The sequence below is a fragment of the Neovison vison genome, chromosome 4 (assembly GCF_020171115.1).
Source record: "Neovison vison isolate M4711 chromosome 4, ASM_NN_V1, whole genome shotgun sequence".
Lineage (NCBI taxonomy): Eukaryota > Metazoa > Chordata > Mammalia > Carnivora > Mustelidae > Neogale > Neogale vison.
In genome coordinates this window covers 60,341,165-60,485,343 of record NC_058094.1, presented here as the reverse complement: position 1 = coordinate 60,485,343, position 144,179 = coordinate 60,341,165, and the positions used below count along the sequence as shown (strand labels likewise).

At 41.5% G+C, this 144,179-nt stretch overlaps 3 protein-coding genes and 1 pseudogene across 4 annotated transcripts; 2 read left to right on the top strand and 2 right to left on the bottom strand.

Annotated features, from left to right (window-relative positions):
* Nucleotides 1-84,592: 84,592 nt before the first annotated feature.
* Nucleotides 84,593-94,597, bottom strand: C4H8orf89 (chromosome 4 C8orf89 homolog). 2 transcript variants are annotated; one of them, XM_044244462.1, is made up of 5 exons: nucleotides 94,441-94,597; nucleotides 92,680-92,827; nucleotides 89,398-89,453; nucleotides 87,014-87,049; nucleotides 84,593-84,832 (listed from the first exon to the last, which is right to left on the bottom strand). In XM_044244462.1, exons 1-5 carry the CDS (start codon nucleotides 94,565-94,567, stop codon nucleotides 84,684-84,686), a joined length of 516 nt encoding a protein of 171 aa, XP_044100397.1. In that variant the 5' UTR covers nucleotides 94,568-94,597; the 3' UTR covers nucleotides 84,593-84,683. The 2 variants fall into 2 exon arrangements, with proteins under 2 accessions (XP_044100397.1, XP_044100398.1); XM_044244463.1 differs by lacking the exons at nucleotides 84,593-84,832; nucleotides 87,014-87,049; nucleotides 89,398-89,453 and adding an exon at nucleotides 91,387-91,421.
* A 3,477-nt stretch (nucleotides 94,598-98,074) lies between these two features.
* On the top strand, nucleotides 98,075-98,158 carry LOC122905691 (annotated as a pseudogene).
* A 13,515-nt stretch (nucleotides 98,159-111,673) lies between these two features.
* Nucleotides 111,674-115,650, bottom strand: RPL7 (ribosomal protein L7). The gene is made up of 7 exons (XM_044245460.1): nucleotides 115,558-115,650; nucleotides 114,648-114,756; nucleotides 114,180-114,346; nucleotides 112,803-112,940; nucleotides 112,547-112,656; nucleotides 112,041-112,250; nucleotides 111,674-111,735 (listed from the first exon to the last, which is right to left on the bottom strand). The coding sequence occupies exons 1-6, from the start codon at nucleotides 115,602-115,604 to the stop codon at nucleotides 112,042-112,044; spliced, it is 780 nt and encodes a 259-aa protein (XP_044101395.1). The 5' UTR covers nucleotides 115,605-115,650; the 3' UTR covers nucleotides 111,674-111,735; nucleotide 112,041.
* A 930-nt stretch (nucleotides 115,651-116,580) lies between these two features.
* Nucleotides 116,581-143,809, top strand: RDH10 (retinol dehydrogenase 10). Its single transcript, XM_044245459.1, has 6 exons — nucleotides 116,581-117,581; nucleotides 119,208-119,443; nucleotides 138,938-139,036; nucleotides 140,249-140,394; nucleotides 142,196-142,327; nucleotides 142,419-143,809. The coding sequence occupies exons 1-6, from the start codon at nucleotides 117,293-117,295 to the stop codon at nucleotides 142,540-142,542; spliced, it is 1,026 nt and encodes a 341-aa protein (XP_044101394.1). The 5' UTR covers nucleotides 116,581-117,292; the 3' UTR covers nucleotides 142,543-143,809.
* The last annotated feature ends 370 nt before the right edge of the window (nucleotides 143,810-144,179 follow it).

Genomic DNA, 144,179 nt, shown 5'->3' with positions numbered 1-144,179 from the left:
TATGTATGTATTCTAATTTTTAAATAGAAGTTCATTTAAAATCCAATAAAAAAGAGGAAAGAAAAAAGAGAAAGAAGCAAGGTGTGGTTTGAACTGTCCTATCACCTCATTTTTTTCTAAAAGAAGTGTATGGTTAGATTTTGGGATTAGAAAACAAACAAATGGGACCTTGAGTCAGTAAGTAGGGCTTTTTCTTTTTTTTGCATTGGTTCGTGGAGTGCAAATTACAGAACATGGTTTTTGTAGTTCTTGGCTTGATGATCACCCTGGAAAATGATTTTGGAATGCTTGTGATTGCAAGAGATTGTTTATTACATTACTTTCACTCTGACCAAGCCCACGTCTTTCTCTAAAATAGGTCTTATTTTTAGAGTTTATAAATCAGATGTATTGTAGAGATGGAATGCAGCATGAAATGTGCTCACCAATAAAAATTCAGCCTGATTCTGCAGTCCTTACACAGCAGAAACAGAAGTGTAGCCACTTAAACTTTTTCCTTCATGAGGCTGTAACTTTGGGAACTTTTTGAGATAGTTAACATGTTATTATTTTTTAAAAATTAAAAATCTACTTTTAAAGAAAATTTGGTTATTTGAAGAAAGATGTAGCAGGAGAGACAAAAAACCAACACTTAATTCTTACTCATCCCAACATTTGGGGACCACAAATTTAAATATTCTAAGTTCACTGAAGATACAGAGATATTTAAAATGAGCATAAAAATGAGAACAAGCAGAAGAAAGCAATTCAGTAGCACGTGATCACTTCTGTACCTAAAAACAAGCCACGTAGCCTTGTGAATCTTGTACACTCTCTTCTCAGTCCCTCACCTGAGAGATGAAAGAGTTGAACCTTGTTTTTTCAGGTTCCTTCCTGGTCTCCCCTTCATGATTCCCTACTTCTCACTCCCTAGTCTATTAACCATCTCATTCGTCATCCATATTTTATATAACGCTGACCCCACAGCCATTTGGAGGAGTGTTATTTTATTTTATTTTATTTTATTTTTCTTTAAAATTTATTTATTTGACAGAGAGAAATCACAAGTAGATGGAGAGGCAGGCAGAAGAGAGAGAGAGAAGCAGGCTCCCCGCTGAGCAGAGAGCCCGACGCGGGACTCAATCCCAGGACCCTGAGATCATGACCTGAGCCGAAGGCAGCGGCTTAACCCACTGAGCCACCCAGGCGCCCTGGAGGAGTGTTATTTTAGACACAAGTCCAGTGAGAATCTCTCCACTGGCTTGATAATGGAACCAGCTTCCAGGGGAAGTCAAGTTGCTCAGAGAAGGAATAGACCATGTATTTGACTGCTGATGAGCTGCCTCTAGATACATTATGGGGAACTTTCTTATGTCTTTGCCGATGGCATCCGGATGCCTACAGATCTCCAGCTCTTACCCCTGACCCAGGGGTCCCAGCCCCTGAGGGCCTTCAATTGCCCATGGCCTTCCCCACTTTCTCACTATGAACCTCAGGCTCACCACTGCAAGTTGGTTTCCTTGCCCCGGTAAGTCCCATTTAGATATATACCTTAAAACTTATTGTGCGCATTTTGTACGAGCCCTAGTGACTTTGTTCCTTAGAAAGTTTTTATTTCTATTAGCTCACTGGCTTCAAAAATGGCAGTATTCAACAATAATCTCAGAACATCTGGTTTCTAAATATAGTCCTGCTATTAGAAAAAAGGAAAAAAAAAAAAAAAAGAAAGGAACCTGTATGTTTCACTTTACCTTACTTGACTCATCTGGAAAAATGGGAAATACTCACAGCCTTTGTTCCCTCACTCAGATATTGTAAGGATAAAATGAGCTATATAGGGAACAGAGGGCTGAAAGTTTTTGTTAAGGCTGATATCAATATAAAGTAATATTCCACATGAAATTAATGCTAGAACAACCTCCAAGAAATATTTTTAAATGTGTGTGATTCCCTTTTGTGTCAGATGCCTGATAAATTATAGCTTTCAGATCCAAGTTAATAGAGCGGTGGGAAAGAATCCTCCCTCTCCCCACGCCTCCCACCCCCTCTTTTCTCCTTGCCTCAAACATCTGGCGGCCCTTTGTAGTTCTGGATGATTTGATTTGGAATTCATTAGTAATAATTGATGTGCTTTCTGGAATTTGTTTAAACAGTTAATCGTGTGGTGAGGAGCTAAGCCAAAAAGGATTGTTCAAATGGGGCCTGCCAATCTGGTAGAACCGAGATGGGCAAGCATTGAGGGCTCGGTGCCTGAGGCTTTAGAAAACTCCCTACAGCCCTGCCCCTCACCCGACTTGGGTGTGAGGGAGCTTGTCCATCATGAGGACAACCTCTTAAAAACCTAATGTTTTTAAGAGTTCCCTTTTGGCAGAGTGATGGGAACAACCAAAGACATTTGGACTTTAACGACTATAGGTCATGGGGCCACACACTTCAAGAACTAGGAATTTGTCTTCAAGAAGTTTAAAATCTGAAAATCTGGAGGGAGAAAAAAAAAATGTTCATACAGGCGACCCTAAGCAGCATGGGGAGGATTATTCAAAGGCAAGGGTTTGTCCACTTGTGTGGGTTGTGGAGCTCTAGCGGAATCTGATGAAAGGTATCAACAGGTGTGTGCTGCATGCATAAGACATGTACGGAGGTGTTTGTGAGCAGGGATTTGTGTGCAATTCCACTGGGCATACAAGTGCAGTGGGTTCACAGACTTCCTGAAGCATGTCCAAGGACCCAAGTCAAGAACCCTTGGAAAGACGTATTGTGGTGAGCACTGGGTATTATACGCTACTAATGAATCATTGAACACTACATCAAAAACTAATGATGTACTATATGTTGGCTAACTGAAATAATAAAATTTTTTAAATTAATTAATAATAATAAAAAAGAATCCTTGGAAAGAGTGATGGTAAAAATAACAAATATGTTGGTTATGAATCTTTCTATTATAAGTAACAGAAAGCCTGTCTGTTTTTTATAAGAAAATGTTAAAATTATTAGAGCAATGGGCATAAAATTACCCTCAAACTGTTATAAAAGTTTCAAAAAGTTGGGATGCCTGGGTGGCTCAGTCGGTTAAATGTCTGCCTTCGGCTCAGGACATGAACCCAGGGTCCTGGGATCGAGTCTTGCATCGGGCTCCTTGCTCAGCTGGGAGCCTGCTTCGCCCTCTGCCTGCTGCTCCCCCCTGCTTCTGCAGTCTACTGACAAATAAGTAAATAATATCTTTAAAAAAAAGTTTCAAAAAGTGTACTCTCAGCTTCTGAACTTACCTTGTCAAGGATCAGTGACAGACTCTGTAGGCCAGTATCGGTCGGTGAGCCCCACTGTGTAGCCAGGCCTGTATCAGAGCCCAGCTTCTTCATTCAGCAACAGTACTCCAGAAATTTCTCTTCACTCTACTGAATCATCAGTTTTGCCCTCTTTACTAGATAACTATCATAAGCATTCACGCATACTGTTAAGAAAAGTCAGTTCAAACTGACTTAATCACGAAAGGAATTGATACTATGATCATACAAAAACTCGTTGAAGCATTTTAAAGGCTCTTTTCTCCCTAGATAGTTCAGAATACATTTCTAAAAAGTAAAGTCAGTTTTTATACAACAATTATGCTAATATCACACTTGAGAAAATGTAACAATAATTCCTTAATAATGACTTACATTCTAATTTTCCCCAGTCATTCCCCCAATATTTGTTTACAGTTGGTTGTTTTCAGCAGGGTCCAGAATAAGCCCATATACTGCAGTTGTTTGCTCTTTTTCCTTAGTCTCTTATAATCTTCAACAGCTTCTTCCCTATCAACACACACACACATGCTGTCTTCTCCCCTGCCATTGACGTGTTGAAAAGATGGCTCAGGTGTATTGTCAAAGTTTCCACGTTCTGGATGTCTCTACTGGCTTCTTCATGGTGTCATTTAACCAGCTCATCTATCCTTTGTTATTTCCTAAAAACTGCTACATTAGATCCAGAGTCTTGATAAAATTTGAGTTTAAACTTCTTGGTAAGATACTTGATAATGATGCAATGTATTCCTAATGCATGACATTGGAGACATAATGTCTTATCCTCTCACTTTTAGTGAGAAATGAAAATTGATAGTGGGTTCAGGTGATGACAACTTTATCCCTCCTTTGTAAAAACATACTTGTTTATTTGTGACCAACAAATCATGGGTGAATTGATATGAAGTGTTACCAAGTGTCAAAGAAGGTTACCTCTGCAGTAACTGGCTAAAGCTTGAGTTTGTGGAGCTTCTTATGTGGGAAGTTATTTCGTTTAACTTCCCTTCCAAAACATATGGAATATTTCTGTGAAGCTTTTGGCCTCCAGCCCCCCAGGAAGTATGATCGATACGGAAATTCCTAGACAAGACTGGATCATTTTTGCTTTAGTGTGAATTAAGTGTCTGCAATGTGCTATGCTCTTCTTATCCAGCCCCTTGTTCTTTCTCTTCCTCGAGAGCATAGAACCTGGCAAATCTTAGAAAAGATTGGTGACACTGAATATTTGGTACTGCACTTTCCACAAAGCAATGATAGTTGTTAGAAGTCAAACATTTCTCAAATTTTCTTTATATTTCAGTTATCATATTTGCTTCCTTTCATCTTTTTCATTTTCTTCACCTGTGGAACCTCAGACTTTTCCCTTTTTCTTTTCTTTTCTTTCTTTTTTTTTTTTTTTTTGATTATTTATTTATTTATTTGACAGACAGAGATCACAAGTAGGCAGAGAGGCAGGCAGAGAGAGAGGAGGAAGCAGGCTTCCCGCTGAGCAGAGAGCCCGGTGCGGAGCTCCATTCCAGGACCCTGAGATCATGACCTGAACCGAAGGCAGAGGCTTTAACCCACTGAGCCACACAGGCGCCCCTTTTTCCTTTTATCTTATAGGTAAACATTATCATCATAGGAAGCCACTTATTTAGCGATATATGCCCCCTCAGAGCCTGAACTGATAGATGATAGACGCAATAGATGATAGACCCAATAGCCAGTAGAGATAGAACTGAAAGACCCAAGTTTTGATCCTTTTTAAAAACTACATACCTTAAAATAAAATAAAATAAAATAAAATAAACTACATACCTTATTGGGAAGAGGCAATTTATGTTTTACTGGTATTTGCTTCATTTGAAGTAGTCATCTTTCTTTAGGAATTCTAAAAATGTGCCCTTTCAATTTTGTGAAGTAAGATATGACAATGGGAAGAGTTATCACAGATTATATTTTCCAATTGTGTTATCAAAATAGAACATAATTAAATAAAAAGATTTGGAACTATGTTAAAGACAAATTATAGCACTATTTATAAACCTCTCACAGGATGCCTGAGTGGCTCATGGCTCTCAGTTGGTTAAGTGTCTGGCTTCAGCTCAGGTCATGATCTCAGGGTCCTGGGATTGAGTCCCAGGGTCCTGGGCTCTCTGCTCAGCGGGGAGTCTGCTTATCCCTCTCCCTCTGTGCTCTTCCTCACTTAAATAAATAAATAAAATCTTAAAAAAAAAAATAAACCTCTGACAAGAAAATTTACCATAAATCTTTAACAAATGGCCTTTCAGATGCAGATATTGGCATTCCTAAACTTGCCCAAATACATAAGCATTATAGAATTTTAGGGGTTCTTAAAAAGATTTATTTATTTATTTAGAGAAAGAATATTCAAAAGCAAGCATGAACAGGAGGAAGGGCAGAGGGAGAAGGGGAGAGAGTGTCCCAAGCAGACTCTGCAGTGAGCGGGGAGCTGGACACAGAGCTCAATCCCACAACCTCAAGATCATGACCAGAGGTGAAATCAAGAACTGGAGGCTTAACCGACAGAACCACCCAGATGTCCCAGAATTTTGGGGTTTTGAGGTATTGGAAAGTCATAGAGTCTAACCATGCATCTTATCCATGACTCTCGGGTTCCAACAAATAGAGGGTCAAGCACCCTCTGTTCTGGTTTTCCTGGGAGCAGATCCATCCTGTCTTGTGCATTCCCCTACTTATTTATTATGTGCCTGCAGTGTACCCGCTGCTGTGTGAGGGGCTAGATGACCTCAAGAGAGAACTTTGTGGGTAGAGAGAATAGGAAAAATAGAGATGAGGCAAAAGAGATCCTTGAACAGAAAGAGATGGTTCTGGATGCTAAGAGTCAAAACAAAACACAGTGCATCCAATAATCCCCGTCAGAAATTTCTGCTTGGCATTTCCCTCTCCCAACCTGGCCACAGTGACAGCTGCTACAGCAGACTTGCCTAATGGGTCTTAGGTCTCCGTTGATGTTCGCCACTCAAGTAGTATTAAATTGACCCACATTCCCTGTGGAAAGGTTTCATGATCTAACTCCTATAAAAAATCAAGATAGTACAGAAAAAGGATGGGAAGGGTTGTTTTGCCAGTTTCTGTTCTCTTGCATCTCCATCTGGTGTTATTGAAAATAACTCCAGGCACCTTGCAGGACTTCTAAGAGCCTAGACATGGTCTGCATGTCCATGTCATTTCCTAGCCCACCCTGGCCCCACTATATCCCCAAGAATGGCTGGTGGACGGTGCAAAGTAACCTGCAGACAAGGCCGTCTCAGACCCTGTCAGCCAGGGAGACAAGGCGGTGGAGAGGAGTGACTCTGAGCCAAGCTGCTGTCATAAGGGAACAGGAAGGAGATGACAACTGCTATTCATAATGCCAACCACTGTGGGACACCCTATGCTTCGCTTAGGCTTGGGATGATGTTTTCTTTTTCTTTTTCTTTTTTTTAAGAAAAAATTTTTTAAAGATTTTATTTATTTATTTGATAAAGAGAGAGAGAGAGGTCACAAGCAGGCAGAGAGGCAGGTGGGGGAGGGGTGGGCGGGGAAGCAGGCTCCCCGCTGAGCAGAGAGCCCGATGTGGGGTTCCATCCCAGGACCCTGAGACCGTGACCTGAGCTGAAGGCAGAGGCTTTACCCCCTGAGCCACCCAGGTGCCCTGATGTTTTCTTTCCAAGAGAACAGACCATTATTCTTATTCACAGACATGGAGGGTTATGGCTCCCAGTTGTCCTTTAGGATGTTCAGGGTCTCTTTCCTTTCTTCTTCTCTCTTTTTTCTTCTTGTCCTTATCATTTTCTGTTTATTCCCTTCCCCTCCTTTATTCCTTTTGTCCTTTCTCTCTTCTCTCTGTATCTATCAGTCTCTCTCTCACTCTCTCCCCCTCTCTGTGTCTCTGTCTCATTCTCTCTCCAACCATGTCTTCTCTGCAGATGGACGAGCATTCTGGGCAGTGATCGAGAGACTGAGATAAACATCTTCCAGCAGCTTGAGGTGGACAGAACATGGGGCTAGGGTTTAGGAAACCTGGATTCTCTGCCTGGCTTTGTCATTAATATTTGTGACAGACAGGATAAGATGAAAGATGTAAATGTGCTTTGAAAATTAGTACAGAGTACAATTGTCTATTCTTCTTAAGCCACAGTGAGGCTGGGTCTGCCCAAGGACAATAAGAAATCTGTTCAGTCTCCCATTGTTGTGCCTGGCATTGGGTCAGAGGCTCCACTCAGCCTATAGAGTTATTTCGGAGTTTAAAAAGACCCACGTCTAGCAAGAAAGCCTGAAGAATTCAGGCAATACCAGACATGCGGCGAAACCTGAGAATGCAGTAATTCCTGAGCTCAGTTTAAAATCAAGGTCAATGTTGTCCTTCTGAAGTCACTGCTCCATTTAGCTCCATGCCAAGGATTACTGCCACGCTGAGCGATGGGACCCCTGGACCCCGCTCTGCACCATGAGAAGCATAACACAGACAGATGTTGTTATCTCTAATTACACTCTTGAATGTGCCACCGCTGATCTCTCCAATACGGGTATGTCCCCAAACACATGCTGCAGGAACACAAGTGACTGTTACAAACTGCTGTGGGCACGCTTAGGGCGTTGTTTGCTTCATGATACCCATACTTTCAAGGCCTCTTTTCACTTCATTTCATTTTCCCTACCCGAAGGATACAAAGGATGGCAGATACATCAAATGACACGCTTGCGAAACTGAACAACCTAAGGCGGTTTAGGGCTTTGATGAAAAAAAGCAGAGATTGTAAGTAGGGTTTTCTAGTCCAGTGACCTGGGAACTGCTTAGAATTTTCGGGCCCCACTGAATCAGAAACTCTGGGGGATGAGGCCCAGGAATCTGTATTTTTTTTAAAGATTTATTTTTGCGTGGAAGGGGCAGAGGGAGAGGGAGAGAGAGAATCCCAAGCAGACTCTGCACTGAACACAGAGCCCGACATGCGGCTTGATCTCAGGACCCTGAGATCATGATCTGAGTTGCAATCAAAAGTCAGATTTTCGAATGACTGAGCCGCCCAGGCGTAACTGTGAGAATCTGTATTTTAATAAGCCTTCTAAGTGTCCTGATGCACACAGAATGTATTCTTTTCCTGCTGCCGTAACAAATTACCACAAACTTGATGGCCCAAAGCAACACTGATGGGTTATCCTGCCTTCTAAAGGTCAGAAGTCTGATGTCAGTCTCACAGACTGCGATCACAAGGTTATCAGGGCTGCATTCCTTTCTGGACATTCCAAAGGAGGACTGTTCCCCTGCCTGTTCCAGTGTCTATGGGCCGCCAACATTCCTTGACCCAGGGTCTTACTCTCCATTTCCAAAGCCAGAAACGCAGGTCCAGTCCTTTCCATTCTCATGTTCTCTAAAATTTCTTCCACTTTGAAAGACTCCTGTGATTAGATGGAGCCTACCCACACAATCTCTCATCTCATTTCAAAGCCGGCTCTTCCCGACCTTAATTGCATCCATTCCCATTGCCATGCCACGTGACATTGTCCCAGGTGCTGGGGATGTCTGAGGTGTGGACAGCGTGGGTGGGGGTGGGTAATTCTGCCTACTGCAGTCCATCCTCTGGCCCCCAATGTTCCAGGATGTACTCACCCTACCTGGGTCCCCAAAGCCTCCATGCACGGCAGCATCAACTCGAGGTCCAAAATCTCACTTAAATCTCTTCAACTCAAAAGTTCCCAATCTCATATCTAAGTCATCTAAATAGGGTATGGGTGAGCCTCTGAATGTAAGCCACCCTGGGGCACAATTCTGCATTTTTGCAGACCTGTGAAACTAAAGATACAATGTAGGAGAGACACAGGATAATGATGAGAAATGGTCTTACTCAAAAAAGGACAAAAGGAGGGGAAAAAGGAATCACTGATTTCAAGCAATTTCCAAATCCAGGTGGGCAAACTCCACTTGGTTTTAAGACCTGGGAGTAATCTTCTGTGGCTTGTCCTTTTGCTCTCTGGGTCAGTGTGCATGTGTTCGCACCGAGTAGCTGTATCAGCCTGTTCACTGGATTTTGGACCACCAATGGGCTTCTTTCATTTCATGATCTCTCTGAACCTTTCAGACCAAGCTAGAAGGGGTTCTGCTGGTTTAAGATTTCCAGAACCTGGTGGGTTTTCCATGTAAGTCTTGGTGATTCACTCCATTAGATAAGAGGATTGTTCCAAGATCTTTCTCAGATAACCCCATGTTCATTTTTGGTCTCTCTTGAGTTGCCTATGGGATCTATGAGCCTTCATCTAAAATGAGATTTTTTGGTGACCCAATATTTTGAATGTTTGGTCTTTCAAAGGTGCTGTTTAAATGTGGTTCAGCCACACCTTCAGTTTTCCGCTATGGCATGCTTTCCTGCCAGGGCTTCTCTGAATTTAAACATCTTTACTAATCTGGATAAGCTGATAATTTTCCAAATCCTCAGGTCGTGGTTTCTCTTGGTTTAACTGTTCTTCCCTCATTTACCTTGTCCTTCTTACATTTTACTCTAAGCAAAGAAACCAAGCCACACCTTCAGCACCTTTCTTGGAAATCCCACCCGTTGCCCAAGATCATCACTCTTTGGTTGTGCTTTCCACATAAGTTCAAGATACAACTCCACTAAGCTTTCTGACTCTGTGCAACATGGATTCCTTTTCCTCTAACTACTGTCCTTTATTCCTTCTTTATGCTTTCTCTGCCATGTTCCTCACTTCCCCTATGTCCTTACTAGCAGAGCTGTTAGCATCTGAATTTCTATAACAATCTGCTCAAGGCCATTTGTGCTTTTCTGTCATGCTCCTCAAAATTCTCCCAGCCTCTACCCATTGCCCAATTCCAAAGCCACTTCCGCATTTTGGGGTATTTGCTAGAACACCACGCCAGTGATGGAACTAAAGCTTGTGTTCGCTTTCTATTACTGCTGTAACAAATCACCACAAATTTAGTGGCTTAAACTAATACAAATTTCTTATCTTACAGTTCTGTAGGTACAATTTCAACAAGGGTCTCTGGGCTGAGGTGACAAGGTGTCCAGGTGACTGGACAGCATTCTTTGGACTTAGAGTTTTAGGTGGAGAAGTTAAAAATGTGTCTGAGACCACACAGCTGTCACAATGGTGGAAACTCTGGCACAGTGCTTAGGTTTTTAAAAAGAGTTTAATAAATATGCGGTGTACTCAGGGCACCTGGGTGGCTCAGAGGGTTAATCCTCTGCCTTTGGCTTGGGTCATGGTCTCAGGGTCCTGGGCTCAAGCCCCGCATCAGCTCTCTGCTCAACGGGGAGCCTGTTTCCCCCTCTCTCTGCCTGGCTCTCTGCCTACTTGTGATCTCTCTCTCTGTGTCAGATAAATAAATACAATCTTTAAGAAAATAATAATAAATATGCATTGTCAGTAGCTATAGCTACAACTTTTATTGCTGGCAAAAAAGGAAGTAAGATATAAATACTATGAACTCAAAGAAAAATACAAAGAGATGAAAGCAATTTGAGTATGATAACTACAGAAGACACAGATGTTCCAACATAAGAATAATTGGTATCCTTGAACTAAATAGCCTGATAAAAAGGATCAGTATCAGAAAAAAGTATTGTAAGCTATTATATGGGGAAAATTTTCCTGAATTGGAGGAAAAGTGAGTTGGCAAATCAAAAGTTTATACCATATGCCTGGAAAAATTCATACCAAACACTCAAAATGAAATATGCTAGGGGTATTAAAACTGAAGAATTAAAAAAAAAAAAACACCTCTAGGCATCCATGAGGAAAAATAGAACTGCCTACAAAGAAATTAGGCAATTGCCAAATTTCTCTAAACCAATATCCAATGGTGAAAGGTAATTGAACAGTGTGTGAAATTCTGAGGCAATGTGTGATTCAAGAATATTACATCTAGTCAGATTATATTCAGAAATAAATGCAAGAAATAAATGTATGTTCCTTCCAGACAATGGTAGCTGATGTATGCTTAAAAGAACAAGGCAGCTGTCTGTGTTCTGATAGTAAACAATCTCCAGGATGTAAAGTTAACTGAAAAAAATATATTGAACAATGAACATAGAATAGCAATTTTCATCCAGTGCCACTTTATAACTTTTGAATTTTTGCTGTGGCCACATATTTTTTGAATCACAGAAATAAAAATGTTTTCTATTGAAAATAAATGTATTTTAAATAGATATTTTAGAAATAAAATGGAGGGGCGCCTGGGTGGCTCAGTGGGTTAAAGCCTCTGCCTTCGGCTTAGGTTATGATCTCAGGGTGCTGGGATGGAGCCCGCATCAGGCCTGATTCCCCCTCTCTCTCTGCCTGCCTCTCTGCCTGCTTGTGATCTCTCTATCCTGTGTCAAATAAATAAATAACATCCCATGTAGCTGTGTAATTGAGCATCAGGATTTGTCATGAATACCATGATGTGATCAAGACTGCGGGGTAAGGGAAACGCCATGCGAGCTGGTGATACCGTAAACTGATTCTTCAAAGTAGTCGGGTGGGAAACAGTGTTTCCACAGAAGTTCTAAGCCGCTGACAGACTGCATGCCGATGTGGAAATGACTTTTTAGAAAAACTACTATTTTTGCTTCTATAAAGAAAGAAACAAAGGTTTTTCATCTAGCAATTGGTAAGATGTTCAGTACAGAAGTCTGAAAACCACAGCCCTATTGGCCACCCAGAGAAAATTATAATGGATCCAAATGATCAACTCTTTTTTTTTTAATGCTTCAAGTTTTTACTAAAGTTATACTTAGTTAACAAACAGTGTAATATTAGTTTCAGGAGTAGAATTTTATGATTCTTCACTTAAATACAACACCAGTGCTCAACACCACAAGTGCCCTTCTTAATGCCCATCACCAGTGTAGCCCACCCCCTACCCACCACCTCTCCAGGAAACCTCAGTTTGTTCTCCAGGTAAGAGGCTCTTGTGGTTTTCTTCTCTCTCTCTCTCTTTTTCCCTTCTCCCCTATATTCTTCTGTTTTGTTTCTTAAATGTCACATCTGAGTGAAATCATCTGGTATTGTCCTTCTCTGATGTATTTTGCCTAGCATAATGGTCACTCTAGCTCAATCTATGTTGTCACCAATGGCAAGATTAAATTCTTTTTCATGGCTGAGTAATATTCCATTGCAGATATACCACATCAAATGTTCAGGTCTTAAGAGCTTCCTGAAATAGGACATAATATGGCAGTAAATGGCAGCTTAATGCAGAACAAATTCTGAAGGGACAAATTCCTTTGAATATGTGAGTCCAAAATGGAAATACTGACCGTGAGCCCTGAGATTATAGGAGACTTTAGTGGGGAAAGGACTTTGCAAAAGAAAGTACAAGATTCTTCACCTTAATAGTGATTTTTATTTTGTTTTGTTTTGCTTTGGGGTCCAAAAAATATTATTTACTGGAGAACAGATGTTCAACAGAAACTGGAAGTAGTAAGTTCAATCAAGGGCATCACTCGCTTCTTGTTCAACACACAGAGTCAAAACAAATAAGCAGAAAATGTCCTCCAGAGAATTTTCCCTTTGTGACTGCTTTCTCCAGGTGACATGAAACAAACACAGCCTCCCACTCCAGCTGAGCCCTGGGCCTCTGGGGAGGCGGCTGCAGAGTGCTCTGTTGTGCGTGGGCTGGAAGCAGCCAGTGTCTCCAACAGACTGGGACCATCCCAGACAGAAGGATGGGGATGAGTGCATGGTATCCTCAGAAGCTGCTTTCACATGATGTGAGGGCCTCTTTATAGAAAGTCTCTTTTTGATAAACTCAATTCACAGGGGAATCCATCAAGCCTCAATCCTCTTTTTCAAAGGAATCTGTAACATGTCTATTTACCTTGTTTTTCATAACTTGTTTTAAAATGTCCTGATTTGGGTGCCTGGGTGGCTCAGTTGTTTGAACAACTGCCTTCAGCTCAGGTCATGATCTTGGAGTCCCGGGATTGAGTCCTGCATGGCGCTCCCTGCTCAGCACGGATGTCTGCTTCTCCCTCTGACCCTCCCCATTCCCGTGCTCTCTCTCTCTCTCTCTTTCATTCTTCCTCGGAAATAAATAAAATCTTTAAAATTAAATAAGCAAAATGTCCTGACTTTTTATGTCCCTCTTCCATTGGGCTGTTTCTTGTATCACCTTTTGAGTATATAGAAGACCTTCAGAAGAATGGCGTGAGTAATCCGTGAGCAGGAACTATATTATAACCTACGTGGGGAGTTCAGAAGGAGAAACCAGGATGGTTTCTTCTGAGAAGCACCAAAAAAGTGCCTAAGAAGCCTTCTGGTGTTGGAAGTCCCAATGAGAGCCTCGTCTCCCTCACTTTGGGTAAGCGGTCTCAGCATGCTGTACCCTGCGTCTCCTAATTATATTTTTTTCAGAAGCAAATTAGATTAGGCCATTGCTAAGTCAGAAACTGGAGGGTCTGAGATTTTACCCTACTTGCAAGCTAACAAGTTAGCCTGCCACAGGTGTATATACTTGTACAGTCAGGAGACATGAGAGCTCTGGGTCAGAGAAAAAGACCATCTATTCCTCACAGCAAAAGCAGCAGCTGGAGCAATGTCTTGCTTTAGTCCCCAACATGATGAGGGCCAAATGGCTCCTGTACATGCAGTGGGGTGGGTTAGAGCTGATGAGCTCGGAAATTAGGAAAACCTGATCTTATATAGGGCGGCTGGTAACACTCCCAGCCTCCCCTCTAAGGGGAGAGCTTACTCAATACCTTGGAATGTAAGCAAATCTCTAGAGAGGGGAAGAACTAAGCTTTATCTTCATTACTGGATTGTCTCCAGAGAGAGAGAGAGACTTTACTAAGCTTTACTATCCTGGAATGTCTCTTTATATAAACATTGGCTATCAATTCCTTTGCTCAAAGAAACTGGGCTGTGTAGGACCATGAGGATCCCATAGATAATGTCATCCAGCAGTCGCTTGCTTGCTTGAAGCCCTCGGTGGTTCCCCTCTGTCATTAGAATAATATCCAGCTCTACCTTGCTGTGGGCCAGGAGGTCCTACTTGATCTGGTCCCTGCCTACCTTTCTAGTCTCACCTCAATCATTTCCACAGGGCTCTAACCACACTGGCCTTACATGCATCCCTTAGACACAATTTATTTGTATGTCAGAGTCCTTCAACTTGCTGTTCTCTCTGTCTGGAATACTATTCCCTAGGACCTTCCCAGGACTGACTCCTGATCCTCATCTTGGAGCAGCTCAATTACTTGAGCTGAGGTCACCACCTCAGAAAAGCCATTGGTGTCCCCAACACCTGTCTCTCTGGACCACATTGCCACCTCATTGTCTTCATGGCCATTACCAACCTCTTCTGTTTAGTTCTCTAGTTTCTCGCTGTCTGCCTCCTGAAAGAACAGAAGTCCATGAGAGTAGAGAACTTGATTTGCACTCAGTTTTTAATCTAATAGCTAGAATAGTATTTGCCTTAGTTCAGTAAATATTTGTTGAATGAATGTGGGATCTGTAAAACGGGGATACTCATAGTTATTTCATAGAAGTCTAGATAATTTAACAAATGCAAACATGGTTTGTAAACTGTAGATACATGTAAGGGAAATGTATTCGCATTGAATCCATTCATGCGGGGATTGAGGTGAAGGCATCACATTAAGGGTAAGCCCTACATTGTAATCTAAGTAGTCATTAGTCTACTCCAGAACATAGCATCCTCAGGCAGAGGACATAAGCCAAATAAAAAGCACTCAAAAATCTGTGGAGGCCTCATTTACCCGTGCATCTTAACTTTGTCCTATTTGTGGACAGCTGTAGAAAATGCATAAATGAATTTGTTGTAGCCATATGAGAATTTTTAATTTTTTTTTAAAGATTTATTAATTTATTTGAGAGAATGTGTACATGGGGAGATGTGCAGAGGGAGAGAGTCTTACTTAAGACTGCTTACGACTGAACATAGAACATGACTTGGGGTTTGATCTCATGACTCTGAGATCACAACCTGAGCCAAATCAAGAGTCAGATGCTTGACAGACTCTGCCACCCAGATGCCCCGAGAATTTCTTTAATTTCTTGGGAGTTTAGGCCCATATAGGACTAGATACTCATTAAATATGTATTAAAATGAATTGAATTAATTATCTAATATGTAAATAAAACTGCTCCTGAGGCATAAAGATTATTTTCTTTATTCAACAAATGTTTATTAAAAATCTTCAATATGGCACAGAGATTTCCCCATGATCTGCTACCAGACCAATTCCCTAACATCATTTTTCACTCTTCCCGATCTCAGTCTATATATACTCTAGACACTGTTGACCTGCTTTTACTCCCTGACCTTGATCTACTATTTCAGACTTCTCTTCCTTCATTCAACCTATGTTCACTTACTGGAAAGCCTTGACCACCTTCACCTTCACCTGCACAGGAAGGGCTTCACTTTGCCTGGAGGCAGTCAGTCCCTGCTTGATTTTCAACCGTGGTGGTTTCTGGAGATGTGCCTTTCACTTGTGCTTCCTGTCTATGTCTCAGTCACTGCACTTACCCTATTCTATGCTTTTCTGTTCGCTTATCTGTTTTCTCCATTACACTTGCCTCTTCTGTGACAGACTGTGTTTGAATTATCTTTTAATCTCCAACCTCTAACTTGTTATATGACAGAGTAGGTACTCAAATTATACTTGAAGGAAAGAAGGAAGGGGGTGGGTGGGGCTGAACGGATGGAAAAAGGAAGGAAGAAAGGAAGAGAAGAGGAATCTTTTTGGTAGTGAAAAAATATAACTTTCAAATACAATAATCTGATTAAGTAAGGTGATAAGAAAGAGACATAACCACTTTGATTCTGTCGTAGTTTAAATGAATAGAAATTACAGGTGAAAAATCAATTTAATACCTTTGGGGCAAAATTCTATTATGACAATTACCCTCATTGATAGGGAGATGGGTTGAAAAACATTTCCATTCTGGTAATCTCCATAGTATAAGAAACAAAGAAATCAGGACAGAAAAATGTCTTATTTATATTTGAAATATATGGACCATGACTGTTACTAGGTTTCCTTAAAAAAATATGAAGTTTCCTGAGATATTCACAAGTCCATTATGGTCTTTTCTTTCCAGAATGGTCTTCAGAGTAAAATACAAATTTTCTAGAATGTACACTTCAATCACAGAGCAGGTAGAGCAGTGAATTGTCTATTTATTTATTTATTTAATTTTAAAAAATTTATTATTTTTTAATGATTTTTTAAAAATTTCTTTTCAGCATAACAGTATTCATTGTTTTTGCACCACACCCAGTGCTGCATTCATTGTTTATTTAATCTGTAGAACACATTTGTTTTAAGGACTGGAATTTACTCACTTAAAATGCACATTTACTAGTTTCTCTCTCTCTCTTTTTTTGGTTGAGGTGAAATTGATGTCTAACTTCAATAAGTTCCAGGTGTTCAAGACTATAATTCGATGTTTGTGTACACCACAAGGTGATCGTCACTGTACGTCTAGTTACCACCCGTCACCATAGAGTTGAACCCCTTCACCCACTTCACCTACCCATCCCCTCTGGTAACCACTAATTGTTCTCTGTATTTATGCTTTGGCTTTTGTTTTGTTGGTTGGTTTGTCTTGTTTGTAAATGAACCATTAATCTGGTTCATCATTATATGAGTTGGGTGAAATTCACTAAAGAAAATCATTCAGGGCCCCTGGGCCCAGTTTTTCTCTATACCAATTTTGTAGTACATAATAAAAATAAGAATGTTCCGTGGCCAATTCAACCCCACATAGAATAAGTCCAGCATCTGTGAAAATATAGTATCACTTATTCGACCACTTATCATGGGTCCAGCTTTCTAAGCAGAACTGCTGCAGGTCCAGTCTACATAGCTTCTGTTGTTAAAAGATAAACTGAGGCACATTGAAAATTTTTTTTAAGTTTATTTGATCATTTATTGACTCAAATCAGACAGTATCGAACCAGAAGTGGTTAGGAACCCTGAAGGTAGGATCACAGCAAAGATAGACACAGAACCTTCGGAAGCAAGGAAAGTATCTGGCCGCAGCAAAATCCTAATTGACTTTCTGTGATTGGGTGATTGGTTGTCCTTAGTGTTTTGTTTTTCTAATGTTGGGACATTAACAGGCTTAGACTTGGGTTTGCTTAAGTAGACCAGCCAACATGGCATCAGAATCTCCTCTGCCAAAATTAATTTAACACTGGGTAGCAATTTCTTTCATATTCTTACAGTCCGCATTTACTTTTTAACTTTTTAAGTGTAAAAAAATAACACAAATATCCCCTACTTGACCACAGTCTGCATTTCCCAAACATTGGGAACAATTTGACGCTGCTCCTTGATCATTTTTCTATTTCATCATATTTCCCCCTTTCCTCTTACGGAAGAGATGAAGGTTATTTTCCATTTGTGACTTGGCTGCTAAAAACAGGACATGTCAGAGAAACGTTACAGGGCAGAGGTTGGGGGTGGTGCGGTCCACATTCACTGTCTGATTCCATCTTTGTATCCAAAATGAAATCACTTCTCTCCAAGAAGCATGGCCTGGTGACAGTCCAGTTATTGAAGGCACAGGTAAAAGGAGACATCTAAGTGCTCGTCTCAGAAATCTGTATGCAACAAGGCTCTGATTCTGTGTGGCGTGGCTCATCTGGGTTGCAGGGACCACCTGAGACACCAGCGGGCCCAGGCTGGGGGGCAGGCTTCCTGCAGCGTGTTTATATCCTAGAAGAACAGCACAGCTATGTGAATGATCGGCTATTCAGCTGGAAGTGGCCTTAGGAAAAATAAACAAAGCCCAGCTGCATTTCTCACATCTCAGCTCTTCAGTAGAAGGGAGGGGCTCAGGCCTACCATTCTCTCCTGGAAGTAGTAGATTTTTAAGATGTTTGATAGATTTCCAAGGTTCTTGAGTAGGACTAATAACACTATTAGCTGCAACTTATGGGACACTTGATCTGTGCTTCATACTTTGCACTTACTGTCTCAGTGAATCCCCTAATAATGAGTGTTATTATTCCCATTTTCCCAGGAGGTGAAGTTAAACAGCTAATAAATGGCAAATCCAGGATCTGAGCATCCCCCCACCCCGTCTGTCTGACTCCAAAGTCTGATCCCCAAACATGACCTGTGACAGTTGCCCGATTTCAAGCCAACTGGAAGACGGGCACATCTGCTGAGGGAGGACGTGTGTCTGCGGGCCAGCCTCGGAAATGAAGAGTCACCAGTACCCTAGCACAAGAAGGCACTCTCAAATGCTTGCTGCCTGAGCTGAGTGTTCAGGAGTGAGGAGTGAAAGGCTCAAAGTAATTTGTAGCTGAGTGAAGCTAGTGTGGCTAAGGGAGCCTCGGCTTCTCAGGGCAGTGGATAGGCAACAAGTAATTAAGAGCCTTTTCTGCAACGCTAGCAGTTAGGACTTATTTGAGCCAATGAGCAATCCTTGAAGTCATTTAAACAGCCGAGTAATACAAGCAGATTTGAGTTTTGGTAGATCCTTCTAGCCACAGTATGAAAGGTCATTTGAAGGTGGGCCACGATGGTGGCCGTGAGGAGGCAGAACTGGTGGGATTTGGAGACTGAGGGTGTGAGGAAGAGGGAAGAGCCAAGGATGACACCCAGGTTTCCGTTCTGATGGGGATGGGTAGCTGGTGGTACCACTCACTGAGATAAGAAACAGGAAGCAAAGAAGGCTCCTGATGATGGCTCAGATTTGGAGATGTAGGGTTTGAGATGGTTGTAGGATGTCCAGGTGAGTGTTAGACAAACAAATCTGGAGCTAAGGAGAGGGGTACAATTGGAAAATGGGAATGTGGAAGTCACTAACTTATTGTGACACATTAAGTCTGAAATATGGATGATAGTGTCGTAGGAAAGTCTATGGAATAAGACCAGAAGCCTTGGTCTAGACCCTTGAGGAATACCAGTAGGTAAGGGATGAATAGGGGAAATGGAGCCATGAAAAATGATTGAGAGGGAATGACCAGAGAAAGGAAACCCAAGATGTATTATTCTAGACACCAAAAGAAGAAGTGTAGGGGCACCTGGGTGGCTCAGTGGGTTAAGCCGCTGCCTTCAGCTCAGGTCATGATCTCAGGGTCCTGGGATCGAGCCCCGCATCGGGCTCTCTGCTCAGCAGGGAGCCTGCTTCCCTCTCTCTCTCTCTCTCTGCCTGCCTCTCCATCTACTTGTGATTTCTCTCTGTCAAATAAATAAATAAAATCTTTAAAAAAAAGAAAAAAGAAGAAGAAGTGTAAAGACAACTTGCCCACCAATCTCAGACACGCAGATGGGTCAGTAGACCCCCTCCGTCCTCCCCAAAACACCTGTCAAAGCCTTTACTGTGTCATATACTGCTTGTCTCCTCCCTGTGAGTGGACATGATCGTCAAGGTCCTTTTATTGCCTGAGGCAATAAAAGTAGCTTCAAATTGAAGGGGGTGGAATCCTGGTTGGAACAGATTGAGGAATGAATGGATGAGGAGGGATTTAAAATGTTAAATCTCAATTATCCAAGCTAAGAGAACAGAATAGAAATGTGGGAGAAACAAACAGAAAGAGATAAGTCCCAAAGTTCTATTTGACTCTGAACATAGAGTCCATAGAAAACTCGTGTTCTTTTTTTTTTTTTTAAGACTTTATTTATTTGAGAGAGAGAGTATGAGAGGGGAGAAGGTCAGAAGGAGAAGCAGACTCCCTGTGGAGCTGGGAGCCCAATGAGGGACTCGAACCCGGGACTCCAGGATCATGACCTGAGTCATGATTGGATGTAGCTTCAGCCTTAGCAACACCGTCAAATGCCCAAATCATCCTCCCCACCACCCTGAAGGCAGTTGCTTAACCAACTGAACCACCCAGGCGCCGAAAACTTGTGTTCTTTCATAGATCCAGACAGCCCTCCCTCAGTCCCAGCCCTCCTTTCATATGGCCTGAAGGCCTGCAGTTGAAACTCACCCAGGGGGGCACCTGTGTTGCTCAGTCAGGGTTAGGCACCTGCCTTCAACTCAGGTCAGCGTCTCAAGGTCCTGGGGTCGAGCCCCACATCAGGCTCCCTGCTTGGCAGCGAGTCTCCTTCTCCCTCTCCCTCCGCGCCCCAGCCTCCCCCGACCAGTGCTCTCTTTCTCTCTATCTCAAATAAATAAATAAAATTTTAAAACAGCAACAACAACAACAACAACTCTCCCAGAGAGAGGAGAAAAGGAGACAACAGACACCTCAAAGGGGGTGAGCCCTTGCTCTGTGATTGAGAACTGACTAATATGAAAGGGGCCTAAAAAAAATGAAACTCCATGTAAGAAAGTTCTGCTGCTGCAGATAACAGATAATCATAAGGTGTATCATCTCTATTTTCGTGACAAACAGAAGGTCTGAATGTTTGCAAGCCTATAAAACATCCTCCAGCATTTGAAGATTAGTGTACTTCAAGATTTTGGATGAATGCCATTCAGAAAATGTTTCCTTCATGAAGGTGTCATTATAATAATGAATGTTTTGCATTTGGGGAAGTGGTGTAATATGTGGAATGTTCAGCCAAAGGGAAAAAGATTAGTAGCTAGCTCTAATGACTTCTGGAGAACATGAACATTTTCATTTCTTGAGTCTTCTTCTTTTTTTTTTTTCCACCCCAAAGTCAAATGGACGGTGGAATAAGGAAAAATTGAAAACAAGGGATTGGCTTGACCATAATAATAGCAAAAGTACTTCCTGTACGTATCAATTTGTTTTTTAAAGTGCTTTGACATGCATCAAGCTGATTTGGATGTGTATTTATAAGTAAACCATAATGAAGGCATGTTCGCTGTGACAATCCTATGAAAGAAATGAGGAAATTGATGATTGGATATAGCTTCAGTCTTAGCAACACCATCAAATGCCCAAATCATCCTCCCTCCCCCTTTCTTCCTTCTTCCTTTCTCCCCTTTCTTCCTCCTTTCCCCTCCTCCCTCCCCCCTCCTCCTTTTCTTCCCTTCCTTCCTTCTGTAGAGCACGAAGTATTCTGCCATTGTGATACTGTAGTATAATAAGAAATATATATATATATATATATTGGTCTTCATTCCTGGCTCCTAAAACAGTCCCAAAGCAATAAAGATGAAAGGAGCACGTTTTGGTTTAAGATTTGATTTCTGTCCCCAGTTCCTGAAATTATTCTGGCTCAATAAAGATTAAAAACAAACAAACCATCTTTTCTTATTCATTACAAGCCCTTTCAACCCACCTGAGTTTATATGAATGAGGTGACTTCTAGAAAGTCCCTAAGGTTGGGAGCTGGTTCCCAAAGGAACCAACCTTAGAATTAGAGAGTTGGAGCTTTTAGCGCCCCCCTCCCTATTCCACCTCCAGGGAGCGGGGAGGGCTCGGAGTTGAAGTTGACCATTAATGGCCAATGGCTTAATTAATTGTGTCTGTGTAATGAAGCTTCCGTTTAAAAAAAAAAAATCCTACGGGAAGGGATTCAGAGAGCTTCGGAGTTGTTGAACCCATGGAAATGCCAGAAGAGTGGAGCATCTGCAGAGGTCATGGAAGCTCTGTGCTTTCCCCATACCTCGCCCTATGGGTCATGAGGGGAAGGCCCCACATGTTTGTTTCAGATGTAGCCATAGTAATAGTAGGGGTGCCTGGGGCGGGGGTCGGTCGGTGGGTGTCTGCCTTCAGCTCAGGTTATGATCCCAGGGTCCTGGCTTCAGAGCCCCGAATTGGGATCTGCCCAGCAGGAAGCCTGCTTCTCCTTCTTCCTCTCCCACTCCCCCTGCTTGTATGCCCTCTCTTGCTGTGTCTTTCTCTGTCAGAAAAATAAATTAAATTAAATTAAAATAGTAGTAGTAGTGAGAGAAATGGAGTTTTCTTTTTAGTCTTGTGCTATACAAGGCACTAATCGAACAAGTATCTTATTCTAGCCTGTGTTCCCAAGTTATCCGGTCGTCCAACAGTCTTCTTGGACTTCTGTTTACAGGAAGATGGGAGCTGCGTGAGTGCTGGGCCCACGGACAAGCTCTTACCTTGGGTCAACTAATTAAAATCCTGTGTGCCTCAGTTTCCTCACTAGTAAAATAATCTCTCCCTGAGAAGGTGGTTAGGAGTAGTAAATGAGTTCGTATTTGTAAAGTATCACGTTGGCACTCAATAAGGGTTTATTTAAGTGTGTGTTTCATAAATAAATGAGCTGGGTAGGCTCAGCATTCTTTTGTGAGAGAAGAATCGTTCTTTATTACTTGTGCCTCAGCAAATTGTTCACACAATTACGATGGATCTCCAAATATACGGGAGCAAGACTCTCGCTTTATTGCTTCTTTCCACCATCTAGAAGAAATTCCATAAATGAAAGCGTTTATGAGAACTGAATATATATCACCAAACATCTCTTACAAAGGCTCAGATCCAATGCCTACTTAAGGAAGAAACGCGGCTCCTTCCCTGGGATGCACCCTTTATTCAAATCCCCGGGGACATTCCATATCTGAAATGGAGAAGTTAATGATTCCCAGAGACCACTTTTTGAAACCGTTGAACTGATTTCATCAGTTTATGCCGTTTGTGGGTGGGTGGGAAGATTTTACAGTCCACTATCAATTCTTTCCAACGGCTAGAGAAGAAGCATAGTCACTCATGGTTGCTCCTACTGAGGTCATGAGATCACGGCATAATTTTTTTTCTCTTGTCCTTACAAGGAAATCTTCAAAACTTTCTTCAGACAGGGAACCAAAAATAGTGACAAGGAGAAAGGGTTGCCAAAGACGTGTCCTTTTCCCCCTCCCTCTATTTCATTTATAGTAAAATCTTTAATCTTTGAGAGCAGTTTTGCATGCTCCTCTTGCTGGACGCTGTTTCTTTCAAGCTGCCGTTCTTGTTGCATATACTCCGCTGCTCTCGGGTTATCTCACATTTAAATATCCAGAGACCACTAGTCCTTTCTGGTCGGTTTTAAGTGCCAACAGTTTTCCAGAAAGTCACATCTCTTTCTGTCTCTGCCAAATCTTGCAAGATTTCTGTAGTCTCCGCGAGAGGCAGTAGTGGGCTCTGAGGGCAGAAGACATGAGTTCAAGTTCTGGACCCACCCATCCCTTTCCGAGCCTTGGGAAAGACCTCTGCCGTGTTTCCTCACTTCGGAAATGTGGGTGGTGGTACGGAAGGCTCGCCTTCCTTCCTCACAGAGCTACGGAGGAGAGCAAGTGAAAATGATGATATAGAGGCACGTGCAAGCTCTATATTAAAGTAAGTTACATTGCTTTAAGCATTTTGCCTGTAGGTACATTTCACAATATATAAGGCTAAAATAATTGAAATCTAAAAAATGTTGAATCAGAAAAACGTAACAGGTGTCTCATCTCTAGTCTGGTGACCAACAGAAGGTCTGAATGTTTTCAAGCCAATAAAACATTGCTGAATTTGCAAAACAAAAGTGGTCTATTCAAATATTAGTTCCGTCTATATAGACCCACACGCTAGGGTACTGGATACGCCAGGGCCCTAATCTCTGAAATATTAGAACCTAGGATTCAGAAAACAAATTGCATCTTCTTTGCTTATCAAACATGCAGCTTCTCCTTTTTCAAACGAGCTGAAGCCGGGTTTTTAGCGGAGCACACTGACCCGCAGCCAGAAGACGGCAGGTCTCATTTTCCCTTACAGTTTGTGTGGTCATGGAAGCTCTGGCCAATGAGATGTGAAGCAGGAGTGCCGTGTGGGATTTCCAGGATGTTCTGTGAGTTCTGTAGCAGGGAGGAGCCGCACCTTCTCTCTTCCCTCTCGTCTCTTGTCCCGCTGTTTGGTAAGTAGCTAAGACGGCTGATAATGTGGCCGCCACCTCAGGTGTGAGGAAGCAGGCGGTGTCCTAGGGAAGGCGAGGTTAAGACAAGAAGGGTTTTGTGTAATTGGTGACAATGGAGTTGACAGATAAACCCCTGGATGACCTGGCGCTGAACTTCTTATGAGCAAGAAAGAATTAAACTACTATCCTGTTCCGATTGTTTTTGGCGGGGGCTGGGGGGTAGGAGCAGCGGGTTTCTGTTCTTCATAGTTGAACCTAATGTTAACGGAAAAATGTCTCTCCGTGCATGACCCATCTTTTTTTTTAAAGATTTATTTATTTGTTTGAGAGAGAGAGAGCATGAGCAGGAGTGGCAGAGGAAGAGGAAGAGGGAGAGAATCTCAAGTAGAAGCTCACTGAGCCTCACTCAGGGCTCCATCTCATGGTCCTGAGGTCACAACCTGAGCTGAAACCAAGAGTCAGATGCTTAACCGCTCTGCCACCCAGTGCTAGATGTTGGGTCCAAACCCATCACTCTTCGAGAAGCTGGGAGTTGTAAGTGCCCTCCTGAGTGTGTGTTGCTATGCCAGGGGTAGGGTTTATAGAGAAATTCTGTCCCAGCTTTTCCTGCCCTTTTCCCCCCTCATCTGCCCAATGTATAGGATTCACTCAGTTGGTTTCTGGATTTCTTTCAGAGAAAATTGTTCCATACTTAGATGAGATACAGTGTGTCTGTGGGAGGAGGTGAATTTGGGGGTTGCCATCTTGAACCAGAACTTAATACTTCATTTCAACATTTTACTGGAGGCCACAAATGATAATCTTGCACATGAAAAATCCTAATGAACTTACAAAAAATGCTAACAGTAATAAATGTGTCTAGCCAGATCATAAGATAAAATTAATAAACATTAATTTCAGTTCTATCTATTAGTAATAAAAATTGGAAAATGAAGAAAAAAATAAATATAATTTACAATAGTATTTAAAAAACATGAAATACTTAGGGATAAACTTAACAATTACATGGCAGACCTAGTCAGGTGCCCCTGTGACCCGTCTTTTTTTTAAGATTTTATTTATTTATTTGACAGAGAGAGACAGAATGATAGAGGGAACAGAAGCAGAGGGAGTGGGAGAGGGAGAAGCAGGCCTCCCGCTGAGCAGGGAGACCGATGCAGGGCTCGATCCCAGGACCCTGGGGTCATGACCTGAGCTGAAGGCAGACACTCAATGACTGAGCCACCCAGGCACCCCAGACCCATCATTTTAAAATTTATTTTTATTTATTTTTAATTTTTTAAAATTTCTTTATTGACAGACAGAAATCACCAGCAGGCAGAGAGGCAGGCAGAGAGAGAGGGAAAAGCTGGCCCCCCGCCAAGAAGAGAGCCCGATGCAGGTCTCGTTCCCAGGACCCTGGGATCATGACCTGAGCCGAAGGCAGAAGCTTTAACCCACTGAGCCACACAGGTGTCCCCCAGACCCATCATTTTTAAAGACAAGTTTGAATCTCTTTCCTAAAGTAAGATGCTGGGAGGCAAAATATATAATCCCACATGATTATTTGGCAGTTTACTGATGACTTTGTGATAAACCCCCACAACTCCCAATTCTTGGTCTTTGGCAAGCAATATGGCTTACACAAATGAAAGGTTGGGCCGGGTCAGCTGGAACAGAGCCGACAGAGCATCTTTAAAAAAAAAAAAAGAAAAAAAATCTGAAAATAAATAATTTTTTAAAAAACATCTCATCTGATGTCACTAATGAACAGTGACAGGTCAGCGTGGAGTTGCATGTCACCTGCTGATGGAAGCTGACCTGACAGAGCCGTAGCTTGTCCCTGCACGTGGGTCTGGGGAAGATCCAGGTGGCTCATGGAGGGAGGTGGGTGAGCACATGTAAGTACGTGTGCCTGTAATTTTGTGCACAACACCGAGGAAACCTAGCCAAACAGCTTTTATACCTGTATTTGGAAACCGATGAGGTGATTAGACAATCCATTCATATTTATTGGGCAACACGATATTTTTGAATGGACAAAATAAAGAGCCTCTTTGGGAAGGCACACGTGGCCATCTTGTTCTCCGAATGTGTGGAGCTGCACTGTCTTCTTCATTCAGTCACTGAGCACGTTGGCATGGAGGGCCTACTATATACCAGACCACAGAGCGACCCGGGACCACCTTGCTGATGTGACTCCCCCTTCTGGGCTAACATCTTTCATTCTCCCCTTGTCCAGGGCTGGTGTGTCTCTAAGACCCAGGCCTGGGCCAAGAAGACTTTTCTGGCTGCCACAGCCCTCCGTGGTGGTTCCCTGCTCTGCTCCAATCTCCTGTCATGACTTGTATCTGCACAACCCATTGGTCTCTTGGCAAATGCTCCATTCAGTGGGTTTACATTTATCCCACAGTAAGGTGAGTGCCTTGAGTTCAGAGACACATCTTTGGTGCCTAATAAATGCTTGTGGATGATATCATATTTGTGGAGTACTTGACAATCTCTTTGGTCAGCATTCATCAGGCATCACTGAAGACCTTGCACTATACTAAGCATGAGTGGGGAGAAAAGATGAGTAAGACTTGGGCTCAGGGGCTGCTGGAGGAAGAGAAGTATGAACAAATCATTGTAACTCCACATCACAGATGTCAGAAAAAAGCTTGGAGCAAGGGTTAGGGTAGAAGCTTCTGCTTTCTCCTTGGAAAGACCTAACAGAAAAAGCGGTGTCACACCTAGCTCTAACGGGAGAAGAAAGGCCTGTGGGTTAAGAAGTGGTTCGCACACGTTCCACCATCGGTTCTTCAGGATCTCTTGAAGGTAGGCGGGGCAGTTACTGCATCTCCACTTTAGACAAAGAAGTGGGAGCAGAACGTGTCACGGTGTGATGTCCGGAAGCTCCTGGCTGTCAAGAGAAATGAGGCAGGCTCAGAATTCAAGCTCTGGATCCTAATCTGTTGCTCTTTCTATCATGCCTCCTGGTCTCCCTAAGTAATGTGGATGACCATGAGTTCGGCCCCGGGGAAGGTCAGGTGTTTCTTATTTTCTCAGTTAAAATGAGTCCAGCAACCCAATTCATTTAATTTATTGCATTTTCCTCTTCCATTTTTCATAATTCTCTCATTTATGAGGCCAGGGTTCTTAGTAAGTCCCCTTCCTGGAATCTTCCCTAAGGAAATAATCAGAGAGGCAGACATAAATTTATGGACAAAAACTTTCCTAGCAGAACTATTTATAATAACAGAAAATAGGAAACAACCTAAATTTCCAACAAAAACAGACTAGTAGGCAGGCCTTAAACATCTTTCCATATATTTTAATGACATTTCAAAAATGCTTACAATTAATGTTATTAAAAAAAATAAAGGACAGGATAAAAACCCATGATTCCAATTTTGTTGGGTATACATGCCACTGCACGCATAGGAAAAGAAGAAATTTCAGGAAGACGCTCACGGCGGCCATCTTGATGCTCTTTGTTCATACTGCCTGCCTTGCATAGTGTGCATTTTATCATCAGAAAACTAACTAAATAAATAAAGATCGCTTAATAAAGTACAAAAGTCATCAAGAGGGCAATAAAACTGAGACTGGATTCCCGTATTGGTCAGGGTGACCAGAGAAACAGAAACAGAATGAGAGGATTTGTTGTAACGAATCAGCTCATATGATGATTATGGAAGCTGGCAAGTCCAAATTCCTTAGAGTAAGCAGCGGGCTAAGCCCCAGAGAAGAGTCGATGCTGCAGTTGGAGTCCAAGGGCAGTCTGCTGGTCCAATTCTGTCTTATTGAGAGGTCAGCCTTTTTTCTAGTAAGGTCTTCAACCGACCGAATGGGTCCCACTCCCATTATGGAGAATAACCTATCTAACTCAAAGTCTACAGACTTAAACCTTAATCTCATCTAAAAAAGACCTGCCCAGAAGAAACATCAGGAATATTGTTGGACCAAATACCTAGCTACTGTGGCCTCGCTAAGCTGATGCATAAAATTAACCATCACAATTCTAGAACTAAAGATTTCTCACCTGTAGGTGCAACCCCCTGGGGACAGAAGCTCTGTCTCCTCCTCTCCATCCCTCTGTCACTCGGCATGGGTCTGGTTCACGGTAGATGTGCAGCAGGTGTAGGATGGGCGTGTTGGTGAGTGAGGGAGCAAATTGCTAAGAGGACAGGCAACAATATTACTTAATTATCAATTCAGGATGTCACAATCTACATTCAAGTTCCCTTACCCTGGGACCTGGCCAGCCTTCAGAGGAAGCCATATCACAACACAAGGGCAGGTCCTGGCAACCACGATTACCCCAAACGCACGATTTACCCTACTCTACCCACATTTCTAGTCCTAACAGAAACTTGCCCTGAGCGCAGAGATGACTGAGGACGCAGAGTCTGTCCCAGTGATGCTGCCCTGCCTGGACAATGAGCAGTGGGAGGCACGAATCTTGTAGGACCAGAGATATGGGCCCTCTGGGAGCTGCCTGACTAGAGTCCTTGCATGACAGCCTGCTTTGCGTCAGTCCAGGCAGGTGGCAGTGGGAGCATCCCTGGTCCCCGTGACCTCCAGCCAGACAGTGACCCCTTGCTGCCTCAGCCCTGCTGAGAGCACACAGTTTCTCCAGCCAACACAGAATCTTCTTCCATTTTTCCCTGAGGGTATTTGTCACCTCTGAGTTTCTTTCTTTCTTTTTTTTAAACTTTATTTTTTCAGGGTTGCCTCTAAGTTTCTTGTTTTACTGATTCACTCTAAGTTTCTTGGGCTAGAATCTTTCCTGAAACCACAGATCCGCCGATCCTGCGACCTGCCCGTACTCCACCTGCCTCTGGAGCCTCAGAAGGGCAGGACTCTGGATGCCCCGTCAGTTCAGAACAGCCTTGCTTAGAAGGGATATTTCAATAGCTGTGGTCACCAAGGCACAAAGGCCAGGAAATTCCAGAGGCCCATAAAGTGATTTGAAAGAAGGAACAAGGAGCAAGTTTGTTTGTTTGTTTGTTTTTATAATGAATAAAATCTTCTATTCAATGTGGTGATCTTGTTCTAGTCATGCAAAAGGGTTTTGTTTGTTTTTAATGAAAGGTCTACGATGAGGCGTAAGTTCTAAGATCTCACATTTTTCAAAGGAAAATTCAGACACAGAAGTTCTTATTGAGGGAGGAGACTATGATTTTATGGAGGGATGGAGACAGGAGCTGTGGTTGGTGGACATCCGGTCACGTCACCGCCTGTCAGAGGCAGGTTTGAGGCGGGGGGGTTAGAGGACTGGGCTTTGCCCCACAGAGGAGTAGTCCTGTTAGGTGGACTTATCCCTTCCTGGGCACAAAAGTGCTGACATGCAGTCTGTATGGAAGGTGTTAGTTTTATATACAGGTGAGAAGCATTACCTGCTGGGCAGCATTCCAGAAAATCAACAGCCTAAAAAGTATGGGTCATAGATGTTGTCTGATGTGATGATGTCCACATTTATGGGTCACTTACCAACAGCCAGGCACTCTTCCAAGGGCTTTGCATAGATCATCTCATTTAATGCTCACAGTGTCCCTATGAAGTAACTATGAATATTCTCCATACTTTAGAACTATGGAATCTGAGGCCTAGAGAGATGCCATGACTTAATTTGCTGAGTGTACAACTAGTAAATGATAGAGCTAGGAACTGGTCCCACAACTGTCATTCTTAAATGACACGCTACACACACACACACACACACACACACACAAACACACACAGATCCTGGGGTGCTAAAGTCGGATGCCTCTTACACAGAAATGGCACGCACCCTCACTTTCTAACTTCCGCGATCCCTGCCTGAGCCAATTTTCTGACCTCTATTCCTGTTCCATTTCACTCCAGCATTCCAGCTGCAAATCTAAACAGCTGGCTTCTAGTCATGTTCCCTGCTGTGAAAGCTCTGGACCGAGAAGTCACCACATACTAGGTTTAATAGGCATTCGATGCCCACTCTGTGGCTGCCCCTGGACACCCGTTTCTTTGGTCTTGACAGTGATGGAGCCACACGGAGAGGAAGCTGAAGAGCCCTGCATCAGGCCTCGGGTGACCCCAGTTCTACCTCCAACCAACAAAGCAGCCTCCTGGGCAAGATAAGTTTCTTATCTTGAAACTTAGGAAACTGACATCAGCTATCTCTGAAACGCTAACAAATTGTGTTTCAGTCATCTCTTTCCAGGGGTGACAGACTGGTGATTCTTCTTTTTGTAGCCACCGTTCTTGCCCTGGCAGCTCAGTGGTCTATCTTGGGGCAGGAATGAGACACACGGAGATTTATTTGAGGAAACTGGCCATCCACATGCATCGTGTCCTCTGGGGCATAAAAAAGCAAAACCCCAACACTGACAGTGAATGCATCTTTGCCAAGTTTGCAGGAGAGCTTCCTGATTCACAGGATCAAATTTACTCCTCAATTCAGAACAACATGTTCTTCTTCCGCTCTTTTCAGGATATTTGCGGAGGAGAATTTTAGAATCACTTGCAGTCATTCACTGAAAATAAAAATGGCATGAAACTAAATGATCTTAAGTCAATACTTTTGAGAAAGGTAAATATTTGCAGATTATCGATTCTGTGCATTTTAAAGCATCAGGAAAGCACTAAAGAACAAAAATAGTTTCTGGGAGGCAGGCAGGTGTCCAGAGGCACAGGGAAAGCTGAGTTAGCACCAAGCGGTCACGTGTAGTTAGGGAGACCACACCTCACAGAGGTAGGGGAGAGCTCCTTTACTTTGATGCACTACCCTGGCCATGGGAATTTGCTGATCTTTCCTTAGAATGTTGGGATTAATACACTGAATTTAATCCTTTTTCAGACTCTGCTGGGACTACCAAAGGAAGAGAGAAAATAAATATGGTTAGTGGCTTGGAAGCCAGTGAGGTGGATGGGGTGTCGATATTCTGTCATTCTTGACTTGCTGATTTCTTGCCTTATGAAACCCTCCTTCCCAAGGTAGAAACCCCCAAAACTACATTTCTCAGCTTCACTCATACGTGCTTGGTACAAGCATATAATCAAGTCCAGCTATATAATTTGTGGGGCCCAGTGAAAATTGAGAATGTGGGGTTCCTTATTCAAAAAGTAAGAGGGGGGCACCTGGGTGGTTCAGTGGGTTAAAGCCTCTGCCTTCAGCACAGGTCATGATTCCAGGGTCCTGGGATCGAGCCCCGCATTGGGCTCTCTGCTCAGCAGGGAGCCTGCTTCCCTCTCTCTCTCTCTGCCTGCCTCTCTGCCTACTTGTGATCTCTGTCTGTCAAATAAATAAATAAAATCTTAAAAAAAAAAAGTAAGAGGGAAGGATGCAGTTAAAGGTACTTTGATATAACCCATTTTCCCTCAAAAATACTATATTACTCATAAAATGTACTATGGGGTAATAGTGATATGTTAATAGCAACATAAAAATACAAAATTGCAAAAAAATTGTGTCCTAATTTTAAATTAGATCAGGAACAATACTTAATAATGTGCTACCTTGACTGATATTAAGATTTCTCTAACTTGCTTTTCCAAAGACCCATTTATTGGGTCCTCAAAATTTATGCTTTTAGCAATATGATTTTCAGCCCATGTAATCAAAAGGGATGTCAATTGTTCTTATCAAATGCAAGATTACAAATAATTTTTCATCATTTTTGATTTTGAGAAGGACTTTTCTGATGCCACTGTTAATTGGAATTGTTAAGAGTATTTTATAGTCTCTGACAACATTTTGATGAGTTATTTTGAAATGCAAATTTTAGTACCTCTAGAGTTGATAGTTCTTGCAGAATAACTTCTCTAAAAAGATTTAATTCCTCATTAAAATTAGTTTTGTGTAGGTCTGATTAATTTTAAATGCCAACATATACAATAATATTTTGATGTTTCCTTTGGTAATTCCTATAACTTGTTGAGGCCATATGGGAACCTGGAAGTGTAGTCCTGATTTGTACACGATTCAAAAGGACTATTTAAACCTTACGTCACTGTATCTTCAATGACAAAACGAGACTAACCTTAAAACTATTTTCCTTGTTAATAATTGATTCCTCTAAAGCTTCATCTGAAAACAGTGTTCTTTTCCCATCAAATGTGACAATATCAAAATTTGGTATTTGCTTTGCAATGTTGCAGAGTTTTAAAAATGAGAGATTCCAGACTCTTTGAAGAATTCTAATTATTCCTTAATATGTTTATTGCAATGTCCATGTGTATGCTTTTATTTTGTAATAATTCACTAAGCACCAGCAGTTTCTATCTCCAGCTCTCAGGCTGGGGGGTATAAGTTAGACTACACTCACGGCACTCATATTTGCACAGAAGTTGACAAGGACGTACAGACAACCTGGCTTCCCCTTCTGGTCCCTGCTTTACCCTCTCCGGAGCCGCTTCTCTCTCCAGGGAGTAGCTACTACCGCCACAGCGGCTGCTACTGCCATCACCACTACCAATCCGGGCCCAGGTCCCTGCCCAGCCACCACCTGGAAACTTCCTGGTGCCCTGGAGGGTCACGGGTGAGAACGTGCGCCCTGGGCACCCTCACACCTGCGGATCTGAGTGCATGTGTGTGCGCTTCTGCCTGGGGCATCTCCTCTGCCCGTGCACGGGCTCCACTGTCCCACCAGCCTGCACAGGGAACACACAAATTTAAAGATCAAATTGGTAAGAATTTGAAGACAGCACCAGCAGTAGACCAGTAAGCCAAGCACAGGCCCCTTCGGAGGGAGGATCCCTGTTTACCTGCACGGGCTGCATTGTCACAAAGTCGCTCTGTAGGTAGACACTGATCTGGTGATCAGACACATGCCTGAAAGGAGTGAGATGTGCAGAGAGATGGCTGTGGTGGGGGTGGGGGAGTCCTGTCTGGCTGCACGGTGTCCAGTGAGTACAGTATGTTTCTGGGATAGACACAGTTCTCATACCACTGCAACTCGAATGGTGGATGCAGGCAGCAAGGCCTTCATTAAGCCAGTGAGGCAGAATAGCGCTGGGAGTTATTTCTGAAAATGTACCCCAGACTCCATGTCTCTAAATCCTCTGGGGTCCTATGAGCCATCCACGATCTCCAGTAAATCTCTTTGTGTTTAAACTAGGTCGAGTTTGCAAGTAAGAACCCTGATAATATGGCAATTTTACCCATTTTACAGATTGGAGTATTTGCAAAATGGGGTATTTTCATCTTTCTACAGATGAAGAAACTAGGCTTCAGAGAGAACTTGCCTATGTATATCTAACTAATGATTGATACAGTACAGATACAGTACAGTATCTGTACAGTACAGTACAGTATCTGTACAGTACAGTACAGTATCTGTACAGTACAGTACAGAATTCAGACCCAAGAATGGTGGCTGGATTCAGCCACCATACTGCACCAATTCTTCTTCACACAACATCAGAGAGCTCGAGAAATCATCCTCTATACTGCATCATAACTTCGTGCTGAATATCTGCTAATTTTTTTCTTGAATAACATCTTTCCATAGCGGAATTACCTCTTCTACACTTGGTGGTATTATCAACCACATGCCTTAATTACCCAGTAAATGGGAGGTATGTGAACAGCCCAGGCCAATCAGAGTATCCCATCTTTCAAAACACAATGATGGGCCCAGTGGTGGACTCTTGACCCACACAAGGTCATTCGAAGTCCACTTTGGAGAGACCCAGGATGGGGAATTGGGTCTCTCCTCCTGTGATTACAATTGTCATGTGAGTTATTTGGGACCATCTTTTCTATCCAAATGGAGCAAGAAGCTAACAAAGAATAAAGCTGAGTTGAAAGACACTCTGATGATGTCACTAGAGCCCCTGGATCTAGCCATTCCTGAAGCCTGTAAATGATCCAGTAAATTTTTCTTTTTACCTATGCCAGTTCGAGTTGCTTTTCTGTCTCTAAACATTAAAACAACAATAACAACATACACTCTCCAAAGATACTTTCCACAGCAGAAGGGACAGCAGAGCTGAGTTATACTTTTTGGCCACTGTCTGCCATCCACCTCTGTGACTAGTTATGGAGACTTCTTCTTTGACCCAAATATCTCCATACCCCTCCCGTTATTTATTTTCAACTTCTGTTCACAATGGAGGTCACACTGAGCAGGAATTACTGCTACAACTACTCATTCATTCTACATGTAATTCATGAATCCTTTCTCTTTACCTTCTGTCTCTGGCCCTGCCTCATTCTCAAAAGGCATTTTCGGTCCCTGTCAGAGATAGAGAGGTATGAAGGAGGAGCTTCTCTTTAAATCCTAGAAACAACGTGAAATACTTTGGATCATGTGGCTTACTATGAATAGTGTAATTAGGTTAACACCAGTGTTTGGGTTTCTTTAGAAATAAAAACTAAAAGGTCCTCAATGGAACCATGGAGATAATCTCTCTCAGAGTCAGTCAAGTGTGGTTGGCTCTCTCTGTTATACAAAAGACGACTTCCTAGGAACCTGGACAGGGCATTACATAACGCTGAACCGAAAGTACGCCCGTCTCTCCTGAGTCTAATCAAAAAGAAACATCAAACAACCAAGAATTGAGGATCAGTCTATAAAGGAACTAGCCTGCATCCTTCCAGAGTGTCAGAGTCATAGAATACAAAGCAAGGTGAGGAATGGCTCCAGATTAAAGAAAACCAAAGAGACGCGATCACTACACGCAACACATGATCTGAACCAATTCCCGTACTGGGGAAACAGCTATAAATAACATTCTTGCGTCAACTGACAAAAGTGAAGCATAGCTTGCAATTAGGTAGAAGTATTGCAGTGATGTTAAATTTCCTGACTATGATCATTATGCTGTGGTTATAGAAGAGAATATCCTTGTCCTTGGAAGTACATCCTGGGGCATTAAGGGCATGGTGTATGCAACCTACTCAGTGGTTCAGGCAAAAATTCTAAAAATATAGATGGAAAGAGAGGGAATGATCAAACAAATGTGGCCAATGTTCAAAACTGGCAGATCAGACAAAAGATGTACTGGAGTCCTTTTTCACTATTCTTACTCCTTTTATGTAAGTTTAGAATTTTTTAAAAATAAAAAGCTTTCTTACAGAAGAGTTAGCCAGTCTTTCAAGTTTCTTTCAACCCTTGTGATTATGTCAAAAAGAAAGTATCAGTTTGGAACTACTGCATCTTTCACATTTTTTGAACACTTGATAATCTCCCTCTCTAATAAATAGAGAACAGGAGTGCCTGTCTGGCTCAGTTGGTAGAGCACGTTACACTAGATCTCAGGGTCTTGAGTTCAAGCCCCATGTTGGGAGTGGAGCTTACTTACTTCTTTACATACACACATACATACATATAAATAAGATAAAGAGAGAGCAAGACTAGGGCTCAGCCTTAGGCAAGTAGCAGTTATTAGCTAGAATTGAATTGCATAATTTTGCTTTCATTGTATTTACTTTCTATTCATGGCAAGTAGGGTATCTTTCCTTATATGGTAAGATACAAAATTTCCTTTAAAATAATTTTTTATCATCAAAAATGGGTTCATGTAAAGAAAAACATGAATATAAAAATGCAGGTAGCATTTGGAGGGTTAAGATATGACATTTAATCACAAATTGGCTGATGCTTAGGAAACACTGCTTTATTGTAATGGCCTTGTTTTATAGAAGGGAACCTGGAACTCTGAAAACTGGGTGGCTTGTCTGAGATCACACAGTCCCTTGTGGTGACAACGAGGCAGGGACGCAGAGTCGGAAGCTCTCCTGGCTATTCCCCATTCTACTACAACCCATTGCTGTGCAACTGGAGACACAAGAGTGCCAACCCTACAGTAAGAAACATACCACAAGAGGCGCCTGGGTGGCTCAATGGGTTAAGCCTCTGCCTTCGGTTTAGGTCATGATCTCAGGGTCCTGGGATTGAGCCCTGTATCAGGCTCTCTGTATGGCGGGGAGCCTGCTTCCCCCTCTCTCTGCCTGCCTCTCTGCCTACTTGTGATTTCTCTGTCAAATAAACAAATAAAATCTTTGGGGAAAAAAAAAAGGAAGGAAATACACCACAGGACACAACACGCGTCGTTGTTATCACCATGGATGTGTTATCTACACACACACACACACACACACACATACACAAACTAGGTTGCCATTTTGCAAATTAGGCACTCATAGCAAAAGCAACCCTCACTATTGACTTAGACCTTTGACCTTGAAACAGTGTTGCTTCTTCTTTTCTAATTTCCCAAGCGACCAGTGGAGCAGAGTGAGTCGTTCCTATAGAGTTTGTAGACAACTTCAAAACCCTCTTTTTAATAAAAACGCAGGTATGATCCTGGAATCCTGGAAGCTTGAAAGAAGAGCTAGTTCACGCTTGTAAATAGTTTTAGGAATAGTTGAGGGAAACAAAGCTGGGCATTCCCATGTCCTGAGGCGGTGGCCCTAGATCCCAGCTCTCATGCTTAAAATTCCTGTAGTCAGCAGTTAAAATATTTCCTTTTTCTCTCATGTTTTTGCTCTCACTCAATACTGTTTTCCGTAGGTCTGTAGGTGGATTTTATTTGTCCTTCCACAAAAAATTAGAGCCACCATGGTGAGTGCTAATGTGTATGTCTGATCCAGTCCTTCCGCTACCATCAGGGAAATCCGATCTCACTGGAAGAGAGGTCCCTCTGCTTACAAGAGTGCCAGAGGAGGGCATTTGACAGCTTCCTTAGAATCTTTATAGGCTTTCTTGCTCTGACTGGGAGGATAGCCTTCCTCCCGCTAACTGAATCCATCTGAACGTGAATATGTGTCTGCATTTCCTCGTTAACTCTGTGTGGAGAGTAAACGACTTCAGCCTTTGCACTATAATCTTTGTGTGTTTGAAGAGGATTACTAGTCCTTTCCTTTCTTTGACTATCTCTCCCCGAAGTGAACTCACCCAGTTTTTCCATTTTCATGCATAAAATAATTTTCCAATCCACTTATCATCATGGCTCACCTCTGTGCTTTCCTGTTGTTTTTTCCTATCACTCTGAAGTTGTGAGGCCAGAACAGAGTGCAGTATTTTGAGGGTGTGTTCAATCAGTGCAAAAAAGCCCAGCATTCCTGCTTCACTGGGAGGCCCAAACCCCCAGGGTATGAATGGAATGGAAACCCCGGATTCTCCAGGCCCCGACAAATCTATTCTGGGATCCTTGTAGTCCTAAACATAACTTCAGTTACTCAAGTTCATCCGCACAATATTTTAGGTGAAAGGTGGTATGGAAGGAAAGTTAGATCTATCCTATAACTTCACATGTGGAAAGTTCTGTTTATTACTAGGATCCCTCAGTGGTCTAAAGGACAACTGAGATGTTGGCCAGGTCCTAAAGCCCCTCAAGAGAACGAAACTCACTGTGAGGGGAAATTGGGCATACAGGTCAATCTGGGGCTTGTCAAATTCCCTCCAAAGGAACTACCAAAGGAACCTACTTATCTAAGGCTGCTATGTGGAATGATTTTAGGCACACTAAGAAGTCACCAAGAGATGTCCCTATCCCCAGTACTATGCGGGGAATTCTACACTGTGGCTGAAAATGTCAATTTACCTAATGCCTTTGAGCATCATTTAGCAGTTCTGTGTCATACTCTTGTCCTGCCCACCTTGCTGTAATGTGAAAATACTATCACATATGAAATCAGTCACTCTAAAAACCATAAAAACAGAAAGACGAGGGGAGCCTGGGTGGCTCAGTGGGTTGGGCCGCTGCCTTCGGCTCAGGTCATGATCTCAGTGTCCTGGGATCGAGTCCCGCATTGGGCTCTCTGCTCAGCAGGGAGCCTGCTTCCCTCTCTCTCTCTGCCTGCCTCTCCATCTACTTGTGATTTCTCTCTGTCAAATAAATAAATAAAATCTTAAAAAAAAAAAAAAAAAAAAAACCAAAAAGACGAGACGGGGAGCTGGAGATAGAGGAGTTAAAGAGCAAGTTTTCACCGAGTCCTGTTTGAGGCTGTCTCAGAACTGTCCCAGCACCTAACTGTCATGAGGCCAGTTCAGCACCTCAGTAACCCACCTGACAGATTTCTGGCCCTAAGTTCCGAGACACATCCCACCATGGGCTGAAGGGGATGGTGGTTATCAGATGACTGCATATTGGACCATCTACCCACATAACAAGAAAAGTACTCTCTAAACTGTTTTATGCTGATTGTTGGAAGACAGTGAGTCTAGACTCCTGCTATGTATGGGGAAACTGAGGCACAGACAGGGGGATTGGTTCAAGGTCAAGTAACAAGTAATAGCTAAACCAGGACTAAAGTTGACCTCTCTTTCCTTGGCCATTTTGGGCTTCTCTGAAAATACTACAGCATCAAGCCACTAACTAGAATGGGAGAAATTCCTTCATTTCTCTGTCTGGACATTTGAGATAAATGGGGGCATGTCAAGTGCCATTCTCTGGTTTGGCTCAGATGGCAAATGCTGGGTGGGTAAGTGGGAGACAGGGTCGAACAGTGGGTGTGTGTACATTTCAACTTCTTTCTTTGCATTTTGATTACATTTAACAACGTGTTACCTCTTCACAGGGTAGTTTATATCATTGCAGGATGCCAAGAATGACATCAACATCTGTTAAAACCTAATGTTTCACATTCTCAACTGTAAACATTAACATTGCTTCATTTTCAGATATAAACTCAAAGTCATTCTGAAGTTGCATGGTTTCTTTCCAAGAAAGTTGGTGTTACTGTAATGAAATTTACCTAATTAATCTCCTTAAGGAGGGAAGGAATCCAATGATGACGGTTAATAAAGATCTCAACGTTCTTCTTATAATCAGAGCAAGGCAAACTGTGGATTCATTTTGGGAGAGACCATAAATTTCCAAATAAATCTTAGTAAAGCTTTGCAGACAGGGCACTTGAGCTATTTCCCCACTTGGCTGGCTTGCTTTCAGCCTTAACTAGTCCTGTGTAAACCTCTCTAGAACCTCTGGGTGTATTTATATCCCAATGTCTGGGGTCACTGTTCTTGAAGCCCGAACTCATATAAAAGGTAAATTTGAATGAGTCATTGAAGGAAACTCTTGGTCTGCCATATTTCAAAGCCCTTCCTGGGCATTACCTGCTTGCCATGTGCATGGGCTCACCCCTTGATACATGCATAACATTTTGGTTGCACCAAGCAATGAGTATGAAGAAAAGCAGCAGTCGACCTCTGCCAGCGCCTCCCCTGAACCCCAAAGGAGCTGTCTACATATGTCTACCTATATGTAACCAATAATTTCACCATTTCAAGGAACATAGAATGTCACAGCAGGGTATACGAAACCAGACTGAGGAGTAAGGAGAACATTCCCAAGTCTCCTTGTCCTGAGTTCAAGAGGGCTAGAGAAATGGCACCCACAAGAAAGAGTCTTCTGGGACGCCTGGGTGGCTCAGTGGGTTAAGCCGCTGCCTTCGGCTCAGGTCATGATCCCAGGGTCCTGGGATCGAGTCCCGCATCCGGCTCTCTGCTCAGCAGGGAGCCTGCTTCCTCCTCCTCTCTCTCTGCCTGCCTCTCTGCCTGCTTGTGATCTCTCTGTCAAATAAAATAAATAAAATCTTTAAAAAAAAAAAAAAAAAAAGAAAGAGTCTTCTGAGAGATAGCTTTCTGTGAAGATGTGGAGGGAGTAGTTGGACTCTTTAGCCCTGGAAACAGGGTCGGGGGATCCAACAGGTATAAAGGAATCACTGGATGAGAATTTTGGAGTTTGGGTCAAAGTATGGGCATGAGTGTATAGAAGAGCATTGACTGTAATAGAGAAGGCCTAGAAATATGCAGGAATCCAGTTTTCCAAGTTCAGACAGCTGGTCATTGAGAGACAAATAGCCGAGGGTGACTTCATCCTCAGCTCCCCGAATACAGAGCTGGATCCGTGAAAGTCCTTACTGATTCAGGACATGATCAGACATGGAAGTGAGACAGGGTTGGGTTTGCAGGTGGCAAGTGGGACAAAAAAAAATGTCAAGACAGGCCTAACACCTTCTCAACAGAGAAGTCCATAACGAGTCCCAGAAGGCCAGGGAGCTGAGTAGAATTTTCGAGAACAGACTTAGTCCACCATTTCCCACCCCATCCATGGAAAACTACTGTTTAGGCCTTAATGTAGTAATTCATTCATTCCTAAAAGTTCATGGCAATCATTTTATGCTCTGCAGCTTCCACTGCCCTTCCACTGCCCTGAAATCTGAGACTGGGCTCAGGCTTTATTGACATTGCTGGTTTTATCATTTGTGTCCCACACTGGATTATAAACTCCATGGAGCAGGGAACAGATCTAATTCTACAGATCAATTTCCAGTACAATGCTGACACTCAATAAATATTTGACAAAAGAATGTATAACTGTATCCCATGGTATTACTATGCTCAACTATTCACTTCCTCCTTTCCTAGAACACATTCTTTTGGGCTCGGCCATGTGACCTTTTTTTGGCCAATGGGGTGCAAGTGGGCGTGACACAAGCCACTTTTGAACAGCCAACGGAAGTGGGACTGCAGGGCTTGGCTCAGCCTTGTGCTTCTGCCCTCTGCCACAAGGCTGCGTGTTGCGGTGAGGACTGCTTCTGTGGTCTGAAGAAAATGAGATGCCAACCCAGAGGCAGCCCACAATCTTGAGCAGAGCCACAGTCCATCAGCTGCTCTCATGCTGCATTATGAATAAATGAATGAATAAATGAATGTCTGCTGGTGTAAGCCGCTTGGATTGGGGAGTTCTGTTACCGTGGCAGAAGCCCAAGATTGGAGGAATAAGGTGCATCATTTCGCCTGAGTGATGGCACACCTTCCTTAGATTTCTCTTTGTTGCCAAAGCTGAGAGCAGATAGCAACCCCATTTGCCTTGCACCCTGTGCCATCTAGCAAGTGACGTTTCTGCTTCTGCTTCCTCAAAAGAACACAGAGTGTTTCTTCCCCCACCCCTGGAGAAACCTAATGGCTAACCATCAAGGCTACTTTGTAAAAGAAAGTTTACATATCATATTTTAAACATTTACATGGTTTTACAATAAATACAAGCTTGAAGCCAGCTCCAACCCTCCCCCTTTCTTTACCTGCCGTGGAAGCGTGTTCTTTCCAGTTCTTCAAAAAGCCAGACTATTACTCAAGGTCTGATGGGGAAGTGCTGTCTAGAATCTGCAGATGATCTGGGTGAAATCTCCAGGGCTCCTCCCTCCGCACCCGTCTTCGATTTATCTTGGGAAGAACTTTGAATATAAAACGTGCATGGGTCTTTGGGCACAAGAAAAAGCAGACCGAGGGAAATCCTGGAGACACTGTATTTGTCGCTCAGTTCTGTTATTATCCCTGAAGCTGTCTCTATGGTATTTACACTTTTGAAGAAAGGTGAAAAACTTCAGAGAGATCTATGAGATATGACATAGCCAAACATCTGCAAACAACTTCATGGGTCGTCTTTTGATCAGAGTCTGTAATGACATCTGCCCTCCACCAATATGCTGAGAATTCCAAATTCTGCATTTCTGACCTCAGCTTTGCTCACAAGGTGCCGGTCCCCGTAGCCACCTGATGGTCCACAACATTTCAGATGCCATATGTTTGCAATCAAACATTGGACAAGCCCCTGAGCATGGGCTCCTGTCCCTTCATTTCCCATATGGATGAATTGCCCTCCATTCATCCCATCATCCAGTCCAGAGACTGGGAATCTTGTTGGGTGCTTTCCTCTCCCTCAGCCCCTGCACTTGTCTGATCATCAAATCCTGCAGTGCGACCTCAAATCCTTGGCAGGAGAAAATTTGCTACAGATTATTCATATCTACATATATAAATAAAGTGTCTTTGAAATGTCCCTAAAACTCCCTCCCCTGATCTCCCTCAGCATGCTCCATCCTAATTGTCTCAGCTCATCTCGACTGTTGCCAAAACCTCCTAACTGGGCTTTGCATCTAGTCTAGCTGCTGTCCAATCCCCCCCCCCACCAAACAGCAGGCTGATGTTTTTACAGCAATATTCTTCTAAATAGAGCAAAAAATTTTGATATCCCAGCATTATTTCTGTAAGGACGATGACATTTGCTGTCGAACTAGAACAAGAGAACACGAATACATGATGTCCCAATGCAGTAGTGTTAAAGGGGGGATATTAAAGAGGAAGATGTTTAAAAACTTATTTTGCAGAGTTCCCCAGAGCTTTCTTTTGTGGATTGCAAGGTCACTAACAACATGAACTTTGGAGCCCAAACTCTGGAAGTTTCAGTCTCGGCCCCATCACTAAATAGCTCTGGGACCTTCAGCTTTCCTTGCTGTGCCTCAGTTTCCCTGTCTTCAAAATTACTATGTTAATAGCACCTATCTCGTAAGTTATTATGAAGATTAAATGAATGAATGCATATAAAGCATATGCATATGCTCGGCATATGCATAAATGTGGCATAAAGTAAGACCTAAGTAAGTCACATATTTTCTTCAAAAGAGCAGGATACATTATCTAAGCATCAGAGATGATCAGATGCACTTGAAAAGGCATGTCTCCGACATCATCAAGCAATTTTGTATTTCTATGGCTCCTCGTCATTAATTATCACCCAGAGTTTTACAAAATCCGCAGAATTTTCACGACACGTACATGAAGATTTAGAGAAATAAATCCAAGATAGAGAACTTCAGGGAGTTTATCCCCAGCTGCCTGCCTTTACTGTCCTTCAGCTTTCACTCAGGGAAGACCAAGGCAGGAGCAGTGAGGTCCGGAGAGCCAGGGGCGCGCCATGATGTGTGAGCCCAGTGTCACTGTGCCATCTAGTGGACAGAGCTCAGCCGCCCTTTGAAGCCCTGGAAGATGAGCTAGCTAAATCCCAGGGAAGGCTTTAGCCCTAACTGTTCTGGTCCATCTGGCCAGCTCCCCGGTGATCTCATCACATAACCCCCTGATGTCCTTCATCAGCACTAATCATCTGGGACGCCAGGAATCTCCTATAAGCTGACAGCTTTACCGACGAATCCAGCTTGCCCACCAGCCATCGCAGCCATCTTTGCAAAAAGCAGGAGAGAAGAAAGGGAGAAAATGGACACGACAGTATTTATAAAAGGCTAACCAACATTCACCTATGTTTTAATAAGGATCTACCAAACAAGCCAGCCAGCAAGATGGGCCAAACGCTTAGTAACTTTTTGACCTCCGTTTCTGGCTTCAGAGCCTGCTGGCATGAGGAAATCTGGGGCTGACAAGGGCTGAGCCGACTGAGGGCTGAATCCCACTTTATTGAAATGTTTTTAGGGGAGGCCAACTGCTCTTTGTAGGTGATTAAAAGCTTATCCCCAAAGGCAAGTAAACACGCCCCCACCAATAACTCAGCTCTGGCATGCAGAGCGAGGGGTATTGAACACCATAATGGGGAGAGAGTATCCACATAAAAACCCAATCAAAGGCAAGGTTTGCCCTTGAGGGGTGCTTGGGGGCCAATAATCCACCTCGTCTTTATTTTCCATTCAAAGTTCTTGGCCACAGTGACGAGGCGGACCAATATTAAACTTGAAAGACAATGGGTTTGGAATCAACAACTAACTGAAATCACTTGCTTGGGCACATTCAGCTCATTCCAGCAACAGACATATTAACCAGTAAGTTGGCAATGGGTGAGTTTAGCTGCATCTTTCCCAGCAGGCAAGTTCTTTGGGTAATCCATTTGTTTCATGGTCCTTCGAAAATTTTATACCATTGTTAGAAGAAAGTCTCTAGGACAGTCTTGGTCCCAGGACACTTCATTCTGATGAAAAGAAAAAAGACCAAATCAAAAAGTTTCAAGTAGGAAAGATTTTTAAATATTTTAAATAAAGGTCTAAAAAAAAAAAAAAGGAGTACGGAGTGGGAGTTATGGCACAGGGAGAAAGTCTAGACACGTAGGTAGATCCTAATTACATTCTCTTTTTGCTAGTTCCAAATTTATAGAATCAAAGCACTGTCCCCATTAAATTTATTTTGTTTAATTTTAAAGTTTTTAAAAATTTAAGTAATCTCTACACCCACACGGGGCTCAAACTCACGGCCCTGAGTTCAAGCGACACATGTTCTTCTGACTGAGCCAGCCAGGCGCCCCCAGAATGTTGTTCTTTTAAAAGATGGATTAGAGTAAATAAACTGAGTCATAGCACCATTTTGTAAAAATGATAAAGGAGCACAAAAATGCTACTGAACAGTCCTGTTTGTAGTGCAAAGGTTTACAGGTGGGAGAAACAACTTGCCCCATCTCTTTGGTGACTAGCCATCATGGGCCAGAAAGCTCTGTTTAGGGCCTCTAATGGCCCTATGTGGACACAGGTCCTTGAGAGCCTATAGCTAAGAAAGAAGACCCTCCAACTCCTAATTTTTCAGCCCACTCAACAAAAACTGCAGGCCCCGGAGAAATCGGAGTCACTCAGCTAGTGAGTGGCAGAGCTGGGATTCAAGATTCTAAAGTTCACGTACTTAACTTCATTTCATTGCTCCTGCAACAGGAACCCATGTTGGAGGAGGTTCATTTATTCATGTATTCATTCATTCAAAAAATGTTTGAGCTTCCACAGCATGTAAAGATCCCACAGTGCATAAAATATCACCCCTGCTCACAGTTAAGTATGTCATCCAGTAGAGAAATCAACAAGTCAACAGTTACAAAGCAGTGTGGTGAGCTGCTCTAGGTGGGTCATATGTTGTGGGTTCAAGACAGAGGTCATCCAAGTGAGCTCTCTAGGGTGGGGGAGGTTTTATGAAAACACTGGACTCTGAATCCCAAAGGGTGAGTAGGAGTCAATCGGAAGAGAGAGGGAAGCGTGTTCTAGAAAGGCCTTCAGACATGGGAGACAATGATAAATGCAGAAGATTGAAGAGTCTGGCCATGATTAGAGCATAGGGTGTCTGTTTGCACATTGTGTGTGTGTGTGTGTGGGTGTGTGAAGGTGCGTACTGTGTGGGGAAGGGAGCATTGCGGAATGGAAGAGTAGATGAGAGGTTCACGGCCAGATCATAAGGATCTTGAATGCCATGCTAAGAATGGAGTCAGCATTTCAGCCTGAAGGTAATGGAAAGTCACCGAAAGATTTTTATCTTGATGTGATTTAATATCTATTTACAGACAACTTTTGCAGTAGTGTGGAGCTTGAATTGAAAGGGGAAGGAATAAAATTCATAATGATTTCAAAAAAGAAATGGCCTGTTTCTCCAATTAGAATAGTTTTCATAAATATTGACCATCATTAGACACCCTTTCCAGGAAGAAGAAACAAGGTAGACTGAGCCAGCAAACCCTCCTGAGACCCACCTACCCTCAAGGGTGCCAAAAGGTCTTCCCTGTAAGATGACTTACTACTGCCTGGGACCCCTTCATCCTGGCCACAACTTTCTTGGACCAGAGTGGGGAGACATCTGATCTAAGGCAGCCAATCCAGGACCTAAAGCGTCACATGTGGTGTGGTTTGGGGCAAAACTGCCTGTCAATAATGATAATGACATAGTCCATTCATCAAATCCTATTCTGAGGGGTTTGAACAGAAGACACAGAAAGAGGATTGAGCAATGGCTAAAGGAGCAGAAGTTGAACAGATTTCTAAAAACAAAGACCAAGACTATCTGGCCATGGTTAAAGGGCTCTCATGCTACTGAGGGACCCCCAGAATAACCTGGCCACTAGACCTTTCCATTCCTGAACCACTTCCATTCTGGGTGAGCTCCCTCTCTCTAAGGCTGGCCTCTATGGCGGAGAGTCCTTTGTCATTGTTTCTAGGTTTTTCTGACAACAGTGCCCTGTTAAGCCAAGCGAGCGTGCTTCTGCTCCTCATCACTAAAGAAGGACAGTAGACACCCAGTGGTATCAAGGAATCCAGACCCAGGTTGAGATTTGTTGACGCAGTCAGACCCATGAGCAGTTTAGTGACTGTCCTTTAATCTCTCACTGTGCAGTCTCCTGGTCCTGTCTGGAGGAGACGGGACAGGGTCCACACATCCTCATCCGGGGTGACAAGTCTATGGAAGGTGTCACAGAAGCACCTCCAGCAGGGTCAAGAAAACATGGAGCCCAGTATCAGGGGCTAGAAGTCAACCTGTAGGTGTGGAAACAATGAGCCACACTCTGGTGGCCCCTCTGCAGCTGGGAAGAGCCGAGTGCACAGGCAGTGGTCCCAACGGCCTCTGGAAAGGCACACCTGGAGCTCGTGGGGCACAGAACCCCAAGGCACCACCAGGCCTGAGTACCAGCCAGCCTTTTCTCCCACTGACGTTGCTGTCTGCTGACTCTGTGGGTCGCAGCTATCAGCTCTGTCTGAACAAGAGACTTCTCTGGTCTCCAAGAAGAATACTGTCTACATCGCCTCCTCCTGTCTTCAATAAATATTAAGTTCCTCCTGCGCCTCGTGGGATTATTCTGAACCATTTTGGGAGAACTGCCCCCACCAAAGTATGAAGGTCTTCGAAGGGACAGATATGACTAATGATCCCAAAACACAACCGAGGACACTTTCTTCTTTAATGAAGTTATTCACTCTCATTCCTTTGGTTCTTGAAGGAAAGATAATGGCAGGAGATTGTTTTCCTAGCCTTTCCGTTTATTAGCCCCTTTGGATAGCAGACGCCTGTTCTGAATTACTCAAATATGCCCAGAACTCAGAAGCATGCTTCTGATTATGCCCTTTTACACATTTAATGTGGAAAAACCTCACTAACAAGAAAATAGGACCGCGCAGCGAGAATGAGCTTCCTTCCTCCTGCGAGCGAGCGGGGTGTGCGCCCGTGTCTCTCTTCCAGCTCTGCCGCCCAGCTGTTCCGCAGCTGCCTGGGGGAGCCTAGCCCTGCAGCTGTCTGCCTACCCTGCTGGGGTAGTTCTTCCCACGCTGGCGGAGCCACCCCTGCAAGGCAAGGGGTTGTTGACGTTTACTCTGCAGGAAAGGCAGGGCTCCGACCGCTGATGCAGCACCCCACCCTGTCGTGGTCGCCCCCTCTTCCCCCTGTGGGTAAAGGAGCGAGTCCGGACCTAGAGCTTGGGTTGGGGGATGGCCAAAGGCTCGCCGGCGACACTGGACCCTGGACCTCTGAGATTGGCAGCAGCTTGTTGGTCACGTGTTCTCCGCGCAGGAAAGGAGGAATCCACCTGCCATACCGAGCCTCGCAGGGGTTGCCCTGGGGCACGGTGAACCAGCGGAACCCCGGAGGCCAGGTTTTGTACTATGAAGAGGTTGGGCTGCCCTCTTGTTCCCAAGGGAGGATGCGATTGGCTTGTTGGCCTAATTCCGTGGGCCCGCCGGGACTTTAAAGCCTGATACTCCAGGCTAAGCAGGCTAAGGCAGCTTATCCACAGGAACAGAGTGGGGAGGGGAACTTGTGGTTAGACCATTCAAGGCCCTTCTGGTTTCAGATGTCAAGACACCACATAGTACTGGACTGACTTTAGGGCCCATAACACACGCCCTTCACCACATCTCCTTCCTTTCCTTCTTCTGTGCTCAGGATATGGATTTCTCTGAAATCTCTTTCTATGTCTCTTTCTGTTCTTCATTGGGCTATACTAGTCAATGTCCGAGAATTGTTTCCTACCTAAATGGCAGGATTCCGAGCCGTCGGGGCAGGAGTGTTTTCTAGGGGAGACTGAGACAGATGGTATACCTGAGCTAAATACACCCATTTAAGGCAGAATTCCACAAGGCGGTTGCGTGCAGGAGTCTTGCCAATTGAAGCAGCAGAATCCTTACTCTTATGTCAGTTAAAGCCTTCGAAATTCAGGACTATATACAGCTTTACGTGGAGGAATTGTGGGAACTTTATTAAGATGCAACATGCTGGATGAGAATGACTTAGTCCTGCTCTATAACTAGCTCTCATTTAATTTACTGTGCTTCGGTAATTTCCATGAATTACACAGACACACGCATGGAACCAAAGGCATTTGTTGCACTATCAATGGTGGGATTTCTGTGGGGTGGCATTATGGGATTTCTTCTTTCTTTTACTTGTATTTGGAAATGATTATAAATGTATAGTATAAATATATAGGAAGTTGCAAAAATGGGGTAGAGATGTCCATGTGCCCTTCACTAGGTTTCCCTCAATGGTACCCCCTTCTCTTTGCTTGCTTTTTCTTTTCCCTTCTGTACCCTCCCCCAGATCCCCCCTACCCCACTGCTTTCCTGCCTTTCTTTCTCCTTTCTCTCCTTTACCATCATCATATATTACCTGCATAGCAAGGGAAAGAAATGATTAAGAGCAATGTCAACAACGTTAATCACACCCACATGGTGGTTAGCTTCCTCCAGATAGCGTCTGCACTGGGGGAGGGTTGGGCTGGGCTTTCACAGCTTCCCTCCACCTTCAGGCTGGGGTACGGCAGCGGGCATCCTCAGGCTCTAATTTCATTTGGTTCCTTACTGTGGAAGGTTCTCTCACCCTTCCATGTGTCCTGCGCTTCTCCAGGTGTCTGCGCTGCTTGGTGGAGAAGGGGATCATGCTCTAGCTGCTGCATTTCTCCATCCTGTGGGTCTAGGTCCCCACCCCCATGGTTGCCAGGGCTCAGGCACCAGGGCAGCGCAGGGCAGTACAAGAATGCTCTCAACCCCTTTCAGCGGGATCATTCATTCCAGCCTAGAAACTTTCTGTGCAACTTACTAAACAGACACCTCCTCTTGGTCTCCAAGAGCTCAGGAGGAGCTCTGTGACAGGCCAGCGGGATCACTGCCTGCCCCTGGCTGTGGGAGTGACCAGAGTGACAGCAAATGGCAATTCTCATTTTCCTTCTCTCCATCGATGCCGTGGATAGGATCATTAGTCCCTCCTGGTGTGAAATTCAGAATGTTCTTGTTTACTGCTCTGTCTTAACATTTTTCTCTTCTTTCTGACTGGATAGGTCTCAGATTTTGGAATAACTTCTTAGGGAATTGTCCAAGAATCCTCTTTTCTAAAAGTCACTCAGAACAAGACAGGGGCACCTGGGTGGCTCAGTGGGTTAAGCCTCTGCCTTCGGCTCAGGTCATGATCTCAGGGTCCTGGGAGCAAGCCCCGCATCGGGCTCTCTGCTCAGCAGGGAGCCTGCTTCCCCCTCTCTCTGCCTGCCTCTCTGCCTACTTGTGATCTCTCTCCATCAAATAAATAAATAAAATCGAAGAAGAAGAAGGAGGAGGAGGAGGAGAAGAAGAAGAAGAAGAAGAAGAAGAAGAAGAAGAAGAAGACGACGACAGATTACCCCGTCTGGGACGTCAGAGCTGCTGGTGGTCTTTTGGGATGATGTTTCAGCCTTTGGCATGGAACTATGGCATGTCAACGCCAACACCCGCACCAGGCCGTACCGCTACGATAGGAGTCAGAACTTTCGCCTGGAGACACTGCAGGCCAGAACCTTAAGAGGCTGAGTTCTTCATTCCCCGCCCCAGCCAGGGCCCCTCTCGCACTCACTAAAACTTGATTTGCAAAAAGGAATTGAGAAAAAGAAAGGGGGTTCCCAATTTCATTGCAAAGAGCTACTAAGTGTCTAAGGACGTCACGTATTTGAAGAGCTGAGATTTTACAAACCCGGGAGGCTTGTCGTCGACAGCATCCCGCACAAAACCCCGTACCTGCTCAGAGAGAGCCTGGCACATTGGCTAGGTTTGGAGTCAGCTCCTCTTGGATGAAAATCACAGCCCCAGGATCGGACAGCTGTGTGACCTTGAGGAGCGCACTCAAGCCTCCAATTCCTCAGCCTCAAAAAGAAGCTGATAAGAGTACCCAGGGAGAGAGATTTGTACACATTGAGGGAGACAAGCATATACTGGGATTGATAGGGGGGTGCTGGCACACGGCAGACCCGCGGAAATGTCAGGTAGCCGTCACCGTCTTAATAAACACGTGCTGATAATGATGACGGGAGCAAAATCACAGATAGAAGTTCTCTGCCTCTAGGCAGTTACTGTCCTCGGCCACTCTAGGACTGGCCAGGAGCGAGGTATTTTCAGCTGTGGGCAGGAGGCAGAACTGAGCCAAGGCAGAAGGAAAGTACCCCAGGTCATTCTAGCTAGATTTTAGGCAGCACATGACAGACTCTTGCTGGCTAAAAAACAAACTTGAGTTGTGCTTCCTTTTCATCATTGATGACCCATCCTGAGACATCGCACGGAAACCAAGTTTTATACACAACCGTATATTAAACTTGCAAGGGAATTTCCCATTTTAAAGAGACTCTTTCCAAATAGTCTTTTTATAATATAAATTATGAATATGTTTATTAAATGCAAGAGATTGTTCCGTTTCTTTAAAAGAGGGCATCCTGAAAGATTTCTTTTTTTAATCGCCACTACGTCGATAGCATTTTTATAGATGTAACTGAGTGGGGAAAATGGTCATCTTCTCATCCGAACCCAGGTCTCCTAGGGAGGGAACATTTTTGCTCAGGAGAACACATTGATTGATAAGCCACTTTGGGATACAGAATAAGACTCAGAAGATTAAACCAAAAACAGCAGCCAGATGTCACAGTGTTGACAATAAGCAGGCATAAGTGTCCGACTCTTGATTTTGGCTCAGGTCATGATCTCAGGGTGTCGAGATTGAGCCCTGTGAAGAGCAAAGACCCTGGGGTTGTTGAGCAACTCAGCGTGGGAGGAATAGTAGGGGTGAAGGTTAAGTCTGTGTGTCCACTTGCCTGGGCAGTTGGGTTCCCAGATAAGTGGTCAAACATTACTCTGGATGTTTCTGTGATGGTGTTTTGGATAGATTAACATTAAAATCAATGGGCTTGGGGCTCCTGGGTGGCTCAGTCTGTTGGGAGGCTGCCTTCAGCTTGGGTCATGATCCTGGAGTCCCAGGATGGAGTCCCACATCAGGCTCCCTGCTCAGTGGGGAGTCTGCTTCTCCCTCTGACCCTCTCCTTTCTCATGCTCTCTCTTACACAAACACTCTCTCTCAAATTAATAAATAAAATCTTTAAAATCAATGGGTTTTGAGTAAAGTATGCGGCCCACCCTTGTGAGGGTGGCTCTCTTTTTATCAGTTGAAGAGCTGAATAGAACAAAAGACTGCCCCTCCCCCACCCCAGCCAGAAGGAATTCTCCAGCAGGTGGCCTTCCTTCCTTAATCTCTAGTCTGATAGCTTTAGACTTCAACTGCAGATCTCGGACTTGCCGATCTCTGTAAGCATATGAGCCAATTCCTTAAAATAAATTTCTCTTGATAGATAGATTGATCCTATTAGTTTTGTTTCTCTGCAGAACCCTAATACAACCAGATGTATAATATTAAATGTAAGGTTGTGCTTCTGCGAAGTCTATCTCCGCTCCATTTTCTCAAACACATTCAGTCTGCAGCCCACCTGCATGCCTTATTCAAGTGATTCTCTGTATATCTGTGTGTGTGCGCGCATGTGTGCACGTGTGTGTGACCCAAAGGAACGAGCTAAGTTCCGTGTCTGGGTTGTCATAGCACAGAACAAAAACAACACCTGACGATGGCAAGACGACCCTCAGCGTGAACCAATCCAGGAAAAGCAAGAATGTGAAGCCAGATTCCATGAGAAAGAGCCTTTCTGTTGCCTCCCCAGGAACTCACGTACCTTCAGGGAGATCAATAGGTTCACAGTGTTCAGCCAGACTCAAGGAGCTCTTAAAAGATGGGGCAAGGAAATTGCCCCTCCCTCTGCCCCCACTCCCACCCCCCACCAACCTGGACATCTGCGTTTCATAAAAACCAAAAACATTTATTGCGTTTAAATTCAGACTACCTTCCTATTAATCATCTTCAGCTAACATGTTAAGAAGCAGAGCTAGATGATAAAATGTTGCTAGTGGCCACAGCTTGCTTCTAATTATTCATACTCCTCTCTGAGATTTAAGGGGGAAACACACCAGATAAATCAAACAAGTAAAATAAAACACGAAGAAAGGCAATGTGCAAAAAAGGATGAGTAAAGCATCTTGAGTCTGTAAAAGAGGAAAATGAAAAACACCTCCCACTCCGGTCCTGGGCTCTCCACTGCGAATGTTCCTGCTGGGCGCATCGGTGGCCCCCTGGCCCAGGCAAGGGTGGAAGGAGAAGAGGAGCCATCTTGGATATTGCTGGTTGGGGGCCACCCCCCATGGGGCTAGCATGGAGGCCCATTCCCAGGGGTTAGCAGAGAGAACCAAGGTCTGTAAGATGGCATGAGAAGACAGAGAAGCCCAACTAACTAAAAGTAATTATCTGGAAAAAATGACATTGTAGGTGTCAAGGGGAAGGATATGGATCAGGATGAACTTCACATGTATGTGCCTTAAGGGGGGAAGAAACATTCACCTGGGGACCAACCAGTGCTCTTTAGTCCAACAGAATTTATTTTTGAAGTGTTTCTTGACAGGTGCTTGGACCAGTTTGCAGTATGCTAGGTGCCTGCCGCTGACAGTGGCCTTTTCTAGTTGCTAGGAAACCGAAGGAGAAATGATGGTGTTTGGTGCTCTCAGACGAAAACGCACCCCCCTCCGCAGAGCTCCTCACATCATTCTCTTCATCCGGAAGTTTGAGAGGGGCAGGACATTGTTCTTAACTGCCTGAATTTAAATCCAAATTCACACTAATTATTATTATTATTTTTTTAAATCTCTAAACCTTGTTACACAGAGTAAGTCTGTATGTGACTCAGAGGCCAACTGAAAGAAATGTGAGCTTTATGATTTATTTTTAAAACCCAAAACAGCATATTCTCAGGGTTAAGTAGAAAGGTCACAACGAATAAAAGCATCTAATCAGTCTCATTAGTATGTTCCTTTAGCCACATTTCTCTTACTCAATAGAGCATGTCTCCTCTGAAGAACCAGATTTCACAATAACACATGCAAAGACCGGAGGACTCTCTGTGAGGCAGCCAGGACCCATCAGCCTGGGGAGCCTCCGCCTCAGAGGGAGAAGAAGGAGACGCAGATGTCTAAAAGGAGCTTCAGCCCTCTGACACGTGCGCAGACCTGCCAAGCTTAATAAAGTTTCAACAAGGTACCCTTACGGGCGACCTTGTACCAAATGAAGGGCTCATTCTGATCCTGTGGGAGGTGGAACAGGGTTTCTTTCAAGAACCAATTAGACTTTGTCTACAGTTGGTCTTGGAAGGAGAGAGGCTCTGGCCCTCCCCTCAGTGATGGTAGACTTCTGCTTTCTATCACGGAAAATCCTGGGCCCAAGAATCCAGAAGCAACTGGCAGTCATTCGCCTAATAATCAAAAGAGTTAATACAGTTTTAGTATCTCAAGTTTCTGTGGAATGAAATACAGTGTTCTTGTGACTTAGGGATCCTTACCAAATCTAGATTAAAATCTTCCTCCAAGGGATCATAAAGTCTTTCCTCTGTGTTCCTGGCCACTGCTTCTCTCTGTCTCCTTTATGCTCCCTCCTCCTTGATCTTATGTTAAATGGGTGTCCTCCTCCACCGCCATCCTTTCCCTAGGAAACGCCATCCAGTCCTGTGACCTTAAATATCGTTTCTGTGTTGTTAACTCCCACAGGTAAATTGTCAGACCAGGATTCTCCTCGGACTCTGAATGTGAGTATCCAACTTCTGGCTTGATGCCTCCACTTGATTTAGAACTTCACATGTCCAACACAGAAGAATTCTTGACTTTCCCCTCCAGATCTGTTTTCCTATCGGGAAGTGGCATCAGCGTTCATTCCTTTGCTCAAACTAAGCCTAGGAGGCATCCGTGAGTCCTCCGTTTCCCTCCCTCTCTTCATCTAGTCCATTGTCAGATCCTCTCGGTTCACTTCTAAAATGTGTCCCAAATCCCTCCTTCCCTTCCAGTGCCACCTGAGTCCAGGCCAGCATGCTTTCCTGACTGAACCGCCTTGCTAGCCTCCTCAATGGTTATCCCCCTTAATGCATTCTCCACCAATGCACTCTTATCCCCCTTAAATGCATTCTCCACCAAGCACTTGGAGGGAGTTTTTAAGCTGTAAATCAGATAATAACACTCTGTTGTTTGCAACCCTCCAGGGAACCTGTATTCCCATCGAAGATGTAGAAAACCACAGGAAAACAGAGCTCTTCTCACAATGCACACACGGCAGATAATCTACTATAATTTTCTCGAACCCATCAAGAAGCTCCGGTCACAAGGCAATCAAATAAATGAAACCCTAAAGAGGGACAAGCCCTGTGAGGGAAGATGGGACACAAATATTGTTTACCTCTGACAGACCAAGGATAGAGGAGGGGGCTACCTTAGAAGTGGGTGCAAATAAACAAAATCTTTAAAAAAAAATAAAATAAAATAAAGAAGTGGGTGCAAAAAAAAAAAAAAAGATCTAAAATTGTGACATATTCTTAAAAGTCAGTGCAGGCTAGCATGTCAGTTTGGAATAAGTAGGATCACCAGACACAAGGAAAATCAGCACTCACCCACAAGCTCTTTACCGTGGTTTCCACACAAGGCTCATGAGGAGAATTGGGGAAAGAACAAGGGACCAGAAACAGATCCTCTTTGGGGTATGAGTATAGCTGAAGTCCCAACCAAAAGGATAAGATTGTCAGATTGGATTAAAAAATGAGACACAACTATTTGCTGTCTATAAGAAACCCACTTTAAAAACAGGGAAATACAAACTGATTAAAAGTGAAAGGATGGAAAAAAAGATATACCACAAAATTACTACTCAACATTATCAGCATTGGTTACATTACTATTAGAATATCAGTGTTTCAGAAACAAAAGAAACTTACCTGAAATAAGGAAACACATTGCATAATGACAAAGTAGTCAGTTCATCAAAAAGAGGGGGGCCTGGGTGGCTCGGTCAGTTAAGGGTCTGCCTTCGGCTCAGGTCATGATCCCAAGGACCTGGGATTGACCCCTGCATCAGGCTCCCTGCTCAGTGGGGAGTCTGCTTCTCCTTCTCCCTCTCTCCGCTGCTACGCCTACTTGTTATTGTGCGCGCGCAATAACTCTCTCTCTCTCTGTGTCAAATAAATAAATAAAATCTTAAAAAAGAAAATAAAAAAAGATATAACAAACCCAAATGTGCATGCACCTAACAGAGCTTCAAAATATATAAGCCAATTGAACAAAAAGAAAAATTAGATAAATATACAATTATAATTGGAGATTTTTACATTCTTCTCTTAGTAAGTGATAGAAAAAGTAGACAGAAAATCATAAGGCTATAATGACCCATGCTATTAAAAACATTGGTATAATTACATTTAGAGAACACTTTAATTAACAACATCTGAATACATATTCACTTGATGTGCTTAGGAAATATTCACCAAGGCAGACCATATCCTAAGTCATAGAAAAACCTCGACAATTTTTTAAAAATTAAAATCATATAACTGTCTGTTCTCTGACCACAGTGAATTAAAAGTAGAAATCAATAACAGAAACATATCTAGAAAAAAATCACAAAACACATTCTATTAAACAATATCCTGCTAAATAATCCTTAGTTAAAGAGGAATTAACAAGAAATATTAGAAAATACTTTAATATGATTAAAAAGAAAACATAACAAAATTTAAGGGATGCAGTTAAAGTCGTTCTTAGAAGGGAATTTATAACATTAAATGTTTACATTAGGAAATAAAAAAGAGCGGTGCCTGGGTGGTTCAGTCTGTTAAGTATCCGACTCTTGATTTGGGCTTAAGTCATGATCTCAGCATTGTCAGGTCGAGCCCCGTGTCAGCTCCACACTGAGTGTGGACCCTCCTCAAGATTCTCTCTCTCCCTCTCTCTCGGCCCTCCTTCCTACCCCTCCCAACATGTGTACACACTCTCTCTTTTAAAAAAAAAAAAAGTTAAAAAAAAAAGAAAAGAAAAAAGATCTCAAATCAATAATGTAAGCTTTGTCCTTGAGAAACTGAAGAAAGGAGAGCAGATCGAGCTCAAGCAAGCAGAGGAAAGGAAACAACAAGAAGAGCATATATCAAGTAAAAGGAAAATCAATAGAAATCATCAATGAAACCTACAGCTGGCTATTTGAGAAGAGCAATAAAATTGATAGACTTGGAACCAGTCCAATTAAGAGAAAAGAGAAAAATTTTGAAGAAGACACAAACTGCTAATATCAGGAAGGAAGGAGAGGTCACTATAAATCTTACATATATTAAAAAGATTTAAAAAAGATATCTTGTGAACTATATGTCAAAAAGTCTGATAAATAAAGTCCTTGAGTGGCTCAGTTGGTTACGCGTCTGCCTTTGGCTCAGGTCGTGATCCCAAGGTCCTGGGATCAAGACCCACACTGAGCTCCTTGCTCAACAGGAAGCCTATTTCTCCCTCTGCCTCCTGCTCCCCCTGCTTGTGCTCTCTCTCTTTCTGACAAATAAATAAATAAATAAATCTTAAAAAAAAATTAAATCCCTTGAAATCACAAACTACGAATCTCATTCAAGAAGAAATAGATGGCTAGAGTTGTCCTGTATCTACGAAAAAGTTGGAATTTGTGGTTAAAAACCTGCTCACAAAGGAAACTCCAGGCCCAGATGCTTTATTAGTAAATTCCACTAAACAATAAAGAAAGAAATAATAACCAACTATACACAACTCTTCCAGAGAAAGTGGAAAGTGGAGGGGTGCCTGGGTGGCTCAGTCAGTTAAGTGTCTGCCTTCGGCTCAGGTCATGATCCCTGGGTTCTGCGATCGAGTCCTGCATTGGGCTCACTGCTCAGCAAGGAGTCTGCTTCTTCCTCTCCCCTTGCTCTCTCTCTCTCTCAAATAAGTAAACAAAATCTTTTTTAAAAAGGAAGTGGAAGGAATATTTTCCAATCTATTTTATGAACCCAGAATTACTCTAATACTAACCTAGACAAAGACACTACAAGAGAAGAAAGCTATAGGCCAGTATCCCTCATGAAGATAAATTCAAAATTTTAGCAAATCAAATCCAAAAATATATAAAAGAAATAATATATCATGATCGACGAAGATTTATTCCCTAGGTAACGGGGTCATCCAACAATAAAAACAGTCAATCAACTTAATCAATGCAATATTAAAAAGAAAACTGAAACTAAAACAGATCTATGATTATCTAAATAGATGCACCCCTAAAAGGGAAAGAGAACTTTACAAAATCCAATACTCATTCTTGAGAAAAGACCTCAACAATCCAGGAATAGAAGGGAAATTCCATGTTCTGATAAAGGGTATCAATGAAAGACCTACAACTAACACCAAAATTGATGATGAAAGACTGCATGCTGTCCCCATAAGGTGAGGAAAAGGGCAAGAATGTCTTCTCTCTCCATTACACTGTAGCCAGTTCAATAAAGCAAGACAAAATGTAAAAGATTGGAAAAGAAGGAATAAAAGTCCTTTTGCAAAAAATGTCATTAGAATAAGTGAGTTTAGCAATGTTGCACCTGCAAGGTCAATATGCAAAAGTCAATTGTATTTCTATATCCTAGCAATGAATTATCAGAAATTGGAATTATAAAGAACAAAATCATTCACAATCGCATCCCCCAAAATGAAATATTTAGGCTGTAAAACCTGTAGACTCAAAATTACAAAGTATCGCTGAGAGAAATTTGAAAAGATATAAACCAATGGAGAGATACAGGTCTATGGGTTTTTAAAAAATTGATGTCAATTCATCTCAATGTATCTATAGATTTGACACAATCAAAACCCCAGCACACTTCTTTTGTAGAATTTACAGGCTGATTCTAAAATCTATAGGGAGATTTGAAGTATTTAGAATATCCAAAAACAACTTTGAAAAAGAACAAAGTTGGAGGACTAGCACTAACTGACCTCAAGACTTATAAAGCTACAGTAATCAAGACAATGTGCTATCAGTGTCAACACAGACAAATAGAGTGATGAAACTGAAGACAAGGCCTATTATAGGCATGCCTTTGCACCTTTGCAAAAATCAGTTGAATAGACATATGCAAAGGCAATTCAGTGGAAAAAGACAGTTTTTTCAACAAATGGATATCCATATGCAAAATGAACTTAGATTCACACCTCATATCATATACAAAAATTAACTCAAAATGGATTATGGATCAAAATATAAAACCCAAGACTGTAATACAGCTAGAAGAAAACATAGCAGAAAATCTCTACAACCCTGAACTAGGTATAGAGTCACAGGGGCACCTGGGTGGCTCAGTTGGTTAAGCAGCTGCCTTTGGCTCAGGTTGTGATCTCAGGGTCCTGGGATTGAACCCTGCATTGGGCTCTCTGCTCAGTGGAGAGCCTGCTTCTCCCTCTCTCTTAATGTCCCCTCCCTTGCTTGTGCTCTCTCTCTCTCTCTTTTTCAAATAAATAAATTAATTAAATATTAAAAAAAAAAAAAACAATGGTTGCAAGGGTGAGATTGGGGAGAGGGGGTTGACAAAGTGTCCCAAGGGAACTTTTTGTGGCAATGGCAAAATCGTATGTCTTGATGTAGTGATATACTCCATGACATTTGTACACCCATCAAACATCACATTGTACACCCCACATTTCCCAAAGACTATGAAGAGAGAAGGTGGGACTGACTCCAGGTTAGCCATTTGCAAGGGGTATAAGGGACAAGAGGCTGAGCACCTGCAGAGATGAAGAAGAAGAAATTCAATCAGGTCTGAGAACCCAGCCGGTAGCTCATAAGATGACCAGAAGTCCTTATCAGAGTAGTACATGAGAAGCTTTGTTCCTGTGTTCCCTGTGAACTCAGAGAAAACTCAACCCAAGGGAGGGAGCCCTGTCCGGTGAGAGCAAGAGTCACCTTACTTTCCTCTTGGTCTTTGATTCACAGTTAAATTTAATCCTAATGCCTCAATAATTCGGTGCTAAGTGTGCTGCTGCCCTTTCATAAAATACAGACCGAACTCATCTGAACTTTACCTCCGGATGTGCGCGCCGACAAGACAATGGGCCACAGTGAATTGATGTCATTTCTAACTAGGATTTGCAACTCTAAATAAGTATGAAGGATGAGATGATCTGAAAAGAAAGACCTCATCGTATCTGATGAAGTTAGTAATGTCTAAGACACTAACTTTAAAAATTAATGACAACTGAGAGGTAGTTTGGTAACAACATTAGGAATCAGATGACTTGGGTTTTAGATTTGGCTCCAAAATTAACAAGCTGTCTGACCTCGAGAAAATCACTCACCAATATACAGAACAAAAGGATCAGGCAAGGTGCTGGCTAAAATTCCTTCTGATTTTACATATTTATCTTCTTGAGGATTTGTATCCAATCTCAGGCCCTTCTCAGTACAGACTTATAACAAGCACTTCATAAATGGTATTGAATTAAACTGAGGTGAAAGTTAGGAAACCAAACAGAAAACACATAGTCATCCTTGAAAGAAGTCATGGGTCACACCTGGGCACATATGTGATGCCAGAGATCATCTCAAAGAGAATCACCAGACTCCTGTCTCTCTCCCCCTCTCCCTTTCTCCCTCTCTCTGTGATCTCTCTCTCTCTCTCTCTCTGCTCCCTCTCTCTGGTTTCTCTTGTTTTCTCTGGTCTCTCTCTCTCCAGTCTCTCTTTAAAAGCCCTCCAACTGATTAGGTCAGACCCACCCAGGATACTTTAACTAGAAAGATTAGGTACTTTAATTACATCTTTGAAACCTCTTCACAGTGGCATCTCGATTAGGTTTGGTTGAATAACTGGGAAAATGTGTGTGTGTGTGTGTGTGTGTGTTACAGAAGTTTCCCTTCTATTTTACAGCTCTAGTGAGAGAATCTCTCTCGTAACCTACTCTACTAGAAGCATACTAGGGAAGGAATTCTGGAAAAGACTATAGTTTACCCCGGCCAGTCTCACACACCACAGAGCCATCCCAGTGACTAAGACAGCATTATGGAAGAAACTAGTATTTACAGCCGCACCACAGCAACCACCAGAAGGCAGCACAGTGTAGTTGTTAAAATACCAGCACTTGAAGCCAGGTTGCCTGGGTTCAAAGCTCTGCTTGTGGATAATATTATTCTTGGCAACTTTCTTAATCTCTCTTTGCCTCCGTTTCTTTTTAGTAAAATGAAAGAGGTTAAAGAGCACCTAACTTTCATAGAGATGCTGGGGGACTAAAAAGAAACATTGTGTGGACAGGGAAGAAAAGATCGCAAGGCTAGTACCGAATAAGCATGCGCTATCATTATCGTGTGCTTCGCACTTTGCATACGTTTCCTCACTTAAAACATCACTTCATCATTAATAAATATTGCACATCTACTGTGCAGCCACTGGTGACAGAACAAAGGACAACAGCCTCGATCCCTGCCCTCAAGGAGTTTGCAGTGAACAAGTAAGTGGACACAGAAGTCATTCTAACACAATGTGATACGCACTATCAAATTCACCATAACCCAACAGGGTGGGTAATAATATCATTCTTTTATAGATGAATGAGCCAAAATTTGTTGAAATTAAGGAGTTAGCTCAGAATTATATAGCAGACTAGTTTGCCAGGACTCCCGTAACAAGGGACCACATACTAGGGACCATACTAGGTGGCATAAACAACAGAAACCTATTGTCTCACAGTTTGAAGGCTTGAAGTCCAAGGTCAAGGGGTCAGCAGCGTTGGTTATTTCTGAGGGTTGTAAGAGAGAATCTGCTCCATGTCTCTCTCTGAGCTTCTGGTTTGCTGGCGATCTCTGCAGCCCTAGGCTTATAGAAACCTCACCCTGATCTCTGCCTTCACCCTTACACACAACGTGTTCGCTGGGTGTGCATGTCTACCTCCAAATTTATCATGATTTTATCATTTCTCACTTATTGCTTATACTAAATATTTGTGAGATAGTGCTTGGGCCAGTATATTTATACAATTTGTAATATTCCTAACCATCATTTTAAAACTTCAGTTCCATATTTTTGGCATATATGACTTGCAATCTATGTCCATAAAGAAAAGTGTTTTCAACATCCATCTCGGAGAATGCCATATGGAGCCTATCGATAAATACATGGAGAATTGAACCATATTTCTAATATCTTTAAATAGGGAATGGGTCTAAATACTAATGAACCAATTATAATCAATAAAAATGCATTTATTAGCTTCTGTCACTTGAAAGATTTTTAGGGAAGATTTAGGTTCTTTCACTTAGAAAGAACTCAAGTATACATTTAAAAAATGAATAAATAAGATGTATGCCCTTCTATTTTATCACCAGTGACCATTTAATTAAAGTCTTTGCTTTCTACAAAAGTATGAATAACAATCACTATTCATGTTTCAAAGAAAAATTAGCAGGCTCTGGAGTTTTGTTTTATACAAGAATATGAAAATTCATAATTTTGCTAAAAGTCTCTCCTGTCGTAGATATTACCTATTGTTTGGTTTTTAACCTTGACTCTTCATTCATTCTAACGTGTCCACAAAGGCAGGACAAATGCTCACTCAAAGACTACATGAAGGCCAGGCCTCGCCATTGAGATGGCCAGTAAAAATCCCACCCAATTCAGATACATGGGGAATAGGTTTAACCACGTCATGAATATAGTACATCATAGTGACTAAATGTTTTGGGTTTAAAATCAGAAGGACTTGAATTTGAATCCAGTTCTGCCACTCACCTGCTGTGTGAGCTGGGGCAAGTTACTTAACCTCTCTGAATCTCATTTGCAATGTAAATACCTTATTTATACTTAATTCATAGGACTGCAAAAATATTAAATAAGGTAATGGATATAAAGCATTTAGCATCTGGATAAAATAAGGGTTTAATAAATGATAACTATTATTAAATACTTCATGAAGGGAAAAGCTTGAGTTATGGAATTTTTATTACAAATTTATTGCTTTAATACGTATTTAGTAATGGGGTGTCTGGGTGGCGCAGTCAGTTAAGTGTCTGCCTTTGGCTCAAGTCATGATCTCAGGGTCCTGGGATGGAGCCCCACATCAGGCTCCTGGGTCAGTGGGGAATCTGCTTCTCCCTCTTCCCCGGCCCCTCCCCACTGTTCATGCTTGCTCTTGCTCTAATAAATAAATAAATAAATAATCTTAAAAAAAAAACCCACAGTAACTAAATTATGCACAGTATCTAATTATCATAATTTTGGACATAATTACCTACAGACTTTTAAAAAATATATTTATGTATTTGAGAGAGAGCAAGCAGGGGAAGGGGCAGAGGGAGAAGAGAGAAACCCCCGCTGAGCATGGAGCCTGACACAGGCACGACCCCACAACCCCCAAATCATGACCTGAGCTGAAATCAAGAGTCGGGCGTTCAGCCAACTAAGCCACCCAGACACCCCTCAAAAGACATTTCTGAAAACTTATCCAGTTCAAGGCACTCAGGGCCCTGGGCTGAAGAAAGGAGGGGAGAATAATTATTTAGTTGGAGAAATAGGTCTTAATATAACCTAGTAAAAGTCTTGAAAGGAAGTCCTTTAATGACTATGTAAAAATGACTTGAATTAGCCTTTCAGCTGTTTGTATGTCAGCTAGAGCATATAAGTACCTGGAAAAATTATTTTCCTGAGCAAAATAATAATCTTTCATGTATACGTAAGTATACACTACTAAAGGTCTATGAAAAGTCATTTTATTACAGAGACTACCACATTAAATTCTAGCTAGTATCTGTGTGGATGTCATGAAATTGAAAATGAGCAGTCCGAACTAATAGGGGGTTTCCTCCTTACGTGTGTTTGGAGGTGTGCAGCCTGACATTTATCAGGAGCACACACAGAGATGTGAACAAGCGTGCTCACAGGAGAGCCAGACATTTGGGGTCAGTCACTTTAAATCAAACTAGTGTAAACTCAGCACAAGAAAAACTTTCTCCTGGTGGGCCGGTGGGCTGCTCAGATTCGAAACGTCCTTCATCCATTTTACGACTGGCAACTTCTCAACTCTGTGTTACTTAGCGTTTTAGGAGTGTGGAGCAATGTTTTTGTTCCCCCTTCTGATAATTCTGGACATACCCCTGGCACAGAGCGTTTCTCGGGTTGACAGGTTGAGGCCGAGCCCTCAAGATACATCTGTTCTTTAGGGCTCAGGAAACGGGTCTTTTTCAAAATTCTGGGTTCCTGTTAACTAGGGACTGCCCCGGGAGGAAGAATCTGGTGCCGGGCGAGAAGCTGTTCATTTCCTCGGTCCCCTGGCGTGATCTCCTCCTAGGGAAGCACTCGGTTATTAGACATCCAAGTCAGGGCAGAATTCGGGATTCGTGAGCATTTGAGCGGGCTGCAGCAGAGAGGGAATTCCAACACATTCTCATGACTGAGACACTTTGAGGGCGCCTGGCTGACTCATAGAGAACAGCCCTGACCTTCAACCCTACAAATTCAAATGCAATTTGTCATCCAATATAAAATGAATTTGGCCGTGTGTAATCCTGCTGGATGGAGCGATCTTGTCCCAGAAACACTCAGGAATGTGAAAGAGGGGCATTGAAAAATCAAATCCACAAAATGCTTGGGAAGACTCATCGATATGCTAATAACAAATTCCTTTTCTACAATAATGGGCAGCCCTGTGATGCCAGCCCGTGGAGGCTTCGTCGCACAAAGGACGGAAGTGGGAAATTGCTGCTCGAGGTCTTCCTTCCGTGCAATTTGAATTTTGTTTTTATATTTATTGTTCACTCTCTCCTTTAATAATTTAAAGTTTATCATCAGAAACTCTGTTGTGGTTACTGTGTTCTACCACTCTTTGGATAACTGAAGAAGAAAGGTTGAATTGCAATAGTCTTTCTCACGTTTCAATAACTTCTCTCGCTGAGCACGTTTCTCCCATCCAAGTACTAACCAGGCCCGACCCTGCTTAGCTTCCGAGATCAGACAAGATCCGGCGCATTCAGGGCGGTATGGCCGTAGATGCTGAGCACGTTTCTGAGTGAGTTGGGAGCCAGGACTGGGGGGACTTCATCCTCTGGGACAGGCTCAGAGAACCAAACCTGAAATTAAAGCACCAAATCACTCATACTCTGGGAGGAGGTGTTCTGGGGCTTTCAGGAATTCCACCTGGGGAGTCTTAATTGCCTCCACATTATTTCAAAGTGCATTCTTAAAGTAAATCCCCTTTTCACTTCAGTTTCTAACTGGCTTAAGTGTCACTATGAATTGTGTAGCAGATAGAAAGACTGGAATGGCCTGGAAGCCCTGCAAATCATGACATGCATCAAATTCTTTTATTTGATATTTGGAGTTCATTACCAATGTGCATGTGGAAGCTTAAAACTATGAAATAGAGCAATCTTGTAAATGGCTACAAATAATTCTCCACTGGATTCTTTGCACAGCATTGATTTACACTTGGATGATAAGAATAAAGAAGAAAACTCCTGTGCGTTTACTCTGTCTTATTTTGTCTTGAAATGTTTTTTTTTTTTTCATTTCTTTCCTTGCAAGATCAAGAAAATATTTGAAAGTCCCACCCCAATCTTCCAGAGATATCTCTTAAGGTATAATAAGTTATCCTGTCTTGTCCTCTGTAACTGTAAGAAGAGTAGCTGTACCTTCTAGAGTTCTACTGGAATGGGAAACTCAGTGTCCAAAAATTGACCATGACCCAAAGGGATTATTATGCTGTTGAATATGTGGAAATGTGGATCTTTTTCTAAAAAGAGTGGTCACAAAAATTATATTACAAAGCTTCTTTTCCCCTTTTATAGATATGAAGCTGGCCCTAAAATATAATGGGAAGAGATTTGCCGCATATCTTTGTCATAAACCCTATTTATGGGGGTCCTGTCTTCCTCACCTCCCCACATGCATCTCAGCCTTTGTCACAAATTCCTTATTCCCCCATAACAACAACGTACATGCTCACATCTCCACGCCATTGAAGAGACCATCTCCTTGACCTTCTTTTCTCTTCTCTGCCTCACAAATCCTCCTCCCTGTTGAGGGTCACAAGCAGAATTAGACCCTCTAACTTCTGTGCTCACACAGAACTGTACAGCTTCCATTTCTGCACTTGAACCTCAGTGTTAGAATTGGTGTCTTGTGGGTCTGTCTATTTCCCTCAGCGAAGAACCAAAGGGACAAATTATCTTTGTATTCCTAATTTCTATGCCAGTGCCTATCCTTTTCCCTTCCACAACATAGCTAGGGCTAAATCACTCCCTGACAGAAAGAAAGCGTCAATAATTAGAGAAACCCATCTTTCTGTCATGCTATGGGCCCAAACTTTGACACTCCTGGAGAAGACTGTAATTTTCATTCAACAAAACCACTGGGATTTGTCTGCAACACTTCATAATCATTGCCAAATCATTCCGTCATACTCCGCCCGCTCCAGTTCCCAGGCCTCCTCCTCACCTAGTGGGACTGCACTGAATTTGCCACTTGTGGCTCCAGTGTAAATATTCACATCTCTACACGATTGATGCCGGGGAAAGGGAGTCTAAACCACACACTGGGATGCGAATCTGTCACTGTGTCTCTTCCCTCACCTGGCAAAATCAGATGTTCCATTTGTTCTTTTTTTTTTTTTTAAGATTTTATTTATTTGTCAGAAAGGTGGAGGGGAACACAAGAGGGGAACAGGGGGGCAGCAGGCAAAGGGAGAAGCAAGCTCCCCAATGAGCAAGGAGTCCAATACAGGACTCAGTCCCAGCACCTGGGATCATGACCTGAGCTGAAGGCAGATGCTTAACCCACTGAGTCACCTGGCAATCCTCCATTTTGTCTTTTTGATAAACAAATAGTGAAGTTAAGTTCAGGTACTGCCTCAAGATATAATTACACATGTTCCAGCTCATTCTAGACCATACACTGCTTGGGAAGAGCAGCTTTTCTTTTCTATCTTCTCACAGAGGGTCCCATGCCCTGGAGTGCAGCAGAGTGGCTGAGAGCATGGGCTTTGGCACAGGACAGACATGGGCTGAAATCTCAGTTTTGCCATGAACTGCCATTAGTTATGGGACTTCGAGAAAGTTACCTAACCTCCTGAGCTTCACCAAAACATAGATAGAACAATAATAAAAATACCTGGATCCTCGGGTCATTATGAAGAATCAATGAAATCACATAATACTTGCTAATTACTTGGTACAGTACCTGACATAGCCTGGGTGGACGACAGTGATTGGTACTAGTCTGCACGTCCCCTAAATATTCCCTGCTTGGGTCTATCCTCCTCCCATGGGTGTCCGTGGAGATGTCATACTCCCTCTTAGCAACCTAACAACCCTTACAGTTTAGTGTTCTGACTTTGGGTACTACTTCCTTGACAACCAGGGGCAGAGGTAGGGAGGGGACAGTGAACGTTGCTATTTTCAAGACAGAGGCATGATCCAGTAAGTCACTCACTCACAGATGACGTCTATGGCATGATTCATATGTCTTTTCCTGTGCCAGTGTTGAGCACTGGACAATAGGGCTGTGAATAATGACAAAACCACTGGGAGGGAGGAGCAAACCACTACAGGGCTGGCAGGAGTGTGTATGTGGAAGGGAATCCTAGACTGTGTGCTCTTTTCTTGAATCAAATATTGGATATTAAGTGTCCTTCACTTGAAAACTGAAGGGGAGAAAACAAGGGGCCAGGGTAAAGTTTCATTTAAGAGACTATGCATCAACATTTAAACTCTGATGTGAGCATGTACTTCTTATCTTTCAAAAACATACTAATTTTTTGGGCAGAAGAAGTGAATAGACATTTCTCCAAAGAAGACATATAAATGGCCAACAGACACATGAAAAAATGTTCATCATCACTAGCCATCCCGGAGATTCAACTCAAAACCACATTGAGATTCCACCTTACACCAGACAGAATGGCCAAAATCAACAAGAGAGTAAACAGCAAGTGTTGGAGAGGATGGGGAGAAAGGGGAACCCTCTTACACTGTTGGTGGGAATGCAAGTTGGTGCCACTTTGGAAAACAGTGTGGAGATCCCTTAAGAAATTAAAAATAGAGCAACCCTATGACCCTGCAATTGCACTACTGGGTATTTACCCCAAAGATACAGATGTGATCAGAAGGACCATCTGTATGCTAATGTTCATAATAGCAATGGCCACAGTCACCAAACTGGAAAGAGCCAAGATTCCCTTCAACAAACGAATGGATAAAGAAATCATGGTCCATATATACAATGGAGTATTATGTGTCCTTCAGAAAGCATGAATACCCAAGTTTTGTATCAACATGGACAGGACTGGAAGAGATTATGCTGAGTGAAACAAGTCAAGCAGAGAGAGTCAATTATCATACGGTTTCATTTACTTGTGGAGCATAAGGAATAATACAGAGGACATTGGGAGATGGAGAGAGAAGTGAGTTGGGGGAAATCGGAGGGGGAGACAAACCACTAGAGACTGTGGACTCAGAGACAAACTGAGGGGTTTGGAGAGGAAGGGGTGGGGGGTTGGGTGAGCCTGGTGGTGGGTATTATGGAGGGCACGTATTGCATGGAGCACTGGGTGTGGTGCTAAACAATGAATTTTGGAACACTGAAAAAAAAATTAAAAAACAACAACAACAACAACAAAACCAAAAATGTACTAATTTTTCCCTAAGTCAGAATTGTAAACTGTCACCAGGTAGTTGAAGGAATCAGAGCCCTGGTGGGACAGAGTTCAGGAATGCTCAGAAAAGGTCGCTAAACACACGTGTCCCTAAACACACTCCACCCTAACAACAACAACTCTGGAAAGAGCACTTGAGCTGGGTTCCTGCCCATCCCATGCCCCCACAGGGAAAGACTAAGTCTCAGTGGAGGGCGTCCACATCTTCCCTTCACCTCAGATGCCTTAATCTGCCCCGTAAGATGAAGAGAAAGTGCAGGCACACAGCGGCGGCTGGTGATTTTCTTTGTTGTCAGGAGCCTGCAAGCCTTCTTTCATCTTATTAAAATTACACCCTTTCTGCTAAGATAGAAAAGAAAACCAGGAATTGGTAATTGTATCCCAGTCAAGCCCTTCCAGGACGAGGGTCTAGAAGGGGGAAGTGGCTGACCCGTCCTTCTCTGTTTCCATGCTGTCCGAACCACGCTTCCATTTCCCACAACACCCGACACCCTGACGCTCTGAGGGGGTTGCTCAAGCCCTAAGAGGTGGGAACCGTCCTGAAGGATTAAAATACCACCATCAAACACCATGTGGTGGCCACTGTGTTAAAAACTTTACATACGTTATTTCACTTAACTCTCCTCACACCCCCAAAGGGGTAGGTGTTGTTATTACTTGGGTGTTTTTACAACTCCAGTTTCTAGATGCTCCTTGGGGAGGCAAAGCCAGCAGACCACAGTTCAACAGCTAGCAAGTTTCAGAGTGGGGATTTGACCCCAGGCAGCTTGCCCACAGGCAAGAACTGTATCCTACTTACCCTTAAATGCCCGCTGCAATGCCTTGCACGGGGTCAACTCACTTGTTGTTGTGTTGATTTAAACTCTCTATAAGCAGAAACTATACACTTAGATGGAGATACTCATACGCACTTGGGTGACTCAGTGGGTTAAGCATCTGCCTTCAGCTCAGGTCATGATCTCAGGGTCCTGGGATCGAGTCCTCCATCAGGCTCTCTGCTCCACGGCAAGTTTGATTCTCCCTCTCCCTCCCTCTGTGATCTGTCTTGCTCTTGCTCTCTCTCAAATGAATAAATAAAATCTTTCAAAAAAAAAAAAAAGAATTCAGGAGCTAAGTTTGCCAAATTATAAGAAAGACTCCTTGAGCTATTATAGTTTTCACAGGAAGTCACAGGGTTCAACTACATTGTAACAGGAATATATTTTGTTCCCTGCTTAGGAGGCCCCTGGCCAAAGCATAGGCTTGCCACACCTTCCCACTATGTGTTGAATTTTCATCTCAGTATATGACTGGCACTCTCTTTGTCCTTAGCCTTATCTGGTCTATACAAGTAATACCAGAGTCCCTAGATTACCTTGAGAGCTTGCAACTCTCTCTCGAAGACCAATTTCCATTGTCAACGTCATGATAATTCCGCTCTTTGCACAACTGAGGAGTCAACATAGATGGGTCTTCTGGAAACCACTCTTTCTAGGTAACAACACAAGTGTCCACCAGCCCCAAATGTCTTGGGACCTATGTGGACTCTCATGCGTCATGTTAGCATCTGATCCTCAAGACACAGAGAACTTTTTAAAATTCCTTCCCATCTGTCTGGATCAGAGTCCTCCACAACACAAAAGAGCTCATTCCTCTTCTGCCACCATAGAACCAGACAGCCTATTAGGCAGAGTTGGGCAACAGAAGGATCCTGAGACATAAAAAGGTTTAGTTGGCCTCCCTAGGATTAAGGAAGACCTGACTTTAGAAACAGAAATCTCTTCCATTCTGTCCTGAGAAGTTACTACCTTCCCTCCTCCACACTACTGGCCAGCCCATCACTGTCCCCCAGCCCAGAAGAGGGGGACCTCTTACCAGGGCAGTGGAAAATAATACACAAGTAAGGCCTCCACCTCTCACTCCATGACTTGTGTTTTTGCTGTGCTATCCCACCATGGGGTGCCATGTGGATCATTCTTTTTCCCCTTTCATACAAAAGCTTCAGAATTTTTTGCCTGTGGGTTGGGATGGCAGAAGTGAAGCCAAGAAGAGAAAAGTAGAATAGCAGGGAAGAAAGGACGTTAGTCCTGAGCAAAACAAGACTGTTGGTGAGGAGGTACTTAATGCCACCGAACTGTACACATAAGAATGATTAAGGTGGTAAACGTTCTGTTACGTGTATTTCACCAAGCACACAAAGGATTGTACAAACAAAACGTGTAGTGGGGGAAGGGGTAGTTGTCAGAAATTGTTCCAAACGTGTGTGGCAAAGCTTGTCATGTGTAAATCAACTTGTGAATCTATTTAATCTGCTAAAGTACATTGACATTAAGTGAAATTGACTTGTCATAAGCCAGAGGTTTCTTGCCTTTTCTTCTTTTTTTGTTGGTGTCAAAACAACACCCCATGAGCATAGACTTTAAGTCTGTCACCTACCTCAGACATCATCACTTTTAGGATGAGGTCCCCAGAGGCATGATTTCACCAGACCCAGCTTTTGGAAGACAGGTTTTTGATGTCTGTTCATTGGTCTCAGATTACACCCAGGCTTATAGCATTGTTGAAAAACCACACACTGCTATCTCTTTAGTTTCAGCTGGAAGCATGGCACCCACAACACACTCTTAATGTCTCTCCTTACTGTCTGTTTTGTGTAGGTATCAACTGGTATTCCCAGGAAAGGAATTGTGCCCTCAACGGGGCACGCATACACTTTCTGTGTTGAGCAGAATTCCTTGGTTAGATCACCAGCTACCAACGGCAATTTCCATACTTCTTTAAACACAAGCATCAGTCAGGGTACAGACTGCAAGCACATTGAAAAAGGCATACATTAAGAGGAAAGAACTGCTCGAGGAATCACAAATATTTATTCTAAAGCAGGTCTTGGTTTAGCTTTCTTCTGACTCAGGCTGTCTGTTGACATCAGCCATTTATTCAACATCCCAAGCCCATTCAAATGGGAACCAGCTCCTCCTAATTCCAAGTGGGCAGTCCTCTCTTTCATTTTTTTTTTAATTTTAGCTTAGTTTAGTTTTAGGTTTTTTTAAAATTCCAGTTAGTTAATATACAGTGTAATGTCTGTTTCAGTGACATTGCCCATGGGTTGGGATGGCAGAAGTGAAGCCAAGAAGAGAAAAGTAAAGTAGCAGGGAAGAAAGGACATTAGTCCTGAGCAAAACAAGACTGTCTGTGAGAAGGTACTTAATGCCACCGAACTGTACACATAAAAATGATTAAGGTGGTAAATGTTCTGTTATGTGTATTTCACCAAACACACAAAGGATTGTACAAACAAAACATGTAGTAGGGGAAGGGGTAGTCACATAGTGACTCAACACTTTCATGTATCACCTGAAGCTCATGCACCCTCCTTAACACCCGTCACCCAGTTAACCCATCCCCCACCCACCTTCCCCCAGTCGCCTTGAGTTTGTTCCTATAGTTGAGTCTCTTATGATTTGCCTCCTTCTCTCTTGTTGTCTTATTGTATTTTTCCTTCCCTTCCTCTTTGTTCATCTGTTTTGTTTCTTAAATTCCACGTGAGTGAAATCATATGGCATTTGTCTTTTTCTGACTGACTTATTTCACTTAGCATATCTCTCTCTAGCTCTATCCACATCATTGCAAGTGGCAAGATTTCATTCTTTTTTATGGCTGACTAATATCCCATTGTGTGTGTATCTATATATGTATATACCACATCTTCTCTATCCAATCATCAGATGATGGACATTAGGGCTCTATCCATTGGCAATTGTTGATAGTGCTGCTGTCAACATCAGAGTGCATGCGTCCCTTCGAATTTGTATTTTTGTTTCCTTTGGGTAAATGCCTAGTAGCACAATTGTTGGGTTAGGGGATGGTTCTATTTTTAACTTTTTTGGGAACCTCCATCCTGTTTTCCAGAGGGGCTGCACCAGTTTGTATTCCCAGCAATTTTGAAACAGAGTTCCCTTCTCCACATCCTCACCAACACCTGTTGTTGCTTGTGTTGTTAATTTCAGCCCTCTAACCAGTGTGAGGTGGTATCGCATTGTGGTTTTGATTTGTATTTTCCTGATGATGAGTGACATCGAGCATCTTTTCATGTATCTGTTGACCATCTGTATGTCTTCCTCTATTCATGTCTTTTGTCCATTTTTAAACTAGATTATTTGGGGTTTGGGTATTGAGTTTTAGAAGTTTTTAAATATTTTGTATACTAACCTTTTATTGGATATGTCATTTGGAAATATCTTCTCCCAGTCCATAGGTTGCCTTTGAGTTTTGTTGATTGTTTCCTTTGCTGAGCAGAAGTTTTTATTTTGATGAAGTCCCAATAGTTCATTTTTGGTTTTGTTTCCCTTGCCTCAGGCGACATATCTAGTAAGAAGAAGCTATGACTGATGTCAAAGAGGTTATTGCCTATGTTCTTCTCTAGGATTTTAATGATTTACTGTCTCACATTTAGGTCTTTCATCCATTTTGAATTTATTTTTGTGTATGGTGTAACAAAGTGGTCCAGTTTCATTCTTCTGCCTATGTTGCTCTCCAGTTTTCCCAACACCATTTGTTGAAGAGACTGTCTTTTTTCCAATGGATAGTCCTTCTTGCTTTGTGGAAGGTTAATTGACCATATAGCTATGGACTCATTTCTGGGTTTTCCATTCTGTTCCATTGATCACTACAGCTTTGTAATATAACCTGAAGTCCAGAACTGTTCTGTCTCCAGCTTTTGCATTTCTTTTTCAAGAATACTTTGGCTATTCAAGGTCTTTTGTGGTTCTGTACAAATTTTAGGATTGTTTGTTCTAGCTCTATGAAAAATGCCAGTGGTATTTTGATAGGTATTGCATTAAATATGCAGATTGCTTTGGGTAGTATAAACATTTTGACAGTGTTTGTTCTTCCAATCCATGAGCATGGAATGTTTTTTCCATTTATTTGTGTCATCTTCAACTTCTTTCACAGTGTTTTATACTTTTCAGAGTATGGATCTTTTACCACTTTGGTCAAGTTTATTCCCAATTATCTATCTTGTGGGTTTGGGTACGATTGTAAATGGGATCAATTCCTTGATTTCTCTTTCTGCTGCTTCATTATTGGTGTATAGAAATGCAACAGATTTCTGTATGTTGATTTTGTATTCTGCAACTTTCACTGAAATTATTTAACAATGCTACCAATATTTTGGTGGAATCTTCCAGGTATTATGTCATCTGCAAATAGTGAAAATTTTATTTCTTCCTTGCTGATTTGGATACCTCTTTTTTCCTTTTGTTGTCTGATTGCTACGACTAGGACGTCTAGTACTATGTTAAGTAACAGTAGCGAGAGTGGTCATCCTTGTTTTGTTCCTCACTGTAGAGGAAAAGCTCTCGGTTTTCCCCCCTTGAGGATGATATCAACTGTGGGCTTATCACATAAGGCCTTGATGATGTTGAGGTATGTTCCCTCTAGTTCTGCTTTGTTAAGGATTTTTATCATGAATGGATGTTGTGTTTTGTGAAATGCTTTTTCCGCATCTATTGAAAGGATCATATGGTTCTTATTCTTTCTGTTATTAGTGTGTTGTAGCATGTTGATTGGTTGTAAATACTGAACCACTCTTACAGCCCAGGAAGAAATCTGACTTGTTCATGGTGAGTGATTCTTTTAATGTGCTTCATTCATTAAAGTGATTCAGTTTGCTAGTTATGTTGTTGAGAATTTTTGTATCCATGTTCATCAGGGATATCGGCCCATAGTTCTCTTTTTTGTTGGTGTCTTTATCTGGTTTTGGTATCAAGGTAATGTTGGCCTCATAGAATGAATTCGGAAGTTTTCCTTTCATTTCTATTTTTTGGAATAGTTTGAAAAGAATAGGTGTTAACTCTTCTTGAGATGTTTGGTAGAATTCACATGTGAAGCCCTCTGGCTCTGAACTTTTGTTTTTTGGGAGATTTTTGTTTACTCAGTAATTTCTTTGCTGGCTATCTGTCTGTTCAAGTTTTCCATTTTTTCCTATTTGTTTTGGTAGCTTATATATTTGTATTTATCTATTTCTTCTAGATTGTCCAATTTGTTGGCATATAGTTTTTCATAATATTCCCTTATAATCTGTGGTGCTGGTTGTTATTTTACCTCTCTCATATGTGATGTTATTTATTTGGGTCCTTTCTTGTTTCTTTTGGATTAGTCTGGCAAGGGGTTTATCCATTTTATTAATTGTTTTCAAAGAACCGGCTCCTGGTTTCATTGATCTATTTATTTTTTTTACTTTCTATATCATTAATTTCTGCTCTAAACTTTATTATTTCCCTTCTGTAGGCTTTAGGTTTCATGTTTTTCTTTTCCGAACCCCTTTAGGTGTAAAGTTAGGTTGTTTATTTGAGATTTTTCTTGCTTCTTGAGGTAGGCTGGTATTGCTATATCCTTCTGTCTTAAGACCACATTCGCTGCATCCCAAAGGTTTCAGACCATTGTTTTCATTTTCTTTTGTTTGCATGTATTTTTTTTTAAATCTCTTCTCTGATTTCCTAGTTGACCCATTCATTGTTTAGTAGGATGTTGTTTAACCTCCATGTATTTGTGATCTTTCCAAATTTTTTCTTGTGGTTAACTTCAAGCTGCATAGTGTTGTGGTCAGCAAATATGCATGGTATGATCTCAATTCTTTTGTACTCGTTGGGGCCTGATTTGTGACCTAGTTGTGATGTATTCTGGATAATGTCCCGTGTGCACTTGAAAAGAATGTGCATTCTGGTACTTTAGGAGAATATTCCTTTTTTTTTTTTTTTTAAGATTTTATTTACTTATTTGAGAGAGAAAAAGAGAGCACAAGCAGGGGAAGCAGCAGAGGGAGAGGGAGAAGAAGGTTGTGGGAGGACCCTGGGATCATGACCTGAGCCAAAGGCAGATGCTTAACTGACTGAGCCACCAAGGTGGCCTAGGAGAATATTCTGAATATATCTGTGAAGCCAGTCTGGTCCAGTGTGTCATTCAAAGCCATTGTTTCATTGTTGATTTTCTGCTTAGATGATCTGTCCATTGATTAAATGCGGTATTAAATTCTCCTACTCTTCCTGTATTATTATCAATGATTTCCTTTATGTTTATTATTGTTTTATTTGTGTTCTCCTATGTTGGGGGCCTGAATATTTACAATTGTTAGATCTTCTTGTTGGATTGTCCCCTTTATTATGATATAGTGCCCTGCTTCATCTCCTGTTACAGTCTTTGGCTTAAAGTCTAGTTTGTCCAATATAAGTATTGCTACTCCAGCTTTCTTTTGTCGTTAATTTCCATAATAAATGATGCTCCATTCCCTCATTTTCAATCTGCAGGTGTCTTTAGGTCTAAAATGAGTCTCTTGCCGGCAAGATATAGATGGGCCTTTTTAAAAATATATATACGTTCTGACACATCTGTCTTTTGAGTGAAGTGTTTAGCCCCTTTACCTTCAGAGTAATTATTGATAGGTATGTATTTAGTGCCATTTTACTACTTGTTTTGTCATTGTTTCTGGAGATTTTCTCTGTTCCTTTCTAGTCTTTGTCACTTTTGGTCTTTCCTTTCCACTCAGGGTCCCCTTTATTATTTCTTGCTGGGCTGGCTTAGTGGTCACGAACTCCTTCAGGTTTTTGTTTGTCTGGGAAACTCTTTATCTCTCTTTCTGCTTCTCCTCTCTACTTCTAGTCTGAGTGATAGCATTGCTGGATAAAGTATTCTTGGCTACAGATTTTTCCTGTTCAGCAAGTTGAATATATCATGTCACTCTCTTCTGGCTTGCCAAGTTTCTATGGAGAGATCTGCTGCTAAACTTAAGGGTCTTTCCTTTTCAGTTAGGGACTCCTTTTGCCTTGCTGCTTCTAAGATTTTTTTTTTCTTTATTGCTATATTTCAAAAATTAAGTTACAATATGTTTTGGTGTTGGCCTGCTTTTGCTGATTTTGATGGGAGCTCTCTGTGCCTCCTAGATCTGGTTGTCTGTTTTTTTCCCCAGATTAGGGAAGTTTTCCCTTATAATTTCCTCAAATAAATTTTCTGTCCTCTTTTCTCTCTCTTCTTCTAGGACTCCTATAATACAAATGTTATTATGTTTGATAAAGTCAGTGAGCTCCCTAAGTCTATTCTCATGTTGTGTAATTCTTTTTTCTCTTTTGTTCAGTTTCATTATTTTCCATTATTTTATCTTCTATATCACTTGTTTGTTCCCCTGCTTCTTCCATTCTTGTGTTCATTACATCAAGCCTGTTTTGAATCTCAGTTACTATATTTTTCATTTCTGATTGTTTTTTAAATCCTTTATCTCTGCAGTAAGGGCTTCCCTGAAATCTTCCATCTTTTTCTCAAGCCCAGTGAGTATCCTTATGATCATTGCTTTAAATTCTCCATCAGGCACATTACTTGTATCTGTTTCACTTAGATCTCTGTCTGTGACCTTATTTTGTTCTTTTATTTCTGCTGAATTCCTCCAACTCAGCATTATGTCTAAGTCTCTGCCTTCTTCTCTGTGTTAGAAAAGTCCATTATGCTTCCTGCTCCTGAAAGTCATGGCTTTATGAAAGAGGTCATGTGTCCAGAGCCTGGCCCTCTCTGGTGTGTAGCATGCACTCTGCTACTGTGTTTTGACTGTTCTGTCCTTCAGGCCAGTCATCTGCAGAGGCTTTCCTTGCCGGCAGTGGGCAGTGTTTGGTCCTGGCGAGGTGGCGGCAAATTTTAATTAGAGGTGCTCTGGTCTGCTCGTTAAATGAGACCTGATACTACTACTAGAACTGAGACCTTTCTGGGTTTCTGCTGGTCTTCTGGGAAAGAGGCCTGACCTGCTGGGACTGAGGCAAACTTGACTGAGAAGGGTTATCCCACCAGAGCACAGGGCTGTGGTACTTGGTGTGAGCAGTTTAGGCAGCCAATGTCAGCACTGTGCTGCTTCTCACAGGTGGCTCTATGTTTACGCTGAGGGGCAGGGGAGGGAAATTACATCTGCTGGCTCCTTTGTCCGTGGAGAGGTGTCTCTGTAAACACTACCTCTCAGGGACATGCTCCAAGAAGTGAGAATAATCTCCCCACTGTGTGCCCCAAGCATTCTTCGGGTCACTGTCTCTGCACCAGCTATCCCAGGGTTGCTTGCCTGCCTAACTTCTCTCCAGGATTAGGGCAGTGGCCCCAGGTCTCTATCCCCGCCAAGCCCTCTGACCTTTAAACCTCCAATCTTTAAACCTTGCTGGCTACAAGAACTCATGAAAATCAGTCCCTCTCATTTTCCTAGCCGATGGCTTTGGGGAAGTGTTCTTCTCGTACATATTCCTATGCATTCCTCTTTCTTGTCTTTCTCCATGACCAGGGCTCCCTCCCCTCCACGGCACCCATGATCCACTTCTTCCCCAAACCACATCTCTGCACTTTCTACCTTCTTCGATGGGGCCTCTTGTCTCGCTTTAGTTGTGAAGTTTGTTCCATCAGTCTTCAGGTTGATTTCTGGTGTGTTTATAATGTTCTGATAGTTATCTAGTTGTGTTTGTGGGGCTAGATGAGCCTAGGGTCCTCCAACGATGCTGTCCTCTTAGTTCCCCTCCTCCCACAGTGTAGTAAGATTTCATTTTTAAGTAATCTCTACACGCCACATGGAGCTTAAACTTAAAACCCTGATATTGAGAGTCACATGCTCTACTGACTGAGCCAGCCGGGCAACACCTCCCTTCTTATATTTAAAAGAGAAAAATACAGATAGAAAAACTAAATAAATGTTAAGGACTTAGGATTAGACAACTCGTTATATGAATCTATGATGGGCCTAGAGGAGATTTATAAAGTGTTCCTGAAGACTGCATACTATTGGGAGCTGCCTCTCAGTAACCGTGTGGCAGTCAGGGAGGCATTGGCTTGGGAAACCCTCCGTTGTCCTCATCCATGAATTCATCCATATGCAATGTCCCACTATAACCGTATCTTCCAAAGCTCTAATAGAATTGTATGAGTGAAAGGGCTTTGTAATCCATAAGTCACTGTACAGAAGCCAGTTATTACTAAAATTTTAAATTTATTACTTCAGATTCTACAATATATCTATTTATTTTCCAAGATGGGGAAGCTATATTTCCCTCCCTTGAAGCTTCAGGCCCTAAATAGGGTGAGGAAGGGGAATTAGTGATAATCAAATTTGTATCCATGATCAACACAAATGGCCCATCAATTACATGTTGTTCATGAGTGAGCCTGAGTGGAGGAAGCAAGGACCTGCCCATAAGCCAGGAATATAGAAGAGCACTTTTTGAACTGGTAGGACATTAACAATAATATTCAAAGAGGATGTAATACGATGGAGAGTGCAGGGACTTGGGACAGGTGAGCCTAGGTTCAAACCCTAGGTCTACAATTTATGAGCAGTGGGAACGTGGGTAAGTTACTAACTCACTATTTCTTTGTCTATAAAATGAGAAAACAATACTTTCACTTTGGCAGTGATAGTGGGGATAGAAATGATGTATGTAAAGCATTTATTAAGACTTTTAGGGTCACTGAAACAAATTACCACAAACTGGGTGACTTAAAACGAAAATTTGGGACGCCAAATTAAGTGTCATTAAGTGTCTGCCTTCAGCTCAGGTCATGATCCCAGGGTCCTGGGATCAAGCCCCACATCAGGCTCCCTGCTCTGTAGGAAGCCTGCTTCTCCCTCTTGCAACTCCCTGTGCTTGTGTTCCCTCTCTCATGGTCTCTCTCTTTCTGTCAAATAAATAAATGAAATATATTTTTTTAAAAACCAGCAAGAATTTATCCTTTCAGAGTTCAGAGGCCAGAAAATTAAAATCAAGGTGTTGGAGGGTCACTCTCCTTCCAAAGGCCCTAGGAGAGAATCCCCTCCTTGCTTCTCATAGTTTCCAGGAGTTCCAGGCCATTCTCACCTTATGGGCAGAAAATTCCAGTCTCTGCTACTATTTTCACATGGTCTCACCCTCTTTTCCTATGTCTCTCTTTTAGGGTCCATCTGGATAATCTAGGATAATCTCATCTCAAAATCCTTGACTTAATGGCAAAGACGCTTTTCCCAAATTAGGTCCTATTCACAGATTCCAGGGATGAGAACGCGGACTACCTTTAGGAGGGAGGGGGCAGACACCATTTAATCCACCACAGCATCTAATATGTACCCAGTATAGAGCAACCACACAATATATAAGCCTCTGCTCAATAATTAGCTGCTAGAATAATAGTTATTATTACTATTCTGAGCGTGGAAGAACAGGGCTTTCATCACCCTCACCCGTCCTTCCTTCTTTCCTAGTCTCACTCCTGGTGGGAAGAGACACTAACCTGAATAACACATCAAAGCAGTGTTATGGGAGTGACCATATTTACCAGGAAGGGTGTGTGTTTGTCTTATAGGTGTTCTGCCATGACAAATCTAAAAGACCAAGTCTACCTCTAAAGAAGACTGTTTATAAGCCACCATCTTCTCATCTTCTCAGGAAAAGTCATCTCCAGAGCCTTGACCTCCCACTAAAGAGGGAGCCAAGATGGGGGTGGGGGGGTGGAAGGACTAAAAACAAAGAGGGAGAAGACCAAGGAGGGAGAAATCCCCAGATGCCTGATTCAAGCTGCTGTGCAGGAAAAGGAACAAATATTTGCTGGCATTATTTGGACTTCTTATGCATTCTTTATGAGATGCTGGGAAGTATTTTAATAAAGATGGACTACAGCTGCACACCTGAGCCCCCTCCCAATCCAGTCTAACTCCTACACTTAAAAGCTTTCCAGTCTCCTCTTCCCCTTCCTACATCTTGGATTTTTCAGGGTACATGGTGTATTCAAGCTTCCCTCCCCAAGGTCACTTTTCAAATGCACCTGGAAGGTCCTCCATCTGATTCCTGTTTTGGAGACTTTAGTTGTAGACCAAACAAAAACAAGAGGGCTTGGTGGGAGTGGAGACAAGGTCAAATAGCCTCTGAATTTTGTGGAGTTTGTTGATTTCTTGGGCTTCACATTACTCTCCATATCCTTCCCTCAGCCCCACTATCCTTTCACCATCCTTTGTTCAACCCTGTTCCCATGCTTTAGATCCAATCCTCACATCAAGAACCCAGCCAAAACCCAGTCTCACTCCCAGACTCTAGGTCAGCCTCAGTCTTGTCCAATAGGAAAGTTTAGAAGGCAGAGTGGAGCAGCATCTCAACATTCATTCCTGGTTGTAATCCATGGAATATTTGTAACTTGTGGTCTTTGCTGGTTGTTCCCCATTTGCTTACTCCAAATCTGCTGTCACCCTGATCTTACCCCAAATCTGCTCTCTGTCACCCTGACTTCTGTGGAATGCCTCACGTAAGCTCCATTGCCAAATGACTTTCAGCTGGGTTTGACTGATGGGAGGCACTGGCAGGAGGTGGAAAGTGGTAGTAAAAAGAGGTCAGGGACTTACCTGCTCCCTTGGCACACCTTCTGGCATCCCTCATGATTATGGTTCCTGCCAGACTGTTGTTCTTCTACAGCTCAGTTCCCACTGGGCCCAGGTATACTATTTTCCTCCCTTAGCTCTTCAGCCATAAGGGTAGTAACAGCCTTCCACTGTTGGTTATCTGTGGGTACTTCGTGATCTTATCTGCTTCCTTGACATTGACCATGGAGTCTAATCATTTGAATATTCTCCTAGTAGAATCCTTACCAGTGTGTGGTAAAGTCATCTTCTCCCTTCTCCTTAGGTGTTCATCTTCATCCCCCACCTGATATTTTGGTTGTCTCTGGGGAAAGGGATATTGGACTCTGCCACTGAGATCTCTCTTTTAGAACTGTGGTACTCACTCTCCTGTTGGGGGGGTGGTGTTGGTGGTGTTCATAGCTGACAGTGCTCATGGCTTTTGTGCTTCTTCAGGAATTTTCCTCAGCAGGAGACAGCCACCTTGCCCAGGGTCAAACCCTTCGTCAAACATGGTCCACCTCCAGTGAGCCAATGACTGATCAGTGAGGAAAGGGATGAGGTTTATAAAGTGAAATCTCCTTGCCAGGGTTGTACAACACTGAAGGGCCTTTCCAGCTCCAGCGCTCCATGTGAGATTGGCTAAAGATTTCAATGACACTGCATTGCTATTTAACTCCTCTGCCCTTTATTCCACCTGCTCTCCCTCATCAGTGCTGTTCCTGACAGCACTCCCCAGTGAAGTTCTTGGGCACATTATCTCTATCATGGTGTCTGTTTCCTAAGAACCTGTCCTGAGACAATGAGTTCCTGACTAAAAACCAACAAGTAGTGGCTCCATGCTGCGAGTCTTTGACAACAGTGCCTGCCAGACTAGACCAAATTTCCTTCTGTCAAGTCCTAAACACAGTTTGCCACTCACCTGTCTGGATCTCCCACTTGCTCCCCACTCCTCAGAAATTCGATTAGTTGGTCCTCTCTCCCTCTGTGACTGGAGAGTCTAGTGTCTTTCGTTTGAGCCATCTCATCACCAACTGACCTCTAGTGCTGATGTTCTTTCTCATAAAATGATTAAGATGGTTCTCAGTTCACACTATGTGCTGGGCACATGGGAAAAAAGGTTTAGATCTAGATTCAGAGATAAATCTAAAGGTAGATCTAAATATAGATTAATAAAATATTTTAAAATTAATAATAATTGGATTTTATGCATGTCTTCACTTGCATTTGTTTATTTCTTATATTGGAGTAAAATTAAGTTGACTAACTTTGATATAGCATGCACAGAATGCTCCCATTACAATAAAAGTAGTTCTATATCATCTGCAAATATACAGAGAAAAATATACACCTGATTTTATTTATGACTGGTGAGATTTGAGGTACTTTTTGAATTTTCTTCTTCTGCACTGTTGAAATTCCTGAAAATGAAAATTATTCTTCCAAAAATACTGAAGTGATTTTTCTAGTAAAAAAACAAAACAGAACAAACAGAAAAACGCAAATCCTCAATTCACTAATTTGACCAGAATAATCAAGATCTGTGTACCAGCTCACACCAACCAGATTCACAGAGGAATCAGAATTACAGTACGTTAATTAACATACACAATCCTAGATTTAAGATACATCATCCAAAGAAGGAACCAACTTTTGGGGGACTATATTTACTCAGGATTTTAAACTACCTATTAGAGGGTTGCTTAATAGAAAAGCATAGAATTAGAGAAAAGACAGTAGGTCTGTTTTTTTTTAGGGAATTTCTTTGAAATTGTCATTGGCTAATGATTTGTCCTTCGCTGAAGCAATTATTCTTTGTAAAGAACTGTTTTCTCACCCTAAAGTCAAGACTCCATCTTCCAATCTTAAATATTTACTAGAAGGTACAGTTTCCCAAGACTGTGATTAATATCTCTTTCACTGGAGGACTTTCCAAATCACAAATGCAAAAAGATCATTTCTTGCAAGATTGTCTTCAACTCAAACATAAATTTAACATCCATGGTAGCTACGATACCAGAAGTTGGCATCTCATACTTATCTCTGCAACCTTGGGTTTTTCTCATTAGGGGGGGTGGTTGAGCCTTCTCGGTACTGAATAAATCCTGTTCATGAGGAACAAAAAGAGTATGTGCAATATAAGGAAGTAGAGCCTGGGGGAGCTTTTAACTTTTTGAAAATTTAATGAAAAACATAAGTTAAATTAAATTTAATCCAAGGCTTAAAAAATGATTAATTATTGTCAGTAGATCTCATATCTTTCTTTATTAGAAAGAAAGAAACATTCCATTCATTTCTTGCATTGACTTGGGTTGAACTTTTTCGTGGGGGAGAAGGAGGCAGAGATTTTCACTCCACTAGTATAAATGCTACAGGATGTTTTAGTGTCATGATTTAGAAACTCAAGTGTAGACCGGGAGATATTCCTCTCTGGGCAAAGACTGTCTTCCTTTAAATTTTAAGTAACTAAATCATGATGAATCACATAAATTTAAGTTTTTAAAAAAATTATAATTCTATTAAGTTTATGTATATGAGCTTTGAATCCTAGTAGGTTAGATCTCTAGCTCTCCTGTTTTCTAGCTACAGACCCAGTGCAAAATAAAAACCCTTTATTTATTTCATTTATAAAACAGCAAAAATGTCACGTACCTACTTTTTAGGGTTTTCCTAATGCTTACCAAGTAATATAAAATGTTGAGAGTACATACTAGGAGCTGAATAAATGAAATCCATTTGATAATCAAAGATGTTTGAAGGGCTCATCAAATTTTTGTTTGAGAGTAGCTTTTCTCCTGTTTCCCATTTCTCAAATTACTGACCACACTTTGAGTAGTTGATCAGCAGACAGAAGTAGTACAGGTAATAATATCTAAGCCATTTTCAATTGAAATTCAGAGGTAAGCACAAACATCCACTTACGTTTACTTGGCTACCTTCCAGGAATGAATGCACTGTAATAATGTATACAAACACATACATATTCATAATGTATTTTACACATTAATATAAAGCATTCAAGAACATGGAACATGTTCGTTCTCCCACATCTGTTTTTGTCTTCTTCCTATTTCCTTCCATCCCTTAGGAAAATCTGGGCTCTCTTCTCTTACTTTTTTTTTTTTTTTCCATCAGGAGAACCATGGGCTTTGCTAGGCAAATGTTTCTCCAAGATCTAGTTCCCATCAGTATCTTTTTCCAGAGCTACAGACTACTTCCAACTACTAATTTGGCATCTCCGTCCTGATGGCACCCTAAATGGACTATACCCAAAGTTGCATTCATCATTTTATTCCTCCCAAATAGCATCTCCTTCAGAGAATCTTATGTCTAAAATTAGAAATGAACTGTTTTTGGCTCTTCCTCTCCTGATACCCTATACTAACCGGTTAATTTGAAGTCCTTTGCCACAACATCTTAATTATCTAGTCTCTCCTTCCCATTCCCATTTCTACCTTTCTACTGACAAAGTCTCATCTCAAGTTTTATAACAACATCCTAAATGCTTTCCCTACCTCTAGCCCTCTTCCATTATAACCTGGCCTTCAGGTTATAACTTGCATGAACCTTCCTAAATCACAAATGCAATAATTTGCTTTCATTCTCAAAATCTGCCATTGTGAAACAGAGCAAATACAAACTCAGGCTTGGCATCTGAGGTTTCCTACTAGGCGTCACCAGGTTATCTTTTGAGCTGTATCACCCTCAATTCTTTTGACCCTGAGAGTGCATAAATGAATGGCCCCACAAAGGCAGATCTAGTTTGCCCGTGTAATTTTCTTCAACCCACAGATACTTTTATACATATGGAGTTAGTTGCTTATTTCACTTAGTGGCTCACATTTACACATTGCCACATGGCACAAAGCTAGGTGGGAGTGGCCTCTTAAATGGAGAAACATGCCCTGGTTCACCACAGCCTTTATCTGATTGGTGCTCTACCTCTCGATCTGGTCCTGGCTGGGTGCCTATAACCATGTGAATTGATGACACTTCCCCTATACTACCTAGTGTCCCCATCAAATGTATCATTCCCAAATGCAGAGCATATCTTTGCTTATGTTATTCCATCTTTCTAGAAATGCTCTCTCCCTCCATCTTTCCTGTCTTTAAAGTTCATTTCAAACACTGTTACCTTCTGTGAAGCTTTCTCTGACCACCCCACTGGATGCTACTGCCCTGATTTTGAAGCTCTGTAACACTTTGTAGTTCTTTTCTCTTATGGCCTGTATCTGACTCTTCACTGGATCAGTAAGGGTATCCTTGATTTCTTCCCATATCTGAGGGACGTGTATAATGGATGTGTATCCCCCACTCCTCAAGGTTTTCTGAAGGTAGGGTTTTTCTCTTGACCTAGACCTTCCTTCCTCCTCCCTAGAGATGGAGCAAGTCTCCATCTCTCCCCTCAGGGTTCAGCCTGTCCACACAGTGGAAATGCCTTGCCCTACTTGGCAGAAAAAGCCCTGATGTGGTGGGTGAGCTTGTCAATAATGCTTGAATGTGTACATTTGTCCAATTCTGAAGTTCAGGATTAGGAGCCCCACTGTTGCCACATATCTAAGATAGGATATTCCTTCCAGGTTTTAGCAGCAAACAAAGCTAATATTTTCATCTGCTCGAATACTTCTCTCACAACTGTTTTCAAACTCAAGCAGGGAAAAGGAGGGATTCGTATCGGACATCCTTAATCCCAATAATGATTCACTCTGTCTTGAATCTTCTGCAGCAGCTAGCAATGTCATTCACTGTACAGACAGGCACTCAAAACACATGTATCAAATTGAATCGAAGGATATAGTCAATGTATATAAAATTCATGGAATGTAATTTCTTTCAGGTCATGTCCCCCCAAACCATAACTTAAATGTCTTTTTGTAGCTGTTAATGAAAAGCAAATGATTCTGTATATTACATAAAATATTTATTTCTTATTTACATTTCCATTTTTATGTAAATCATTGCACATCATACCACATATCGAAAAAAGAAAAAGAAAGGAAAAAATATATAAACCTTAGACATCAGCGAAGAAAGCATCGCATGTGATGTGATACTTATCAGCAGTCTCGCAGGTCTCGTTTCTTGCTCTTTTTGGATTTTCTAGTAGTTTCTTGACGAATGGTATCATATTCCAATATGGCCATTTTGGAAAGTCTCTGTAAGTATTGAGATGATGCTCCAGCAAGAGGATCACTGAAGCCAGAACCTGTGAAGAAAAATAAATCATCTATTAAAGTTAAGCACATAATATTTTCTAAACGATATTCTCTAAAATAGAGGCAAACAAAATCTCTCTTCCTCAAATGACCATTAAACACTGCTAGTTCTTGATATATCACATTTGTTGAAGTAAAAATAGAAAGTATTTACTTTCTAAAGTAACGTGATATCAAGTCATCTCAAAACTATTTAACTAGGGATGCCTGGGTGGCTCAGTCAGTTGGGCGTCTGACTATTGATTTGGTTCAGAACATGATCTCAGCGTCAAGGGATTGACCCCTGCATAGGGCTCCACTCAGCAGGGTGTGGGAGTGGGTCTGCTTGAGATTCTCTCTTCCTCTCCCTCTCTGGTTCTTCCCCCTCTCATGATCTCCCTCAAATAAACAAATATTTTTTTAAATGTAGCTAAAAAACTATGCTGTTTGTATTTAATTATATAAAATTCAATCTGAGTCTATAACATACTTTTTAAAACATGGGATGGCTGTGAAATTTATTCCAAAGCAAAAGATACAGTCTCCATAAATAATTAACTTGTTTTATACCTTGCATGCTCATCAAGTTATTTTCTCCAAATATACCATTTCTCATAAATGCTAAGTTTAGTAAAATAGTAAAATTGTAAAGGAAAATGAATCATTCATTAACTGAACAGCATTACTCAAGTTTCTATTATGGAGTGGTAGTAATAATAAGAAGAGATATATCAAATGATCTCTTTGTGTCAAGTACTTACATTTATTCCAGCCACACAACACTATGAAGTAGGTAACTAATACTATCTTGGATCACAGATATAAAAAGAAGATTTAATGGCGTTAAAAAACTTGCCCAAGGGCAAAGGATTTGAATTCAGATTCATCAAGTTCAAACTTACCATGCAATCACTACATATTGCCCTAAATATGTAAAGATGAATAAATACTTCTATTTCAAAACATATAAAACTTTGAAAATAATATACTGATTCAAACTGTTTTAAAATATTATTTAATTTCAAATGGTGAAGTGTCAAAAAAGCTATCTAAAATTCTCTAGTGTGGTTATTTTTGGTTTGTTTTGTTACTTGAGTATATAACATAAGTAGGAAGTTCAGAGAAAGAGGGAGGTTGGAGGGGAAGAATATGATAGGAATACCTGTTGTTCATGGTATAATGAAACTGACAGTTAGAAAAACTCTCTGGCTACAAATAAACTGGATTCTAGGTATTAAGCAAATGTCAAAAAACTTCAAAAATTTTCAAAACTTCATATAAGCCAATGCAATTAAGTTGGAAGTTGTTAACAATAAGATAAATTTAAAACTCTCAAATAGAAATTTAAACAACACATTCTAGATTGCTCATCAGTCAAAAAAGAAATCAAAATAAGCATTAAAATATTTATAACTAAATTATAAAGAAAATATTACAAAACTTGTGTGATACAGCAGAAGTTATACATAGACAGGTTTATACCTCAAATTTCTATGTTAGAAAAGAAGGTTTGAAAATTAAAATTTCAGGTATAAGATACACATTAGGAAAATAATACACCCAAAGAACATAGGAGAAGAAAAATAATATAGGAAAGAGAAGAAATCAATGAAATAGAAAACAAATTTACATTAAGAAATATATTTTAGAAGATGAGTTCTTCATTGAAGAGAATGATAAAGAACAGTCTCTTGTGAGATTAATCAAGAATAAAACACAGAAAGCACAAATAAATAACATTAAAAGAAGAGGGACACGTAGAGCGTGTGACTCTTGATCTCAGGGTTGTGAGTATAAGCCCCACATTGGGTAACTGGGTGTAGAGATTACTTAAAAATAAAATCTTTAAAAAAAAAAGTGGGGGGTGGATGCCTGGGTAGCTCAGTTGGTTGAGTGTCTGCCTTTGGCTCAGGTCATGGTCTCAGGTCAGGTTCCCTGCTCAGCAGGGAGTCTGCTTCTCCTTTTCCCTCTGCCCCTACCCTTGCTTATGCTGTCTCTGTCTGTTTCTCTGACAAATAAACAAAACCTTTAAAAAATAAGTGAAAAGACTGATTACATGGAATTACACGGAAATAAAAACTTCAAAAAGAAGGAAGAGAGATAGAAGTACAGATTAAACAAAAACTCAACTTTATGTCAATATATCTGAAAACTCAGACAAAATGCAAAAAATTTTAGAAAATATAACTTACCAAAGTTGATTGAAGAATTAGAATGCCTTAAAAATCCTAAAATTAAAACAGTTGAATCAATATTAAAGTAATAATTCTTGCTTTGTTGTCTATTTTGTTTGATGTTAGTGTACCAACACAATCTTTTTTTAAAATAATGTTTGCATGATTAGTATTTTTCCCACCTCGCACTTTTGATCTTTCTTGCCCTTAAATTTAAGGTATGCCTCTTGCAAGCAACATATATTTTTCTCAGTCTGATACTTTGTTTTTTTCATTGAAATATTTAGTCTGTTTACATATAATGTAATTGTTGTTTTGTTTAATTTTGAATCTTTAATCTTGCTAATTGTTTTCTATTTGTCCTATATGCTTTATGTTTCTTTTTTCCTCCTTTCTTGTCCTCTTTTGAAATGATCAAGTATTTTCTCATTTTATATTTCCCCTCTATATTAGCTTGTTACTTGTATTATTTTATTATACTTTTACTGGTTATCATACAGATTATCATGTGTCTCTTTGACACATTACAATCTACTTTAAATTAGTTATTCTACCATTTTTCAGATAATGGGAGTATCTTACAACATTTTAACTCCACATAGACCCCATCCTACCTCTGTGCTATTATTGTCAAGTATTTTATCTCTACATAGATTTTAAACTTCATAATACTACTGCTACTGCTTCTCATTCTTTAGCAGTTGTATTTCCTTTTTGTACCACTTCTTCCTTAATATTTTTAGTGAAGTTCTGCAGACAATAAATTCTCTCAACTTCTATTTGAATGAAAATGTATTTGTTTCACCTTTAATTTTAAGGGTATTTTCACTGGGTATCCAATTCAAGATGGCAGTTATCTATTTTAACCCTTGAAAATGCTATTCCACTGTCTTCTTGCTTCCATTGTCTACATTTAAAAAGTCAGTTGTATATCTTACCAGTGCACCCTTGAAGGTAACATATCTTCTCTGTTTTCTTGTTTTGTTTTTGTTTTTTTTTTAACTTAGTCTTTTTATTATGATGTGCCTAGCTGTGGTTTTCTTTGTTTCTATCCTGCTGAGGACTCAAAGAACTTCTTGAATCCTTGGTTTTTTTATTTTTCATCAAAATTGGGAACTTATCAGTCAGTATGTAAATATTGTTTCTGTCCTAAACTTTTCATTCTGGAATTATAATTATGCATGTGTAAAGAAGGTTTATCTTGTCACATAATGACTTGCACACTGTCTTCTATATATATTATCTTTTTTCTTCCTCCACTTTAATTGGGTATTTTCTAATGATCTTTCATTTTACAAATCCTTTCATCTGTTGCCTTCCATTTCTCCCCAACTTCATTGCAGTACATTTCACAAATAAAAATTGTGTATATTTATGGTTTACAACAAGATGACCTGATATACATATATACTGTGAAGTGATTACTGCAATTAAGTTAATTAACACATCTACCACCTCACATAGTTACTTTTTCTGGGAAAGTAACTGGTTCTCATCTGGGAAGACAAGAACACTTGACACTTGCTCTCTTAGCAGATTTCAGTATATAATTTACTATTATTAACTATAGTCACCATGCTGTACATTGGATCCCCAGAACTTATTTATCTTAGAACTGTAATTTTGTACCATCATCTCCCCATTTGCCCCACTTAAGACTGTGGTAACCACCATTCTATTCTGTATGTTTGACTTTATTTTTATTTTTTTAAGATTTTGCATATAAGTGATTGAGTCCATTAGGAACAAAGTTCCATGAAGCATTTGTCTTTCTCTGTCTGGCTTATTTCACTAAGCATAATGCCCTGTGGGTTTAACCATATTGTCACAGACAGCAGATTTCCTTTTTTACTGCTGTATAATACAGGTATCCCAGCTTTTCAAAAGTTCATGTTAAGCCATTTTACTTCTATGAAAGATCTACAATAGCACCTGTCTTTGCTAACTGCCAAGAAATCCAATAGAGTTTTTTCACTTTGATTTTAGAAAGGTAAAAGCTGAAAATAGTGTTCAGTGTTTGTTTTTCAGTGAGCCATTATAGACGTAGCATGTGTCCTGACCAGTGAGAGTGGCACCATCAAGCTCCATCCTAAGCTATACTCAGCATCTCAGCCTCAAGCTGCCACAGCTTTGAAAAATTTCAAAGGTCAGAAACTCAAAGTAAGACTAGCATGCAGACCATGCAATGGCCCACATGAGAGATGATGAGGGCCTATCCCAAGGTCCTGAGATAATAAAGGTGTGTATATAAACATCCACTATGTTTATAAGATAAACAAAGCTTAAAAAAGCATTAAAAAGAACAAAGCAATTAAACCAGGGGAAAGAAAGGAAGTTAAAATGAGTAAGTATGGGACAACCTAATAAGACATGTGGCAAGAGAAGAAAATGTGCCAACTTACCCTTTGGTTTCTCCTGAAGTGGTACCACAGTGCGGGCCTCCTTAGTCTTCCTTATCCTAAAATTACATATTATCATAAAATCACCTTTATGTAAATCCAGGAGAGATTAATTATAAAATACAATAAGAGACAAGAAGCTGCCTTCAGCAAAACTCACTTTGCGAAGGACATCACATGAAAAGTAAATAAACATTAAAGAAAGTGAACTCATTCCACCATAACTGATCCAATCAGAAGCAGATAGGAACAACTCAACATCTTAGGTTTTGCTAATAAATTTTACTTGTAGATAAGTGTAATGCCTAATTTTCCCCATATTTATCTTTATCTTAACTTTCTCCAAGTATAATTCAGGGAATGCTAAGAGGAAGGGAATCAAGATTAAATTAAAAAGGTATGTAGACAGGCTGATACTAACTATTGCTTATTTGTGTACCTTTTATTTGTTAATCAGCACAATCTGTATTTTATCTTAATTAACTTTTGTTCCTACTGGGAAGAGACCTACATAACAAGTGGGTTATTAGAGGAAGTATGTCACCACTGAACCTGCCGTAGGTGAGATAATCCATAAGAACTGCAAATTTCCTGTAACTATATTAAACTTTAGAAGTCAGCCAAAACTTTTAAATGCCCTTCACCTCTAGGTTTACTACTATCAGTTACATTACCAGAGTGTGCCTTGAGAGTCATTTAAAGTGTATGATTATAATTAAAGAAATTTGAGGGGTGCCTGGGTGGCTCAGTTGGTTCAGTGTCTACTTTCAGCTCAGGTCATGATCCCAGGCTCCTGGGATCCAGCCCCACATTGAATTCCCTCTGCTTTGTGGGGAGCCTGTTTCTCCCTCTCCCTTTCCCTGCCACTCCCCATGCTTGTGCTCTCTCTCTGTCAAGTAAATAAATACAAAATCTTTAAAAATTTTAAAAAAAAATCAGCATTTTAAAAACAAATATTCACATATGGAAGGAAAAAAGGTGGGAAGGGGTTGTACACAAGACGAACAAAAATGTGTTACTTCCCTGCTATGCCACGGCTTTTCGTTCACGGGGCACTGTGCAATATGCAGAGGAGAATAAAACACTTGCATGCAACTCGACATGTTCTCACTAGACTGGCTAAAATAAAGACACTTGTTTCAAAGACAAGGAAAAGAACTAACATTTATGTTGGCCAAGCACTTCATAAACATTATGGCACATAGCCACCACTCTTCCACTTTGTATACGAACAGCACTTGTCATAACATGAATTTAATGTATTCAAATTATCCTTCCTTGGTTAGGCAAATTCACACTCAAGTCAATGTAAAATGGCGAGGAATCATTTCACAAACAGCCAAATTGCAAATGAAAGAAAAATGAAACAATGAAAACAGTAGGAAGCCAAAGGAAGACTTTGGTAGTTGGGCTAATTCAGAGGGAGCTTTCTGGGTTTCCAGTTTCTTACAGATGAGCATGTGCACCGACAGAAGCGCAACAAGACTGCTCTATACTGAGACAAATGTACGCCAGACTTGGCCCTACACCCTCCTCAAAGGGTCCTGAGACTCCCAATGAGAATGACAAGGGTCAGATAAAGGTTGGGGACACGGGGGTCTCAGTAAGGATGGAAAGTCTCTGTCCTTAAGTAGGTTTTATACTGTGTTTCCAGGTGTCTCTGTTCTTTCTACATCCCTGCCATCCATCCCTCCTCTTTACCGGTTACCATTTATTCCACTAGCAACTCGCTCGCTCTCTTCCACCATTGCTGATTCTGCCTTATTTCATTATAATCTTGTGGAAGAAAGAGTAATTTTGCTTTTCATATTTTAACAGCTTGGAAATCTGTCCTCAGATAATATTTAAAATGATAGGGAATAGTTTGGGGGCACCTGGGTGGCTCAGTGGGTTGGGCCTCTGCCGTTGGCTCGGGTCATGATCTCAGGGTCCTGGAATCGAGGCCTGCGTTGGGCTCTCTGCTTGGCCAAGAGCCTGCTTCCCCCTCTCTCTCTGCCTGCCTCTCTGCCTACTTGTGATCTCTCTCCCTGTCAAAGAAATAAATAAAATTTTTTAAAAATGATAGGGAATGATTAAACAAACTATGGATCCATTAATGAGATACAATGTAGCCAGTAAAGACTGTTTGAAGATCATGCAGTGACATGAAAAAATGAGTATGTGTAATAATAAGTTAAAAAGGCAAAATAAAAAATCGTAAGTACACTAAGATCATAGAGAAAACAAAAGTCCACAAAAATGAAGAAGAAAAGAAGAGAGCAAACACCTAACAAGAAAAGTCGATATGTTACAATGGGTAAATTATCAAAATACTGTTTATCTTTTTTTGTTCCAAATTTTTTGCAAAGTTCTTACACATTTTCATAATTTAGTAAATTATGCATAACTTTTCATTTTTAGTGTCATTTCATATGACCAAAACTTATTTCAAGAGTAATTAACAAGAACAACACCATGGAAAAATATATTCTAAAACTCCTATATTTGTGTGCTGTGTGTAACTGGCTGACTTTAAAGCTCAGGAAATATGAAAATACAAAATTTCCCCTAAGGAAAGTAGCAACTCAGACTACTATAGATGCAGCATCTTTTTTTTTTTTTTTTCTAGGCTGCCAAACTGAGTAAGTCTTAGATATTCACTAGATACCTGATGAATAAATAAATAAACCAAAGCAGCCACCAAATCGAATATGAGACCGTCTTACTAATTTCTAGATCCCTTTGGAGAAAGGGGATTTCTTTTAATGGTATGCCAGCCAGCCTAATTTATTAAAACGAAGGTAATTATGATAGTGGCTTTAAATGCCAATATTCAAAGTGAGTGGGACTTTTCTGGCTGACGCCCCCTTGTCCACTCGTCAGCGCTGGTCTTCTTCAGGCTGTCATCTCATTTAGAACCTGCCCTCGCATGACGTCACTCAAACTAGAGACGAAACCCGAGGTACTATATTCATCAAACAGAAACCTGTTAACATTGCAGAGACTTCATTTAATTTTATTACTAAAAATTCCGATATTCTCATGGGCAATCTACACTAGAGCAATAGATATTTTTTAAAGGAAGTCCTTAAGTCCTTTCTGGCAATGTCCCTTGAAAACTGAGAAAACGTCTTACTTGTTAAACTGACTAAAATTGCTACCTAGACTAAAACAAGAGATCCTTTATGAAACAAATATCAGTGGGCAAGAAAGACTTCCACTCACTAGGCAGGAAAACCTCTTCATTTAGCAGTTATTACTACAGATGCGAGTGGAACACAAGAGAACTGAATAGCAATGGTCTACCTGACTGGACACATCTCAGGATCAGCCTGCCGCAGTCTCTGACGAACTTCCAGTGGAGTTGAACTTACACTTTTTGGGCAACTCTGCAGTCCTGGTAAATAGGGCATCTTAACACATTCTTTGAACTCTTCTAGACCAAAGGTATATTCTAATTAAAAATGGTATCATAATTAATGGTATTATTTCTTGATGAAATGTATATAACTTCTTTTACTACATACTAAAATGCATAATACAATATACTCAATCAGTAATTAAGGAGAGAAAATAAAGCTACTGTCCTTTATCTAATATCTTTCCCAAGAAGTAGAATAAAGAAAAAGGGCAGGTTCACAGAGCTCCTACAGTTGTCCCTGTCTTCTGCCCTCATTATTTTATATAATTGGAATTTCCAGAATATTAGAGATATTCACATTGAAATAGAGTTTAAAAGCATTTTTAAGAGTTCAATATTATCTGCTACTTTAAACCTTTCTACATTCTTGCTTTTATGTAAATAAGAGGTATAAATACATGATTATTTAGTTAACAATGAGACATAAAAGAATTTTTTTCAGGCACTGATTTTAATTTTTTCAGGGGTGCCTGCATGGCTCAGTGGTTAAGTGTCTGCTGTCAGCTCAAGGTCATGATCCCAAGGTCCTGGGATAGAGCCCCACATCGGGCTCCCTGCTCAATGGAGAGTCTGCCTCTCCCTCTCTCCTTCTCCCTTTGTTGCTCCCCCCTGTTTGCTCTCTCTCTGTGTAAAATAAGTAAATAAATGAAATCTTTAAAAAATGGTAATTTTCTCTCTGCAAAATTTCACAGCAAACCTATAAACACTAACATTGAAGCATCAAGGTTTCTTCTTCTACTGACCTCACATAAAAGAGATTGTCAAATTATTTAAAAACAAAACAAAATGAAGTCTAGCATAGTAATAAGAATAGTATTTAATGGGACTGGAGTTATATTAAATCCTCCAAATGCTATTTTGCTACCTTTGATTTTTCTTCTTCTGGAAAAAAAAAGTTTCTCCTGATCAAAAAACATACAAATTCTCTTTTCAGCAATTAAATTTAGAGGTAAAAGGACAGATAAACTTATGTTTTCTGAGTATCTTTAATGGGAATACAGTGGAAAAGTTGGAAAAAATAGAGCAACACACTCAAAACCAGGAGTGATGACATGGGTTGGGGAGTTTGGATTTTACTCTTTTCAAGAATTACATCTTTATTTATAAAGCTGAAGGCAGAATTCGGGATAAACAAGAAATACAATTAGAAGTATAAACTGAAATTAACCTATTAATATATTTATATACATGTCAAAATTCATCAAATTAGTCTTTACTGAGCAAGGGTAGAATATAAAATACTTTCCATGTAACTCACACAAAAAAATAAAGTTCTAGTTAAAATTACAAATACAAAAAGATGCTGTTAAAGATTTGGGTTTCTTAAAACATAAAAATCAACTCAAGATGCTTAAAAACAAACAAAATTTGTGAAAAGTAATATGACCCAACAGAGGTAGTACTGCACTGATGCCAAGAGAAGTAGTTCCTTAAAATTTGTTTTCTTCATGAGTTATAGAATTATATTAAATAAATTAATTTTAATTTGCTTCCATTTTTATTTTCCATAAACTTAGGATATTATCCTTTCATAAATGTTACAAAAATTATAAGATGTCTCCTGACTGTTTAAAAAAATATATGTGTTAGTTTAAGCCACTATTTCTATACTTTCTTCAGTAAAATAATTGTAAAAATAAACTTACCTTTCTTCATCTTTTGTGTTTCTAAAACTGCTTTCCTCCAACTACTCTCAAAAAGAAAACAACTGTCAAAGGAATTTCTGGTAACATTGGAAGTATCAAATTTGATTTCTGGAGACAGGACTGGCATTTTTTCTTCTTTCAACAGTGCTGAAGAAAGTGAGATACTGCTTCAAATTCAGGACACAAAATACAAAAAAAAAAAAAAAAAAAAACCCAACCAAAAATAAAAAAACCCGACAAAAAAAATATTTTAGAGATAAGTATTTTTTCTGATTTGTTTTCCATCATACAGATTAAATATTAACATAGACTTACATGGAAAGTTCACTTATAACATGTAAATACATAATCCTGTGATTTTCAAGTAAGTGGCCTTTAATAATATGGCTAAAATTAGTAGTAAAAGTTTTTTTCTTTTAAATATTTTAATAAGTTATTTCTTTCAAGTCCCAGGGCACAGATATTTAGCAATATAAAAAATTTTGAAGTTCAACAGCAAGTTATGGGGCACAAGACAATAAAACATTTAGGATTCTCTCAATTATATTACCATTATATACAATGACCAAGTGGGACTTATCTCTGGGAGGCAAGGATGGTTCAACACAGAAAAATTAATGTGATATACCACTTTAAAAGAATAAAGGATTAAAAAGTCACATGATCATCTCAATGGATACAGAAAAGGCATTTGATAAAATTCAACAGTCTCAACAAAGACAAAGAAATAAAGACAAAGAGATAAAAGACAAAGACAAAGAGATTAAAACCTCTCAACAAACTAGGAATAGAGAGAAATTATCTCAACATAATAAAGGCATGTAAAGTCCACAGTTAACTTCCCAATCAATGGTGAAGAATCAAAATGTTTTCCTCTAAGATAAGGAATAAGGCAAGGATGACCACTCTTACCACTTCTATTCAACTCTAAGTCCTAGCCAGAGCAATGAGGAAAGAAATGGAATTCAGACTGGAAAAGCAACAGTAAAACTGTCCCTGTTTACAGATGTCATAATCTTAAATATGTAGAAAATCCTACAGACTCCACCAAAAAAATCACTTGTACTTTTATACACTCAATAAACTATCTGAAAAGGAAATTAGGAAAACAATCCAATTACAATAGTATCAAAAAGAAGAAAATATTTAGAAATAAACTTAGCTAAAAAATGAACAAATTATACACTGAAAAACACTGATGAAAAATTAAAGAAGACACAAGCAGAAAGACATTCTATGTTCACAAATCAGAAAACTTAATTTTGTCAAGAAAACCATACTACCAAAAATGAACTACAGATCAATACAATTGAAATCCCAATGGCATCTTTATACAGAAACAGTTAAAAACATTAAAAATTTCATATGGACTCACAAAGGACCCCAGATAGCCAAAACAATCTTGAGAAAGAAGATCAAAGCTGGAGGTATCAAACTTGCTAATTTCAAAATATATCACAAAGCTAAGGTAACCAAAACAATACAATAATAGTATAAAAACAGACTATAAGCCACTGGAAGAATAGAATCCAGAAATAAATCAACATATACACAGTCAACTGGTTTTTGACAAGGATGCCAAGGAGTACACAAGAGGGCAAGGATAGTCTCTTTTAACAAACAGCATTGGAAAAACTAGATATCCACATGTGAAAGAATGAAACTGAGCCCTATCTTACACCATACACAAAAATCAACTCAAAATGGATTAAAGACTTAAACCTAAGACTTAAAACTGTAAAACTCCTATAAGAAAACATAGGGAGCAAAACTTCATGACATTGGTCTTGCAATGATTTTATGGATATGATGCCAAAAGCACAGGAAACAAAAGCAAAAATAACAAGTAGGACCTGCATCAAACTAAAAAGCTTCTGCACAGCAAAGAAAAACGATCAGTAGAGTGAAAAGGAAACCTCTAGTCTGGGAAAAATATTTGCAAATCATATATCTGATAAGGGGTTAATATCCAAAATATATAATCCCAAAGCCAAAAAACAAAACAGAACAAAACAAAACCCCTAATAATATGGTTTAGAAATAGGTTTAAGGACTTGAGTAGACATTTCTCCAAAGACATACAAATGGCCAATATGTATATGAAAAGATGCTCTGGCCAAGGCCAAAGAGGTTACTGCCTGTGTTCTCCTAGGATTTTGAGGTTTCCTGTCTCACACTTAGGTCTTTCATCTATTTTAAATTTATTTTTGTGTATGCTGTAAGGAAGTGGTCCAGTTTCAATGGTATGTTGCTCTCCAGTTTTCCCAACACCATTTGTTGAAGAGACTTTTTTCCACTGGATATTCTTTCCTGCTTTGTTGAAGATTGGTTGACCATAGAGTTGTGGATCCATTACTGGGTTTTCTATTCTGTTCCATTGATTTATGCATCTGTATTTGTGCCAGTACCATACTGTCTTGATGACTACAGTTTTGTAATATGGCTTGAAATCTGGAATCATGATGCCTCCAGCTTTTCTTTTTTCTTTTCTTTTCTTTTCAAGATTGTATTTGGAATCTTTGTGGCTCCACACAAATTTTAGGATTGTTTGTTCCAGTTCTGCAAAAAATGCTGGTGGTATTTGACAAGGAGTGCATTAAATGGTAGATTCCTTTGGGTAGTATAAACATTTTGACAATGTTTGTTGTTCCAATCCATGAACATGGAATGTTTTTCCATATCTTTATGTCCTCTTCATTTTCTTTCATCAGTGTTCTCTTTTTCAGAGGACAGATATTTTACCTCTTTGATTAGGTTTATTTCTAGGTATCTTATTGTTTTGGGTGCAATTACAAATGGGCTCAATTCCTTGATTTCTTTTTCTGCTGCTTCATTGTTGAGGTACAGATGTTCCATCTATCTTTACACTTTGTTGAGGGCTTTTATCAAGAATGGACGCTGTATTTTTCAGATGCTTTTTCTGCATCTGTTAAGAGGATCATATGGTTCTTATCTTTTATTAATATGGTTATCATGTTGACTGATTTGTGAATATTGAACCACCCCCGCAGTCCAGGAATAATCTCACTTGATTGTGGTGAATAATTCTTTTAATGTATTATTGGATCCAATTTGCTCATATCTTTAATTTTTGCATCCATGTTCATCAGAAATATTGGCCTGTGGTTCTCCTTTTTAGTGGGGTTTTCGTCTGGTTTTGGAATCAAAGTAAGTGCTGACTTTGCAGAAGGAGTTTTCCTTCCATTTCTGTTTTTTTTGGAATAGTTTGAGAAGAATAGGTATTAGCTCTTCTTCAACTTCTTACAAGACTAGTAATTCTACTTCTAGCTTACTAGACACATCACCAGAGACAAGGAAAATAAAAGCAAAAATGACTATTGGGACCACATCAAGATAAAAAAGCTTTATACAGTGAAGGGAACAGTCAACAAAACTAAAAGGCAGCTTATGGAATGGGAGAAGGTATTTTGGACTTTATATATATAGATATATAGATAGAAAGATACAGATTTCACATCAATAAAGAGTAAACAAAACAAAGACCTTGAAGTCCTAACTACAAATTGGAAGTATAAGACTTTCATCTAAAAAAAGACACCCAAAAAAAGCATTTTCTACATCTCTTTACTAAACCTAATAAATAAGGTGTGATTGAAAATAAAAAAGAAAAAGAAGCTTTGCACAGTGGCAGTATTATAGCCAATGAGGTTTATCTGAGGTGCAATTATTGCTAATTGAAAAAGAAAAGAAAAAAGAAAAACACAAAAACCAACCAGAAATAGCTGATTCCAGGTCTGTGGAAGGAAATGTACAAAATAAGCCTAGAACATTTTGTCATTGTAATCTGTCAGTGAAGACTATAGCCATGGTAGTCATCAACTTAAAAAGGCTCCAAACTGACCAATAAGGAGAGTTATAAACATTAATAAAAATATTAACTGCAGTGAATTGAAATATATTAAATATGTATAATACACACATATACAGGCATACCTTGTTTTATTGTGCTTCACTTCATTGCACTTCACAGAAAATTGTTTTGTTGTTATTGGGTTTTCCTTTTATTATGTTTTGTTTTGTCAGATTTGAAGGTTGCTCCAACCCTTCATGAAGCAAGTCTCTCGGTGCCATTTTTCTGACAGTATTTTCCCATTTCACATCTGTCACATTTTGCTAATTCTTGCAGTATTTCAAACTTTTTCATTGTCATTATATTTGTCATGCTGATCTGTGATCAGTAATCTGTGATGTTACTATTCCAACTGTTTTGAAGTGCAATGAAGTGTGCCCAAATAAGACAGCGAACTTAATCAGTAAGTGTTGTGTGTGTTCTCACTGCTCCACTGACCAGCTGTTCCTCCATCTCGCTCCCTCTCCCCGGGCCTCTTTATTCCCTGAGACACAACAATACTGAAATTAGGCCAATTAATAACCCTACAATGGCCTCTAATTGTTCAAGTGAAAAAAAGAGTCACATGTCTCTCACTAGAAATGATCACACTTTATTAAGGAAGGCAAGTCAAACGCTGAGACAGGTTGAAAGCTAGTCCTTGTGTGTCAAACAGTTAGCCAAGTTTAAATGCAAGGGAAAGTTCTTGAAGAAAATTAAAAGTGCTACTCCAGTGAGCACACAAATGGTAAGAAAGTGAAAGAGTCTTACTGCTGTCATGGAGAAAGTCTGAGTGGTCTGGATAGAAGATCAAACCAGCCACAACAGTCCCTTAAGCCAAATATAGGGCATGGCTTTGATTCTCTTCAATTCTATGAAGGCTGAAGGACATGAGGAAACTGCAGAAGAAAAAGCTTAAAGCTCACAGAGGCTGGTTCATGAGCACTAAGGAAAAAAAGCCAAAACCATAACATCAAAGTGCAAGGTGAAGCAGCAAGTTCTCCAGAAGATCCAGCTAAGATAATTAATGAGGGTGGCTACACTAAACAACAGATTTTGGGACACCTGGGTGGCTCAGTTGGTTAAGTGTCTGCCTTCAGCTCAGGTCATGATCTCAGGATTCTGGGATCTAGCCCTGCATCTTTCTCTTCCTCTGTCTGCCACTCCCCCTGCTTGTGCTGTCTCTCTTTGCCAAATGAATAAATAAAATCTTGGAAAAAAATGTTTCATTTACAAAAAAATTAAAAAAAAAACCCAACATATTTTCAATGGAAATGAAATGGTCTTCTGATGGAAGAAGATGGATCTAAGATTGTCATAGCTAGAGAGAAGTCAATGCTTGGCTTCAAAGCTTCAAAGGACAGGCTGACTCTTGTCAGGGCCTAATGCAGCTGGCGACTTTCATTGGAAGCCAATGCTCATTGACCATCCCACAAATCCTAAAGCCCTTCAGATTTATGCTAAATCTATTCTGCCTGTGCTCTGTAAGTGAAACAACAAAGTCTGGATGACAGATGTCTGTTTATAACATGGTTTATTGAATATTTTAAGCCCACTGTTGAGACCTACTCAGGGAAAAGATTCCTTTCAAAATATGACCCCTCGGGGCGCCTGGGTGGCTCAGTGGGTTAAGCCGCTGCTTTCGGCTCAGGTCATGATCTCGGGGTCCTGGGATCGAGTCCCATGTCGGGCTCTCTGCTCAGCAGGGAGCCTGCTTCTCTCTCTCTCTCTGCCTGCCTCTCTGTCTACTTGTGATCTGTCAAATAAATAAATAAATCTTAAAAAAAAAAATATGACCCCTCATTGACAATGCACCTGGTTACCCATGAGCTCTGATGGAGATGGACAAGGAGATCAATGTTGTTTTCATGCCTGAGCACAACAGAAATTGCTGGTTTGCAGGCTTGTAAGAGAACTGATCTCTGGATTTTTTAATTAAACAGCTGAGGTCTGGAAGGGTTATTAAATGGTTTGAGTCTAACTTTATACAACAAGGAACAACAACAACAAGAGTATTAATTTTATCAAATTCTCTTCTTTTAGTGGGAAGGAGAAATGGACAAAGGAAAGTGATTAAAGAAATATTAAAATTGACCTCTAACAAAATTAAGACTAAGCATGTAAAATACTAAGAAAAACAATTTTTTAAAAACTGTAGGCAAAGTTTCCATTTGGACATGGGGGACTTCCCACTTCCTAAAATTCATAAGCAGTTAATTTGCCAGTTTGTGTTTAAATATTCAATTCACAGGAAGAATTACATGGAAGCAGTCCCTATATTAAGAATCCCCAGGCTATGAGTTGAAAAATGAAGAAATATAGGAGCAGTGGCACCTATGATATATCCCATCCACCTATATATCCCAGATCCTTTTGTTACTTCCCCATTCCTGTTCACCCATTCCTGGATGGGACAAAATATTTATTTTCTTGTTAACCTTTCAGTGTCTCAAGTCTCTCCATGTAGGGAGCTAATAAGTTCTGCCTTACAGAGTTATTAGGAAGTCTGAAGGTGATTTAAGACAAGCATCTAGCTAAATGCCTAATATGTTGCTTTAATTCTCAAACCAGAATCTTTAGTTCAGACAGCAGTAAGGTAGCTTTATACACAGAGACAAATGATGGCTGCTATTATTATCATAATTATCATGATTACCACCCTAGGCCAAGAATCAGCTAATGGCTGGGTATGAGAGAGATGCAGCTTGACTCAATGCCTCTTCCTCTTTTCCCTTCAGGGTAAAGGTGCACCCCTAGAACTCTTCTGTTTTTCTTCATACTGACCTCTTCTTGCCTTATGCTTTCCATGTCCTTCATCTCCTTGCACAGTAAAAATGTAAATATTTTCCCATGATGTTATTCAGTTTTGCGGTATACATCTCCCACTGGCTGCATCTGCCAAGTCTCCTTCCTTGTTTCATTTCCTTATGTAGTTTGTAAACTTTGACTGTGAGCTTATCTTTAGAGAGATTGCTACCTATGGGAGTCCAGCACTCCCTGAGCTCTGGAAACGTTGCTGTACAGACTATTCCATTATATGGGTTTAGTAGTATAGACATTTTGGTCCTGGGTTTCAGAGGTGCCAGAGTAGTGAGTATGTCAGTTTCTTGGGTGGTGGTATGTAGCTAAGAATGTAGTCATGTGAATTCAGACCCCAGACTTGAGCTGTGTGGGTATGAAGCTTTGCACAGTCTGTGTGTTAACAGCTAACTCTTTTCCTGCCATAGTCCAAATGGATGGTAGGCTTCCTTGCAGCCTCCTCGGGTCAATGGGGACATATTTAGTGTCTATAGCAGGTTGTATTTTTCAAAGAAGGATACACTAATATATACTCATTCCTACACGTTCTTCCTTCAATGTGTTGATACTCCTCCTTCAAGAGATGAAGTCTGTGTTCCCTCTCCCTGAAACTAACTTCCTGCGTAAATATAGCACCGTAGAAGTGACACTGTGTGATTTCCAAGGCTAGAGTGTAAAAGGCAATACAGCTTCCACTGGCTCCCTCTTGGGATCTCACCTTTGAAATCCAGCCACCATTTTGTGAGGAAGCCATCATATAAAGGTTCCAGTTGACATTCACAGCTAAGGTCTCAGCCCACAGTGAGCATCAACCACCAGACATGGGGATGAATGAGCCTGCAGGTGATTCTAGCCCCAAGCTTTCGATTCTTCCATCTGAGAACCCAGACATCATGAAGCAGAGCCAAGCTGTCCCTGCTGTGCACTGTCCGAATTCCTGACCCATAGAGTACAATAAATGGTTGTTTTCCACGACTAAGTTTTGGAGAAATTTGTAATGCAGTCATAGTAACTGGAACAGTACTCCTTTGTGATTTCCAGCTTTCGGCAGATGCTCAACAGTGGCTTCCTATGTGAGTGTTCCTTCATTGCTGGCACCTGGGGATTTCCTTCTCTTGGTCCCTAGCTCAGCTACATTTCCATAAATTATCTTATTATATTTTACCCAGCATTTGAAATATTCCAAATTAGAATGGAGTCCCATCCGTGTGAGGTCCTTCTGACACATGACCCAAAAGTTCCCATAACTTTTCAAATAAGGACATAAAAGATTGATGCTCTTAATTCCTTTTATATATAAAGATACTTAAAAATAAGAAAGATAATAAACCCTATAGAAAATGAATTTGTTACAGGATAGTTCCTTCCAGAAAAAAATACAAATGATCAAGAGAAGTTCATCCTTACTAGTTTTCAAATAAAAGCAAAATAATATAATGAGCTATGACTTTTGCCAATCAAATGGCAAGGCTCTTTAATACTAGACAACAAGATGAGGTTCAAGGAAAAGAGGCACTCTCATAAGATTTCAGCTTATGTATCAGTATATTATGTGCAGAAAGCAATCTAGCAGTATAGATGTCCTAATAATTTTATATGATTTTGAGCCAGCAAATAATAATTTATATAATGTTATATATAATATAATATAATATAATATAATATAGTAATTTTATATACTTTTGAGCCAGGGATTTATCCTAAAGGAATGACCATTGATACATACAAATACAAGGAAGTCAAATCCTGTATTTTTTATAATAGAAAAGAAAAAAAAGGCTGAAAATAACCCAAACATCAAAGAGCACTGGTAAGATTCTTTATTTTTAGCTTTGTTTAAAGCAAAATAGTTTTCAAGTGAACATGAAGACAGGTTGAAGATTCATTGAGAAAGCTAGTTATTTATTTACCCAAAATGCCAGTCATTGTGCTAGGAGCTGAAATACAAAAATGATGAAGATGCAAAAGCATATAGTATGTTGAAGGAACAAAGTAAACAAACAATTATAGTTCATTACAATAAATACTAGTGATAAAGGTACGTTTCAATTCTGTGGTACAACAGAGCGTTTGCAAACCTAGCCAGATGGGAGAAGTAGGAGGTTTGCTTTTGTTTTTTAGCAAGGGATGTTCAAGCTAAGTCCCACAGGTTTTCAGAAGTAGAAATTGACTGCTCCGGTCAATAGCCTGAATGCTTACTTACACTCTTGCTCCTCCAGAGAACAGAATTGTTCCTAAGAAGTGCCTACCTCCCTGTGATTGGAACATGAGTGAGCGTAATGTGTAACAGTTTCTGCAAGAAGCCTTTAAAAAGCAGGTCTGCTTTCTCTGCACCTTCTCCTTGCCACAGGTGAGATAATAGGAAAGTGCTAATGAATGGCAGAGCCTGGTCTTACAACCAATTGGAAGAAAGCTTCCTGCTGACCAGGACTATCTGCTTTGGAATTGTTATGTGGCAAGGAAGAAACTTACCCCCGTTAAGTCACTAAGATGTTGAGGTCCATTTGTCATTACAGCTAGCAACAGAGTAATACATGCAATTTTTTATTCCCAAGTGTGCTATTAGCTCACTTATTCAAATACATTCACTAAAGCATGTACTGTGTGCATAGCAATATGCCATGTGCAAGACAGCTATGAAGAAGAATAGAGATTCTGGCTTTACAGAATTTCCAGTGCAAAAGGAAAAATAGCAGCCTCTCACACAACTGTAATATAAGGCAACATATGACATTACAGCCCGAGGAGGGAGCGATGTCTCACATCAGGACAGTTTAAAAAAGGCAGATGTCATTTTCAAATGGAAGTTCAAAAAAGACTTGGAAGAGGCTAGAAAATGCAGGTATAGGCATTCCAGGAAAAGATACAGATGTGAAAGATGCCTCGGAGAATGGAGCAGGATTCAGATAAGGGCTCTGTGAGAGAGAAGGAAACAGTTAGAGGTGAGATCACAGACAAATCTGAATGCTAGCCCAAGTGCTTTTCACTTCTGTGAGCAATGGGAAGGCACTGACGGATTCTGAAGAGAGGTGTGGCACATTCAGGTATGCTTTAAGATTAATCTGGCAGAGACTGGAACCAGTTAAGAGTCCACTATAATAATAATAGTCCAGAGTGCTTAAATTAGAGTAGCAACAGTGGGAATACAACAGCTGACTGAATTTAGGAGGTTCAGCAAAGAAAAAAAAGATTCAAAGATGACTGAGACTGTGAACTAGGGTGACTAAGAGAATGATGAATTACATTCAAAGAGAAATTGCTAGTCTGGGGATGGAGAGCAAGAGCTTGGTTTTAAGTAAAATGAGTGGCGGACATCCAAGTGGAGCTACAGAATCTGGGTCTAGGCTGTAGGAATTGGGGACCGTAGCTTCGGTGGGGAGAAGAAATTTTAAGAGTCACCTATTCACTAGTGAGAATTGAGGCCAGAGACTGGATTGAAGTTGCCAAAGAAGACTTGAGAGGCATAAGAAAGCCAGATTTCCTTAAGAGGTCCACAAAGCAGGAAGAGAAAGAGGAGGCTGGGAGGTGACTGGAGAGGCAGAGAATACAGAGGAACCAGAATCATAGGAAGTACTGGACCATGTCCAATTCTACAGAAGCTCGAAATGGAAGGAACAATTAACAACACAGCAACACTAAAAGTGCAATCTCATTTAATTCTCAAAGAACCCGATAAAACACAATTCTCAGTCAATTCCTGACCAGGAATTCCCACCCAACAAAGAACACATTTTATTCATCCGAGTAAAAGGAGCCCGGATTCTAACCTTGATTCTGCCCTGCAATAGCTGTATAACCACAGGGTCATGAAGAAAATAATAGCGCCCCCTTCTCAGAGGGTTAGTGAGGATTAAATTTCAATACACGTAAAATGTTCAGCATGGTGCTGGACATGTAATAAACACTCAATGAGTGGAAGCTATTGTTTTAGCTGTTTTTAAATAATAATAAACATTTTTTATAACACAGTCTGTTGATGGAAATGTCAATCAGTAAAGATGTTTCAGAATGCAAGATTTCACCAAAACTTTTTAACATACACACATGTGACCCAGCAATTCTGCTTCAGGGAAATCATTTTACAGAACTGCTCTCCACGTGTAAGAATGTTCATCATTGCATTGTTTGCAATAAGGAAAAACTGGAACCAATCTTAACGAGGAATGGTTACATAAATTACAATATGTCTGTACCATATGATCACACATTCATATGATGCAACTACCCTATCAATGCAGACCTAAGTAAACCGCTATGAAGTTATTTGTCATATCTTTTTAAGTGAAAAAGACAATTTCTAAAAAGAATCCAGATATGATTCCTATGATGATCCAAAAAAACAAACAAACAAAAAAACAAATGAAAAAAGAGTAGAAGGATAAACACTAAATTAACTCTAAGAAGTGTTAGAAAGAAAGGAGAAAAGGGTAAAGAGAGGGCCTTTACTTCTAACTCTATATTCTTCTGTATGAATGAGAACTACTAAATGTGTTAATAATGTAATTTTTAAAATGTAAGAAAAGAAATGTCAGAAGTATTTTTGAAGAGATGCCACTGTAACAGAGGATTTAAGCCCACCATTAACAATGTAGATAAAAAGTCAATGAAGATGGACAAGCGGGGATTTTTGTGCTTCAGAGAGTACAATACCTTGAAAATGGTTGCAAAGTTGCATTTCTCTAGACAGAGGCTCCAGTTTTCACGTCTATGGACCCCCAAAGGTTGTAAAGGTAGAATGACCCATACAATAGAACAGACACAAATCTGTTCTAGTATGTGTAATCCCTCATGAAAAAAGTAATAAACACACAAACTATAGGTAAATCAGAAATGGCACAAAGCAAAATTGGCATGAAAACGGAGCCAGAGCTAATTAACACGGTCAGTGTTCCAAGTCCTGCCCCACGTGACTAGGTTCAAGAGTGAGGTACAGCAGCAGCCAAAGGCAGAAGATAAACAACTCCTTCCCCACACCGCCCTTTAGTTTGAACCCTGGGCAGGCTGGAGGGATAGCCTATAAGGGCGTGTCCACCTGACACAGGGATGCTCGAACTAGCCTGTACAGAGCTTGAGGAGTGCTGAAACATACTCTGGCAGGGAAGTCCTCATGTCCCGTTTTCAGTTCCATCTCTCTGCTTCACCTGACTCCGCCGAGTAGCTCTGGCCCCGTCCTCAGCCACTCCTTGCCCGCCAACTCCCCTTAAGTGTATCGAGAGAAACCTTGGAGTGATTCATGTGCCTCCCTGGGCTAGCTTCCCCTGCCCGGAAGGGGGCCTGACCAGCTGACTCCTGATCCCTACCTTCCCTTCAGCCCTGCCCTGCAAGATGCCACCCCACTCCATCCCTCCCCTCCGCTCCTGCTACACCGGGGGTCCTCCGGAGACTACCCGCACTCACTGTCCCCGCAGCTCCACCTTGGAGGAGAGGGGCTTCTTCGAATGCTTGGGCCGTGGCGGTGGTGCCCAGGTCTGAGGCTCCCGCATTGGGGTCAATGGTGGTAGGGGACAACGCGGGAGCCAGCAGCCGCCCTCAGCCGAGCCGAGCCCTCCTCCCCGCTTGGCCCGGACGCGGGGCTGACCACGGCGGCGGGGCAGGGAGGGCGGCCCAGCACTCGTGCGGGCTCCGCTCTCGGAGCGAACATGCTCGGCTCCCCGCAGCCCGGCGACGCTCCGGTGCGGAGCTCGCCAGCCACTCAGCCCCGCCCGGCCCAGCGAGCCGCACCGTTGTCGCAGCCCCGCCCGCCCGACGCGCGCCGGTTGCCAGGCGCCAGGAGCTTCCGGGCCGCCTTACGCTCTCGGTCACCAGCCGCGGTCTTCTCCCAGCAGGGACTGACGATTAGGGTGCCCAGCCAGGAAGGCCCCTGGGCGGCTAGAAGGCTGCTTAGGACACACTCAGCAACTACTATAGGTGCCCCCACTATAGTAGGGGAACCTGCAAGGGCACTGCTACAGCAGGTGGTGGAGGGCGGAGTGCAGGTCGGGAAGGAGCTGATTGAGGCTGGGTGTATAGATAGGAGTCAGACACGGCCCAAGTTCAGAGAGGCACAAAATTTGCGCCAGGAGCCTGTAGAGTGGGTAGTGGGCAGTTAGGCAAAGTTACGTTCAGTTCTCTGGGTTGCATTTTTAAGATTCAAACTAACCAGGCTCTCCAGAGTACTGTGGAACTTTCAAACAGCCCAGCAATACCTGCTATCTCAATCTCAGGTTAAGTGACCTAGTCATCCCAGAGTTCCCTCAACATGCCTGCCCGAAATTCCATGTTCTATGTCTCCTTTGTCTAGGTTCTTTGGTGAAAGCTTAGGTGCCTGTCCTCCCCTCCCCAGTAAGGAAGCCTAGCACCCTGACTTACGTGATAGGACCTTAGCATCTATAGTTTTGCTGACTTAAACCCTCTAGCTCCATTTCATGACCCCAAATAGGGCTGCAAGTTTAGCCCTAGTAATAGATGGTTTCAGATTTTTCAAAACTGAACTGCTTTCAAACACACCACTTTTCTGTGTTCATTAAGTTCCACACTCACATTTCCTAGTTCCTCTAGTTAAGAAAACTCTAATCCGATCTGGAACCTAATACTTATCCCACCACTTACTTGTGTGATCCTGGGGGAAGGAAAGTTAACCCCTCACCTAAAAAATGCGGATAGTGGTATACTTACCTAATGGAATAGGCTGCACATTAAAATGACCCGGAGAATTTAAAGAGAAAGGCCTGGGACCCATCCCAACTAATCGGTTCTAGGATTGCCCTCAAAGTGGAAAAGGGACCAAGGATTATATTAAGTGTACACTAGCAGTCAATACATGATTGAATGTTTATTATTAAATGGTCTGCTGTCATATCCTCTTGGCTGTCACATCTGCCACTGACACTGCCTCCCAACTCTTGACTCCTGCTGTTCTATCACCAGTTATCCAAATTCTACCTCCTTTGTGAAATTTCCCAATCTGCACAGCATGAACAATTTCCTATACTCCCCTAACATGCTGTTTTATTTTCACATAATTGATCCCTACATAATAAAACTAATCTTTGAGTCCTTTACAGTAATATATGTGCATGTATACATACATACATGTATTTAATCTCCATGAACCCACAGTGCCGCCCCCAACTCCTCTGACCATTCACCAAGGACAATGTGCCTGCAACTGGAAAATTAAAACTTTAAATTCCTATTGCTTTCAAGAGGTTGATTCGGTCAATAAAGCAAAAGGACTGCAAAGTACCAGGCACCTCCTATTCTAGGTGCTAGAACAGATAAGGCAAATATTCAAACCTTATAGTGGTACATAGTACTGTATGTACTCTCAAAACCTTGAGTGGCTGTGAAAAGCAACAGGAATAAATGGAGAAGTATTTCAAAGAGTAAGAAATGCTGTGAAAAATACACGGTTATATTAAGAAATGTGTCGTAAGAACTTTTTCCAGAATTACCAAGTAAAATACCTGAGGGCCAAGTGTTCCAGACACAAGATTACAAGGGCCAAGAGTTATTAGAAGCTTGTCATTTTTAAGAAACAAGAATATAGCTGGGAACTAAAGATCAAAGAATGGCCCTCCCAAACATTTCCCTGCCATAATTCCTGGAATACGCTGCCTACAGACGACTTTTGCTAATGTACTTAAATTAAGGAATTTGAGATGTGGAGACTATCCTGGATTATCTGGGTGTCTCAATTTGATCACAAGTGTCCTTAGACTTTGAAGATGGAACAAGGGGCTACAAGCCAAGAAATCCAACTAGTTTCTAGAAACTGGAAAAAAACACACCAAGAAATTGGGTTTTCCTCTAGAGCCTTCAGAGGGCAGACAGGCCTGAAGACACCCTGACTTAGCTCTGGGAAACCAATTTTGGACTTCTTACCTCTGAAATTGTTAAAGACAATAAATCTGTTTCAAGTCCCTCAAGTTTGTAATTTGTTACAACAGCAACAGGAAATAAGACCTTAGTGCCTACTACTCTGTATCGAGTACTAAGTTGAAAAGATTAAAAAGCAGGCCTTAAAAAGTTTTAACCAAGCAAGGGAGACATCTGTATGAAAGCAACGTTTTGGCTGGTTTGGTATCAGTCTGTAAAGAAAAGCAGTGGGGGCAGAATGTTGTCAGTCTTCCCCTACAGGTGGTTCCAACACCCCAGAAAGCAGACACATCCTAGACATCTCTGTAGCACTGATCTCATAGTACTTGTGTTCTGTCTAGCTTTCTAATTAGACAGACACATGAAAGTACAGGCTCTTTTCCTTTGTATGACCCTGCTAGACGCTCAAGATATAATGTACAGTAAATAGTATTTACTTAGTACTTTGAGCTAAGACTGCTCTGAACACCTTGACATCTTTATCAAAATCTAGATTAGGCACATCTAAACTATCTTCCCCATTTTGCTGATAGATTCATTGGCCCAAACTATTAAGTGAAGGCTGGATACAAACTCATTTTGTCTCCAGAACACTCAATCCAGCCTATGGCAAAAGAACTTCCAAAGCAGTATGAGGTAACACCTGCTAAAGATCAGTGAATGCAACAACTAAGCTTCATGACTTGAAGACAGGTAGCTAGTTTAAGATCTTAGAATTCGAATGTTGAAGGGCACAAAAGTAAATTTACATATGTGGGCGAATTTTTGTAGAACCAACTGGGTGAGGCCCAGGCTTTCAAAGATTGGTTAGCCTTCTAGGGAAGTCCCTTATAGGTGATAACATCTTTTAGGAGGTGGATTTTCTAAACAAGGTGTTAATCTGCATTTCAATAGGTTCTAACAGTTCACAAAGCATTTTCATACACCTTTTAGTCCTCACAATCCTGTGAAGGCAGACCAATTACCCTACTCTACTTCCTAGGACCTAACAGCAGAAATTACCACCCTAACATGCCTTCCTCCTTTCCTGCTTTGCAACTGCCTAGGTTCCTTTATTCTGAAGCAAGCACTTTAGACTGCTCTATGGCAGTATTAGATGTCTGCAACTCCTCCCTTACTCCCAAACTCTCACAGGGCTGTTTCCCCATCCTCTGGGCCTCTGGCCCCAGTCAGAAAGTAATTTGTATGAACCGAATCTCCCAGACTGAAACATGTCCAGAAAGGCCATGTACTGACAATATACCATTTATCCTACATATTCCCACAGATGTTCCTATCCCTCCACCAGCTTCAAAAACTTTTGCTTCGGGGCGCCTGGGTGGCTCAATGGGTTAATGCCTCTGCCTTTGGCTCAGGTCATGATCTCAGGGTCCTAGGATTGAGCCCCGCATCAGGTTCTCTGCTCAGCAGGGAGCCTGCTTCCTCCTCTCTGCCTACTTGTGATCTCCGTCTGTCAAATAAATAAATAAAATCTTAAAAAAAAACCATAAAACCACTTTTGCTTCTTTGGGTAATGTGTCCATTTGTGGGCTATAAACAAATGTACAACTACTGACAGTGGGCATTTACTGAAACACCAAAAATTCTTGCAAAACACTGGTACACTCAGTAACATGTAATACTGACTTGACAAACTCAAGAACCTTCTGAAGATGGTTCTAAAGAACCGCCACACCACTGGCACAATTAATGAGAACTACAAAAACTTTTTATATATACTTTGTATTATGTTCTACACTGAAAACTATCAGTTCACTAATCTGAGATACATCCAATACATTATATTGGAATATTACTTATAAACTAAGAAACCTTTTCACATTTTTGCTCGTTAGTGCTATAGGTGCTCCAAAACAACTTGCATCTATGAGCACTAATTTCATTTTTTTCCTTTATAACATCAAAAGGCATAACAGAATTATTAAAATCTCACCTAAATATCCAGAAGAAGCAAAACAAAAAATGGAACACAAAAGGAAAACACATTCACAACAGTACTTTATAGAAAAGCCAAAGCCTCAGAGGACAGAACTTCAGCAACATTATTTTCTTTATAAACTGAGTTTTTATTACCTTACCTATAAATCATGCACAAAAGCCTATGAAATAGGCTTCCTTAGAACAGACCTATCTTGGCTAACTATGTGGCACAATGCAAAAGTGAAAAATTGAGATACATTCTTTGTACAGAAGAGTCTTTAATAAACCTAAGTAATGTTTTCCATCTATCAAGATAGAAATGTAACCTTAGTTTTACACGCAAAGACTGTTAACTTTTAATTTTTTTAAAAAATTTGTTGAGAGAGAGAGAGCACGCGCACTTGCGCATGCAAGCACAGGCAGACAGAGTGGTAGGCAGAGGCAGAGGGAGAAGCAGGCTCCCTGCCAAGCAAGGAGCCCAACGAGGGACTCATCCCAGAATGCCGGGATCATGACCTGAGCCAAAGGCAGCCGCTTAACCAACTGAGCCACCCAGGTGTCCCTTGACTTTTAATTTTATCACACACTTAAGACTTGCTTTAGTAGTTGAGGGACAGGGGCACCTGGGACTGAGTCCCACGTGGGGCTCTCTGCTAAGTGGGGAGCCTACTTTACCCCCCTCTCTGCCTGCTGCTCTGCCCACTTGTGATCTCGGTATCAAATAAATAAGTAAAATCTTAAAAAAAAAAAAATAGTTAAGGGACAGCAGGGTCAGGCTAGCAAAAAAGTCACCAAGACGACAACACATTTCCACTTGAGAGTAGTCCTTTATTAACTGGCCCGATTACAAAAATAATCATGGTAGTTACCTGAAAAGGGGGGGGGGGGAGAAAGGCTCATTAAAGAAACCACCTTAGTAGATTACAATAAACATAAATCAAGAAATTTTAAGAAAGTGCTTCAGAAAAAAAACCCAGGCTTTTTTTTCTCTTTCCTCCATAAATATCCACAAAAAGAATAATCACACTAGCTGTAACCAGGTAAGATGACTGGCTTCCCGCCCCTTAAAAATATTAGAACCCAACCCAACACTTAATAATATTTACTCCAAAAGCCCAAAATCACCACATTTACTCTTATTATTAAGTAAACTTATGGAGATTTAGCTGCTCACCTTAGTTCATTCTTCGAATAAGCCTATTGATCTGGTCTTCCCTGTTGCCAGCATCTCCACCTTCCACAAAATGGGTGGTCTTTTTCTTCATCCCTCCTCGTGGAGAAGATAATTTGAAGGGCCATAAAAAGTTGTTTGCCTCTTTGAAACGTTTTCCAACAGTATAGATCTCATGAATCAGATCCTCCATGCAGATGATGCCATATTTACCTGAACATTTTAAAGATCATTAAAATTGTTAGCTGTTTTTATAAACTTTAGGATATTCAGCAAGGACAATTACAGGCCATAAAACTTTAAATCAAGAGTAAAGTGGCAAAGAGGAAAATTCATGCCTATATTTACGAAGATGAAGCTTGAGCCAATGAAATCATAACTTACACTTTCCACAGACTTGTGTATAGGGAATATGGATAGATTAATAATAGAATGAATATATGGCAACAAGATGCCAGAAAATGTCAAACTTTTCTAATAATCAAGTTTATCCTATAGGCAGAACCTACCAAGAGATCGGGCAATCAATGTGTTATCTGTCAGGGCAATTCGCTTCTTGTTGATTTTGCCATAACCACGCTTGTAGATCAATTCATTCACTGACTTCAGGTTAGGGTACCTAAAATAGGAAAAAAAAAACAAAAAACAAAAAACAAAAAACCAGCTCTAAATGACCAAAGAATAGGGTTATTACCATCAGAACATCTGAAATCCATCTTGCTAACATCCAGTTCGAAAGGAACTCTTAGTAAAGGACAGACTTACCCCCATGCTATATACGGTTCCACAATCCTTAACATGTTAACTGAAGCCTTGTTGAGCTTAACAAAGGTGCCATTGAAGATTTGACGAAGGCGAAGGAGCTGCAACACCTTTCGAACCTTTGGGCTCACACCATTGATGCTGCAGAAGAAAAAAGGACAAAATTCACTTAGCTTTATCAAGAATTTTTATTAAGAATAGGAAACAAACCATTATAAATTCCAGAAAAGTCCCACCTAAATAAACAGAAATCTTTTCATGTTACAATGACCACTGGCATTTTTCCTTTAATTAGCTACTCTGACATTTTAAACTTCCTGACCTATTTTCTTTTTTAGCTCCTCAGTCTTTATAAAGTTTGATTTTCAAAGCAAATAACAGGTCTTATCTCATGCTGTCTAGAAATACTTAACTATATGTTCCTCAATTTTCAGCAATGTTCTTTCAATGTGAAATTTAACTATGAATTGATACTTTCATTCATCTTCAACAGGCTGGTTCTGAAGTACTTGTATTACCAAAACTTTTTGCCAATTATGTATTTAAACTTAAAAACTAAGAAGACTTGATTTTACCCTAGAAAACTCATTGCTTTTGAAAACGGTGCATCACAATATGGCACATTTTCTGTAAAAAGTTTTTTTCCTAGGGGTCAATTTCAACGTACTGTGGTCTGTGTGAATACCTTGTCTCACAGATGTTCTGCGTAACAATTCAACATCGGAACATTTTTCTTTCTTTTAAAATTCTATTTTTGACTGAAAGGGAGACAGTGAGAGGTAATACAAGCAGGGAGAGTGGGAAATGGAGAAGCAGCTCCCTGCTGAGCATGGAGCCTGATGTGGAGGACTCCATCCCAGAACCCTAGGATCATGACCTGAGTCAAAGGAAGATGCTTAACGACTGAGCCACCCAGGTGACCCAACATTGGAACCTATTTCTACTAGCTTACCTAGAGGCAGAATTTCTGTGGGTTTCTGGGTTGGTTCAGCAGCTCTTGCTTTGACCATAGCTACAGCCATGTTCTGTATACCAGCCACTTGCTATCTTATGCCCCGACCCTTTTACCACTTCATGTTGTAGGCACCTTTGTAAGAGCACTTAGGAACTTACACTCTAGCTTCTTTTGAAGATCATCTCCAGGACACGGAATAGAAATTCAGATGCTCAGTCAGGGAACAGACAGGGCTTTGGGCACAGGCCTTGCAACTAAACCACTAAAGCACAACCCTCCATGTTTTATGCCCAAAATACCTTTGTTATGCCCAAGTATCTTTACTCCAGTGTTTCAGAACCAAAGCCCCCAGAAGCAATGTCAGGTCTTGCTGAGACCATGGAGCTTTCCCTTCAAAACCAGAACGCCGTGAAAACTGAACTCACCCTCTGATCCTGATGACAAACGCCAACTTGGGTTCTGCAGGTACGTAGAAGTTGCCAGCTTTTCTCGCCATCCTCGCCATCCGAATCTCGGTCCTATACATCTGTCTGTACTCCTTGTGGTAATGCTTGGCTTTCTCATAGATAAGCTTCCTCCTTGCCTTTCGAAGCTGAAAACCAATACCAGTTACTCATCAGATTTTGAGGTCCCAAACACAATTAGCCGTACCAGTTTAACTATCCTACCTACTGCGACGCTAGTTCTACTAGAAAAACGTTCCCTTGAAAACGTCTTCCTTGCCACAGCCTGCGTCAGTGTCTCCAAGGGCAGACACTGCCTTCACTGAAGAGCTAATGACCACGCTCCCTGGGCCAGTGGGTGAAGTTAGCAAGTCTTGCTGAGAAAGAACATCTCGTTTCCAATCCAACCACAAGGGCCTGACGGGGAGAGTGCCTCACAAGTTTACTTACCATCTTTTGAGCAAACTTCTTCCTCAGACGCTTGATCTTCAACTCTGCGAAATTCCTTCGCTTCTTCTTAAGGGTTTCTGGCACGGCAGGAACCTTCTTTTTCTTCTCCCTGGCATCAGTGAACACAACTTTATTAGTAGTTCCAAGAGCACGCGACATCGCATTCCTCCTCATCCGTACTGCGCAGGCCTAGTCCTTTAGTACAACTACCGCCACTGCTTCTTAAAAATCTGTATCTTCAGCTCCTCTAGCTCCAGCACGCTGTGGTGGAAGACGCAGACTTTAGCGAGTTTCTACGCCAGGTATGCTCGCCTTTTAACACGAACCCCTTCACTTAAATTAGGAGTCGGAGACTACCATAAATTCACATCTAATGCACCGCCAGCCCCGGCCTCCGGGAACTGGAACACCTAGAGCCCAGTTAACGAAACGTACACACTGAGGAACTGCTGCGAGCCATTCCCAGACTCCTCACGAAGCTGAGGCTAAGGGCCTACGATTCTCAGGAAAAGAAACGTACAAAGCCTCCCAACGACCACCGATTCGGAAGGTCTAATGTCCCACATGCCAACACCAAAAGCCTGACGAGGGAGATGACGCGGCCAAATACCAGCTAAACGCGAACCCAACTAAAACGTTCTGCGTCTCCCTTTAAAGACAGGAATACCCACCGGTCCCGCACATCCTCGGCTCTCACACCTCGTTCCCGGGTTCATCTCCAAATCCTCCGCCCCAAGGCCGCCTGCATCCCATCTTAGCCCAGCGGGCCCCACTAGTGTCACAGAGCGTCACAAACACACAAACAAATGGGTAAAGGTACAAGCTACCGCCGGATCGAGGGAAAGTGAGACAAAAGATCTCTGGTCTCGCGGATGGAGAAGGATTCCCACACGGACGAAGAGCAACTTACTCTGCACCCTCCATGGTTCCAGCCGGAAAAAGAGGAAGTCGGCGCATGCGCGCTGTCCACTTAAAGACGACAAGAGCGAAGCCCCACAACTCATAGGTGTCCCAGGATAAGCCAGAAAACAACTTGGAACTGAGAACTCGTCTTGCAGACGCAAAATTAAGCACTCCCCTGATTCTGCACCTTACGATCAAGTTTCGGGTAAAATTCGTATGAGAAAATGCATACATCGAGTAGACTCTTTAAGCGATATCATAAGAGCAAAGAGTGCTGACACCTTGACTACTCGGGGTCCTAGTCCCTAGGCTGCGCTGACAGGGTACTTCTCGAATTCCACCCAGTACTGTGCGCAAATGACACGCCGCACGGGGGCGAACTACAAATCCCGGCATGCAGCATACTCATTGCCCGCCCGGAGGTAGCGCAACATTTGACTGGGACTGTGGGCGACCACTGCGGTGGTGGTTTCAGCCAGGGAAAATGAGAGCCTTTCGGCCCACGTTCCAGAGGGCTAGCTGCGATTCTAAGTCGCTGCCAAGACCCGGCTTTCGACGGCCTCCTCGGCTCTCTGCCAGCCCTAGCCATAAACGGCACCCTACTGCCGCGCTGCCGAGGTCCTTCTCTCCGCTCCTCCAGCCTGCAGGGCTGTCTTCCTCAGCGCCTGATCGCAAGAGGGGCCGTCCAGAGTCCCACGTTTAACGAAAGTGTCGAGATAGGGACTAGCGCGGACTCGACGGCAGAAGGAGGATGGCCCGGACACTGCCGACTGCCAGGCCTAGCAGGCGGAGGCTGGGACACCCCACGGCAGGGGGCGTGAGTCCCGAAGGGAGGCGCGACGAGGGCTGGAGGCTGCGGCCACGGCCATGTGAGAGGGGCTGCCCCGCCGCGGTTCGGCGGACGGCGGACGCCGGGCGGGCGGGGGGCTGGGCCGGGGGCGGGGTGCGCCCGGGGGCGGGGAGGGCCGAGCGGAGGGAGGGCCGATGCCGCCGCCGGCTCTTCCCGGTCGAGGGTTATATAGCGCGGAGCGTGGAGCCCGCTCAGAGGCGGCCGGGAGCGCTCCGACTTGCAAGCGGCGCTGCGCTGTGGAGCCCGGTGCCCAATTGACAGCCGTGGGGAGTGCAGGGCAGGGGACCCGAGACCGCGGGGGCAACTGCAAGCCGTTGGGCAGCGCTCGACTGCGCCGAGCGAGTCTCCCCTTCGCGGCGCTCCCGCTGCCCCGCACCCCACTCTCCCACCCTTTCGCAACTTGGGTCAAGTTGACAACTCCCGCGGCGGTCGGCGGGCCCGTGCGGTCTCCGCTGCGCGCCCCTCCCCCGGGGTGAGAGGGAGCCGCCGCGCCGGCTCCGGGGACACTCGGACGGCGGCGGCTTGGCCATGAGGGCAGCGCGCGCCGCCTAAGTCGCGGCTGTCACCGCCGCTGCAGCGGGACCGACCGGCCGGCCGGCCGGGCGCTGCGGGACGGGCAGGCAACCGCCGGCAGGAGGCGCCGAGCCGGGCGGCTGCCGCGGCGGGCACAGCCCGGGGGCCACCGCGCCGAGCCCGGGCGGGAGTGTCCCCGCGCAAGCAGGGAACGGCGCCGCGCACTCCAGCCCGGAGGGTACCTCGAGGGAGGGCGCGGGGCGCAGCCTTCTGCTCTCGGCGGCTCTGACAAACACCCCGGGGGCCGGGAGCCCGGCTGCCCTGCGCCGGGTGGGCGCGGACGCGGACGCTGGACTCGTGCGCGGTTCCGGGCGTCGCGATGAACATCGTGATAGAGTTCTTCGTGGTCACTTTCAAAGTGCTCTGGGCGTTCGTGCTGGCCGCGGCGCGCTGGCTGGTGCGGCCCAAGGAGAAGAGCGTGGCGGGCCAGGTGTGCCTCATCACGGGCGCCGGCAGCGGCCTGGGCCGCCTCTTCGCGCTTGAGTTCGCCCGGCGCCGGGCACTGCTGGTGCTTTGGGACATCAACACCCAGAGCAACGAGGAGACGGCGGGCATGGTGCGCCACATCTACCGCGACCTGGAGGCGGCCGACGCCGCGGCGCTGCAAGGTAACTCGGACCTGCGCGGGATCAAGCCTCTCCCCAACCCCCGAGGCGTCTCCGGGAGGGCCCGAAACCCCACTGTCTGGGTGAGCCCCTCTTGCAAGGAAGAGAAGCAACCCCTCGTCTCCTGCGAGTGGAATTTGCCCCGTGAGAAAGGAGCACGGTCACCTCTGTCTTAGAAGGGGTGGGGAAGGTGTGCCGAACCCTTGTCTTCCCGGAGGTCCTGGGGGAAGAATGTCGGGCTTCCTAAACCCTCTGAGGATAGCGAAGGCAGAGCGAACTTGCTAGCACAGGTTTGAATTATAAAGAAATGCCTCCCTCCGGTTTGCGATGGGGCAATGAAGTGTCTGGGAAGTTATTCTCAGACTCGACTGATGAACGTATCTATATTATTACCGTGGTCTGAATCGCCGAGGCTGCGGCAGCATTGATGATTTCACTGTAAGTTTAGCCACAAGAAAATAATTAACATTGTTTCACCAGGGACAAGTAAGTGCTTTAGTTACATACTCAGCCTCATTGAAAGATAGCCTAACTTTCAAAGAGCTTGGAATATTTAAGCCTCATTGTAAATTTATTTCATGTTTTTGATAACCTCAGGAAATCTGCCTCACGGTTTATTTATTAAATAACCTGAATCTGAGATTTTTTTTTTTTTTTAAGCCGAAGTGGAGACCATAACCAACCATAAATATTGGTCTAGGAGATTTGGTAATGGCTCTTACTCTTTGATAAAATTTTTCATTTCCAGATAAAACATTGAACTATACCGGGAAGATTAACTTGAGACACCACCCCTCCCCCATATCGATCATTTTTTTCACTAAAACTATTGGCACCTGCCTTTTAGGTTAGAAAATCAAAGGTCAAGAATGTTACATTTTCAACAGTGGTATGGAGAGGTAGCAAATACAGATTATTGTGCTCCCTGTTAAAACCTAAAAGAGAAAAGGTATTCAGAAACCAGGAAAGAGAATTTTGGTTTTTAAATTGAGATCTTATGTGGTAAAATTGCATATTTACCTGTAAGTTTCATTTATGTGAGGTGCTTCTTAGGAGATCTTAGCTATTCCAGTTAGAACAAACCAGTGAGCTCCATTCTTTCATGAGAAACTTTAGGTTCATTTCTTGGCTTTGGATGACTTCAGACTGTTAACTGCAGTTTTGATTTGTGAGCCTGAAGGAGAGTTTCCATTTTGAGGGTGCCAGTACTAAAAGAGTAAAAGCCGGTTCTGGCCACCGTTCCTCAAAAAAGAGGAGTGTGTAGTGTTTGTGTTTGGGAGGAGGGGGGTGTTACTCTCTGGGCTGAGATCAGTTTTTTCCAGGTGTCTTTAGCTCCAGGAAGCTGTTCCCATGAGGTCTGACTTGTATCGGGCTTGTCACAATTACATGATTTTCCCCTAAGCAAAGCTATCCGGTAAATTGCTGTAATTCCCAAAGACTTTTGGGGGAGGAAGGCAGCTGTAAGTTCAGTCATTGGCAAGCCTCAGGGTGTTAGAAATTTGAAGCTCACTGTAGTATTTTTGTTTTGTGTGATCTTTGTCCTACTGATTGCCATGTGACTCACATTTTGCATCCCCCACTCCCTTCTCTGTTCCATTTTCCCCCCTTCATCTGGACTTCTGAGGACAGCTGGAAATGGTGAGGAAGAAATTCTGCCCCACTGTAACTTGCAGGTTTTTACCTACACCTGTGATGTGGGAAAGAGGGAAAATGTCTACCTGACTGCAGAAAGGGTCCGCAAGGAGGTCGGCGAGGTCTCAGTCCTGGTCAATAATGCTGGAGTGGTCTCTGGGCATCACCTTCTGGAATGTCCTGATGAGCTCATTGAGAGAACCATGATGGTCAATTGCCACGCACACTTCTGGGTAAATATAAACATCCTTGTTTTTACTACTAGGCCCTCCTCAATGAGAAGGTTGGGAAGGAGCAGACTTCAGTACCAGCCTGAAAGACACCTGTACTGTTTCACTGCAAAGCTGCTTTCTAATTTGTTATTTCCCCGTGGTGAATTACACTGCATTGCCAGTTACTATCAAATAATTATTTTCTACCCTATCCCATGCAGTCTTTCTGAAGAGGGTGAAGGACTGAACATTTTGAACTAGTTTTGAAAGATTGCCATAAAAATAACAAGAGGGAGCATAAAACCCTGGGTTTGTTTATTTTACTTTCTGTTGAGTTTGTAAAACATTGGTTGTTCTTATGAATTCCTGAAGTCAGAGTTTAGGCTTCCAAATTACTGCTCAGCCGCATTTTAGAAAGTGCCAGAGATTCTGAGATCAGCATTTGTGGTCCACTGGGAGTGGTCAGGCCACCCTAGCAGTCACTTAACATCCTTTGACCATCCACAGGGTCTGTGGCCTTGTCCTGATGGAGTACATGTCAGAACTTTCTCAGCTTACAGGATGCCTCTTTTAGAAGAACAGAGGTCACCCTGCTAGGACCACAGAGTCACTATATGAGGGACAGGAGGACTGTGAGAGGGAACAAGGGACTTAAACCATATCAGCTTCTAGCCATCGGAGCTCCTATAGCATCTAAGGATGAGGGGGAAGGAGGGCCTTCTTGCTCTGGGGACCTAACAGATCCCCGTCTTTTTACCTAAACTTTAGTAATGGAAGGTGTGAAGCTCTCCCCTATAATTCTGCACTGTGGACCTTCTTTATTCTCTTTTTCCCCCACAGTAATACCCGTTTACTTTTGTAGACATGTAAGAGCCAATAAAGAAAGGGTAAGGAGATAGGAAATTTCGTTTTGTATTTTCTATAGGCGGATTAGTCTTCTAATGGAACACCACAAAGAACTGTTTCTTCTAAATAGGTCACATTAAACCTCCTTAATTTTTTAGCAACTGCCTACAAACTTAATCTGGCTTTAGAAGTATTTATTCAAATGTGGTTCCTTGAACATCAGACCATTTCTCGGATCCTGAAAGAAGCTTACTTCAATGTTTTATTTTAAAACATGATCTTTATTTAATTCATTTTCAAACCTCTAGAAATGAACACACATGTGGTGTGAGCTAACTCATATGAATGCTTTAAATGAGTAAGGAGATTACCAAATGCAGTTTGGTGGGATTTAAGTGTGCTTGTGCACATGGGCATGTGCATAGGTGTGAGAGAAAGAGTGTATGTGTGTGTGTGTGTGTTGTGTGCATTGGGGGTGGGGAACTGAATAAAAGTCCTTGCTGCCATGGGGTGCATAAGAACAAGTGGCAAGTGGCAAGGGGGTGGATCAGGTGAGTAAAGACTGGTAGAAATGAATTAATTTGGCATTATGGTTTATCAAGAATCTTACGTTTTTATAATTCTGAGTAAAACAACCACCGTTTGAAATAAGACATATGTCAATTGCAGATGGACCTGTAGTTTTCAGAGTAGAATGGTAAGGATGAAGCTGCCTTAGAAGCTCCAGTTGCTCTCAGTCAAGTTGTCATCTTTAAATAGATACACAGCCATTGGTAGGCTGGCTAGTTGTGAACCGCCAATACCAGGACTGTTCTTTTCCAATAACCTTTGATTGAGACGATCCTGGGTTTCTGAACTGTAAACTTTTACCTATACTGTGCTCTAAAGTTTAGTGATCTTGCTTGCTTTCTCTGTATGATTATTTTGCCGGATAATAAAATTTCAAACATAACCACACTTTTAAATCTGCAGTTAAATACCTCAAGAGGAAAGCAGCCTCTCTTCGCTAGACATTCTGTAAAATGAGAGCTAATTGAGAGTGTGTTAAACACAGAAAAATCCATAGCTTTGGCTTTGAAAATGCACATCAATTGATGAACTGTGCCTTAACATTAGACTACTTTCTAACCTAAGGAGAAAATTGAATCAAATCTCCAATAGAAGAATGATTGTGGAATTGAACCCATATACTAAGGAGGAACATACCACCTTCCCAGAGTCCTTACTCTGCTTTGAGATGTTGCTTAACTACAGAATTTAGGGAGTTCTTGGAAGCCTTGACGGTAATGACGTCACTTCATATTAAAATATGGGAGGCTCCTGAATTCTCCAGCTGTTTTTCCCCTAAGCATCTAAACTTAAGAATTTATTTTCAATATTGAGTCAGAAAATTCATTTTAGAGTTGGAATTTCTGACTTCTTGCCGAGCCTTATAAACCCTTTAAGAAATTGAGATCTAGCAACTAAAATTTAGAAGAAGGCTTACTATAATTTTTACAGTGATTTGGCAGGGGGTGGGGTGGGAGGTGGGGGGTGTTAGATGATGTAAGAGCTACCTGAATTCAGCTTCCCTTCCAGTAGTCCTCTTAGGCAAAAATGTCTGACAACCGTCTAAAGATATATTAGCATGTGTTGTTTTCCTTCCAAAGGAAATAACCAGTGTGTCTTTTTACTGTATCTGGGTGGGGAGAAGAAGTTGCCCCATACATTTTATTTAAAAAGTAGATCAGCTGAGCAGAGAGTCGTTTAGTCATTTGAACGATTAGTCTTGAGCCAGACTTGTAAGTAGCAGCAACTGTCTGTTTTCATAAAATACTGAATGGTATGTTGATCCTGACCCAGCATTAAAGTCCTATGCAATGAGATAGAAAACCTTGTGGACTTCCACTGAAAAACTGTGGGCCCCCTACTTAAAATCCCTTCTACTACTGCCTCTGCCTTCAAGACCTTCTTCCTCCATTCCGGTACATTTTAAGGCCTAGCACAAGTTCTTAATACAATCTTCCCTCCCCATTCCAGCCCTTTTCCTGGCATTTTCTAATATTAGAGCTGCAAGGATCCTTAGAGATCATCGTGTCCATCCCTTGTTTTCTGATGAAGCTGCAGTTAAATGGCTTGTCTAAAGCTTTCTCTCTTCTTGCCATTAATGTCTTGCAGCATCTGTTCATTCTCACCCTTTGTGGCATAGTATGTGCTCTTTGGTTTGTTTATTTATTTATTTATATGCATCGTGCCCTGAAATTCCAAAATAGATGGCAAACTGTCTGAGGGCAGTTTGTTCTATCCTTCCTATTTGTTTTCCCCTGCTCGGAATAGGACTCCACTCCTAAGATTCAATGAACATGCAGTAAATGAGTGTTCAATAGGCTTGACTTCTGTTTAAAAATTCAGAAGATTACCTACTCAGGATGCTCATGGGGCCTGTCTGCTGAAATTTCGAAAGGTAAGCCTTATGGTGGACTGACTAACGCTGTGCAAGATTGAGGAGACCTCAAAATGGGGCTGGCTCACATTCATAATGGTTTGTATCTCCTTTTGTTTTGCTACATAACTTTTCCACTCTCCCTGCCCCACCCGGGTGCTCACATTTACTACAGTATATTAAATCTGCTCATGGGTGCCAGGCTAGCAACTTGAGAAGGCCGGTGTTGATAACCCAGTTGGAAACAAGCTCAAATTGAATATGTGGCAACCATTCCTACCTGTAATTCCCTTCTTGGTTCTGAACCTCATACGGTTTATTTCCCTGCACATTGAAAGTTTTTGCTGTGCTCGGCATTATCCTACCCAGCCCTCCGGTCTGCTGTGATGTTCCCACCTTCCAGGATTCTTCTATCACCAGCATTTCTCCTAGGAACCTTCTCTTGGTCGCCCGTCAAGAAGTGATAGGTTTGGGGTAGACTCCAGTCAGTATAATCTGTTGTGCAATATTCTCATCAGGGTCCGTGCAAGACCAAGGAGAGCATGTGCAACACAATGCACTTTAATGTTGCCCTAATCCTAGCAACAATTCACTTAGGCCCTTTCTGTGGCTCCATGGAATACGAAAGCTGGAAAATACCTTGCTCATCTGTGAAACACGGCAAGTCGGCCTCCATACAGGAATTGCAAGCCTGTATTTTCCTCAGAACATGAATATTGCTTCACTTGTTATTTTTTAAGAGGAGTAGAATCTTAGCCTGCCATTTTTACAAGACAGAGTTTATCTGTAGATCATTTTTGGCCCAAGAGCTGCACTTGGCCTTTATACGTGAGCAGCAAATTGATCCCTGATTAACCAAAAGGGGGAAGCAAAAGCATTTAACTCAGGCCTTTTATGTTCTGAAGAAATTTTGCATGGTAAAGGGCTAAATCTGTCAAATAGCAAGTCGGTAATTTACTTCTATTGATATGGTAGTCAGACAAGATAATTGGTAGTTAATTAATAGACCACTTAACTTAAAAGGTTTCACAGTTTTAAAATACTAATTACTGAATTAGGCATTTATCTATATCCAAATGTCTAAAGTCTATTTAGTTAAAATCCATCCAGGAAAAGTAAAAGCCCACCAGCTAGATCTGAGTAATGTAGCACTTAAAGACATTAGTGCTATGGTAGTACCTAATATCTCATGAATGGTCCCTAATCATTCATGTTTAAGTTTCTATTTGATTTACTGGTTTTTAATCTCAAGTGCTGTATTGTTCTCTGGTTAGAGAAACCTAGTTTTTTGTTCGAGGTCTCTTAGATTTAGAATTTTTAAAAAATCATTTCTAAAGTATTCATATAAAACTCTTCGGCCAGTTTTTCTTCCTTCAAACCATAATTTTAAGAATTGTTATACAATATATTTTATAAAGTAATATTTTCCTATCTTAAGGTAGCTACTAAGAAGTTGGAATTCATGGCCAGTTTTTAAGTCTGTACTAGAACTGGCTTCTGTTGCTAAATAAATATCATAAGCTTAAAAATCAAATGTTTGAGCTTCAGGAAGACTTTATTTCAACTGAACTGTAAATTGACTTGGGTAAGCATACTTTATCTTATTAATTCTTGTGGTCCCATTTAAAAACATCTCTCAGGTAGCAATCACTTGGATACTTGGGACTGTATCCCTAACATATTCCTATCCCTAACATTTCATAGCCTTGCTTCCTAATACAAAATAAGATCACGTGCCCCTTAAGCCTCGAGTTTCTATATTTGGTATGTTATGTGGTAGGCCCAAATTGCTTCTATTGCTGCTAGAAATCAACATCTGTGGTGTGTTCAAATGTCACTTTACATAACTGGTATGAGCAGGGCACCATCCTATAAAAATCCTTGCAGCATCTTTGATGTGTGTTCGAATCTGTGTCCAGATACGTCAGTGGTTTAGAAAATATTGCTAAGTGAACAAGATCATATGAAGAAATTGCAGTGCCCCCCCCCCGTTGCCAGTGAGCAGCTTGATCTTTCTACAGAATGTGATCCTATTAACCATCTCTTAAATTCCAGTCTTTAGTTTCCACGATAAGCCCTCTTTCTCCTGCTTCTCTTCTGTCTTCCCAAGTCGTCCTGGCCCCCCTACTTCTGAGATGTAATTACTAGTATTACATGCTCAAACCTCTTCTCACTTTGTAACTCTAGCGGGGTAATCTGTTTATTTCAGTAGCTTCATCTAATTTCTGAGACAGTTCCCAAGTTCACACAGCTGTTTTGGCTGTTCCCGTAATTCCTAAAATCAATAAGTCTCAAAACTGAACTAACTCCTTTTTGCCTCTTCTTTAGTACCCTGGTCTGGCCAGGGCCAGGTTTGGGAACATCAGCAGTATCTTTAATTCTCCATCCTGCCCACATTCATGGGTCCTGACTCTTCTGTTGCTGCCATGTACTTTGATCCCCTCCTTCTCAGTCCCGTGTCCTCCCCTGTGCTTCCGTTGCCTCTTGTCTGGACTTTGGAATGAGTGTCTGAACTTCTTTCCCTGTTCCCAGATTTTGCTCTTCAACCTATGATTATCTAAGCAGACTTGAATTTGCTATGTGTGTGCTTAAGGACTATGCTGACAAGAACCTACTCCAAACCTTTGGTTGACTGTATTGTTCACAGCATGAAGTCCAGGCTCATTAACATGGCAGCTTAGATCTTCTAAAGCTGATTTCCACCTGCCTTCCAAATTCATCGCCTATTATGTCTCCTGGTCAGCCCTAAACTCCTGCTGGGCTAGACACCCTGTGCCCCTGATGGAGCCCTATGCACTCAGCTGTTCCGCCATCTGAGACCTGTCTTACTGGGAGACAAAAGCAGATGAACAGTTTAAACAAAATGTATCACTCCTTCTGGGAAGGAAAAAAATATTCAAAGTACTTTCATGTTGACTTAATAGTATCTTCACAGATTAAAGAGGCGGTCCTTGTAGAATAGTTTAAGTCCTGGTTCAAGGAATGGCCCACTCTTGCTTGCTTATGTGCTATTTATCTCTATTCCTTGAAGCAAATTTGATGTTTGGTCTTTTCTCCCTTGTTATTTCTATATCTAGGACTTCATCCATTATCTGTAGATAACATAATAGAAATTAATCTATAGGACACGTCAAAGTAGAAGGCGTTATTTAACCTGGGCTAACACTGATTGAATAGCTTTTTCAGAAAGGCTGAATGGAGGAATGTTCCCTGGGTGGGGCCCTCAGCCATTTATTGCAGGATTGGGTCACAGGGCCTAGAGAAGAGCTACAAGCCCATGGCCAAACACGTAACTGCTCTCATTCTCCGGATTTATTCTCTGCCCTTAGGTTTGTTTTCACCCTAGCCATTTTCAGATTTTTAAGATCTTTGGCAAATTCTAGTGAATTGACTTTAGTTAACTTGAAGTTTAATAACCTCATTTGGGACTTAGAATAATTTTTTGAAGTAGGAAACCCCTTGTATGTTGACTAGCTAAAATTTAAATTTAAAAAAAATGTAGGAACACCCCCCTTTTATTAAGCTCCTTTAGTTAAGGAATATTAATAACAGACTCATCTAAGCTTTCTGTTCTGTTTAACTAAAATTAAGCCTCATTCAATTATGATAAGTAGCCAGTTTGCCTCCATTTAATCCAGATACCGGCCTATATGGACAGATGTGTAGATGACATGTTTATTTGCTTGTTTTAGAATGCCCAATGAATAATAAGGCTCGTGACTCTGGTGCAGTTATAGCCAACAGGCTGAAAAAAGCCCTTTTGAGCCACACTATTAAGTCCCAAATACCCAGGATGTTTTTGGAACCCCAAATTGTACTATGCTGAATTTCCACTAGGGGGTGTCCCAACAGGGTGGATTTGTATCTTATTTCCTTCTGCACTCACAAGCAGTAATTTTCCTAAGATAAAGGGCCTTTTGTAGCTAATCTTTGGAGTATGACAAACTCTGATAGTCCTTAAGAAACAGGGAACTACTCCCTGTATCAAATGAATGAGTTAAATCCAATGTTTTGAGCCTGGAACTCTGGGGATCAGATTAAAGTGTGTTAATCTCTCTCTGTTTAATTAGTGATTTTTTTTTTTTTTAATCTTAGAAGTTACTATAGGAGTTAGCTATTCACAGAACTAACCCTTTTTTATAGTTTCTGTTAACTGACCTAAGAAGTTCCTTTTAGGCTGTGACCTCTTTTGTAAGCATAATGGGAAATTAACCCAGAGGATGGAATCTTGTAATTCTTTCTTTGAAAATACCAAGTGGACAGGTAGAGCATACAGCCAATCCTGTGGTAGGGCAGCCTTAGCGAAGTTCCCTGTGTTGTGACCTAACACTGTTAAGATACCACTGAGCAGAATAAAGGTTGTCGGAGCATGGCCTTGGGATTTAATCATGATTACCCTGACACATTTGGCCAGCCAGTCAGTCCCCGTCCGCCTGGGTTTGCAGGCTTACACCATCCCAGCACTGGAGGGTATGCCTTTCAACATGAGGAATGCTAACATCGTTTACTTGATCTTACCCAGCATGGCCCTTTCTTGAATTCCTTTTTCTTTTTACTTTATTTGTCAATTCTCTTAAAAACTCAAGTTCACACCTGTCAGGGACCATTTTCCTAAATGCTCTGCAACTAAAATTAAGTGAACCACGGGGAAAAATTGAATATCCTCTCATAATGATCATAAAACTTTCAACACTGCAGCAAATGCTGCTAGAATATTTAACAAGTGAGGGCAATTACTGCCGCAACCTTGAGTGCTGTCAAATTAGCCCAACTGACAAGCCACTTACAATGAGTTCACATTCGGAAACAAAACATTACTTGGTCTGTGAAACTTTCAAAGATCACACAAAGTTATGTGTGAAAGATGGCAACTGTGTTAATGTTGTAAAGGTTGTTTTTTGTTGTCATTGTGTGTTTTTGTTTTTGTTTTTTTGGTTTTTTTGGTTGTAGGCTTTTTTGTTTATTGGTTTGGGGAAACTGTAGTGTTTCTCATTTGCTACTTGCATAAAATGTGAATTTCTTGCCTTTCTTTCAAATAGCTTGGTACTGGAATTTTTAAATATTAACAAGGTTCAGCTCCTTGGTGTTATTCTAAACAATGGGGCTCAAAATAACACTTCCCAAATCAGTGTAACTGGGAAAATATTTGTGGTGTAACTTATGTAAGCACATGGGTATTTTGAGGACAAGTGAAACTTAAAATTCAAAGCCTGAATTTTCCCACCTGCAAATTGCACTTAACGTACTGCCCCCTACTGATTTCTCAAGGATTTTTAAAAATGGGATAGTTCTACAGTCTCTTGAAAAAAAGAAATACCAGGTCAAAATACATTATCTTAAAATAGTTCTGTACCACCTTTTAGTATTATGTCTGCCAGACTTTTCTCTGCCAAACGTTATTAATTTATATTTTAAAACCACTGTTGTCTACTCCTAGTAAAAGAGGACTAAAGGAGGGATTAGAGAAGAGGTGTCACGGAAAGCGTTTTTGTTTCCCAGCATCGTCTAGGATTCTGGGTGAAAGGGGTCGGGGCAGCCGAAGCAGATGCTCAGCACTATGGTTTTTGAGGCCGCTTCTGGTGGTCAGGTGGTGGGTTTCTGCCGGAAGCGTGGTCTGGTGCTGCCTGGAGGGCAGGGAGGCCTGGGAGCCATACAAAGGAAGAACCAGGAATTGCAGGAACTTGAAGAAACAACATAACCAAAAATAGATAGCACTTATAACCAAAAGAGCCTATAAATATATGCTTAATGAGCCTGGAGTGCATTTACCAGTACTTTTATATAGCACTTAAATTTTACAGACCCTTTCATAAACACTCTTCTCTCATTTGAGCCTCAAAGCAACTCTGAATTAAGTAGAGCCATTATCCCCATTTTTATGGATGAGGAAACAAATGAGAGAGGTTATAGGAATTGCCTACGGTCACCCCTGGGGAAAGAAGAAGCTAGGATTCAGTCCCTCATCCTAGGACTTTAGTTTAGAATCTCTACAAATACTCACCCGAGCTACATGTTCAAAGCTAGTAGATTTTCCTGTGAGTCACTTACGCTTTTGCCCTTTGGTATAATTAAAGAATCCACCTTCAAATGTTGATTTTTTTTTTTAAACTAGCATAGTTCATTTAACAATGACTAATGGACCCTAGCTTCATATCATCAGAAAGTTTGCTCTATAAATTATACAAGAATGTGAAATTCTAGACCAAAGAACCAATACCACACTAGAATTTTATTACTAAAGGCCAGTTCAAGTGTTTTTCTGTGCTATTTCTGTAATTTTCCATGGTTCACATCTGAGATGGTTACTTCATTGAGATGACTGTAGGATATTCTTGGTCACTTAGCTTCCTTGCTTTTCCTAATTCACATGTCAGCACTGAGAAGCTGGACACAAAAAGTAGCGAATAAACACGGCACTTCAACAAGATTTGGCTGCGCAAATTTCTATTAACACTTGGTGCCAAAATGTCAGTAACAGGATGGTTTTAGTTTTTTGGTTTTTGTTGTGATTTTTTTTAAAGCTTATCTCCCTAGAAAATGTAAAAGCTTTATTCTGTTACATAATAATCTTAAGGGATTAGAATTCCAGAAAACTCCATAAGCTTTGCATTTTAGAAATGCTAATCATGGATTTTCAAAATGAGGCAGTTTTGCCCCATTGATGGCATCCAGACTTACAAACCCAAGCATCTGATTTGTAAAGGGCTAATTTTTTTCCTAGGTGTGATTTCCTCACAGGCTTACCAAAGCATGACATTTCCAGAAAGTTAAATGAGAAAAACGAAACAGGTAAAGGCTGAGGCTGAAAGACCTTGTCTTGAAAGCTGAGCCTTCAAAACCTCTGTGGATGTGGGGAGAGGATTTTGACACCTTCTCTGTCTGTGTTTGTGAGCTTGTTCTAATGGCTATGGGGGTGACTTAGTCCCTTTACACTGCCGGAACAGAACGCCAGACACTGGGTGCGTTACTGACAACAGAAATTTATGTCTCACTATTCTGGAGGTTGGAAGTTCCAGAAGATGAGGGTGCCAAGCAGATTCGGTCTCTAGGGAGGACCTACTTGGTTGGTAGACAGCTGTCTGCTGAAACCTCACATGGCAGAAGGGGTGAGGGATCTCTCTGGGGCAAAGAGCGCTGATCCCATTCCTGGGGGCTCCCAAAGCCCCCCCCCAACTCCATCACAATGAGCATTAGATTTCAACATGAATTGTGGCGACACAAGCATTCAAATGACAGCAGAGGGCCTTGCTGGTGCTGAAAATGGATCCACGGCAAATACACAGAGAAGCCGTCTGTAAACGCCCTCATAGTTGTCTGTAGAAGGCTCTGGGCAAGCATGTTTGGTTTGAACCAACCTTATCTTAAAAACATTGTTGGGGAAACGGTGTGGGGAGTGAAGAGTGGGGCTTCCCAGCCTCTGATATCCTGGTTCAGAGAACACCGGTAGGCTAAAGGGTAGTGAAATCTTGCAGTTTTGCTGAGCTTCTGGGAGAAATTGATCTGAAGCCACTTGAGGTTTAAAGTGGATTCCCCATGTCACATGTCACCCTAGAACCTTGTACTCAGCCTGCATTCCAGGGCAGTGGTGACAGCAGCAGCACCTGTCAGGCTACACGATAGGGAAGCGGACTCTCAGGCCCCCTCCCAGACCTACTGGATCAAAATCTGTATTTGATTCCAGATCCCAGGTGGTTCTCTGGCACATCACATTTTGAAGAGGAACTGGTCTTGAATGTGCATTTTCCTTTCCACTTTCTCAATATTCTCCTTCCTGCGGCCTTTTTGTTTTTCTTTCCTGAGCTAATCAGCCCTTTAGGAATCTTGTAGACAAGAAAAATGCCAGACCACACACTCTGTTCAAATCCTAGTCTAGGTTTATTTATTTATTTATTTTGTTTGGATTCCGGTCCAGTGTCAAAAAAGGAAGGGTGCAGGTGCTATCTTGTTCACTCTTCCCCTTGGTGACTGTGCCCGGAGTGGAGTTTCCAAAGCCACAAGCATCATGAAAGAAAGTCAAGACCCTTCAGGGAAGAGATACATTCTTCCCACCCAGGAAGTAAGTTACCACCTTGCCTATTGTGTAGGCACTTGCCCTTCCTCCACTCTTGGCCCTGGGGTATCATTGGCTTCCAGTGTTGACTGACGGAGAGCATGGTGTCTCATCCACTTGTGATACCTAAGGGGAAGTCTTCCTTTTTAGTTTTCACAATTTAATAATGTTTTAGGTGGGTTAGCCAGAATTGTGATTGACAAGTGATTACTGCTGTCTTTTAATCCACTTTAGTCTTCTTCTCCGAATCAGCAATTATTACCCTTGAAGATATTTCTTAATTTCGTTGTGGAGTGGTAGTTCAAAGGCATGAACATATAACCTAGAGCTGATGGGCTTTTGAGCCCAAATTTAAGTTGTGAGGTTTTTTTTTAAAAAGCCCAGGATGCCTTCCAAACCTAGAAAAATAATCATTACATTACAAGAACTTAGAAAAGTTCTTAGAAAACAAGAACTAAAGCTTAGAAAAAATCATCACTGGACTGTATGGAACTTGATTTGCTACCGTGCATTTCTTTCAGAGGTTCACAAAGCTTTCTCTTTAACAGTGCCTGATACAATATACGTACCCTTTAGACTCATATGTAATGAGTAAATTCTGTGTTGCTACCATGCAAGCTTAAGAATAAAATAAGTTTTCAGGAGTAACCTCTTGATTATATCTTTATCTTTATATTTCATTTAGGTAAAGATTTTAATTTTTTAAAGACTCCGCAGTAAGCAAACTAGGAAGCGAGGGAGAGGTTACACTATTGAGACATATGAAATACAAAGGATGACGGAAGGTGATCATGAGGACATTGTTGGGTAAAGCTGTTGGAATGGGGGCAGGAGGGACAAAGGAGTCCTGCCCCTTCAGATAGCCTGAGCACTGGCCGAGCCTGTGTGCGGTGTTTATGCCTCACGGAAGTGGTTACTAGTCACTGGAGCAGAACTGAAGCCTCTGCCCTTTGGAAGATCTGTCTTTATTACAGTTTCTGAGATGTGATTTGAGTCTAGGGCAAAACAAAGGGATTAATGACAAAATGTTGTTTAGCAGACTATTTGGCTGCAATTTTGTGGGTTATTTCATTATTCTATAAAGCATTATTAAATAGGGAAAGGACCCTGAGCTTGAAGGAGATCATGGAACACTACTTTGATCATCTAGGACTCAGCCAGGGGGAGGGTCTGGGAAAATAGCACTTCAAAAACTGTGTTCAGCATTTAGTTTCTTTGAACATTCTGAGCTTCTGTGAACTCAAATGAAACACAGAAAAAGGATTATTTTGCAGAGAATGTATAATTTCATTAATATGTAAGAGGCATGAATTCAAGTTACATTATTTTAAGAGGCACAGTCATGACATCATATAAATGTTTAATGAACAGATTTTTACTGCTCACCAGCTGCTGGCCTCTATACTAATGGAACTGACACCTTGCTGAGTCATTTACGAGAGTCTTATGCAAGGTATACCACAGTGTTACAACTTGTATTTCCAACGCGTGGTAGGAATCTAAGAGAATTATTGGACATAAGTCATCGTAACATTTTTGAACAAATGGAGAACCTCCTCTTTTTGTCTCACAGATGAGTTAAAAATCAGGACTGAAAGAGGTCAAGTAACAAGGATGGACAGTTGATTGGCAGCTGGGACCATGTGGTTTTTGGACTCCAAAAACCAGTGTCCTTTCCAGACAGATTGAGTTTTAAGTCACCTCCTTTCCAGTATTTCTGCATAGCAAACTCTAAAACGCAAGGGAATGTTGGTGTCTGAGTGGCTGCCTTGGGCTAGATTCATCCTGTGCTTTAGCAGTGGGAAGGCAAGTTAATGAAGCATTTATTTTTGCTGAATAACTAATGGTGTCATCATCTAGGTGTTCATTTGAAAAGCCTCGCTCTTTTATTAGCTTCTTGGTTGCAGGGCAACTGGAGGAGTGTACTAGTGCATGTGTGTTAAGCATTAACTGCTGATGCCTTCAAATGTTAAACTAATCCCTGTAGCCTCAAAATAATAGAAGGATGGTAGATGTCACATTGGTAAGAACTCGGGAGTTAGGACACACTCTTTAGTTTCTTCTAGGTGGCTAAAGACAGAGCAGTGTGTGTCAAGCTGCTAAGAGACTTTGATGAACATTTTGTGAAGTCTGAGGGAGCAGTTCCAGGCTTTACTGTCTTGGGGGCTCTGTTGCATGATTTGTTGGGAGAATTTTCCGTCTCTACAAACACACCCAACTAGGAGAAAAGGGGAAAAAGCTGTCATTCAGTTCCATGAATTTCAGAATTTGTGCTGTCAAGTCCAACTAAAATACTTCAAGTCAGTATCTTGTTAGCAAGTATAGATTTAGTTTTTAATTCCTAATTAAAGATAATTTTATAGTGAAAAATTTTAACTATCACGTTCTGGCATCAAAGTGAAATTTCTTAGATTTGGCAGTCAGTGTGTTTACTAAGCAGATAACCTTTAGATCTATAGAAGTAAGAGTATTTATTTAGCCATACATTCCTTTCTCGGGGTAGCTTGTGGGGGTATGTCACCATTTTACCATCTTTAAACATGCTAACGATTTCTCCTCCTCACCTTTTTGACACCGTTCGCTGTATTTGCACAGCTCCTTCGACAGTTTGTACTAAATGAAATCCCAGTTTTCCAGGAGCAGTGACTTAGTGTTCGGAGAAGAGTGCCACCAGATGTCATTTTAGCCTTGTAAATAAGCAGTATGTTCCTTTGTGATTCTATAAAGATAAGTTACTCTGGTAGCAACGGAGGCAGAAGGAGCAAAACACCAACTAGAATTGTTGGACCACCTGGAGAGGTGCTAAGAGGATGTCCAGTTATATGTTCTTTGTTCAGTGGAGTCTTAATTGTTGTTTTCGGTTTGGGGTTTTTTCCCTCAAATTGTTTATATACTACTGTTATTTGGAGATTCTGAAAATCCTTATACATCAGAAAACGATGATATATGTGTTGATGGTGTTAATCCTTTTCCCATCATAATGTGATTTCTGGCCCTCCTTAGAAACCAAAATCTCCTGTTTCTTGGGTGTTCAAATGAGAGAGAAACATTTTAAAAGAATTCTTTTTAAAAGATGGCTTTTCTGGAATTGACCAGAGACAGTTATGCAAACACACAACAATACGGTATGTGGCCTTTTTCTTCAAGAAATTAACATGGCTTTTTCATGGTGTCCATTAACCTGGAATCGCTTACAAATACAGAGAACACATTCTGGGTGTTTTAGCTACACCTTTAAAATGTCATCAGTCTCGAACATTTCAAAAACCAGACTTTGCCGGATACCACATTTCTTCACATTCTCTTTTGTTTAACTTTCAGCTAATTAGCCCTGACAGTGCAGCTGCAGGCCCTGCATCCCAGTGTGTCATTAAGAGCACAGAGAATGATCTGGGGGTTTACAACTGTTGGAAGTTAATTTGGCGTAAACCTAACTTTCAAAGATTTCTCGAGATAGGACATGTCATGTCTATGTCCAGTCACACTTCTGTTTCAGAAATTCTTGTTTATATTATAAATATGACCTTTACAGTTATCTTTCAAAGTGCCCAGGGCTTTGAAGAGGAACCCTGAGGAGCTATAGTGACATTAGACTTACGTAGGTTTCATAAGAACGTCAGGGTCCATGTCAATGTCCTCCCCCCACTCCTCCTTTTTTTCTTTTTAGTCACATAGCAACCCTGTCAGCTGGTGGCCGATTATGGTATCGGAGTCTTGTGATAAAATTACTCATGGGTATGCAAAGGTCCATCTCCACACTTTTTAGCCAGAGTTCATTATTGAGAGTGGTCTCTTTTTCCAGATAAAATGATCCCTAGGTCCATTCCAACTTCAAATTCTCCCATTGGCCATACCCAGTTAGTGCATATGGGTTGCTGACTCTGAGACACCCTGGATCAAGAGTCAGCCATCTCTTCCTGAAGAAGAACTACAAGGCTTCCTCTGTTTCACAGACATTTGAACAAAAAGACATAGCGATGGAGCACTTCTCTGGCTCAGGTTAAGCATCTAACTAACCTTGCCAGCCACCAAACTCCATACTTTAGACATCCTTGTACTAAGTGGTCACTTATGATCCAAGTAATCCTTCCTTATAGTGGGGACGACACAGCAGTCCAGGTGTTCAGTCAGAGATCTGAGTTTCCTCTTTCAGATTCACTAATGGCAGCACACGCGGGGATTTATACTTAAGCCATTTGGGTGTACTCTTAGATTTGCCCTTGATGTTCCTTTAATGACTCTTCGAGACAAAGTTAAAGATCACGAACCTTAGCTTGAACTGACTGGTGTCATGGCAACTAGCACTTCACCTTTCACTGGTCCCCATCTCGTACATGTTACAATATTTGTGCGCATTAATAATTCATTGCAAAGTGCCAGATTTCTTTGTGCTGTCAAACTGTGTCAGGGACAGAATATGCTGTATCTCAGATGTCATCTACCAGACTGTTGAGGGCAAGAGTAATTAGAAAAGAAAACTAGTCAGGTTACTTGGGAAGATTCCTGAAAATATGATGCTTTCTAGCCACTCATTTACAGCATTTTCCCTGTAAAGTAAGGGATAGAATTAGTGTTGATCAAAGTTTATTTGGTAATGTGCCCCAGACATTAGGCAGGACTTGGGGCTGTGGAAATAAGGCACGAACAGTAATTGCTTGCCTCCATTCAGGCAGCAAAGGAAAATGATTAACAGCCTTCGTGCTCAGTCACATGGGTCAGGCTCCAGCGTCAGCCCTGAAACCCCAAGTTTAAAAAAAAAAAAAAAAAAAAAAAAACAATGGTCCTGATGTGAATGGTCTTATCCCTGGCTTGCCTTTGCCTGGCACATGGGAGCTGAGTGTTTGAGCCCAGCCTTAGAAGACGATTCTGGGTTCCCTGCCTGACCCTGGCCTTGGATAGTTTTTTTCACCTCCCAATTTCCTGAACCTTGTTGGTTGTGCTCAACATGGATAGCAGTTGTTGTGATTGTAGTATTAGACCTATGATCGGTGTGCTTCCTAAATAAAGAAAATAGGCCTTTGTCTTAGGATGGAGAAAATGCAAGAAGACATTGGATTTCATTTGTACAGCAGGCTGTGTTTGTCCCTGATTATGCACAGAAATCACATATTTTAAACTAGACACTGACCTGCCACCTTTTTTTTTTTTAATTCTTCCTCTCTGCAGAAAGCTTTATATTAAAGCACACCTGTGTCACAGTCTACTAGTTACTCAAAGTGAAGCCTATTTCGCTGAAAAATGTTTACAACCCACATTTGGGGAAGATTTTGGTCACTTAGCCATATTTAGATTCTTTTGTTTCTCTTTTTCTTTTTAATATAAAACCAGTAGCTTGAATGTCCCTCCAGACTACTTGGAAGGAGAGCAAGGGGGTGAGGAAAGCAAGCCCAAGTCACATTTTTTAGAACAAGCAGCCAGAGCACCCTGTGCATAAACTAGAGCTCTTATACTGGATACACCAATTTAACACGGTTCAGTGCTGGAAAGTGTGAATTCTGCTTAGAGACAGCCACAAAACCAGCTCCTATTCTAGCCATCATTGCTTGGCCACATCATTAAACAGTACCTACATGTAATAGATGTTCAAGAAATAATCGCTGAAGGAGGAAGTTAATACCACAGACTAATTTCAGGACAAGGGGAGGGGTCATTAATCAGTTTCAGAACCATGCAACAAATTAAACTTAAAAAACAGCTAGGAACTTGTTAATCTTCTATCACCTACCTTTATGTGGTGCTGGGGATCTGGATTAGTCATTTAGGACCTGCGGGCAACAGCATTGCACAGGAGTCGGGGTGGGGGGGGAGGTCATTAGTGCCAGTCCGCTCGGGTGTCCGTGTGTTTCCAGCCAGGGCCAGCCGCCAGCTAGCAAGTGGTCACTGGCAATGTGAACAAACAGGGTCAGGGATTAAGCAGCAAATTCTTACCGGTGTTGTATATTGTGTGTAATTTCTTAGGATTTAATATTGAGACTCCTCACTTAAGAACTTAACGGTAGGATCCTTTGTACTAAATCTATCCCTGTCTTCCAAGACTAGGCAAACTCTGAATACTGAGAAATGCTCTCTGAGTCGCATCACGAACACATTTTATATTTTTCTAGCTAATCTGGGAACAATCATAACCAGCTACTTAAAAGAAGCCTTACAGACTTGGTTACTTAAGGATATGTTTTCTTATTTAGATTGGAATGTATATCTTTCTTTATGATATTACCTTATTGCAGTTCTGTGATATCATAGCCATATATAAGCCGGAGAGCCAAAAATTGAACATATAAGCAATCACCCGAAGGACCAGGTCTTGCCTTTTTTGGCTACCAAGCACACCAAAATAATAATTACTCTTCCTAACTACCCTAACCATTCCCACTTACTGCTGCAAAGAAGTAAAATCCGGCTGAACGTGTGTCTCTCTTCCATCCAGCAGCAAGCCAGGTCTCTGAAGTTCACAAGGAACATTGTTCACATTCACTCCTTCACTGTACCCTTCACAGGGCGATAGTGCTCCCACGATCTTTGAAAGAATAATCATTGTCTTCCAGCTTAGTCTGAGGCAGCCAGGCAAATACATCTAAAACAATCAATCAAAATATCTCAAAACATGTAATTGTATGTTACAGGGAATGGTCCTGACCATATGTCTTAAAGAAATACAAACAAAGTCAAGGTGGTGCAGAATGATATAAAGGTTCCACACCTTCAGTAGAGAATTATTTGGAAGCTCTTGTGACATAAGCATGTTGAAAAGCGCAGGAGGCTTTGTAAACATGTGATTAATATTATACTTCAAATTACGTGGGAGGGCATTGGAAGATTGTCAGAGAGGAGATGAGTTCACAGGTAAAACCTGGTGGGTGAGAATAAGTGTGCTCTGGGTGACCACAGTGAGGGCACCCAGACAAAGGATATGATTTGGGGGGGGGGTCGTTGCATGATGATCAGGAGTCAGACTGCGGAAGACCTTGGGATACTTCGCAGCCATTCATCTGGCATCTGTGTGCATCACGGATTGGAATGCAGAGAAACTTCAAAAGAAATGGAATGACTGTTTTTGATCTTGTACGTGCAAAAGTTATTGTAACAAATTAGATATTTATGCAAAAATTCAGTGATCCCTCAGCCAGGAAATCCTCAGAAAAGGGTATGCAAGCCTCCTTTAAGTCCACTGTGTATTGTTTGGGTTCTTTTAACTTCATAAATCATGGGGAAGCTGTGTTGGCAGTGGGATATAACTCAACAGTAGACAGATTGCTCTTTGCTGCTTTCTTTTAAGAAGCAGGTTATAAAACTGTTGGGAGCCTGGTAGAGTAGTTAATAGATCATCTTAAGCAATTTGAAGTAATTTTTTTTTTTTTTTAAATACAGCCTTGTGTCTTAAAGGCAAAAGAGCCAGAGGGGGAAGAAAGAGTTTATTGAATAAGAAATCAGTGCCTGGGTCTATTGCCCTGTAAGTGCCATGTGCTCAGCTACACTGAGTGGCGGGTCACCTGCTTCTGTGGACAAGTCACTGCCCTATAAGCCCCCCAGGGGAATGTGGTCATTTAGAATGCTGTAAGCTCCTGTCGGTTAGCACAGGACACATTTCTCATGATGAGCATCCTGTACTTTCATCTTGCATTTTTACATCCTGAAATACTTTACCTCCTGCTAGTGCGCTTTGGTGAAGCTTTGGATGCTGGAAGATGGTGCTGGAAGATCTCTTCATTCGCAGGTCCCTTCCTGTTTAGACATAGCCGTAAGGTAGACATTAATGCAAGGCACTTACTCCCGGGTAAGCTGGAGGTCCCTCACAGACGCTGAGATAGCCGTGTTAAAGTGTCAGGAGCATGAAAAGATCCCTGACCTGGGAGTAGTTTAGATTAGCAGATAACTATCACTTGAAAGGTGATAAAGAGCCTTCGACTGATGGCTTTCTTTTCATCTCTGGCGCTTGTCCCCAAAAGCTCTTGTGTTACAAGTCTGGTTGGTCACGGCTTCTAATAGGCCTGCCACACCGATGATACGGTGTTATGCTAACCAGACACTCAGAGGATCTACTCTTTTAGTAAATGTATAAGATCTTGAAACAAGTCGGAAAATGTACCATTATGTGGGTAAAACGGATTTTATCATGTGGCTAGAACATAGCGTAGGGTTGGTTTATAAATGAAATTCACAGTGTCTGTTCTAATCCTTGACTCTACTCTTCTTTCAGACCACAAAGGCTTTCCTTCCTACCATGCTGGAGATTAATCATGGTCATATTGTGACAGTTGCAAGTTCCTTGGGATTGTTCAGTACTGCCGGAGTTGAGGTTTGTGAGATATAAATTTCCTTCAGTCAGTCGGTGTATCTCCTGATGTGGACACCGAAATCCTCCAAAGAGTACTGCCGCCCACACATTCGTGAAAGCACTCGTTCCACCTGTGTGCCGTGTGTGGAATGTTAGTAACCAGGGCCAGCTGTTGGGAGTGCACCTCTAGTATCTTCCGCCATAAAATCACTTACACTAGCTTGACAAAGCCACAGCAGCAGGAAAAGTAGGTGGACTGGCCCTCGCTATGCCCCATTTTCAGTAGCAGTTTTGCTTGATGGTGGTGGGGAGGCACAGGGTCAAGAATGAAACCGTGGAGGGCAGTGGCAGTGCCCTGGGAAACAGACACGTGAGGCCAGAGCTTGACATCCTGTTTGGGTCGACTTGCCAAAAGTGAACTGTTTGTATCCATTCATCAGAGGAGATGGTTATGGCAGATGTGAGGTGTCTGGCTTTGTTAAGTTTGCAGAACTGGGCTTAATCAACCCCATTCTTCACCATATTCCAAAAATAAGGTGTTTGTATGTGTATCGTTCTGTTTGTCCTCTGGTGCCTCCAGCATAAAACTGAAAACCTGATCCCCATGCAAATACACAAAAGGACACAGACTAAATGGCTTCCACATTCTGCATTTCCATTCCTACATCTAAGGTGGGGTAAGGGATAAGAACTTTCTGTACCATGTGTTCTTAGATTAAAGTCTGGCTTAAGTTTACAAGGTGTACTTACCATTTCCATTTTCACTTTACCCTAAAGAGAAAATCAGATCCTAACAACTTATAACTAAGCTAGGTTCACCTTTGCTCTCCTGGCATTAATTAGACAAACTGGATTTTCATTCTCCTTTACTGAACAAGAGACAATTTGTAAATTTTCCAGACACTTCAAAGTGAACCTCTCTCCATTTTTAGCTCCCGCTTGTTAGCTTTTATAGAATTCCTTTGTGGTAACTTCCCCAAAGTAATATGATACTCGGTCGATGTGGCAAAAAGTGTTAGTCTGTTTCTGCTGTTGCTTTGAAAATATTATTTCTGCACTGAACCACATCAGATATCTGTCTTTGAAAATGCTTTCCTTTTCTTTGCTTAGTCACCTGTAACCTTCTGTATCAAACATGTAACCAGAGTACTAGGATCAGGGAAGCTTGGGTTTGGTCAGTGTGGTGTGGGATCTGTGCACATACTTAGTGTTTCTGTTCTCTCTCTAACTCAGGATTATTGTGCCAGTAAATTTGGAGTGGTGGGTTTTCATGAATCCCTGAGCCATGAGTTAAAGGCTGCTGAAAAGGATGGAATTAAAACAACGTTGGTTTGCCCTTACCTTGTAGACACGGGCATGTTCCGAGGCTGCCGAATCAGGTAAGTAAAAACCTGTCTTATTACTGATAAACTTTTTTTGAAGCGCTTTTTTTCCCATCTTGGAGGAATATGTAGAATTATACCTTGCACCTTAACTATCATTTGACAACTAAACCTGTTAATTCATTGGTCAAGGTTTGTAAAATTCAGGTGAATAAGATTAATAAGCAAGGTTCTGATACCTCACTGATACTAACGCGAGGAAGTCAGTCTAGAAGCATCAGACAGGAAGTGGCCTCTCTGTACCTTCAAAGGAGGAAACATAAATACCCAGGGTCTCCCTTGGAAGCTACTTCCTTAGGAGTTATTTTGTTTCTTTAGTATTGGTGTTGGTAAATGAATGTGGCTTTGATTTGGATATGAAACAATGTGACTGTCACAAAAGAGTAAGCCTTTCTTCTAAAAAGACCTTTGAATATTGCCCTCCAGATTTGGGAGCTTTCTTTTTGCAGAGTATACGTAGGCAGATTCACTATAAAAGAATGAGAAGAACTATTTCGATTTACTAAAAACAAAATAAAATACCCACACACTTTGAAAGGAGGCATGTGGGAATATAAATGTCAGGCCACGTCTGACTTGAACTAGCAGAGTAAACAAAACCACGAATCGTTAAAAGGATACTTGTAAAGACATGCTTACTTTGAGATTCTTTGCTTGGATGAGTTTGAACGGCAAGGGAAGATAACCGAACCAGTTCCCCGTTGTTCAGGGCCATTCTGAACACATCCCGAAGCTGGCCACGCTGTGAAGTAGGTGGAGCTTGATTTGAGTTATTCCATTGTCCGGCTGGCTTTACGTCTGGACTGGGAATGGACTCAAGCTCTGCCTCTTTTCCCGAGCATGCAGATGTGTGTGTGTGTGTGTATGTGTGTGTGTGTTTCTTTCATCTTATATACTTAGGAACCAATTGCCTAGGGTCTAAGGAGCCCTGTTTCCTATTTAGCTGTTTCCTATTTAGCATCATGGCAGGTGTCCAAAGCTGTGGTGGGACAATGGAAAGTGAAAGGCATAAATTATACTATTAGGTTATGTCAGTGTGTCGTGTAATGAATTCAGCTGAAGGTAGGATTGTCTATATGCTCTTCATTTCAGAGACCCCTGAGAGAAAATGCCTTGGTTTTCCCTCTTGGGGCATCCAGGAAAGTATACAGCTGACTTATTTCACTCAGAAAATTTATGCCAATGTTACACACCATCATTCTAACAACGCTTAGCACTAAAAGTTTGGCATTGTGTTTGGGTTTACTGTTTGTTATGCCAAATGTCCTCTCCTATTAAGAAAAATAGAGGGGTGCCTTGGTGGCTCAGTGGGTTAAAGCCTCTGCCTTTGGCTGGGATCATGATCTTAGGGTCCTGGGATTGAGCCCCACATCAGGCTCTCTGCTTGGTGGGGAGTCTGCTTCCCTTCCTCTCTCTCTGCCTGCCTCTCTGCCTACTTGTGATCTCTGTCTGGCAAATAAATAAATAAAATCTTTTAAAAAAAATAATAAAAAATAAAATAATATGAAAAATAATATGAATATTTTTAAAACATTATCTCACTTTACAGAAGAGCAGACCAATTTTGCTTTTTTTTTTTTAACCTGTTTTCTAGACTATGCAAATAAAATATATTCAGAGTAGGAAAATTTGGAAAATACAGAAAAAACACAATGCAGGGAACAAAATGGGTCTGAGATCCTGACACTTAGATAACCTCACTGGTAATGGTTGGATGTCTATTCCTGCTTTGTCTTCCCTGAGTCTTCCCTGCTTTGTGTTAATTCTTCATTTCATTTTGTGAATATTTAACTTTCAGGAAGGAAATTGAGCCTTTTCTGCCCCCACTGAAGCCTGATTACTGTGTGAAGCAGGCCATGAAGGCCATCCTCACGGACCAGCCCATGATCTGCACCCCCCGCCTCATGTACATCGTGACTTTCATGAAGAGGTAACTGTGCGGGTTCCTTCCTGGGTTGGGCCTACCCCAGGACTACCGCCAGCCAGTGCGCACTTGCTCACAGACCCCTTTCTCGTTTCAGCATCCTCCCTTTTGAAGCAGTTGTGTGCATGTATCGGTTCCTAGGAGCAGACAAGTGTATGTACCCGTTCATTGCTCAGAGAAAACAAGCCACAAACAATAATGAAGCGAAAAATGGCATCTGAGGATCTTTTTTGTACGGAATATCGTTTCTATCAGAAGACGATCCGGGTGTTTCAGTCCGACACACATCAGCATTACTGACAGTCTCTGGATTCTAAACCCACGTCGACTTTTTTTTTTTTTAATCAACTTTAAAAAATAAATAAATGAAGTGCAAATTAACCGACTAGAAGACTTGGAAACGGGATCAGCAAAAGTGAGCTTATGTTGTTGCCAACAGGGTCCTTTGAGGCAGAACCCTGAAACCTGTCCTATCTTTTAGACAAGCACTGTGTGACATCTCCAGGCTACCATTATTTTTCTTAAAGAGCAGAAAGCCTAGAGGTGGGAATGACAGTGTGTTTCACCTGTGTGGTTGTTTTTTTTTTTTAATATCCGTAGAGTTTATTAATTCTTGTAATTAAACTCTAGCCAATTGACACCCTTGCGACTTCAAGGACTGCTAGTGCTATATTTTCTCATGTTTTCTAAGTTTCAGTTTTGCAAAGCCCATGGGGCTACTTGTGGTGTTTGTGTGTACAGCTCTTTTAAAAAAGGAATTTTGAAATCTCCATCAATTTGAAGTAAATGATATTTGATTATTACAGTAACGGGATCAGGTCTCTTTCTTAAAGTCATAAGGACTAAAGTGTTAGCTGAATTTTTAATTTTGTCTCTGAAATCTTTCCTTAAAGCTCTATTTCTCTGGAGACCTACTTATCCACAAAGGTCATACATTTTCTACCTGTGAATTTTGCTGCATACAGAAAGTGCCCTTTCCTCAGGAAGTTGCTGTGTTTCATTTCTTTGAATGGACTTTTATCTAGAATACATAGCATCTCTGCAAAGGAACAGTTTCTAAAAATGGGAACTTCTGCATTAAAAAAAGGTCCCCATTTTTGTGCCAACTATGATTAGTGAGGGGGAAAAATCATATTCTATGGAGTACGTATTGGAAGGGTGTAAAGATTCTTTTGAAAGTTTTATTCACATTGTAGAACAGCAATTGACATTTTTACAGTATTTTTTTGTAAAGCAAACTATTTTGTGCCTTGAATTTGGTAAATGTGTATTAGTGAAATGTTGTTAAAGTGGACTTCTACCTCTGTATCTAAATGTATGCCATCCACTTGTAAATTACTATAAACTATTATGTGATTGCTTTTTTTTTTTTTTAGAATGTCTTGTTTAAATAGCAACCAATGTTTAAGGCTATTAAAAGTAAGCCATCTTTTACTAATTAATTGGGAAGTTTTATAAAGGACTGATTAAATTTAAAGAATTAACTTACATGCCACTGACTGTGTGATTACTAGTGATCAGCAATATTCTAGAGAAAATCATTGCATTCCTATCAGACCTTAAAGAAAAAAACTGTTTGAATGGGATAATGTTCAGGAACAGCCATTAACAATTAGGGTGCCATACACTCAAATTTCCTTTGTTACCATACACTTTGATGAGATACTTTATCAGGGGCTTATTAACCCTGAAAGTGGGAAAATAGCATCTCATTACCTCTGTGAGTTTGCACCACAGATCAGATCAGCACTGTAATCACTTAACGGGAAAGTCCTGCTCACTGTGAATGTCCCTGACGCTGGTCTTAAGGAATCACTTCATTTATGTTTGAATTTCTCTAAAAAGAGAAATGATAACC

Coding starts and splice junctions, on each gene's coding strand:
- RPL7 (XM_044245460.1), bottom strand. CDS start 115,604: ATGCGCCGACTTCCTCTTTTTCCGGCTGGAACCATGGAGGGTGCAGA. Junction 112,941..114,179: donor TTTGTCATCAGGATCAGAGG/GTGAGTTCAGTT, acceptor TTTCTTCTGCAG/CATCAATGGTGTGAGCCCAA. Junction 112,657..112,802: donor GAACCGTATATAGCATGGGG/GTAAGTCTGTCC, acceptor TTCCTATTTTAG/GTACCCTAACCTGAAGTCAG.
- RDH10 (XM_044245459.1), top strand. CDS start 117,293: ATGAACATCGTGATAGAGTTCTTCGTGGTCACTTTCAAAGTGCTCTGG. Junction 119,444..138,937: donor ATTGCCACGCACACTTCTGG/GTAAATATAAAC, acceptor CTCTTCTTTCAG/ACCACAAAGGCTTTCCTTCC. Junction 142,328..142,418: donor ATCGTGACTTTCATGAAGAG/GTAACTGTGCGG, acceptor TTCTCGTTTCAG/CATCCTCCCTTTTGAAGCAG.
- C4H8orf89 (XM_044244462.1), bottom strand. CDS start 94,567: ATGCCAGTCCTGTCTCCAGAAATCAAATTTGATACTTCCAATGTTACC. Junction 87,050..89,397: donor ACTTCAGGAGAAACCAAAGG/GTAAGTTGGCAC, acceptor TTTTAATTTTAG/GATTTTTAAGGCATTCTAAT. Junction 84,833..87,013: donor TAATTCTTCAATCAACTTTG/GTAAGTTATATT, acceptor TTTTCTTCACAG/GTTCTGGCTTCAGTGATCCT.